Source organism: Myodes glareolus, chromosome 3, assembly GCF_982192425.1.
Source record: "Myodes glareolus chromosome 3, mMyoGla1.1, whole genome shotgun sequence".
In the NCBI taxonomy this organism is placed as follows: domain Eukaryota; kingdom Metazoa; phylum Chordata; class Mammalia; order Rodentia; family Cricetidae; genus Myodes; species Myodes glareolus.
In genome coordinates this window covers 24,634,047-24,778,225 of record NC_142028.1, presented here as the reverse complement: position 1 = coordinate 24,778,225, position 144,179 = coordinate 24,634,047, and the positions used below count along the sequence as shown (strand labels likewise).

At 47.2% G+C, this 144,179-nt stretch overlaps 1 protein-coding gene and 1 long non-coding RNA gene across 5 annotated transcripts; one reads left to right on the top strand and one right to left on the bottom strand.

Moving 5' to 3' along the window:
* Positions 1-29,918: 29,918 nt before the first annotated feature.
* On the bottom strand, positions 29,919-32,592 carry LOC148122604 (uncharacterized). Its single transcript, XR_015737448.1, has 2 exons — positions 32,292-32,592; positions 29,919-30,564 (listed from the first exon to the last, which is right to left on the bottom strand). It is a non-coding gene; the product is annotated as an uncharacterized LOC148122604 (long non-coding RNA).
* On the top strand, positions 30,248-143,412 carry Cracr2a (calcium release activated channel regulator 2A). 4 transcript variants are annotated; one of them, XM_087904182.1, is made up of 21 exons: positions 30,248-30,498; positions 32,319-32,425; positions 39,851-40,093; positions 45,896-46,088; positions 73,616-73,865; positions 77,326-77,437; positions 78,556-78,721; positions 81,068-81,214; positions 95,478-95,568; positions 99,015-99,110; positions 101,065-101,252; positions 105,190-105,261; positions 108,725-108,770; positions 110,724-110,830; positions 114,006-114,339; positions 121,126-121,258; positions 127,050-127,131; positions 127,209-127,323; positions 134,882-134,983; positions 137,335-137,411; positions 138,718-143,412. In XM_087904182.1, the coding sequence occupies exons 5-21, from the start codon at positions 73,650-73,652 to the stop codon at positions 138,800-138,802; spliced, it is 2,169 nt and encodes a 722-aa protein (XP_087760308.1). In that variant the 5' UTR covers positions 30,248-30,498; positions 32,319-32,425; positions 39,851-40,093; positions 45,896-46,088; positions 73,616-73,649; the 3' UTR covers positions 138,803-143,412. The 4 variants fall into 4 exon arrangements, with proteins under 4 accessions (XP_087760308.1, XP_087760307.1, XP_087760309.1 ...); XM_087904181.1 differs by lacking the exon at positions 39,851-40,093; XM_087904183.1 differs by lacking the exons at positions 39,851-40,093; positions 45,896-46,088.
* The last annotated feature ends 767 nt before the right edge of the window (positions 143,413-144,179 follow it).

Genomic DNA, 144,179 nt, shown 5'->3' with positions numbered 1-144,179 from the left:
ACCCAAGACTGGGCCAGAGGTCACCCAAGACTGGACCAATGTTCACACCTTCAACCAGAATGTGAAAGCCCTGTAATACACAGAACGTTGGGAAAAGGATTTTCCTTCATCGTGGACATTTGTTCTGGATCTGTTTTCATTGAACTTCAAAGAGAATCTCTAGAGGAAAACACAGCTGCTAGCAACGTAATCACATGCCAGGACAGCTGTGCATTCTTTGAGAGAGTACCACGAAATCCAGCAGTCCACGTCACGTGACCCACAGTGTTTGTCACAAAATGAGACATCTCCAGGCATACAGAGTCGGAAAAAAATAACATCTATAACCGGAAGGAAAATCATTCTGGATGGACTGGAGACGAGAGAGCTGATGAATTCAGTGCATAAGAATCTTAGAGCATGATTGTACGTGTGTGAAAGGTCATTAGAAAGCAAGGACGTGGAGGAAAGTGGAATGCAGATTGTAGCCAAACATGGAGGTAGACACACAATATTTAAAGAAGAAACCACACCGAATGGTGCTAACTGAAGATCATGAACCCCAGACAATGATGGATGCAGGGAAGGCACCAGAAAGGACGCATGCCAAAAGACACAGAGGAAAAACACAGAGAAGCACAGAGGCCCTGTGAACCCCGGGACGTCGTCAATCTACAGACAAGCCGTGGGCAGCCAAGGTGAAAGGAGGAAACAATCTGGAGAAATTACAGTTAAAAGTTCCCCTGCTCCCAATCGAATCCACAAGTTCTAAGAATCTCAACAAATCTCAGTTGGCGTAAGCACAGGGACCATGGCCTCAAGGCACACGGCATAAGCTTCTGAAAATAAACGATAGAATAGAAGAAGTGTTCAGAACAAAGATATATTGACTTGTTGGAACCTAGAACAGCAGCTGTCTCATTAGAGAGTTACTTAAATCAGAAATACTATCTTCAAAACATTTAAAGATTTTGTTTTTGTTTTTGTTTTTGAGACAATATTTCTCTGTGTAGCCTTGACTGTCCTGGAACTTGCTCTGTAAGCCAGGTTGGCCTGGAACTCACAGAGATTCACCTGCCTCTGCCTCCTAAGTACTGGGACTAAAGGTGTGTACCACCATAACCAGACCCTATAGGATTTTTTTGGGGGGGGTAGGTTTTTTCAAGAGAGGGTTTCTCTGTAGCTTTGAAACCTGTCCTGGAACTAGCTCTTGTAGACCAGGCTGGCTTCGAACTCACAACAAAGATCCCCCTGCCTCTGCCTCCCAAGTGCTAGGATTAAAGACGTGCACCACCACTGCCTGGCCCCTAAAAGATTTTTAGGGACTTTTTTTTCCTCAAAAAATAAAAGTCTGAGGAAAAGAAAACTTTCCAAAACGAAGGCAAGCAGAGTAGTTAGACAAAAGAAGAGAAGATAGTCTAAACGGATAAGACAGAAAGTGGCCTCTGCTTGGGCATGGCATGATCTCATCTGTGGATGCCTTGCAGATCCTGAAACTCAGCAGAAGAAATGATCAAAGACCAAATTCTGTGAACCTTCAGAATACAAAGGAGATACAAATAAATGGAAAGGCATCCTGCGTTTCTTTAGCTAGAAGTCTTTCTAAAGATAAAATGTCTGCACTACCTTATAAAAGTCAATTGTATTTCCTTGTATTAAAACATACTTCCCCAAAGGGAAATGAAGGAATCCTGTTTTTATCAATACCAAAACAGAACAAACTACCTAGAAAAGAATTTAACTAAGGAGGCAAGAGACCTGTATGCTCAAAACCGTAGAACATCAATGAGATGTTCTGAGAGCTACGTACACAAACCAGACATCCCATGCCTTTGGATCAAATACTATTAAAGAATCCACATTACCCGAAGCAATTTATAGAGTCAATATCATCTTCAAAAAATCCCTGTGACACATTTGTACAAAATTATAAAGAAAAAAGAATCCCTAGTTCCTATAGGATTGCATGGTGAAAATAATCTTGAGAAAGAGAAAGCTAGAAGCTTTACAAATTTCCAGTATTGAAAACAGCCTACTACTGACACAATGATAAACTTACAGACCCAGGGAACAGAACACAGACCCCAGAAATTAGCGATGACTGCCAAGTTCAACTAGACAAGGAGCCAAGAACATAGCTGAGAAAGAATGGTTCCCCCAACAAGCAGTGCTGGGAAAATCGGGCATCCGCATGCGCAAACCAGAATGAGCCATTATTTTCTCCTTTCAAAGCTTCACTTAAAGCGGACTGCAGCCTTTTCAACATGACACCAGGTACTAGGAAACCCTGTGTCAGCAGGTGTCCTGACTTGGGCACAAGAGCAGGCAACAGGAAATGATCAAGAAGATGGAAAAGCTGCCTTGGGATGGGAGGCAGCATTCTCAAGCCGCGTGTCGGATGGACTAATACCCACAACACATGAGGGAGTTCTCCCGCCCACTAATGAAAACCCCCAAGAATCTAATATAAAATTGAGCCGAGTTGGACTGGAGAGAAGGCCCAGGGGTTAACATAACAGCACAATGACTCTCAAAGAGGACCTGGGTTTGGTTCCCAGCATCCACACAGTAGCTCCCGGTTGTCTCTAACTTGAACTCCAGGGGATTTCATGCACTCTTCTGGCCTCTGTGAACATTGTGTGCATATTGTGGCATGCACACGTGCTCTCTCTCTTTCTCTCTCTCTCTCTCTCTTCCTCTCTCTCTCTCTCTCTCTCTCTCTCTCTCTCTCTCTCTCTCTGTCACACACACACACACACTTACACACACACACACGAAATCTATGATACGAACAGGGATGGAACTTTACAGAATCGAAGCTAAATGAAATGGGGCATAGGTACTGAAACACAAGCCGGCAGAAGTGAGTATTTTCTAGAAGATATCAAATCCACTGAAGTAGATGGCAGGACGGCTAGAATGATGGTTGCCAAGACCATCGCTCTTCAACCGGCATCAAGTTTCAGTTTTGCAAGGTAACTAACTGCTGCCAAGCAGCTGCACACCCTTGGGCCTGGAGTTAGCAGCCCTGTGGTGCACACTTCAAAAGTGGTTCAGACTGAGCCGGGCATGGTGTGCTCAAAGGACTGAGACAGGAGAATCATAGGTTTGAGGGCAGCCTAAGCTCCAGAGTAAGACTCTGCCGCAAACAAAGCAAGGCAAACAAGAATAATAAAACCCTTAAGAACATAGATTTCATGTTGTTTCTATTGAAATGAAAAGATAAAAATGTAGTGAAAATGAGGTGCTTTTCTGATCCCGGGAAGCTGAAGAACCCATTGCCTGCAGATGTGTGTGCAAAGAACTCCGAAGGGAAAGTCTTCAGGCAGAGGACAAGTGCTAACAAATGTAAATTGGAATCTATAAAAAGAATGGTGACTGAAGATAGACTCTTTGTGGGAAGTGTAAAAGATGGCTTCTTTCATCTTTGAGATTGTGCAGACCATTGGCTGAAGCAAAAATTTCAATGAGGCAGGCGATCTCTATATGTGTGACTCAAAACTGTCAACACTAACAGGAAGCAAGGAGAAGCAGGTAGAGCATGCTGGGTGTTTTTCATGTCGTAGAAGTAATACGCCAAGTAAGGATGAAAATGCAGCAGAATTCTAAAAATTTTCCAGTAGTGAAGGATGTGAAAGTGTCCAAAAGGAACAGAGACAGGTCAGAAACACAAACTGGTGACAAGATGGTGACACTGAGCTGAGAGGAAGTAAACTAGATGGGACATCTCAACTCCCCGGTTAACCCAGAGGCTCTTAGAGTTCACGAAACTTCTACATCCGGGAATCCACTTTTACGTTTAAGACAGATAATTAAAAATCAAAGGTAGATAGGCCATGCTGTATAAGCGCTAACTACAAGGATGCTGGACTGACTCTAACAATGATAAACAATGGGTGTTTTGGGGCCAGATACAGAGAGACATATCATAGTGATAAAGAGTGAGCTCATGAGAGAGACAAAGCAATTAATGGACATGGGCCTAAAAATAGAAGGTCAAATATGGGAGCCAGTGTCTTAGAGGACAGAAAGCGAGCTAGGCAAATGCAGAATTACAGTGGAAGATTCCGGCCTTCCTTTCTCACTCATGGGTGAAACAAGTAGAAAATACCGTTAGCCTGCAGAAGACGACCAACAACTGACCTAGTTGATATTTATAGAGCATCCCATACAGCAAGAATATAACAAACATTTTCTCCAAATCCACTCAAAGCCTTCACCAAAATGGACTATAAACTGGGCCATAAGATTAACTGACAATAAATTTGAAGTAACTCGCATTAAGTAGAATATTTCCTTGGTCACAACAGAAAAAAATAGCACAAATATATTGAGAAAAATCTCCAAATAGTTGAAAATTAACTAATTTCTCAAAAACCTATGGCCAAAAGGAGACTGAAAAGAATTAGAAAATACTTTGAAATAAGTGAAAGGGAACATGCACATGTTAATTAACATTTATGAAATAAATTAGTGCCTAGAGAAGCATTATTTCATTAATCATAATTTATGAAATTTTAAATTAATAATCTCATTTTCTATCTTGCAAAAATACAAAAGAGAGCTGTGATGAATTGAACAGACAGGGCCCCCAGAAACTCATGTGTTTGAAGGCTTGGCTAAGAGGTGTGGCCTTGGTGAAGTAGGTGTGGCCTTGTTGGAGGAAGTGCATCACTGTGGGGGTTGGCGCTGAGGTCTCCTATGCTCAAGGTATGCCCAATGTGGCACACAGTTGCTTCTACTACCTGCAGATCAAGATATAGAATTCTCCATTCCTTCTCCAGCTCCGTGTCTGCCTGCATGCCACCATGAAGACAATGGACTAAACCTCTGAAACTGTAAGCCAGCTCCAATTAATTTTTTTCTTTTGCAAAAGTTGCTGCGGTCATGGTGTCTCTTCGTAGCGATAGAAACCCTAAGACAAGAGCAAATTAAACTTAAAGTAAACAGAAAGGAAAAGAATAAGAAGAAAGCCTAAATCAAAGACACTGAAAACAGACAAGAGAAGACCCAACGGAACCAAGATCAGCTTTCCTCATGAGATCAAACTGAGGAGCCTCCACCCACATAGTCGGGCAGAAGATGGGACACGAATTGCCAATGTCAGGGATAAAGGGGGGCGTAACTACAGATCCTATAGGCACTTAAAGGATAGCTCGGGAATATTATATAAAAAATTATGACAATGTATTTGACAGCTTAAAGGAAACAAAAAGTTCCCTGAAAAACATAAATTAACAAAGTCCATTGTGACGGGTAGTTTTGGCTGCCAACCTGACACATCCGGGAAGAGGAAACATCCATCGAGGAATTATCTTCACTAAATTGGCACATCTGTGGCCATTTTTCTGATTGCTAACTGCCACTGTGGGTGGCACCACCTCTGGGTAGGTGAGCTTGGGCGAAAGTAGTTGATGAAGCCAGAGCAAAACCACAGTAAGCAGAGTTCCTCCATGGTCTCTGCTTCAGCTCCGGCCTTGGCATCTCTCAATTAGGACGGTAACCTGTAAGATAAGATAACATCGCCCACCCCAAGTTGCTTTTTTGCCACGGTGTTTATCACAGCACCAGAAAGCAAACCAGGATGCCCCTTAAAGAATCTATCATCTACATTTATAATTTCAAAACTGTCCTACAAACTTCAAGTTCTGTAAAATATTTAAAGTAGTAACAGTACCAACACTACTCAAGCCCCTTATAAACCGAAGAGCAGGTGTGTTCGTGTCTGTCTTAGGGTTTCCAGTGCTGTGATAAACACCGTGGTCAAAAGCACCTTGGGGAAGGCAGCGTTTGTTTCAGCTTACGACTGTGAGTCACAGTTTGCCACTGAGGGAATCAGGCAAGGACTGAAGAAGGGGTCACTGCTTATTGACTTGGTCAGCCCACTTTCTATGTCATCCATGATCTCCTTCCCAGGGCCGTGGCACCACACACAGCAAACTAAGCCCTTCCATATCAATCATTAATCAAGAAAATGACCCCACAGACTTGTCTATAGGCAATCTGATAGAGGTTTTTCTCAGCTGAGGAGGTTCCTCTTCCCAGATAACTCTAGCTCGTATGAACTTGACAAAAACCCAAAGTTATTACTAGTGCTCTTACTAACATAGATGTAAACATTTTTGACAAACCACTAGTAAGTTTAATACAATAACCTAGAAAAGAGTTAGTATCAGGGATGGGGGATGGCTCAGAGGGTAAAGTCAACTAAGCATGAAGACTTGAATTCTGATCCCATCAGCCATGTAAGATCTGTGTGGGCTGGGTACCTGTAACTCTGTGGGGGTTGGTGGAAACAGGCAGATACCTCAAGTTCATTGGACAGTCTAGTAGGATCCCTGAGCTTCAGGTTTGTTGAAAGACTGTGCCAAAAGATTATGCAGAGAGATAGGAAGCTACTCAAAGTCAACCTCAGACTCCCTCATACATCACACAAATGTGTGCATGTGCATGCATTACCTTTAGAGCCCAAAAGACAGCTCCAGATGTCCTGGAGCCGGAGTCACAGACAGTGCAGGAAAAGACTCAGGTCTTCTGCAAGAGTCATAGGTACTTTCAACCACTGAGCTATGCCTCTAGGCGCCCAGACAATTTTTTAAAATGTATGATAATTTATTGTAGCAATAAACAATAACAAGGAATGGTTGCACTCTTTCGAGCCTGAAATGATCCTCACAGAAAGTTTGCCTGCTTTGGTCCACCAAACCTCCTGTCTTCTGCATGACCCTGAGGAGCAATAGGCTCACTTTTGTGGGGATCAAGAACAAGACTCTAGTTGGCCAAGGTTTGCTGGGTTTTTTTAATCTTCCTTTCTTTCTTTCTTTCTTTCTTTCTTTCTTTCTTTCTTTCTTTCTTTCTTCCTTCCTTCCTTCCTTTCTTTCTTTCTTCCTTTCTTTCTTTCTTTCTCCCCTCTCTTTCTTTTTTATTAACATGTAAAGATATAATCTCTTCTCATTTCTTTTCCTTCCTCCAGATCCTCCCTTGACCTTCTTCAATCCCTCTCAAAATCCTGGACTCTTTTTCTTTAATTGTTATTACACACACACACACACACCCATAAATGTCCAAATACAACCTGCTCAGTCTGCTCACAGTTGCTAGCATGTACATGATTCCAGGGCTGACCACTGGTATTGTATAACCAGCCTCATCCCCAGGAAAGATGGCCTCTTCTGCTGTCAGCATACACTGGCACGTGTAGTTCTTTGCTCTTTGTCTGGGGTGGGGCCCATGAGATTCACCATCTATGTTAACCTTTCTATTGGTGTTGAGCTTGCTCAGGTCTTGTTTAGGCAGCCATATTGTTGAGGTATCAGGTGTGGGGATCCTCTGCTATTTCTAGGAGACACAGTCTCAGGATAGATTTCCCAGTCCTCTAGGTCTAATTAACATCCTTCCCACCCTCTTTTCCACCATGCTCCTGCTTAGGTGCAGGACTTGTATTGTGGATGTATCCACTGGGTCTGGGCACCCCATGATTGGTTGTGTATCAGTACATTCCACAGTGTGGTTGAATTCAGAGGCAGACCACATGGTGGGTGGAAATTCTTTCAGGAAACTTAAGGCAAGGCAAAAAAAAAGCTCCACGATAGGAAGAAAATTTCCTGTATACAGTGGACAAGACCCATCAGACTACGGACTTGAGATTTATGGATTTCACTGTATGCAAATTATACCTCAGTAAATTATCTTTAAAGTAACAAATGCTTTTATTTGTTTGATTTCTTTACAGCTTTTGTTCATAGAAATCAACACAGCAAATTGTTTCCTCATCTCAACTTTTAGAAATACAGCATTCAGAACTAGGTACAGGGGTTTGCTATAGGACTGAGGAGGCTGAAGCAGGAGGATGGCAAGTTTGAGGTTAACCTGGTCTATTTAGTGAGACTTTATCTTAAAACAAAACAAAACTAAAGCAGCAGCAGCAGCAGCAGCAGCAAAAGAAGAAGAAGAAGAAGAAGAAGAAGAAGAAGAAGAAGAAGAAGAAGAAGAAGAAGAAGAAGAAGAAGAAGAAGAAGAAGAAGAAGAAGAAGAATAGAGAAAAGAAACTGTGCAGGGGGTGGAGGTGGGACCTGGGTGGGTGTGGGGTGAGAAGGCAGTGTTCCAAGCAATCATATAATTTGGCTGAGATCACACAGTTGGGGAAAGAATTCAGTCTTTTACGCCATCCATTCTTCCTCCACTGCAACTTGCTATTTAGTGTTCTTAACTGAGCTACGGAACACAGCGTAGTTGGGTCTTTTATAAATAAGCAAACAGAATATTATGCTCCATGGCCAAACCAGACCTCCACGTTCCTGCATCCCCAGTACTCAAACAAAAACAAGAAGATGAAAATATCCCCATAGTGGTCTCTGCAGGCATAGGCTCGAGGCATAAATGGCAGTCAATGCCCCACCATTTCCCCCACTCTTGGTTAAATCGGAAAAGAAAGCCGCTCAGCAGCAGAGAGCAATTCACAGCTAACCAGCAGAGCCGCTGATGGCTTCTGGGCAGTGCTTGGACTTGTTTGGCTCACACAGACATGAGGCTGCTTTGGACCTGTGCCCACCCCTACTGCAGCGTCCATGCCCTCAACCAGGGCTACCTTGGTCTCGCAGATGTTCCTGGGAGCCCAGGACAGAAGTGACTCACTTCCCTGCACAGAATCATCAGGTTATTAACGAAGGGTCACAACTGATATGGAAGGAGCAGAGCTTCCGCAAGGTCTGGCTGCATGAAGTTGAACACTCAGGGCTCTGCTGCCAGAGGAGAGCTAGCAATCATATTTCTATTAATACATTCACCTTTCAGGCCACTCAATATTTTTGTTACTGTTCTGAGTTTTCCCACGAGGCATGTGAGAAACACGTGCAAATCAATTTCTGGATGATGTTACTCCAGATGGCTTTAAAATATCACTTGATGTGGGCAAGTTCCTGCTTTACCTGCTTTTCTGGGGGAAAAATTTCAGAACAGTCTTCTGACCACTAGATGGCGCTCTTCTCATTCCATCCCAGGTTTCAGTCCCCACACACGCCAGAAGATGGTACAAATGGTGCCACATTCTCCTTCCGAGAAGGCTCTCACCAAAAGAACAGTCGTTCACTCCCTCTCTTTCTTCCCCCTACTTTCCTTCCCTTCCCCTCCCCTTCCCTTTTTCCCTCTCTCCTTTTCCTCCTCCCCTCTTTCTGTCCCATCAGTGTTACTGAGTACCATTGCATGCCAGGTCTTGAAACAGGAAGGGCAACGATGGTGGAATCCTGCTTCCCGTTTCATCCAACAGCAGAGTTCCCTGTGTATTGAGATGAGCACTAGACAGTTTTAAAAACTCTATGATGAAGTGACAGGTGACCTTGGACTATCGAGTTGGGTCTGTGTGGAGAAGTAGTGTGTACACTTTCCTAGATGACAGTGGAGCCCTGCGTTCGCAGTGGGGAGGAGTTGTGGCAGAGCCAGGCAATGGAAGCATTCTGGCCTCCTAGGGGGTTGCATGAGAACCCCCTAGGGGTAAGTTAGAGCCTCCTCCACTGCCATGGCCTTCTCTTTGTCTCAAGTCTTCCTTTCTTTGTCAGGATAACAAATATCACCACGATCCACTCAGTCACTCATCATTGTAAGTCTCTTTCATCTATAAGTCAATCTGACCCAAATTGGTTCATTAGGTCTGGTCTGTGTTTAAAACATAATCTGATGTCATCTACTTCTCTCGATCCCCTCTGCCATCACCCTAGGCAAAACCCCATGATTTTTCTGCACTTTGTCCTAACTGTGCCCCTCTCCTGCTGCACCACCCCATTCCTGGCTTACTGTAGGAGATGCTGGCTGCTCTTAGTCCCCAGCTCCCATATGTCTCTGTAGCCACTCTGTTTCTGCACCTCCGCAGCCCTCAGTTATTCTCCTGTGATAGCTCATTTGCCTTCTAGAACACACCATCGTGACATTCCCCTATTGGCTTTCTCATTAGTTAGAACTTTCATTCAAAAGCAAGTTCCATGAAAGGACAGGCATCTCATGGTACCTTCAGAAATTAAAAGAGATCCTGGCTTAAAACACATACCTTGGGTATGAGAACATGATTCATGTAGGGACTGTGGCCATAGTTCAGTAAGGGATTGTGAGGATTTGGACCAAACAGTAGTGTGGGGTTGGGGAGCAGAGTGTCTGTGTATTACAGAAGACCCAGTCAGTAGACTTGGTGTTCAGTGAGGCAGAATTGAGGAGAAGGGGTAAAAGCCTTAATGGTGTCACTGGCATGGCACGCACTTCAGGTAGAGGAGCAGAAGCAGCAAGGTTGGGTGGGGCCAACAATGACTCCACCTGTAGAACGCAGTAGGGTTCCAAAAACATCTTACAGAATTGGACTACAAGTATTTCCGCTTAGCAGTCTACAGTTCTGCGATTTTAGCATGCTTTAAACATATCATTTTGGGGAGCTATTTCATTTTGTATATTATTATTTCTTTTGTTTTTTTAAGATTATAATCACATTTTTCCCCTTCCCTTTCTCCCTGCAAACCATCCCACAGAACTTCTCTTGCTCTCTTTCAAGTTCACGCATCTTTTTCATTATTTGACATAATATTGCATACATTTATTACATACATAGGAATACATGTGTATTTCTGAATACAGAACTAGGGTTTTCTTAGCCTGTATAGTGTCACTTATATGTACATGTCTTCAGGCTCACCACTTGATATTTGATAACCAGTTGGTGTGTTCTCTGGGGAAGAATATTTCTCCCAGTTTTTTCATTCCTTATATTACCTAAGTAAATGAGAGGTAAGCAACTTCCAAAACTCTAGAAATGACAGAGACATCTTGCTGCCTGGACAGTCACCCAAAGTTCTTCTGTACTGTTGGGGCATTCATCTTTGGCCTTCAGGCCCATAGTATCCAGCAGACATTTCCATGAAGCAGGAAATTTTAAAGACACTTTAGTCACTTTCTTCTGTGTCCTGCAGAATGTCTTGCAGACTCTTTCATGAAACAGGAACCCCAAAGGATCTTCTCACCTTTAGGCAAGTTCAGCGGTCCTCTCTCTGTGGGTTTTTCATGTCAGGTTTATTCAACAGTCCAGGCAAGAGCAGTTTCTTGCCCAAACGGCTAACCAACTCCATAAGGAGCCTGTTTGATGCCCATCTTCCTCTTGAAGTAGATTGGAGCTGCCAGGAGCAGACATGTCTCATTGTCATGAAAAGCCCTAAGTTATTAAAACAGTTTAAATGCCATATTATGTAGTCTTTGAAAGATATGAAGAATGCCTATCTAACTGAAATATATCTCTATGGGGACCACTCGAGACTCTTCATTTGGAGAGTAACAAAAGTCACACAGTTTTAAGACTATGGTGCATACCTCCTGTCTCCCATCATTGTGTGGGTAACACAGACCAGTCAATCTACCTGGTATTTGAAGCCTAGGCAGAACCACCTATCTGAAGGGTCTGTGTGCTCCGTGCCACAAATGGTGATCATTTCGTACACTCCAGAGGAGCCCATTCCAAGCAACCACCCCCCACCCCACTCCCCGCCGGCAATTCTTGAAGAGACCAGAACTTTTATTCAGGAGTCATACAAAGTTCTTGTTGCCCAACGTACAAAAGGCAGAGTTTATTTTCTGTTCCTAGCCTTCCAGAGACCACCAAATGGTGCAGTTCTGGGACTGGAGGAGACCCGATGGTCATGGAGCACAGACCCCATATGCTTGTGGTCATATTGGGCAGCTTCTCAGGGATTGCAGTCAGTCAAGAGAGCTGGGTCTGGCTTCCATGATTTAAATGGCTTTCTAGTAGAGAGGTTAACCTGCCTGTCTAGAGATGAGTTCAAAATTCCAGCTCTTACTTGTATGTATAGACTTGTATGTGTGTCTCTCGGAGGCAGATGCATATTCTGTGTTCCTCCCAAACATGCCCTGTGCTTTTGTGTTTCCAAAGTCACATTCCACGCACACGGCTTTCCTTCCATCTCCATTTCCTTTCCTCTGGTTACTATGCCAACCAAAATTCTATCGATCTTTGAGCCCCAGTTTAAAGGACACTTTCCCACCAGGGTTCCTGGACTGTTCTAGCTTAAAGGATTTTTCCCTTCCTCAAGACTCTGGTAGTTTTCTTGATACCTAGGAGATCAACTGTTACCTACTAATGTGGTCATTTATGTCACCTGTCTACCTTCTGCTTTAATTAGACTGTAAGTTATGTGAGGAAATGTTCTTCTTTGTCATCCCTGTATCCCCACAGCATCTGAGATGGACTTTTTCACCTAATAGGAGCCCAATAAACATCTGCTGCTGTCTTATTAGGGCTTCTGTTGTGATGAAACACCATGACCAAAAACATCTTGTGAAGGAAAGAGCTTGTCTGGCTTGTGCATCCACCTCACTGTGCATCGTCAAAGGAAGTCAGGATAGGAACCCAAACAGGGCGTGAACCTGGAAGCGGGGACTGAAGTAGAGGCCAGTGAGGACCTGGTTACAGGTTTGCTCCCCAGGGATTGCTCGCCCTGCTTTCTGATACTACCCAGGACCACCAGCCCAAGGGTGGAACTGCTCAAAGTGAGTTGGGCCCTCCCACTCCAACCATCTATCAATAAAATGCCTCAGAGGCTTGTCCATGGGCCCATTTGGTAGGGACAATTTTCACAGTAAGGTCCCCTCCTCTCAACTGACTCCAGTTTATGTCAAGTTGATAAAGCTAGCCGGCACAGCTGTAAAATGATCAAGGATCAAGAAAAGAACTGCAGAGAATGCATGAAATGGGTAGCTGAGGGATTCTGTGGCCCTGAAAGACATAGCTACTCTGGTTCAGATGGAAAGAAAAGGGGCTGCTTAGCTCTGCCCTTGGAAGCATCCAGCTGCAGCCCCAGAGAAGCATCTTCCTATTAGGAAAATAAGGAACCAACAAACCAAGTCGGCAGAGGAAGTGGTGATGTCAGCCTCTCATTCCTTCACAGATGTGCCACCCAAGTAAAACTCAATGGCTTAGACACCAAATGGCCACATCTTTACCTCCCATCTTCCACCGATGCCTTTGGGAATAGGCATGTGTGTGTATATGGGTACATATGCACACGTGTGCATGTACACACACACACACACACACATAGCCATATGCTTACACATGTGCATACACATGCACAGACACTCATGTACAAGGGATCAGACAGAAGCTTGTATGTATTCACTGCAGCATCCAGGGTTCTCTTTCATCACGGTTCTTTATGATAGAGAAAGGGGGCTAGTGATGCCTGAGAAATAAATACATGTTTCTAATGTTTAGCTCTGCTTTGGTTAAAAGCCAAGATTGTAGCTAAGAATTGATTTCAGTTGGATTTATACCATTCCTGGCATCAAAGAGATTTCCTTTTTATGATGCTGAAAATGATTGGGCAAACCTGGCACATGGCCCCAGAGATTCTGGCAGGGAAATGGAAGTGTCCGCTGAAATGGTAGATGGCTGGAAAGGGCATGGCCTTGTAAAAGGAGCAGAGGGATGCGTTCCTGCCACCCGGCTCCCTGGCTAGTTTACACCTGAAATAATTACATAGAAATTGTATTAATTTAAACTGCCTGGCCCATTAGTTCTAGCCTCTTATTGGCTAACTCTCACATCTTGACTCAACCCATTTCTAATAATCTGTATGTCACCACGAGGTCATGGCTTAACGGGAAATATTCAGCATGTCTAACCTGGCAGCTTCATGGTGGGTGGCTCTCTGACCCTGCTTCTTCCTCCCAGAATTCAGTTCTGTATTCTCTGCCCATCTAAGGGCTGCCCTATCAAAGGCCAGGGCAGTTTTCTTTTATTCAATCAATGAAAGCAACATATAGAAAGAAGGACCCTCCAACACCATGGCCTGAGCAAGGCTAGCTGTAGCTTGGGCCGGAGTGGAGTTGTATAGGTCAGGAAGAGGAGGAAGAATTTATGTCACAACAGATCTCCTTATCAGGGGTGGATCTTGTCACTCCGAGTTTCCACATCTTCCAGGGGTCATTCATTTTCTGGAACCATAAGGAGCTGTAGCTTAGTGTGGTTTGAATAGGTTTTAGTCTTTCTTCTGTTTTGCAGATTTATTAGATGTTTGCTATATCTTAAAATTCTACCTATTGCAAGTGAGCAACTTGATGACTTCTAACACACTTGTAGAGTTGGACAACCGTGGTCACTATCCACTTTTATAAAACTCTCCTCCTAAAATCCCATTAAATGTGCTCTCTCGAGGTGAACTGACATCCTCCCCCCTTTCTTCCCTCCCAGCTCATCAGCAATCTGCTATTCATCACTGTAAAGTGCCTGTTCTGGACATCGAGCACACACGGAATCACGTACACTGTGGAGCCTTTGACTGTGGCTTTTTAAGCAAACTGTTTGAAGTCAGTCCACATCACACCACGGCCTAATGTTACATCCTTTCTACAGTGCCCGATCACATTGCACTGAATGTCTGGATCCATTCTGTGGGTTTATCCTTTCTCCAGACATTTGCACTGTTTCCAGTTTGAGACAATTATACATAACGCTGCTGTGCACATTCACTCACAAGGTATTCTCATTCCTGTTAGACAGTTTTCTTCCAGAGAAATCTCTGGACCTCCTGTAGGTCTACATTTAATTTAAAGGAAAAACAAAACAGCAACAATAACACAAATCTGAGTGAAGTGGTTTGTAAAGGTCGAACCACATTCCCTTCTGCCAAGATTATGCCAGAGCCCCGCTTTCTCCATGCCTGCGTGCAAGTTGATTTTATAGGTTTGTGGTCGTCACTGTCCTATGCAAGTGTCTGTGCGGCTCCTGCAGTAGACAACTGTATAACGCGTCTTGAGGCTGCGTCTCCTGATGACTAATGCCGACTAACAGCGGAGCCCCTCCCCCTGTGTCTGCGCATCACCCTTCTATCTTCTTTGACAGAGTGTTTGCTCCAGCCTTTCACCCAGTCTTAATCAGGCCATCAGTCACCTCAAGTCGTCAAGCCTCTATTTAGAATCTCGATATAAATCCTCTCTCTCGTGTACATTTTGTAAATATTTTATCCCAATCTATGACCTTTTTGTTTAATTTGGGTTGTTTTTGAAGCACAGACGCTTTTACATTTAATGAAGTGCCGTACATCAGGATTTGTAAGATTTTTATGGCTCTGATTTACGGATTTCCAGAGATTTCGCTAAGATTCCACCAAGATTTTTCCTCCTAGGCAGGTCACAGCTGTAGCTCCTTCGTTCAGACTACAGCCCATTCGGAGCTAACTTTTCCTGTGGAAGGCGAGAGAAAGATGGAAGTTTGTGGACATCCCTGTCTTGGCCCCTGTTGTTGGAGACCCTGCTTTCTCCAGTGAACTGTCAATTGTTCACGAATGTAACATTTATATCTGGATTCTCAGTTCTGCTCTAAGAACATGCATCCCTATATATCATGGTGTCTTGGGAATTAAAGTTTTGTAGTAGCTTATGAAATGGGGAGCACTCATCCTTCAACGTTGTCTCTTACAAAATTGTCTTACTTGTTCCAGCTTGTTTTGTAGCTTCATAAACACTCTAAGGCCAACTTGTCACCTTCTATCACAAAGGGTGATGGGATATATGTTGCGTGCACCAGCTTAGGGAGAACTGAGTGCTTGTTGCTATTGTTGTTTTTTGAGACAAGGGTCTCTCTTGTAGCTCAGGCTGGCCTCCAATTTGATGTCTCCTGGAGGGTGACCTTGAACTCCTGATGCTTCTGCCTCTACCACTGAAGTGCTGAGATCATGTAGTCAAATTTGGCCTGCCAGGTCACAAGTAATGACACAGAGACTTGCTATTAATTATAAAAGCTTGGCCTTAGCTTGGGCTTGTCCCTAATTAGTTCTTATAGCTTAATTAACTCAGTATTTAATATATATTTTGCTGCGTGGCTCATTGCCTCATCTGCTTACTGCCCATTCTGCTTCCTCCATGTCTCTCTGGCCATTCCACCTTTCTTCTTTCCAGAGTTCTCTCTCTGCCCAGAAGTCCCAGCTATTCTTTCTGCCTAGCTATTGGCCGTTCAGCTTTTTATTACACCAGTCACAGCACTGCATCTTCACACAATGTACAAATATCCCACAGCAAGACCACGAGCAGGCAGCCACACACTTCACTGAAAGACGATGTCTTAATCATGTGATGTCATCTCGTCAATGAACTTTGCATCTTAATTTATGAAGCTCTGACTTGGCCCTTAATTTTCCTTCCCCTTTTCTAGTGTCTTATGGTGGCTACACAGACTGCTGGCTTAGGTGTTTCTTCTTCCTCAAGTCACCCGTGCAGTGTGGTAAATCTCCCCACCATTGATTTCTTTCACGGCATCCTTCAGATTTTGATGAAGCTGCGTTTAATTTTGATTTCATTAAAATATTTGCATTTTCTTCCCTGTGTGTGTTTCTTCTTCACCTGTTTGGAATGTTTCCAGCTTTCCCCCCCTGTTATTGATTTCTAATTTGATGCCATTGTGGTAAGAACACACTTTGGTATGATTTTTCATTCTTTTAAATTTGCTATGGTTTGTTTACAGGCCTAGAATGTACTCTGTCGTGGCGAGGGTTCCATAGGAGCTCGAAAATAATGGGTATTTCACTGTTACTGGATGAAATAGTCTATAAATGTCAATTATACTCAGTTGATTAATGGTGCTATCCAGCTCGCTACATCCTTATTGATTTTCTGCTTGCTGGATCTCAATCACGGAAGGATGGGTGCTGACATCTGCAGCCGCAACAGGGAGTGTGTTTATCTCTCCTTTTAGTTCTATCAGTCTGGGCCTCACCTATTTTGACACTCTGATGTCAAGTGCACACAGCAGGGACTGCATAATCCCTTCACTTTATCATCAGCATCCACTGCCCTGCTAATCCTTCATGTCCCGGGGTTCACTTGGTCTGAAATCAGTATAATTACTGCACTTTTCTTTTGTTTAGTGTTATTTGGTATCTCTTTAGCCTTGAATCTGTGTCTTTAAAGTCAGTTTTTTATGGATGTAATCAGGTTCTCTCTCTCTCTCTCTCTCTCTCTCTCTCTCTCTCTCTCTCTCTCTTTCCCTCTCTCTCCTCATTGTGATAATCTCTTGTTATTTATATATCCAGACCATTTACATGTAAAATCAGATCAATTCCAACCTCAACCTCAAGTACAACTGTCCCCTGTTTTGTTCATCTGTCCAATGTCACTTTCCTAGTCCTTCCCTACCTTTCTGCCTTCTCTGGTTCACACTGATGGTTTTGTGTTATCCTGCTTTCTGTCCTGTGTTAGCATATCAAGTGTTCTTTGCAAAATATTTAGGGTGGACTCTGATGACTGGGCGACCCCACTGTCCTCAAGAGTGCCTGGACAAAGGAACTGGTGCTGGCCTCATCCATCACTGTGTGCAGCCTTGTGGTAATTCTGCCCTCACACAGCCCTTACACCAAGTGCGCTGCTGTGGTCACTAGAATGTACCCTACAACCATCTGGTGCCCATGCCTAATGTGCCCCGTCACCTTGAGGACTCTTAAGAACCTGTGAATAGTCCCACTCATGAATGGAACCCCAATAAAAATGTGAAAAGTGATACTGGGGAGATGGCTCAGGGTTTAAGAGTACTGGTTGCTCTTCCAGAGGACCCAAGCTTGGTTCTCAGCACCCACATGGCAGCTCACAACTATCCGTAACTCCAGTTCAAAGATCCAACGCCCCCTTCTGGTACCCACAGGCACTACATGCAGACAAAGCACCCATACACATAAAATGGAAAGGAAAAAAAGATATATATTCTTGAATGGTACTCGAGTTTGCTTTCTATTGCTATGATAAAGACCATGGTCAAAAGTAACTTGGAGAGGAAAGGGTTTATTTTAGTTTGCATGTCTCAAATAAAGTTCAGCACTATGGAAGTCAGGCAGGGAGTGAAGCAGATGCCATGGAGAACATAGGCCATGGAGAACATATAGACTGTGAAGAACATGGCTTACCGGTTTGGTCCCTCTGACTTGCTCGGTCTGCATTTTTACACAATCCACCCGACCAGAAGTGGCACTGCTCACTAGAGTCTAGGCCCCCTCATATCAATTATTAATAGAGAAGATGTCCCATAGGGTTGTCTACAGGCCAATTTTAGGTAAGACTGTTCTCAATTGATGTTCTTTCTTCCAATATAACTCCAACTTGGATCAGCTTGACAAACAAACAAACAAAATACTAACCAGGACAGCTAGGAAATGGAAACAATCTAAATGTCCTTCAGCCGCTGAATGGGTGTGAATATATAACCTGGAGTGATCTCTGAAACAAGGAAGTTAAAGAAGAACCATTGGGGTGGGGGGGGACCTCTAAGCAAGGGCTAACAGGACACAGGTGCTCTGGAGGAAAAGGGCAAATGTATGTATTTCTGGGAAATCACCTGTTCAGCCTTTGGCCACCTGGAAATGTCTTTACTTTGTCTTCATTATGAAGGATCATTTGGCTGGATATAAAATCTTGGTTGACCGGTATTTTTTTTTTAAACTAGTTTGAAAATGATTGCCACATTTCCACACCCTGGTTTTGGAACTGATCCATTTGTATGGTTTCCATCTTTTTGTTGAATTCTTACTTGCTGCTTTATACGCTCCCTACAGTTTTAAGTAGAGTTTCTGTTAGCTCTTGGGCATATTTACAATAGCTGCTTTCCAGACGTTACCTGCTACTCCAACATCTAGTGACAACCAGAGATGGTTCCTGTTGGCTGTGTTTTCCTCCTGAACACATTCTCTCTTTACCTGACTTGCGCTCTGAAACTGTGTATTGCACATTAAAGCCACCGTGGAGTTACACTTTCTCTTGAGTGGCAATGGTGTCCTGTTTGGCTGAAATCTCAATCTTCTGCCTCAGCAATATGCGTTCGTGGATGTGTCTATTTTGTGGAGCAAGTTCCTCTGAAAAACCCTCCATCTTGCAGTTAAGTTCATGAAGACGCAGGATATTCTAAGGGGAGCTAAAACATTCCATCTTATAAGGAAGCTTGTTAAACTCAAGAAGTAAACAATTTGAAGGCTTCAGCACGTTCCTGAAACTGACCAGATTCACTATGTTTCCTCCCCCTCCAAGCTTATAGAAGCAGAAAGGAGTGCTGAAAGCCACTTTCAGATAACCTGAACTTCCAAGAGGAAGCAAAAGTCAGTGGGAGGAATTCTGGCCAATGGAGCTACCTAGGAAGGCTGCTCTCCAACCTGCTGACCTGCCTGCTGGCTGGGCATGATGCTCCAGATTTCTTGTTTCATGAGCAGTCAGCATGTTAAGGTGGGTTTTTGACGATGTAGTATCTCTGAGACATTTTGAGAGGCTCAGGCCCCACAGAATCAGTGAGTCCATTGCCCTAGCGCAACCCTCAAGCAACCTGGCTCTAGTTTAGAGTCAGGAAATGAAACACACCCTGAAAACAGGACCAGAGCCAGAGGAAGAGACACTTTGTACCCCAAACCTAGAGCCGGAGAGATGATGCCCCTCTGACCCTGAAACTAGGACCAAAAGAAAGCACTATGTCCCTAGAGTCAGGGCATACCAAAGAGATTGGCCGCAAGATTAGGTAAAACGCTAGAAAGAACCAGAAAAAGAAACATAGATTGACCCCAGAACTGGAGCCATTTTTGCCCTTAAATTGAAACCAGCCAATCTCTGAATAGGGAAAACAGGCCTATTAGAGTCTCAGGCAGTGGTTACTGGCAGTTGGGAATTACCCTCATCTGAGGGCAGCCAATCCCAAATCTGGAAGTCTGAAATTCCCCCTCACACCACTAGGGGGCAGCCAATCACAAGTCCTGAAGCTCGGAATTTCCTGAGCTATGGGTCTGCTATGGGTCTCTCCTGCCCTGTTCCTGGGGTGCTGCTGTGGTTATCGCTGATGCGCAAAGGAAGGGACCTGAGTTAACTTGCCAATAAAGACTTTGTTTTTTGCATTGGAGTCAGTCTCGTGGTGGTGATTCAGGTTCCAGAATTCGGGCATAACAATTTCTGTTCTTCTAAATCACCCCTCACTCATTCTTATACAAGTAACCCCAACAAACCATTGATTGGTTCATGAAGATGGTCTTCCTGTTGTAGGCTGTGTGTCTGGGTGAGACGATCCTTAGTCACATTCCTCCGGGGGAAATGGTGTCACACAACAGTCTGATACTTGATGTGTGTGTGTGTGTGTGTGTGTGTGTGTGTGTGTGTGTGTGCTTTATTTTTAATTCTGAAAATCTAACGTCACCTCTTGCCTGCCTAGAGGCTTTTCAAGCAAGACTCCCAGTCCCTGCTTACAGAAACCATCTAGACTGCAGACCCCTAACCCAAGGCTGCCCTTGTTCTGGTTTCCTCTGGCATCTCTAAGCTCCTGCACATGGGTGGCCATCCCCAGGCTAGGGTGCTTAGGCTGTTTCTGTTTGATAATAGGTGCACACAACCTTTGGCTAACCCATGACAGCCCAGGGTTTTATCAGTCTCCCCAGGGTTGCTTCACTTTCTGGAATACCCTGCTAAATGCCTACCAGTCACCTGGTCAGGGATTGCTGTACAGTTTCTGACTAGGGAAGCCACCACTCTGTCTGTACCCTTGCTTCTGAGATCATCTCTTAAGCTAGCTCTGCTCTGGGTCAAGTGAGTCTACTGGTGGCCCAAGGCTTTGCTGACCTTCCCTGTCCTGACGGAACTGTCAGAGCACAGAGCTGGAGAGAGGAGTGGGAAGGGCTGTGATTACCACAGATTCACACTGCTTTCCCTCTACAGAAGCTCTCATGAGCAAACATCTCTCAGCTTTTTGCCCGCCACCAGTCAATTTCCGGAACGGCATGATTGCCTTGCAGTTCTGAACAAGCATTGTCGTCGCCGTTGAGAAAGCAGTGTATTAACCTCTTGACTCTCTGATACCAGAAGCTGCTCTGGGAGCTCAGTCTGCTGACCTAGAGAAGGGTGTGGGGGAGAGGAGGGGCACAGGACTGAGCACTTTCTAGTCTGGTCTCTATTGCCTGCAGCTCCCTCTGCAGTTCACTCTCCCCGGGACAGGAACTTTCTGCTTTTCCTTCCATCTTGAAATGTTAATGTCTAGTCCAGCTCAGAGTCAGCTAATAACTCTACACAATGGATCCCCAAAATTAACCCGGGACTGGAGAAATGACTCAGTGGAACTACAGCTCTTTCAGAGGACCGGAGTTTTCTGGGCATTCACATGACAGGCTCACAGCTCCCTGTAATGCCAGCTCCAGAAGATAGTGCTCTCTTCTCGTCTTTACAGGCAACTACACACACACACACACACACACACACACACACACATCAAATATAATAAATATTTAGAAAATTTATTACTTCTACATTTTCCAGGGTCACGGAATCATTTCTACCCAGATAGATAATATGGGCCGGTTTCTCCTAACATGAGGCAATGTTGCCTACGGTTCTGGTAGAAGAAAGAGAGCGCTTACTTGTTGTTTCTATCTTTCATTCTCCCCCCACCCCCCGACCTCACATTTTTCCTCCTCCAATGACTGTGAAACAGACACTGGACAAGTTGTTTTTTATGTGGTGTGTCTCATTTGCTTTTCACCACAATCTTAACAGATAGTTGTGCCCTGCCTTAGTGAGATTTTTATGAATGAGGAAGTTCAAGAAACTTCCTGGATTAGTTAAAGCTAAATACTTATTAAATCTCTACCTATCAGCTAAGAAAGAACTCAGTGGGCAGAGGTGCTTGCCCAGTAAACCCGATAACCTGAGTTTGATGCCCAGAACCCAAGTGAAAGGTAGAAGGGAAGAAGCAAGCTCACCAAGCTGCCCTCTGACTTCTGCACACATGCTGTGACACATGTACACACACACACACACACACACACACACACTTAAAAAAAGATTTTTAAACACCCACCATCTCTCAACCCCTTCCATGCCATAGCAACCCAGTGGACAGCTTGAATGTGTAGTGGGTGTGATCACGTCTTGGTCAGGACTGGTATGAGGGACGCTCCCCTGGTGGTGAGATCCTAGCAATGTCTTCTCTCTTCCTGCAGCAGGCAAGAGCAGGGCTGCATCTACCACTAGGCTTTGGGTAGATGTGGCAAGGAGGTCCCTTTAGACAGAGAAAACAGAGTTAGCAAGGAATTGGCATTGCTGCTGGAAAACAATGCTGGGCTCTGTACGGCCTGGTTGGGACAGAGCCGTGAGAAACCCATATGGGAAGGTTCTTGAGGGCTGTGAAGACCAACCTAAGGATTGTGAGTCTCATCCTGCAAACACAGAAGCTATATCCATGGAAGATGTTGTTGTTATTCTGGCGAGAGGCATAGCTAGGGCTGGGCTTTTCAGTCTCCTCATTTAGTAGCTCTACTTAGGCAGGAGGGTTAGAAGGCCAAGGTCATAGTCGAAGGGAGGAGATGAAAGTCTAAGCTGTGGTTGTGCGGAGGAAAGGCAGCTGTGAGCCATGAAGGTGAACGCATTGCAGAGGAAGCTCACCGGGCTCAGGAGGACTCATTTCTGCAGGTTGTAAAATTCTGTCCTAAGGCTGATGTTGTCTATTTACTTAGCTATTTTGCGGTGTCTCAATTGTTTGTCCTAGAAATAATATCAAGCAGATGTTGTTTTGATTATTTTTGTATTCTAATGGATCAAAAGATAGCCATAGATTTTCTAAATAGATCAATTATTTTGTATTTTATCTTTTTTTAACTCCAAGTTGTTAGTCAGGATAATTTTTGATGCCTAAAATCTATTATCGTCTGAGTGCACCAGTTTAGAAATGCCAGTTCTTGTTTTCTTTTATCAAAAGCAAATGCATGCTCTTAAAGCCGCTGATGTTCCCTGACTTAATGGTAGAGAAATTAAACAATTTGGGGCTGTTCCATAATGTCATTTCGAACAATTTTTCTTCATCTTCATGTCTTCGGGGAATTGGTTGGTCCCACCAGACTCTACCCCTGAAGACATTCTGTGACATACATCACCCTCTGCTTGCTGTGATTCTTGTTTCCCTATTTATTGCATGAAAAGTCAGAGAATTAGTGCTGGATTTAAAAGTCTTGTACTTTTTCTGAGATTCATTTGTTTATTTAGTGTGTGTGTGTGTGTGTGTGTGTGTGTGTGTGTGTGTGTGTGAGAGAGAGAGAGAGAGAGAGAGAGAGAGAGAGAGAGAGAGAGAGACTGGGTGAGTTTATTGCATCACATGCATGCAAGTGCCCATAGCGAACAGAATTCTGGTTCCCCTGGAGCTGGAGGTACAGGAAGCTGTGAGCTACCTGAGGTGGGTACTGGACATTAAACCTGGGTCATCCAGAAGAGCACGTGCTCTTAATTGCTGACCCATTTCCCGAGCCCTGGATTTTGGGTTTTATATAAATATATGTGCATGCACAAGAAAGCAAAATTAGTGGAGATTGTGTGCACTTGCCTTCCTCAGACATTCTGTGAACAGTGCACTACTAGAGATGAGACCTAGTTCTCACTATAGCTCTGTCTCCACGCTCCTTCACTTCTGTGGCAGGGCATTGTGAATCCTAGGGCTATGCTTTGTTTATTAGCAGATATGGTTTCTTTAGAGGACACCATGATTTTATACACACACACACACACCCCTTTCCATTCTTCAGAAATACGGGATTCATAATGCTGTGGTAGAGAAAGAAGAATCCATGTCCAGAGAGTTTCCACACAGATGGCACTGCTTGGGGGTGGAGATGGGAGACAATTGTATTAGTCAGACTCCTTATAACTGTGGCAGTTGCCTGACAGAATAAATTTAAGGGGAGGAGGTTTGTTTTGGTTATAGTTTCTGAGGTTTTAGTCCATAGACGACCTCTGTGAATTCTAGGCTCATGAGGAGTGAGATCATGGCGGCATTCACCTGATGACAGAGAGAAAGTGGAGACAGAACGACAGAAAGGAGCCAGGGATAAGCTATCCCCAGCGACCTACTTCCTACCCCTGGGCTTGTATCTCCTAAACTTTACAAAACCTGGCAAGATATCACCAGGTGGGGAGCAAGCCTCAAACATATGAACCTTCTTGGGACACACCATATCAAAACCATAATGGAAGCCATGTGTCCTGGCATGGCCACCCACAGGCTGGGATTTATTGGTCAAGTCTCTTGGGGCTATCATCTCTTATGTGTTTTACAGGATTGGCTCTGTGGCTCCTGTTAGATTTTGTCAACTGTTGTGGTTCAGAGAAAATGGCTCCCAAGGGGAGTGGCACTATTAGGTGTGACATTGTTGACGTAGGTTTGGCCTTGTTGGAGGAAGTGTGTTAATGTGGGAGTGGGCTTTGAGGTCTCCTATGCTCAAGCTACTCCCAGTGTCACAGACCACTTCCTGTTGACTTCTAATCAAGATGTAGCCAGCACCACGTGTGCCTGCATACCACCATGTTCCCTGCCATGACAATAATGTACTGAACCTCTGAAATTGTAAGTGAGCCACCCCAATGAAATGTTTTCCTTATAGGAGTGGTTGTGGTCATAGTGTCTCTTCACAGCACTAGAAACCCTCACTAAGATATAATTTCCCGGCTCCATCTGAGCTGATGGCTGCAAAGTAGAAAACCACTGACCATGTCTTACTTGTCTGGCCTTTGGAGAAGTCCAGATTTGAGATGCCCATAAGGGAGGTCATGCCTGAGAAATATCTTCAAGGAGGCCTCCATTCTCATCCCATTTCTTTAGAATAGCGATAAGCATCTAGCCTGATTTCCTCTCATAATTCCGTACAAAATGGTTTCTTCCCAGCCAATCCCCCCATGTCCACGGTGGAGAGAAACAGAAGATGTGAATACAGGGTTGTCTCCCGGAGTCTGTTCATTCTGGTAGAGCTGGCCAGCCCATAGCTTTCAGCAGCTGTTAGACATGACCTTTACTGTGAGGCTCTGGAAGTGGGGCTGTGCCGCTGCACGGAGCCAGGAGAGTCAATATTGAAAGATCTGCTTGTTTTCTTTGGCCTCCACCTGGTGGGAAAAACAATTGTAGCCACTTGTGATAAGGGGAAGGGACCTCAGAGGAATTTCTATTCTGGGACAGCCCGACTTTCTGCTCTTCCCTTGGAAGGACCAAGAAATAGGAACGCAGTGAGAAAATCCAAGCCAGAGATGCCAGAAAGAAAGTTGCTAGGAAGCTGAAAGGAGACTCAGACAGCGAGGTTAGCACATGTCCATAGAGGAGTCCCTATGCCTTTCAAGCCCACGCACACCATCGATATTCCTCCTCCCATAGAGAAGCCCCACTGTGGTTTGGACATGGTTCACTTGTGTCTCTGAAGGCTCATGTGCTAGAAAGTTGATCCTGTGTAATGATGTTGGAGACTGTGAACCTTTACGAGCCAGCCTAGTGAAAGGGTCTCCCACTGGGAGAGCCTCGGCTGGAGAAGTGAGAACAGTTCTCACACCAGATCACAGTTTGTTTCCTAGACAGATGGTTGTTGAAAAGAGAATGTGCCTTGCCTCCTCATTTTTTCTCTCACACATGCTTTCACTGTCATGCCTTCCACCATTTTGCTTTGTATTCAGGAGGCCCTCACAAAGCTAAGCAGGTTCTTGGACCTCTGACTCTGAGAACCAATAAGCTTCCTTTCTGGACAATGCACCAAGCCTTAGGTATTTTGATGCAACAACAACAAAAACAGCAGAACATAGCCAGACCAAGACACACCTTCCCAAGCTCCAGAGGGGAAGCAGCATATACTACAAGAGTCTGAATGTCACTTACTCTGATAATCCACACAGAACCCTTCCTATTTTCTAGTTCCCAGTATTCCAGAGAACACAGGAATCACTATTCAGGACTTCCATCTACCTGGTTCTCTCTACTCATCCATGAGCATTTTCCACCCAGTTTCTGAGACTCTAGGGCTCCCCACCTCACCTGTGCTCGCTAGTCCTTTTTGCCTCTTCGTGAACTCGGGTCATGGACGTTTGCTCCCTCTTCATCCCTTCTTGTTGCTCCAGATTCCTAACCTTCCCTGTGACCATCTGAGAGTCTCTCCATGGTTTTCATCTTCTGGCACCCCATGGAACAAAAGTGAAGACACCACAACCAACAACAAAGCTTCTATTCTTAGCTGACCTTCAGACTCCCAGGCCTTGCCATATGCATTTACCCGTTCCGCACTCACTTAACCGTCATGTCTCAAATGCCTGCTAGATGTCATGCATGAAGGCCAGCAGGATGCAAATCCATTCCCCAAACACCCACGTGTCCTTTGGATGAATAGCCCACTGATTTTGTCTGTCACTTGCTTTTCAGCATGGATGACTTTTTCTGTCCTTTTCCTGAGGTTGGCTCGGGTTGGGAAGGCAGAGACAACAAAAGGCCAACAGGAATTTGGAGGAGTAAAGAAATCCGGGTAAGAGACACATAGAAAAAGTAGAACTTCAAGAGTACATATTTTCTGGGTATTCCTATTGCTGCCAAGACCTGGTAGTGGGCTACAAGGCTGCTGTTTAGGGCTACAGTCTCCCCCTGTACCAGAATTCAGACTGTTCTCCTAACACAGAGAGAGTATAGGTGGCTGGCTAGCAGCTGGGGAGGTTATGTAGCTGGATAGCATTGCCTGGTAAGTCTTGCATGGCTAAGTCCCTCTCCTTATTCCACACCCCTGTCTTTCCATGGTCTCTGCCACACCACACTGCCCTGGTCAGCCCTGTGGCAGACTTCCTGCAATGCTGAGCGGTCCTAAGGAGAAAACCACATACAGACCCGGCTGTCAAATTTGCATGGCCCACTGTGGACTAAGAATCAGGGCCTGTTCAAAAACAAGAACATCCAAGAATGTGATGACAGAGAATTAAACCTAGCATCAAGTCCTAATTACAGGCTCTACATATGCGTCCATAGATCACGTTCCAATAAAGCTGGCCTTGCTTAGGCCTTATTTGCCACCTAGTCGATGCCCAGTATATTAAAAAAGGTTGAAGTTGGTCAACCTTGGATTATGAAGGCCATATCATCATGGAGAATGAGGTATCAGGGATCTTATCTTGCATTCAAGGCTGGATGCACAGCTTAGGGCCAACCCTGCTGTGCCTCGGTTTCCTGTCCATACACAGAAGAGCCATTTTTCCTCCATCTCTTCTCGGCTGTGAGAAGAGTCTCCAGTGCAGCAGCTGACCTTCATCGCATCCTCAGGCTGGTTCCAGGCAGTTCTAGGAAGGAATGGTGTGTGTCTGCAAACTGTCGGCACCACCGTGAAGGCACAGTTAGTGTTTTGTCCTGTAATGTCCATGAGCTGGGATGGACCAGCATCCCCGAGTGGCAACCAGTTTTCTGTCATTGAACAGAATGTCATTAGACAAATGAAGTATCATTAGACACAGGACCATGGGGACAGGAAGCAGAACGATGTCAGAGACAGGAGCATGTGGGGTTGGGAGAGAGCAGTTCCTTATCTGTAAAGAATGTAATCTTCCTTTAGGTGGCCTCACACCTCTGGTCTCCTCCCTTAAAGGCTAATGTGATGGGACAAGTTAGGGACCTGTTTAGGAAACCATACATAGGAAGGTGGGTTCACCATAAGATAATGTATTTTTCCTTCCCAGAATTCTCATCCCCCAGAGAAGTCCCTACCAGCTAAGCAGGCTTGAAATTCATCTGGCTGGGTCGGCCTACCTTTCGAGGATCCCCAATTAATGCTTTGGACCTTTTGCTCATCTTCTAAAGCTGCCCCGACCCTGCCATGGGCTTTCTGCTGCCTTGGAGCTGGCTACAATGGCAGCTACCTTCTCTATTTCCTCCCTCTGGGAAGCTGTGACATTTACAGCTTGCCTGCCCTGGAGTTTTCCTAGTGCTCTGTGATAAACCGTCCTCAGGTTTCTGTTTACATCACTTATAAGTTCTCTTAGCGATGAGACTAAGACCCTAAGAAGGGACTCCAAATTCCCTGGCGTTGTGCGGTGACTCTGTTGGGAACCCCCCAGGAGTCTTTTTTGAATGTTAGTTTTTTAATTGGTGGAGAAAGTGAACATGATCCTGGAGCCCTAGGTGGCAGCGACTAGTACCAGCCAGTCCTAGCCTGTTATTCTGCCTGGGGGGTGAGGCCTGACAGTGATCAAAGTCATTGGTAAGAAAGGAGAACTGGTCATTTTCTTACACACCAGCCACCATTCTAAACCCTCTTAAGGGGCTGGAGAGATGGCTCAGAGGTTAAGAGCATTGCTTGCTCTTCCAAGGGTCCTGGGTTCAATTCCCAGCAACCACATGGTGGCTCACAACCATCTGTAATGTGGTCTGATGCCCTCTTCTGGCCTGCAGGCAAACACACAGACAGAATATTGTATACATAATAAATAAATAAATAAATAAATAAATAATAAATAAATATTTAAACCCTCTTAAAAGGCACATTTGCTAGGACTCCTAAAACACCCCCCCCTCCGTATTTGCTTTGTTTTTATTTTTAGGATTTAGTACGTGAGGACTATTTATCATCTCTGCCTCACGCTCTTCCTCCTCCAACTCCTCTCGTGTCCTCCAACTCCCTCTCAACTCTGACCCCCTCCTCTTTGATTATTATTGTACACATGCACATGTCCATACATACAATGTACATATAAATACGGCCTGCTGAGTTCCTTCAGTGTTGTTTACATGTTCATGTGCTTAGGGCTGACCACTTGATGTTGGATAACCTATCAGGGAGCTTGAAGAAGACTCATTTTCCCCATCTCTACGGCCATGAGTTTTCTGTAGCTCTTTACCTAGAGGTAGGGCCTTGTGAGATTTCCTACATCCATGTTAGGATGTCACCTGATGTCACTGTGCAGTCTTGTTTGGGGGACCATGCTGTTAAGACTGCATGGATGTAGATTCCTGTCGTGTACAGAAGATGCTATCTTGCGACACACACCCTGGTTCTCTGCTTCTCCCAATCCCCTCTTCCCTTCTGTGATGTTCCCTGGGCCTTAGGTATAAGGTTAGAGTGTCCACGATGCAGAAATGGCTGGCCATCCACTGACAAGAGGCTCAATAACTTGCCAAGGCTGTAGTTGCCAAGATGAAGCTCACATCTGTGGGTTTCTGTCTGTGCTCTTGACTGCTGGTGTCTTAACCTATGAATATCTGGGGAGACTGTGAGAGGCGAATGACTGCCATCCTGTGGGGTGGCTGTCGACGTGGAAGGCAACCCAAGTCTGCAAAGTCAGAGGTGATAATCACAAGGATGACCACGCCCATGACCTTAGGTGCCTCTAACTTGATGTCTCTGGCTTCAGTTTTCTTCTCTATAGAATGGGAATGAGAAGGCTTTGTGTTAGATGGGTCCTGCAGTCTCTTCTTGCCTAGAGTTCTGGTGAAGGAAGGGCCTCTGTTCTAGATGTAGCTGATAAAGAAGGGTGAGTTATCTTTGGCACAACCTAGAGGCCCAGGTTTGCTGCCTACCTAGCCAGCCCTCAGCTCACGTGTCATATTGTCCCGTCCCAACACTGGGGGCCACCACAAACAGGACATGGAAGGGAAAGCCAGAGCACAGAGAAGGGGACTCCAGGGAAGCAAAGGGGTGAGGGGTGAGGTCACTTCTGAACTCCTGAAGCAGCAGACGGTGAGCCAGCCGCTGGCTGGCAGCAAGAAGAAAGGATGGATTGTGGTAATCTGAGCCAATAGTGTGGGTTTCTGTCTATTTCTGATCTGGGATTAGAGTGTGCTTATGTGTATGTAGGACAGGGGTACTGATATAAACTTACCAGAGGAGAACACCCAGAAAGGACTAGGCCTTCTGCTGAGAGGTAGTGTCTGGGGAAGGGTCCCCAGGCTGACATTTCAGGGACCCTGGACGAGTAGGGTCCCAACGGGACGAGAAGGAAGAGGAGGCAGATTCTGAGCAAAGACAGAGGACTCTGGTGCTTGCAACAGGTAGTATGCCTCATGCTGAGCTGTGCGGTTTGAGGTTCCCCAGGATGGAGCTGGAAAATGAACTGTGGCTTGGGAAAGTGCAGGGGACCTTATGGAACAGGTTGAGGGGGGGCATCCTTTAGCATGGAAGCCTTCGAAGAGTTACAGAGTACTTTATTAAAAAGCACGTGTTGCATGGGCTTTAATAATGCAAGTATTCTAGCCCACTGTCGAATACATAAGAAAGGTCGGACAAGCATCAAGAACAAAATCCTTTTCGGTTTCTGTGTGCAGACTGAGCAGCTGGAGATGGTTTCTCAGCGGTGAATGCACTCTTTCCCGTGGGTCCGCAAAGCCCAGCGTGAAGCCTGTCTTTTATAGTGCCATGAGGGGCTCTGGAGACAGAACCGCCTAGCTCCTTGAGCAAAGGCCCAGGAAGGACCAGCGGAGGGAGGGCACAGGAAGCACCGGGCTCCACACTGTCAGCAGTGGCCCCGCCTTCGCCACCTAGGCTTCAGGCAGTGGCAGCCGCGTGCTGCTTTTCTGGGCTGGGACCCCACAACACCGCGTAGATAGTGGAACTCTCGGAGCGGGGTGCTGCTGGAGCTGGACCGGACGCGCAGCAGGGGCGGGGGCAGGGACAAAGGAACAGGTCGGGCTGGCGGGGCGAATTCCTGACGACGGAGAACACAGAAGACAGGGGACAACTCGAACAGCTGCACTGGACTTCCCGCCAGGTAACCGTAGGAAGGTCTTGGGAGGCCTTGCCCTAGTCCGTCTGTTGGGTCCGGAGGCCGAACTTCCTGCAGAACAGAGAAGCACATGGAAATCATTTGAGAGGCTGGCCTGGGCGGCATGGCCCCAGGGACAGGCAGCTCAGCCTTGACTTACCCAGGACTGGTCCTGCTCCTTTAGGCCCTCTGCCCTGCACCGTAAGAGGGGTGCCTAGAGCACCAGGGTTTAGAAAGAAGTCACCTCCCCCACCCTGCTTCCCAGCCCCGCGACCCTCTAGTCACACCCAGACCCTGTTTTATAGAGGAAACTGAGGCTTATAGTGATAAAGTGACTAGAAACTCACACTGCTGGCTGACCAGGAAGGGGTTGGGGGTGGTGGTGCTGGGAGCCCTCGTGGGCTGGCACAGTGGTTGAGTCTGCTACCCCATGTGGAAGAAAATAAAACTCAGACAGTTTAAAAGAAAGAAAGGGAAGAGGGAGGGGGAGAAGGAGGGAGAAAGGGGGGAGGAGAGAGAGAGAGAGAGAGAGAGAGAGAGAGAGACAGAGAGAGAGAGAGAGAGAGAGAGAGAGAGAGAGAGAGAGAGAGAAATTCCAGAACAGAAAGCGAGGTCAGAGAATGCGTGGCTCTCATGACTTGGCTCTTCCTCCTGATTCCCACTTGTGCTGTGTGACTCAGTGGACCTGTGCTGCCTCTGGTCCAGGTGTGTATGTAGTGTGTGTGTATGTGTGTGCGCGTGCACACGCGCATCTATGCACAGGTGTACCACACCATGGTGTACCAGAATATAGTGACTTCTACCCTTGATTGTGGGTGAGTCTCTGAACCGGTATGTCTAGCCACTAACCACAGAGTGCCCTGGGGGAATCTGCCCTGTTTGCCTCTGTGGAGGAAATCAGGAATCTCCACAGCATTAGCCGTTGACCTTAGCAGGCAGAAAATGTCAATGAGTGAATGACCACAGAGGTGACAGGTAAGGAGGAAGAACCTGACTGGCACATAAGGGGATGAGTCCCTTAACTCTGGAAGAAGCCAGTACGTATAAAATAGTCTCTTTTCAATGGCGCAGACACAGGGATGCACACCCAGGACAGTTTGTCCTGTGTGAAGTACAAGTTTAGTTTGAGGGGCCAGGTTCATGGCCTCTTTTCAGGTGGAATGAACATGCATGTCTTCGCGGGTAATAGTCATCCATGAAAGCTACCCTACAGATTTTTGTTTGGGGATGCGGAAAAGGAGGTGTGACCTCCGAGATCCCTTGGCCTCTCAGTACTATAACACAGTGAATGCACAGGGAAGAGGGGGCTGCTCCTTCTGGAAGGTGTGGGACTCGCATGACAAGCTGGATGTGGTCCTTAGTCCAGATATTGAGGAGGAGCCTGAGTCTGGATGCTTCAGCGAGAGGGGCACAAGTCTTGGAGGTTGTGCTGGGGAGTCGGGAGAAGTAACGCCAAGTGCATTACATTGAGGAGCATTGGCTGCGGCAGAGGGCAGTGGGCAGAGGGAGTTGAGTGCTGGGCCAGGGAATCTGAGTTTTGCAGTCAGTCCTGGGGGTACTGGGATAGGCTCTGTCGGGGCTAGGCTCAGAAACACGGCATCTGTGACCATTCTAAATGGGAGCCACTGCTGCTTGAGGCTGCAAGAGGCCTGGGAAAGTGACTTTGTAGACCGAACTGGGCTGGTGGGAACGCAGAAGAAAGGGTGCCACAAGACATGGTGTGCAGAGAGGGGAGGGGGCGAGTGACGGTTGTCGTTGGGATTCAAGAGCCCTGTCTAATTATCCCAACAACTACCCACCTGAGATCATCATTGCCTCCATTGCAGGAGAAGATCCTAGAGTTGGAAAACGTTAAGCAGTTTGTCCAAGGTCACGTGGCAAATCCGTGGAGCCAGGGATCTGAGACCAGAAGAGGACCCACTCCAGTAACCAAGTAAGTCAGCGACCACTTGTGGGGACCCAGACACTTCAGACTAGGAGGGGCGAGCTTGTGAGATGGCTCCATAGCTGAAGACACTTGCTGCTGAGCCTGCGGCCGTGGATTCCATTCCTGGAACTTACATGGCAGAAGGAGCAAACTGACTCCTGAAATTTGTCCTCTGTCCACACACATGCTTAAATGTTAAAAAAAGGAAAATAAAAAAGGAAAGAAAGAAAAGAAGAAATGGAGTAGGCAGGAAGGAGAACTTTAAAGACAGAATTGGTCCCAGGGCTTGGGTACGGAGGGAGCCGGTACAGGATCAGGTGCATCAGTATTGAGAGACTTTGTCAGCTCAGCCTGCAGGCCAGCCCTGCCTTGGGACAAGAACTTGGTGAGCCCTTGTGACAGTTGCTTGGGTTGCTGTTGGGAGGAAGCTTACCGGCTGCTGGGGTGCTGGCCTGGTGGCTGGGAGAAGCTTGGCAGGAGGTGAGGGTGTCAGGAGAGTCCCCAGGGACTCAGCATTAGTCACCAAGTTCCCAGCACCCGTTGCTTTTCTCCCACATAGAAAGATCACAGTGCACAGGGAATCCCTTGAGGGAGAATGGCTTCTGTTTATCATAGCTTCCCAGAGCCTGGTTCCCTCCGATGTCTCCCCGTAGAAGGGTTAAATATACAGTTGCAGAATAGTATGAATTGTGTGTGAGGAACAGAGCAGCCACAAGGCCTTTTACGGAGTCACAGCATCGGGGTGTTGGAGGGACAGATGGGGAAACAGAAAGTTTAGAAAATCAAAGTCTTCGGTCAGTTGTCAGTGACTGACAGAAATAGTCTAGACCCTGTGAATCCAGCTCTCAGGCTTTGCCTTCTCCTCCTCCACATGGAGATGACTGTGCTAGAGAGAGGCCTGCAGGCTTGCAGAACACAGCCCTGGGGCAGTGTGTAAACAGCTCCCAGCACCAAGTGGACCATTTCCAGCGAGGATTCACTTTTCTTCAGCTCATAAACATCATACACACACACAAACACACATAACTCGCACACATATACACACACCACACGTCCATACACCACACAAGCACACATAACATGCACACATGCATACCCCTACATACATATACCACACAAACACATATCACACACTCACACACACCACCACACACATTCATATATCACACAAACACATACCAAACACACCATGTACACACACACACCACACCACACACATCCATATACCCCACAAACACATATCAAACACACCACACACATACCATACCACACACATACATATACCATACAAACACGTATCACACATAACAAACACAATATATACATACATATACTACACAAAAACACATAACACACACACAAGCACACATACCCCAGTATATCATCTCTCAAGTGTTTAAATCATTTCTTTGGCTTCTCAAAGTCTTGCTTCTTCTAAGAATAATTTGACAGTTTATTGAGAGAGTTCGAACCTGTCCTGTCTGAGTGTGCACAATCAGGAAGCCCCTAGTAAAGACAAAATACATGTGTGGACTTACAGAGCCTCACAGCACAGACAGGGGAACCCCAAAATGAATGACTGTGTGAGCAGAGACAGGAAAGACCAAGTGGGGAGAAAAGAAGCAAGAGTTCACAGAGCTCATGATGTGGACAGCCGCTAGCTTGTGCAGAGCCATCTTTGGGGGTATACATATTAGAAACCTGGGGTCCCTGTAGCTCAAGAAACAGACAGACAGGCTGACATAACAAGTACAAGGGCAGGGCGACTTTATGAAGTATTGTCCAAACTAGGACACTTTGTGGGTGACGGGGAGAAGGCTGAGAATGTGACTCCTGCCACTCTAATGGTCCCCATGGCAACCAAGCCCAGCATGTGGCAGGTGTGTCCCAGTGACTTTCTGGACACTCTCTTGGCAGGAGCTTCAACACACCCCATCGAGTAAAACCTCTTTTCCATATTGCAGGAAAGTTAACAGAGGAGGAGGGAGGGCATGCTCTGTCTGTCCATGCGATCTCCCCTCCTCTGCTCACTCTGATTGGCAATGGTGGAGTCAGGATTCAAACCCAGGCAAATGGGCTGTTTTAGAGCCCTTGTCGTAAGCAACTTTTGTCCCTTCTGGGACTCCAGAGTCACCTTCTAGGCTCTTCCCTGCTCGGCTGCTCTAAAGGGCTCCTTTCGTGCTCACCTGTGGCCACAGGAGGACGCACATGGCGGGTCTCAGGCTCGGCCAGCTCTGCCCTTGCGCAGAACAGCTGGTCTTGATCATCAGCTTACTCCGTTCTGGCCTTGTTAGTGAGGTGTCCTGTCAGACTAGAGCTGATGCAGGGAATGGGTCCTGAGGCCCTTTCCTGCCTGGGCAAAGTCACATGTGGGTGTCTCTTCCCATGTGGAGAGTGTAAGATTTCTCTTGTGGCAGGCTCTTCTGTAGAGAACGTGTTCCCTAGGTAGTTTATTTTGGCACCCTGCTCTGGCTTCCTCAGAAGGCTGGCGGGACACTTTCTTCTCTTGCTATTTGTTGACACATCCTGGACAGGTGACTGAGGGAGGGGTCGACAGTGGCCGTGAACTCAGGGTGGGTGGAGCCAGACTCCAGGTAACTCTGCCACACCCACACATTTCTGGGAGATCCTGAGAAGTAGCAGCAAGCTCCAATTTCCAAGGTCTCTCCTGCCACGCGTCTGGGCCAAAGATCACTCCAAAATGTGGCCTACCTGGGAGAGATGAAGGAGGCCAGGACTGAGAGTTGTGGGGGTGGGGAGGGCATATCAGCTGCTTTTCTGTAGGTAGCAGTGTAACAGCGGACTGTGTAAATAAGTCTGAAAACATAGGTTTATCCTGGCTTGTCATTCTGGAGGTCTCAAGACCAAGGCTCTGCAGCCCAACCAGTTCCGTGTTGGTGTTTACTTGAGACTTCTCACTGTTGTGACAAACACAACACCCAACAAATGCAATTTGAGAAAGGCAGGGTTTGTTTTGGCTACCATTTTGGGAGTGCAGTTCATCATGGCAGAGCAAGCACTGTAGAAAGAATGGATCTAGCTATGGCAACAGGGGCGGAGGCAGCTGGTGATGCTGCAGCCACAGCCAGGAAAGGGAGAGAAGAACGCAGCTCTCTGCTCCTCTATCCTATCCAGAACCCAAGTCCACTGAATAGTACTGCCTGTGTGCAGGATGAGTCTTCTCTCCCCAGTTAAAACTCTTTGGAAACACCCAAAGGTATATTCCTAGCTGATTCCAAATCCAGTCTGGTTGATGATGACTGTTTGGCCATCACAGTGGGACAGGGCATCACATGTCTCTAAAGAGACATAGAAGAGTCAGAGATAGGGGAGTGCATGTCTCTCCCTCTTCCAGTAAAGCCACTAGGATTCAACACTGTGGGATCTACACTAACGACCTTATTTAGGCACTTTCTGATGGTCCTACTTCTAACACTAGATTTAACTCAAGAGCCCACCTTCTTACTAGGTATGGTGGTACATGCCTGTCATCTTAAGTACTCAGAAGACTAGGGAAGGGGGATCTCGTCAGCCTGGACCACATAGGAAGACAAACCTAAGCCACACCATGAGACCTTGTCTCAAAATGAACAGACAGAACAAAATAAGACAAAACAAACAAACAACACACACACACACACACACACACACACACAGAGAGAGAGAGAGAGAGAGAGCTGGGACTGTAGCTTACTGTGGAATCTTTGCCCAGCATACAAAAGAGGATGCCCTGGGCTCATTCCTCCAATAGCCCAGTGTGTGTGTGTGTGTGTGTGTTTGATTTAATCTTCTTTTTATCTCTCAGTGAGGATTAAATTTCAACACTTGACATCTTGAACATTTAACATCTCACTGTTCACTGTATATCTAAATCAAAGCCATGGAGATGGTACTTTACCCATCAATGAGACTGGGTGGGCTCAGCATCCTGATTCTTGCTCGTAGTGTTCTCCTGGATCTATGGTTCCTATGACCTTCCAGAGTTAGCCAGGGAAGGGACATGGGTAAGGCTTGGCATGGGAGCTGAAGGTATATCAGGACCCACTTGGCATCCAGTGGGAAACCCTTCCTCCAAGAAGCTGCATTTGTGACTCTGACCAGGCCTTCATTACTCTTTTAACTAACTCTCAGGAGCACCTAGGAACACAGGAGATGAGCTACAATGGCTCAATTACCAGAGCAGGCAAGAGGAAAATCTCCTATTACCTGCAAGATTGGTTTAGTTTCACTTTATTTACCTTAGAGATTGCTTGGTGTGGAGCCCTGGGTCAATCTGGATCCAGCCAGTGTTCTGGTCTCTGGATGAAGCCCTGTCACAATGTCTTTCTCAAAGGAGCCTTCTGGGAGGTGGGGAGCTTTGTAGGTGCAGCGGCGGGGAGGGCGGGGGGAACCATTTTTCCCCACAGCTGGACGTTGAATGCAGAGAGATGCCCCACACTTGGCTTGGAGCTGGATGGAAATTACCTGGTCCTTAAGAAAGCCTATGAGTTAGGCACTATGGTTATTGCCTCCCCACCTTACAAAAGCAGGCACTGGGGCACAGAGAGGTGGAGTACCTTTCCCAAGGTCGTACAGCTAGTAAGGAACCGAGCTGGGATTTGAACTCCGGCAGCTCAGCTCCAAGGCCATTTCCTCAATCATTGCTTTGTCTACCTCCTCTGAAGGCTTAACTTAGGACCAGTTCTGTTTCTAAGCAGCCATGCGTCCTCAGCACTGGCCCACTAGAAGCTCTCTGTGAAATGAGGATGGTTTCCTACCTGTCTGCCTCAAGTGCTCGCCCCAAGGATTGTAGTGGCATGGTGGCCAAGGCTCCCTGTGATGACTTTATCTGTCTCAAGGTTTTCTGTTGAGACCCTTTGTCCTGGTGCCTTCTGTCCCTTGCTGGGTCTTCTTGGTGTCAGCATTGGTCCCAGGTTCTCCAGAAGGCAGGGACAAAGGTGACGATCTCCCTAGCATTTGTGCTTACTGACTCCTCCTTGGAGGCAACGGATGAGTGTGAGGGGGACACAGCTCAGGCTGCCGCCGGAGAACTTATTGTTCATAGGCGAGTGTGTGGAGCCTGTCCCTGAAGCTTTCAGGGGAGGGGAGGTGTGCACGCTGTACCTAGAAGGACAAGCAGCACCTGGCAGAGAGGGCGTGCAGGGTGGTCAAGGCAGAACCGTGCGCAGTGCAGAACTTCATGAGAAGGGCCGGGCCAACAGGCGGGGGTTTCGTTAGATAGTTATAGAGTGCCCCTGAGGGGGGAGGGACCGTACCCTGGACTTGCTCTGTTTTTTTTTTTTTCCAACAGAGCGCCCCATTGAGCTGGGGAACTTTAATTTAATGGCCTGACATTAGCGAAGGAGAATGGGAGATGCTCTGGAGCCCTGGAGTCAGGGCGGCTTCTAGAGCACCAGGGGCCATGACTGGCAGCATTCCCACCAGGGACAGCCTCTGACCTGACCGGACCACATCAGGTTTTACCCTTCTGGGGACACCAAAGCGTCAGGGAGGTTTGCAGGGATGGTTAAACATGCAGGGCTTGCTTCCTGTGATGTGTATTAAAGCTGGCCGTGGTCCGGGCAGGACTGACCCATCAGAGGCCGTCTTCCCGAGGAGAGGCTTCATAGTGACAGACACAGCAGCTGTGGTTCCCGGATGAGCGCAGGGCAGGAAGCGGTGAGGGGACCAGGTTCTCAGGAGTTTAATTTCTGTGGGTGGAGCCATCTTGAATGGGATAGCCTACCTGGAAGGGTCCCCTGGTCCCTACAAGGAGCCCTGCATCTTTCTGTGGTATTATGGTCTGTATTGACTTTCTAGGAGATGGCTTGATAGTCATCCTCAGTAAAGATAATCCAAGTACCAGGGGAGGGGCCAGGAGGGTCTTGAGTTTAAGGCCTGCCTGGCCTACCTATCAAGGTGTCGAGGGGAGGGGATGGAAAGGGCGAGGAAAGGGAGGGAAGACAAAGAAAGAGATGGGAGAAAGATCTCATGTCTGCCAGATGGCGACCGTGGTACACAAGGCCTCCGGGGTGGTGGCTCACCTAACTGACATTACCTTTGCCACGGACCCACAGAGAAGAGCTGACTTTGCCTCTGTCTTTCACTTATTGTTTTCTTCTCTTTGGCTGACTGGGGGCTAGGATGTGGGTTTGGTTTTCATTTTTGTATCTCAATGTTTAAAAATTATATATCATCACATTCCAAACTCTCAGGGTGTGTTTAACACCGGCTGTTGGGTGTCCCCCTCTGACATGTGTCTCAGGTTCCCTCTCTCAGCCAGATGGCCTCAGGGCCAGGACCCACTCTGGCTTCTCTAATCCCTCCTCATTGGTCTAGACAGGGATGCTATTATATAAAACCAACAAAACTGCCTTCCTGGGTACATTAGCATCTACCCTAAATATTCCACCATATGATGGATTGGGGTATATATCACATGAAGCATGTTCCACTAAGAACGTAACTGGAGCCTTGAGCCAAAAGGATTTGCTTAAAAATAGCTTAATTATATGCCATAGATAAGCTCCTAATGGAATTTACCAAACTACTAAATTAAGCTTTTCGACTAATCACGAGCATATTGTACAAGTGTGAGCTTAGCTCTGACTACGGTCCCCCTCCAGGCCTCCGGAGAACTGCTGCATCTTCTCTGGTATGCAGAGGCTGGGCACCGTCCCTCTTCCTGTTCTCACACGTGGCTGGCTGGCTTTTTCGTCATCTCTTTCTATCTTGCTGTAGTTGGAGTCCGCATTTGCTCAGGTAAAAGCTATTTATTCCCAGAGTGCGTCGTGGCCACGGACATGAACCATCTTTATCAACTTCCTGCTTCTCCAGAGGGTTCTCTCTCTAGCATCTCCATCTTCTGGGATGTGTCCTCCAACCCACTTCCTGCTGCTTGCCATGACCTCTCCATAGACCACACCACCCCTGCTGTGTCGCCTAGTGCTCAGATTCTAGGGGTTCTACTTTGCTTAGGGCAAGCCCTAGGGTTTAAACTTTGTAGATGCAGCTTAAATTGAGGGGGAATAGCCAGATCCCCAGCAGACCTTCAGAGTTCTATACCCAGGACGAGGTCATATGTCATGTTCGCTGTGTCTCAGCATCCCCACTTCTCCACTGAGCACAGCAAAGCTCAGGGAAGTTTAATGACAGGGTCCTGATTCCCGTGTCAGTCCCAGTGGGAGTACCTATGCTGCAAGCACCTCGCCTGTGCCACCGATCCCCCTGCACCAACCTGACTCCCCACAGGACAAGGGGAGCCTATTAGGGCTATAAATGAGGCCAGTTAACTTTTGTTGCCCCAGCCTCTCGTGTCGGGACGCTCACTTTATGCAGTCACCTGCTGGGGTTCTGTCTGGAGCCTGTGAAGCCTCTGGGGCTGGCCCGTCCCAGAGAGGCCCTGGGAAGAACATAGTGATGTCTACAGCTGACCTATCTGTCCTTGCTCAGGAAGCACACTGCCCAGTACGTGGCTGACGATGCTTGGCCTATAAACTTCAGGAAGACTTCAGAAGCCTTCGACTGGGCACCTGAGGGAGAGCTCTCATTTTCTGGTTTCTGACACAAACTGAGCTTTAAACCATGTTTCCTGCCCTCCTGCCTGGGCCCAATCGCATCCCATAAGGCAATGTGATGGAAGTCTCCATGCTGTTGCTTCAGGACTTGGGCCTACAAGAAGACTGAAGAGGGCAGGTGAGCAGCTGAGTCCTAGGGCTCAGCAGAGGAGTTGGGCCTACCAGTAGCATAGGTGCTGGCAAGAAGAACCTGCTCTAACTTGGCTTTACCCCTCACTCTCTGTGGGTCTCAGGCATCTCAGTTCTAAAACAATGGTCCTTCATGTCTCTGAGGTTGGCCTTGACAATGTAGTTAGGCAGTGACACTGTGAAAGCCTTTAAAGATAAAACCTTTTAGTTAGTTAGTTAGTTAGTTAGTTAAGGGCATTGTTTTCCATTGGGTAGTATAGCCCAGACTGGTCTAAAATTTGAAATCCTCCTGCCTCAAGACTCCCAGTCTCTAGGTGCTCAGATAGCAGGATTGCGCTACCTATGTGTCTTGCCACCCTTTAAAATAAGGTTCTTTATCTAATTCTGCAGCCTTGTGGTTCCCAGCCACTGTGTTGGGTCACAGTAATGATCTGTGTGTTAAGAGAGGCCAGTCAGCGCTGGCTCAGTACTGAACGACTTTTGTCACAACAGTGACCTGCAGAGTCCAGCAAGGGCAGCGAGGCTGTCAAGTCAGGACCTCTCAGAAGGAAAAGGTCCAGGCTCTCGGGCACCCAGGCTCTCTGGAACCCTGGGCTGTTTCCATCCACACCAGTTGAGACCCTGGTGAGAGAGAGGGAATTCTGTGGAGTTCAGAAACAAGGCTCTAACAATGAGCTTGGTGTGGTCCCGACAGCCAGAGTCTACCCTCCTTTTGCAAATATTTGCTGAGGGGTGTGGAGGGTGAAGGCCACAATGCAGGATATAAAAGAGGGGTTCCAGGCAGTGGCTATGGATGGTCGGACACCTGTACACCTAACCGGATGTCGATTCCAGTCAGTCCTGTTCCCTTGGTTTTCACCATCTGCAAAGCTCTGCACCATGAGGGGGAATCTGAAGCCAGAGCAGCATACGCCACTCGCTTAAGGTCACATAGTGACTGAGTTACTGCTCCGCGGCTGTGGTACAATACTTGACAGAAATCAGCTTTAGGAAGGAAGGGTGTATTGTGGATGTGTGGATTTTTCTTATACAGTCCAAGGTATAGTCCGTCCAGGCAAGGAAGTCCAGCAACGTGTCACGCTGCATCCTCAGACAGGGAGCACAAAGCAGTGCTCCGGTTTGCTTTCTCTGCTTCATGCCGGACTCCACATACCTGCCAGGTAGGGTCTTCCTACCTTAATGAATGCATTCAAGATGATTAACTCCTCCCTACAGGCATTGCCTAGAGGGCCATAACCTAGGTGATTTTAGACTCTGCCAGGTTGGCAACACTAATTGTCACACACAGCTAGTAAGCGGGGATCAGAATTCAAGTCTAGGCCCAACAGCGGCAGAGCCCACTCCCAGCCGCAGGGCACGTGATCAAAGCGATGTTCTCTATGATGCCATTTGCTGCTCAGACTGCCGTGGCTGGGCTCCGCTTTTCACATTTTATAGCAAAACACAGGCTTTAAATACTAGGTCTGATACAGTCAACGATGCATTTAGCATTTCAAATGAAATTATGTCAGTGGAAACATGTCTCTGAGCTGTAAAAATGCTCTACAAATAAGATCAAATTATTGTATCTAATGCATGCTAAGGAGACAGTCAGAGATGTTGAAAGGTTTGCCCAAGGGCATGGGAACATCAGATGGTGCGGACCAGGGTGCCAGCCCTAGTCTTGGGACTGCAGGGTAAACAAGGGAACCAAGAAGCCTGTGCTGGTCTTTAGTGTCCCTTCTGTTGCTTGAGCTTTGGCTCATTCCTTTTTAGCTCTTAGTGAAACTTAGAGTCAAGGCAGGGGTTGGGGTGCTGGTGGTGGAGGGGGTGGTGGTATCTCTCAGGATGGTGCTGTGGTCGTTGAGTCTTCTCGCGGGAGGCAGAGCTCTGGGGCAGGTGGGTGGAGAGGAGAGGCTGGGCTGCTCTGTGAGTGGGGGCAGGAAGGATTTTATAACCCTATAAAACCCAGGCAATGAGATATTTTAAAACTCGGAATTAAACTGGAATTCAGGGTACACTCTTCCAGTGTACACAAAATACCATTACCAAACTTCTTAAGTAAAGAAAACAGAAGTATGTTTGTTTAGAAAGATCCAAGGATTGAACCTGGACCTGTGGAAGGTGTCAGCATGGGCTCCGCAGCAGATGCATGTAATATGAAGGCCTGCAAGACAGCCATAGTCGGTCTTTGCCAAGAACCACAAATTGCTTGTTTGCTTGTTCATTCATTTTCTAAGGGATTCGCTGTCCAGATCAGGAGCCGTGCAAGGACTATTTCATGTACGTTTATTTATTCTTCACCAAGTCCTGTGTGCCTGGCCCCATCGTAGGAGTTTTTAAGATGAAGAAATGGGCACTTGGAGACAGTAAGCAACTTGGCTCCAGTTCCCTGGACAGTAAGAGATGCAGCGAGATATGGATCTATCTTACAACCAATCTGCTATTTCCTCGAGACATGCAGAAGAAAGCCTTTTCATTGTCTCTGTTCTTAATCTCAGATCTTCCATTTGAGTCTTCTCTCTTCCTCTCTGAAATACATTTCTGTAACTTTCCTCCAATGAGGGCCATGCCTGCTAGTTTTTGTTTTCGTTCCTGACTAATGCCCTTGTTTCTCTTGTTCTGAGAGGAAGGGTTTCGCCCTCTTCCTCTGGAATGTTTGTTGCTGATGAGAAACCAGCTACTCCGATGCGAGCCACTGTAAAGTCCCTAAACCTTGGTGCTGCTTTTAAAACATCCTCTTGGGAGTGCGGAGGTGGCTCAGCTCAGGGTAAAGAGCTAGGACTAAGGTCAGCCCCCTGTAGCAGGGCAGGCTAGTAATCTCTGGGCTAGGGATGGGGTCAGGGACAACCTAAAGGATCCAGAGGCCTCTGCAGCCAGCCAGTCAGGAGCACCAAGGTCATTGAGAGAGACCTTGTCTCCCTGCATTCCACTACTTACCTAGCTTTCTTACTCTGCCGTGGTTCAGTACCCCCTGCCTGGAGAATGGTGCTTCCCACAATGCACTGGGTCTTCCTACATCAATTGACATTCAAAGCACAGAGATGCCCAAGCAGACCAATGTGATTCAGGCAGTCCTCATGCAGACTCTCTTCCCAGGTGACTCTAGGTTGGCATTTAAAACTACCCATGACAAGGACAGGCAGGATGGCTCAGCAGTTAAGAGAAAACGCTGTTCTTTCAGAGGACCTGTGCTAGGTCCCCTGTAGTCGTGTTGGTATCTCACAAGCACCTGTAACTCCAGCTCTAGGGGGATGTGACACTTTTGGTCTCTGTTGGTACCTGTGTTCATATGCACATAGCTACATACATACAAATACTTAAAAACAACAGCAATAAAAACATGGTCACAGACAGGAAGTGGGGCTGTGCTACAAAACCCTCAGGGCCCACCACAGTGATCTACTTCCACTGGCCTGGCCACACCTCCTAAAGTTTTCATAGCCCCCTTGAAACAGTGTCACCCTCTGGGGACCAAGTGTTCCAACACATGAGTCTATGGGAGGGTTTGAACCCTGATAGACACGTGTGATTTAGAGGGGGAGAGAGGTCATTCAAAATACTCCCTGTCAGCTGTTTTGAAATGCTAAGGTAATTACTATCAGCCGCAGTCGCCATGCTGTGTTATAGAGCGTTAGAAATAATAATATGGAAAGTTATGCAAGATGGCTGGAGATGTGAAGAAGGCACTCCTGTGTCGCTCAGCTTGCTGTGACTGCAACAAATCACTTCTGGACACCGTAAGATAAGCCTGTAGAGACACAGCGTATTTTGACTCATGACCTTGGAGGTTTTGGTTCCTGGTTGCTTGGTTCTTTTGCTTTCGGGTATGTGGCAAGGTTGTATACAGTATCGAAGTTCGCTGCTCATGCTCAGAAGGATGAAGAATAACGGGAATGGTTTGAAGAAAGAGTGGTTTTGTGTGCTGGACAGCTTCTAAGACACAGGAAAACCACTGGGCTCTCAGTGAGAAGGTCCTGGTGACAGTCCATGAAGGGGTGTAAGCAGAAGCCAGAATTATGTGTAGGTGTAGTCTCTAAATGAGAACATCTTCCATTGTGGGCTTTTTGTTGATTTTGGGGGGTATAACTAACAAACAGGATGCAAGTGAGCCCGTACAGGTAGCACAGAAGACAGAAGACAAGCAACAATGACGAAATAATTATGGGAGACTGATCTCTTAGCTGGCCAGCGTGCACCCAGAATGGCTGCTCTGGTCTCCACGTTGTGTATCAAGTCTCCTTTCTAAGCGCATAAGCTTGCTCATTCCCCAAGTGCTGCGCCCTTTGGAAAGCATTTCCCTGTCTATTCACGTACCCCAGGCACTGGCAGCCACTCTTCTAGTTTTCTCTATGCGTTCAGTATTTTAGGTTTTACCCAAAAGTCAGACCATGCAATGCTAGCTTTCTGTCTGACTCTCTGTAAGAGCGTACCAGTGTACATGTGTGTACAAATGTATATGTGCATGTGTGTGCGTGAGTGTACAAGTGCATGACTGTGCAAGTACATACATGTGCATGAGTGTACACACACTTATGTGTACATGTGTGTACACGTGCATATGTGTGCACGAGCATACAAGTGCATGTGTGTTTATGTGGAGGCCAGAGGCCAACATTGAATGTCTTCCTCAGATGTTCTCCGGTTTACTTTTTGAGACAAGGTCATAATGAACCCGAAGCTCACCAGTTCAGCAGGCCCCAGAGGTGTGTGTGTGTGTTCACGTGTGTGTGTGTGTGTTCACGTGTGTGTGTGTGTTCACGTGTGTGTATGTATCTCACAATTACTTTATTACTCTGTCAGTGGATGTGGAAGCTGTTTCCTGTTTTGATTAAAGTGCTTAAAATTAATAAGAAAATGAAGACATGCATTTAAATCATTGGATTTTTTTAAAAAACATGTGGCTAAATAGTTTTATTCTTTAGTTTGGAATAATCTTTTTCTATCTTCAAATCTTCATTTTTGAGTCACTGGAGTCCAGAAAAAAGTAATATATTAGAGGTGGTATGAAACATCCCCTAAATAATGGAATTTGAACTTGCTGTAGCATATAGCACTGTTTAGTTAAAAAAAAAAAAGGGGGGTCCAGTAAATGGGAAAGGACTGAGGACTCTGAGAAGCAAGGAAACAGAGATCAAGAAGTCTGGGGTACTGTAATCGGGGTCCTATGTTTTTGACTCTGGAATATGATCTTAGGAGCCTCTTCGTACATATCACAGATAATCTCAGCAGTAGGTTACTCCCCCCCCCCAAAAAAATCCCCAGCTAAATGAATTAAATGATGATAGTTACCACACAGACAGCCAGAAGACTGACGAAGGTGACCAGGAGTGTCAGTGATCAGTGAGTCAGTGATACCGTATGGTTTGTGATTCCTTCCGCTTCACTCTCATGCTTCTGCCCCTTGGTCACAACGTGGCTGCAGAATCCCTGCTTAGTGTATGAACCCACACAACATCTTTCAGAGGAAGGATGCCTGGAACCCCCCAAAAGCCTTCTGCTGTCTTATGCAGGGAGAAGAATAGGTCAAGAGCTCACCCTACCTTGTTGACAGTCAAGGCCTCTTTTTTTTTTTTTAAAACATGAACTGAGGTTCTGGGGCAGTCGATGAGGTTGCCACAGTGTCCAGAGTGTGTGAGAAAGGAGGACGGAATGGCTGATGGCTGGAATTGCTTAGAAAAGCAGAGCTGTCTCATTCAAAGCCTGCACCAGGATGAAGGTCCAGCCACTCCAAGGTCTGCTCTGCCCTGACGGTCAACAGTGAATTCCTCAAAGTCAAAGCAAGGATCTCTTCTCTCCATCCTACCCACAGGCTGCACACCGACCTCAGCTGCCCTTTAGGAGGCTGACACCCAGCCACCAGCTGCTTCTCAAGGCCGGGCAGTGGGGAAGCGCCACTTTTCCTCCATGAGCTCAGTCTGGACCTCTGCTGGATGCTCGACTCTTCCCCAGGACAGCATCTCTGAGGAACCCTGAGATTCAGAAGGAGCTCTGGAAGAGTCCAGGCAAGTGTGTGCGTGGCTGTGAGACTGGTTCCTGGGAAATGTGGGGCCTCCTGCATGCAGGTGTGATAGAAGCTGAGAGGAGTAAGTGTTCTGAATGACGATAAGGAGAACTCTGCTCTCTCTCTCTCTCTCTCTCTCTCTCTCTCTCTCTCTCTCTGTGTGTGTGTGTGTGTGTGTGTGTGTCTGTGTGTGTGTGCGCGTGTGCGCGTGTGTGTGATTGTTTGTTGCGCTCTGCCATTAAAACCCCGTCAACTCTAAAGTGTGCTTCTCAACCACTTGTATCTTCTCCAATCTTCTTGAGAGTCCTCTAGAGCAACAAATGGGCCATCATCCCGTCCAAGCCCTACCCCCTCCACCAGAAAAAACAGGTAGGAAGCTAATGGGGAGACTTGGACCAAGGACAGCAGATAATGGCCATAGGCAGGGGGTTCCCATGACGACGCAGAAATGGGCAGACAACCTGACATCTTAAAGTGTGTCCAGCAGACCTGGCAAATGTCCTCTGCAGACACAGGTTTGGGGAGCAGCTAAAATAAGAGGCAGTAGGAGGTTGAACCCAGGAGGGAACAACAGAGTGTCAGGCAGCTGAGAGTGACTTCTGGGGCATCCATTGGCAGGGCAAGAATATATGAGACTCATTTGCCCCTCATGATGTGGCTGTATTTTATGTCTTCCTAGAATCTTCCATCGGAGTGTCAATTCCTTCAGAGAAGTCATGAACTATTTTATGTCTCTTCTCCACAGCGGCAATCTTCAATTACAGCTTCTTGAGGCTTTCCTATAAAACAGGCCAGCCAGTCAAGGTTCTAGAGTTTTCCTTCCCAGTGTTGTCATCCGTCTCTGCGGAGAACACACTCAGAAGTGACAGCATTGACCGGAGGTTACTCTGAGGTTGACTTTCCTAGGGCTGTTATAACAAAACCCAAGCTGGGTGATTTCTGACACAAACATCCTGTCCCCCAGAGCTAGTGACTGGAAGTGGGAAATCAAGGTGCCTCCCAGGCTTTGCTTCCTTTTCAATGTGTGGAGACTCCTCCCTGCTGCTCCCTAATTATTGGCCATCTGCACCAAGCTAAGGGATCAATGAGCTTGCAGCCTTATTGCTCGTTTTGTCTATGTTCCATACAACATTCTAGAATCCTTGTGCATCCTTACTGGGACAGCTCATTAGAATACAGTCACATTTGCTTTGGGGCCCCTTCTACTCCAGCATGGCCTCATCTTAATTAATGGCTCCTCACAACCAACTGTCTAAATGACATTCTACTCTGAGATACTGAGGTGCTCACTAGGACTTCACTAGAGCCTTTTCTTTTTGAGGTCAAAATTCATTCCAATGGCATTAATTTGTTCACTGTGACAAGAAGGACATAAGGAGGGGCAAGGGGTCAGTGTCAACCGTGTCCCTTCGTGGTGCAAGGAGAAGTAAGGGCCAGAAGGAGCTTGTGGCCTCTGCTCCTGGCGAGGTGTAGAGATGTGTGTAACAGGTGGAATTTAGAGGAGCACCCCACAATACCATGCTCAAGAGGAGAAACTGTACCTTCTGGTCCCTTCCCATGTCATAGGACAAGTAGGTCAGGTACTGTGACAGAAAAGAACAAGGCAGCCTTAAACGTTGGGGGACGCTTGGAAATGCCACCAGCCCATGCAGGAGACCTCAGAAGTCCTCACTGTCTTGAGGAGCTGAGTCATGCAGAACTGAAGGAAATGTCTCCCCTAGGCAGCTATGGAGGGGTCCATTACCCCTGGTGGAGGAAAGCTACTGGGCTCAATCAATGCCTTGTTGGGTTGAGCACACTGCTGCTCCCAAACCTGCAGCTCAGTCTCTCTGCTGCCAACTTCTGCTCCCGCCATCTGGGAAGTCCTCAGGGCGAAGGGCATGGGCCTGAGGCTACCAGTTTGTCTGAAACCTGACTGTGTTCCTCTCATGTTGATGGTTTATTTATAGGGGCACTGGCTGAAAAGTCAAGTCACTACAGATGGTCTTTGGTGAGATAGTGTCCCTGCTTCATTTACACATCCTGTCCTGTCTCTAGTAGTTTTTAGTAGTGTCTTATGCATCCTTCCAGATTTGTTTTTTAAAATGTAGTGTGTGTGTGTGTGTGTGTGTGTGTGTGTGTGGTGTGACAGTGTAGAAGTGGAGCCCAGTGCTTTCCTTAAACCATAGGGATCCTGGGGTTCAAACTCAATTCATCAGGCTTGGTGGCAGGCGCCTTTGCCGCAGGCTAATGTCAAATTTATCATCCTCCTGCCTCAGCCTGTCTAGTGCTGGGTTGCAGACAGATATCACTGCTCTATCCATTTACTCATTGTGTAGTTACAGCAGACTGCCCACAGTTCTAAACCTCACCTTTTCCCGCTTAACACATCCTGCTTTCTTCCCATGGGGCTTTCTCGGTTTCTTTGATTTGCTGAGACAGTGTTCCACACAAGCCCAGGCTGACGTTGAGCTCACTCACTATGTAGCCAAGAATGACATTGGGTGCTGGGATTACAGATGCAGATACGTAACTCCACAGCCCAGTCTGCTGGTCACCAAACCCAGGACTTTGTGCAACCCGCAGCAAGTCCCCTGCAGGTTGAGCCACATCCCCAGCTGGGAGCTTCCCCATTGAGTAGTACCCCATTGTATAGCCAACAGGGTATTTTAAGTCATTTAGAGTTAGAGCTAATACTGGCCTGAGTTCACTGCCTTGTTGTATTGTGTCTGACTATGTATAACATTTAAGATTTCTGAGTTACCTGAAGTAGTCAAAGGACCCAGAATTTGGCTTTCAATACCACTCTAATAGCTGGCAGATGTCTCTGTAAGTAATGCTTGCCTACTTCCAACTGACATCTCCCCGCACCGCCTCTTCCAGTGTCTCATGATTGGACCTGAGTATTGCTGGCCTGTTGGGATCACAGGGAGATTATGAAGGAAAATCATTCTTTATGCTTACACCACCCAAAGTGGAATGTGAGAGCCACGGAGGCCGATGTGTTGTTCAGAAAGGGAAGGGCTAGCTTCTATGTAAATGGGACTCTACCTTATTTGACTGGCTGGGTCGTTTCTTTCTTTGTCTTAAACCTTGAACTTGGTTTGCATTGTGAAGTCCATGTCCTTGTCTCAAGGGAAAGAACTAGGTTGTTTGGTTGTCTTTCCTTCTCTTTGCTGCAATCAAATACCCAATGAAAGGAGGGTTTCTTTGGCTCCCTCTGGGGAAGGCATGGTAGGAGGGTTGGCTTTAGTTGTTGCTGGTGGGAGCCTGTAGCATGGCTTGCTCCCACCCCAGGCGCACCAGGGAGCAGAAAGCTTAGAACCCCTTTATCAATCATAATCCTTAGCTCTGCTACCCTACATCTGTTGGTGAAGCCCCGCATCTAAAAGATTCCAGAACCTTCCAAAGCAGCATCACCAGCTGGGGACAAAGCATTCAAACTCATTAACCTTTGGTTGGCAACTGGATCTCGTGGGGGTGTGTGTGGGGGTGATATGAGATAAAGACACGGTCCCAGGGAAGAAGTCTCACCACCCCTGTGGACCCCAAACATGGATACTGAGCAACCTCTGCATGCCGGGCCCCTGTTGGGTTTTAGAGATAAAATGAAAGAGTTACATTCTGATGCCCAGGAGAGTTACATCTCTCCTAGGATGGGGCAGTGGAAGCAGTGCTACCAGGCAAGTGTAGCATGGGAAGGATGCAGGTGTGTCAGCTGGTTCATGAAAGAAACAAACAGGAAGGATTCACCCTGGAGTCAGGAGGCAGCCAGTTCCTGATTGTCTTGAATCGTTATCATTTTTTTTAAAACAATGCCTGATGCAGGAAGGAAGTGGGGGCCCGGAAGTGGAGGCTGTGAGCTAAGGTGTTGAGCCATCCTGCCCACAGCTCCGATGACTGGCCATGACAAGGTAACAACGGCCAGATGGGCTGAGCCTGCTTTCAGTTTTTCTCATTCAAGATTGATTCCTTCCCCAGCTTGTTAGCTGGGTGGTCTTCTCGTTGGACACACACCTCTTCCCAATGAAGGTAATGAAGCCCAGGCAGTCACTGGACAGAGGAGAGGAGGGTCAGGACCAGGAAGGCATGACTGATGGGTCACAGCATTCTGCCACATCCCCAGAGATGGGATCGTCAGACTTGCAGGCCTGGGCTGCTTGCTGCTTTCGTGGGTTTGTACTGATGTTACCCCTCCCCCCACCCCTTCTCTGTCCCCCATGTGCCTCCCACGGCCCCCAGTCTGCAGGTATCAGCATCTAGTATCTGTGGTTATCTTTGAATAACTGGGTTTTGCTTTGTGTGTATTCTTTCTTCAAGTGTGGCAGCAACAAACCACAGCAGCCTGCAGGCAGAACTGGTGGGGAAAGAGCCTGCTGTTTCTCAGACAATGCTTGGTCCGCAGCAGCAGCTGGTGCCGGCAGGGACATGGTAGAAAATGAAGGTGCTGAAACAGCCTCTGAGTGGTCGCTGAGGTCTCCGCCTTGTGCTACAGATGAAGGAGAAATTAGGGAGTACTTGTTCCAGGTTGAAAAGGACAACAGACTCCTGATGGGGTTCAGACAACGGGTATATCTAGTGCGTGCCTTTGTGTTGATCTCCATGTGGTGACTCGAGATATCCTGTACCTTTCCTGTCCTTAAGGAGCTAGTGATGGGCAGGGGATCAAGTTGGACAGCTTACCCAACCTTTCTAGCTTTGCTCCTCAGAGAAATTAGCTGGAGTCCTAATGATGTTGGTGCTGCCCCCTAGAGGGCAGAGTCATAAATTGTCAGAGAAATTATGCCAGAAGCCCAGGAAAACTAGTTGGGGAAGAAAAGTATATATAACATAAGGATAGAATCTTGAGGTGGTGGGGTCCTTTCCCACCATCAGTCTGTCTAGCTTGGAGCATTTCCAAACACTCTCTGAACTGAAAGGCCCCAGCGTAGCCTGCCGTTTCTGTGAAAGCCGGAAGTCACCCACTGGTTTATAGCATCAGAGTGGAGGTGCTTAGGAAGTTGTTAGGGTCAGAGTTTGGGCTCCAACAGTGCCACAGCTTGTCCACATGTCCCCCTATATGGCAACAAAAGAGACAAATGGGGAGAAAGCTCAGTGGGCAAAGTGCTTGAGAGCCCGACTTCAATCCCCAGTATTCATATAAAAGACCGGGTGTGTTAGCAGCTGCTTGTAATCCTAATCCTGGGGAGACAAAGACTGGCAGATCCTGGGGGAGGGGAGCTCACTGGGTAGCCAGCCTAGCCTAATCAGTGAGTCCCAGGTCCCATTGAGAGCTCTCTGTTCTTCAATATTCACCTCAAGGGGCTGGGAGACAGCTTGGTTGGGAGAATTGCCTGACCTGCTTGCGGTCCTGGATTCCATCCCTAACAATGCATGAAACACCACTGATGTGGCATGCTTGAGGCTGCTTGTTTGTTTCCCGGCTGTCCAGACTGGAAATAATCACACAGAAACTATATTAATATAATATAACAATACTGTTTGACCAATAGCTTAAGCGAATTTCTAGCTAGCTCTTACATCTTAAATGAACCCATTTCCATTATTTTGTATTTTACCATGAGGCTCGTGGTTTACTGGTACTGGTGCACGGGCATCTTTCTCCTCCAGCGACTACATGGTATCTCCTTGATCTTGCCTTCTTTCCTCTATCTGCTTGGAATTCCTGCCTTACTCAATTCTGTCCTGCCAAAAGCAGCTTTATTCATTAACCAATGGTATTCACAGGATACAGAGGGGAATCAATCCCACATCAAATCTCAGCACTTGGAAGGCAGAGGAGGCAGGGGAGGCTCAGAAGTTGAAGGTTATCCTTGACTACATGGCAACTTCAAGGACAGCCTGAAATTCATAAGCTACTGTCTCAAAAAAAATGTTCTATCTCTCTCTGTGTACTGTTTTTTGTTTGTTTGTTTTTTATTTTGTTTTATTTTGTTTTTTGAGACAGGGTTTCTCTGAAGCTTTTGGAGCCTATCCTGGAACTAGCTCCTATAGATAGATCTGCCTGCCTCTGCCTCCTGAGTGCTGGGATTAAAGGCATGTGCCCCCATCATCTGGCATTTCTTTCTTAATATGTTAAAGATTGAATTATGTCTCAATCATGTGGATAGGATATGACTTTCAGCTTGGGGATGCGTTTGCCATGACCTGTGCCACATGACAGCACAGTTCCCCTGGACTTGGATATGAGGCTTAGCCCACGTGCATGGACAACACACTCCTTTGTTTTCTCTGCGCTTACATCTGGAGTTGGTTTTGATCATCTGTGCTTCCGCTGAAGTCATTTCCTTCTTCCTCTCCTCACACACAGGCTGGAAAGGGATTTGTCATCCCTTAGCCTTACATTGATACAAACGATTCCTGTTGCCTCCTACATGGATCTGTTACTTACCTGTATTTTTATGGGAAGTGGAAGTGGATCCCGTTGCTCTCCCATTCAGTCCAAATGTGCCCATGGTCAGGCTGTGGATGCATTGCCTGTTTAGTCACATATCTCAGGGTAGTCATTATGACCATCTTCATGTTGACTTACATGTCATTAAAAATTGTGAATTTGGGGGCTGGAGAGATGGCTCAGCAGTTAAGCACGCTGGCTGTCCTTCCAGAGGACCTGGGTTCAATCCCCAGCATCCACATGGTGCCTCACAACCATCTGTGAATCTATTCTCAGGGGATCTGACACCCTCTTCTGGCCCTATGGGCATGTGGTGCACAGACAGACATTTGTGCAGGCAAAACACCGATACACATAAAAATAAACAATAAGACTTTAAAAAAAATTTAAAAGTTGAGGGGTTTTCACCCTTTAAGACTTAAATTAAAGTTAAATGATGCCGAAAAAAGAACTACTTTATCTAGAAATTTTATTCCAGGAGGTAAAATGTGACTACCTCTAAATATTTGCCACGGAGATGGAACACTTGGAATACCATAGCATTAAAGAGTCTCTAAGGTTGGGAACATTCCGTGCTGTGTTTATGGGACAGTAGCTGATTGCCTGAGGTTGCACGTCTGACATCCTGTTGCTCAGTCAGATCGTTAAACAGCGCATGTAGTCAGCTCACACTGGTATGCCCCACTGTCCCACTATGGTGGTTTCATGAATGTGGGCAGGATCATTTATGTCCCACCCCTGAAGGTCTGTTGATACTTGCAGCATCATTGTGTTTGGGAGGGGAGCGGTCTGCTGTTGAAGTAAATCCTGTACCCCTTCCTGCAGAATTCTTCATTGGGATCATTGCATCCCGCCCTCAGGCTACCAGCTTGGACTGAGAGCAGTGAACATGGGAGTGCCCCTGGTTAATGATCAGCCAGTTATCTCATGTGTGGAGGCATCTCCAGGATGCAGGAGTGAGGCTCCATGCCCTGCTTCCTGCCAACTTACACAATGAACCCTTCTTTAACAATGCCCAAGAAGCAGAGTTTTCCCTGACTCAAAGGCTGGCTCAGCAGGAGAGAAGCTGAGAGACTTGCAGACTGCTGTATAGGAGCTCACAAACTGCATTAGTGGGTCTTGAATGTGTACTCCCAGACCTCATTTGGAAACGTGAGTTCAGAAAGGGCCAGTAGTGTGGGAGCAGAGATGTGACCTGAAGATGACACTGTCTTCTAAATGTACCTGGAAAGAAATATCTAGGGACAGCAATGTCTTGACTAGCAGCAAGGGGCAGGGTTTAGTTAAAGAACAGGGGTGGGGAAAGGAGAGCAAAGATTCATTATTCTTAGTCTCTAGGTGTGAGCTTTGTTGACATTTGCTGGACCATTTTCCGAGAAATGAACAAAGGTCATAGAAATACCTTTGTTTCACTTTGTAAGAAAAATGTTTTTACAAAAGGAGAGCTCTTCTTTCCACGGATGGATGAGATCATCTGGTACTGCTAGGTAGACTGCTCCTCCTTCCTTCCTTTCCTTCCCCTGGCTGATTCTCCTTCTGTCTCCATGCCCTGTGTGCACATATGTGCTATTGCTAGCCCTTCCTGGGGTACTTTCTGAGCAGTAACGATGCCTCCTCCTGCTTGGCAAAGCCAGGTCTTCCCAGAGTGGCTAGAAGGGTGGAAAAGGCATTCTAACAGATACCCTGAGCCATGGAGAGAAATGACTCCACCAAGGACAGGACATGGCAAACACCAGATGCTGACTGCTCCTTTAGGCTCACCCTACTGTAGTAGGAAGCTGCTTGTTCATTTCCCGGCTACCCAGACTCCCAAAATAATCACACAGAAACTATATATTTAAATCACTGATTGGCCAATCACTTAAGCATATTGCTAGTTATCGCTTACATCTAGAATTAACCCATATCTATTAATCTGTGTATTGCCATGTGGTTGTGGCTTACAGGCAAGGTTCCAGCTTGACTGTTCCTGGCGGTAGCTACATGGCATCTCCTGGCTCTGCCTTCTTTCTCCCAGCATTCAGTTTAGTTTTCCCTGCCTAGCTCTGTTCTGCCCTGCTATAGGCTCAAGACAGCTTCTTTATTCATTAACCCGTAAAAAGCAACACATATACAGAAGGACTTCCCACACCACCCTACTGTGAGCAGGACAGATCCTGGCCTCAAAAGGTTCAGAATCTTGCAGCAAGATTGGTGCTACCTGGTTGCACCAGGGATCACTTAATTAGCATGAGCATAGAAATACTGAGGAGGGTGTATCGTCTGTTCCCCTTGTACAAGAACATGCAACCAAAGGCCTAGAGGATTGCAAGATCCTCTTGTCCAGCCCAAGCCATTGACAGGTGAAATCCAAGGTTCAGAGCGAGGAAAAAAATTAGCAAAGATGGCCTGGTCTGGTTTATGAGTGATATGGAAACAGAAGCCATTTCGGCATTCCAGTCCTGCTTTCATTAGAGCTGGGGATGGGTTGACATGTGTAGTAAGGGCCAGCTATATCAGCATCTTCGTGGACTTGTTTAGACCAAGGGGCTTTTAATGAGGAATATAACAGATAGGAGAATAGGTGAATACTGGTGAATATATTCCATATAGGCTCCTGCCTATATTCCAATAATATGATATAATATAATATAATATAATATAATATAATATAATATAATATAATATATAGGCAGGAGCTATTCTAAGTAAAAGGTTAGTCCTTTTAAAAGGTTAGGTACCGTGTGCCTCTGTGTTGGCATCAGAGATAGTAAGCACATATGATGCGGTTGCTAAGAAACAGGGCAGCTCTTGGACACAGCAGTGCACTACACTCCCCAGCCCCTTTCCTTACTTCCATTCTCTGAGTGTTTGTGCTAGTCTACATTAGGGCTTCTTAAATGTTTATCCTCGCGAGCCTTTTTCACCTGAGAAATTTTTATGTGATCTATATATATATATATATATATATGGTAAGAATACAAATCAAATATTTACTACTAGTAAACCATAATAAAATTTATTTTAAAACAATTATTTGAGACACATAATCTTTCCATTTGTTAAAGAGGAGAGAGACTTTGCATACTAATGAGGCAGCTGTGTGTATTTATTTTTACATAAAAATTAAATATTGACTGAATATTTTACACTGCACCTTTAATCAATATTTTGATTTTACAGTCATCAATACTAAGACTGCTGCCTCCATAAATACACAGTATGAAATGCCACAAATAGGTTTAGGATGACTTCAGAAATCACTGGAAATTCTGCCCTAATTCCAGGCCAAATTTATTTGACAACTTTTAAAATGAACTCAGGTCAGTAATTCAAACACCAATTAAAAATTGATTGTTTTCTAGTTATTATGTTTGTGTGTGCATGTGTGCGTACATGCCCACATGTACATATCACAACATCTGTATAGAGGTCAGAGGACAATTTTCAATAGTCCTTTCTTCTACTGTGTGAGTCTAGAGCACTGAGCTCAGATAGTCAGGCTTGATGGCTGGCACCTTAACCTGCCGAGCCATCTCACCAACCCTAAACACCAATTCTTAAAACCAAGCATCTACTACGATACAATTTAAATCTATGATAATTTAACATACGAAGGAATGTGAAGGAAAAGCCTTGGTTTTCCTTGGTTCCCATTATGTCTCTATGAGACGAGAAAGCGTTCATGTGCAGTGAAAGCATGCCATTCATGACATGCCGTAGTCTCACAGCTGAGCTGCGGTGGTTCGGGATGCATCTTTAGGGTTGCCTGGCATGATGGCATGTGCAATACAAAGTGCACATGTTCTGTGTTCAGAACCAGGGCTGCTCCAAAGTCATGCCCTGTAGCATGGACAAGCACTGCCACATACACTTTGGGGCCATTGTGTGTTTGATTTTGAATTAATTGTTGGTCTGTACGTGTTGAGAAACCTCTTTACTGTTACCAAATTTCTCATGACCCCCATACTTAGTTACCCAATCCCATGCAGGGCTGCAGCCCACAGTTAACAAGCTGAAGTCTAGTGCCCAGATGGTGGCCCTATGCTGGTCTGGTCTTTGCTTTCCACTCTTTAGCTCCAGTTTCCAGACAGTCTCCAGTCTGATATTTGCTCTCTATTGGCTGTGTGATGCTGGGCACGGTACCTAACAGTTCAGAGCGTAGTGTGAGAATAGGGATGGACGGTATCCCGCAGATCTGGTTAGGATCCATCAAGGCAGCTGAGGGGGTCTAGCTCAATGCCTGCCTCACGCACATTCCCATATGAACTCCCATTCTGAGATCCACTCTACAAGTAAAGGAATAGTCCTTCCTGTTAGAATTCAAAGAGTTCAGGAGCTTGCTGAGGTCTGTATATGCTACTCACCATGCTGGGGACTGTGGTTCTGAAAATGAATGAGCCTCAAATGTAAACAAGTATAACCCAGTGGAAGCAATGACGCTAACAAGAAGTGCGGAGACCACAAGGAGAAATGGCTGGGCCGCTTGGCACAGGCCTGAGCCTGATTCTCTGGACCCTTTCTTTCTGCCCTGGACTAATGCTAATTATCCACTTCCATTTTCCTGATTGCATCCTTTGATCCTCTCCTCCTCCTACCTCTCCTCACTGTTCCTGACCTGGCCTTGCCTTCCTCATCTTCTAGATGCCCAGCAGGTACCACCCCTACTCCCCAGCTGAACCCATTACCCTCCTCTTTGTCCTTTGTTATCTTTCCTAATTTTTTTGAAAAACATCTTATTGTAATAAATGTGTATATAAAACAGTATAAAAGAAAGTACCTCCCATGAACCCAATAAGCAGATAACCACCATTCATGTTGATTTTCTTCTGTTCTTTTTTCAGTCTCTTTCTCCTTCCTTCTCTCCCTCCCTCCTCTCTCTTGCTAGTTTCAGTTTCTCATGTACCTTTATTTTAATTGGACGATAAATTATTGAGACCAGAAAGGGGCCATGTGTCAGTGACTTCATACCGCCATTATCTAACACAACATCTTGAACCAGGAGTCCCTTCATAGTGACCAATGGGAAGCCTCCAGGTGAGATTGCTTGGATTTGGAGCCTACTTAATTCCCACTGGGAGGACACCCTCTGAATCTGAGAACCAGGAAGACTTGGTCAGCCAACCCTTCTGCAGAATGGCTAAGAAAAGGAACCAAATCCTGACCCGGATCAAGCAACTGACTGGGCCCTGCCTGGCCTGGGGTGAAGATGGTTCTACACCCTGCTTTGGATTCTCCTAACTGCAGCCACAACCAGTCATGTCACCATGTACCACCTACATGTGGTGCATAGCTCTTCTGGTCTTGCTTTAGGGTGACACAGCTGATCTTGGCCACTTTAATCCCCCATAATATAAAGCATATCTGAGTTCTGCCCAGAGGGACACAGTGAGGCTTTGACATTCTCAAACTCTTGCTTAGATAACAACTCAAAGGCTCTGGGGCTAGGCTCGGGAGAGAAATGATGGCTGTTTTCCTAAACATTCTCGTTGAGGAGGCTAGACCAGGGCCAGCAGGGGAGCTCACAGTTAGGGGCACAGGGGAAAGGGAAGCAGAGTACAGAAGGATAAAGAGCAGGAGACAGGAGATGCTCCCAGCACCAACACCTCCAGGCCACAGGTGGAGATGGAGAGGCAGGTGGGGATGTGCAGGGGTCCTCTGTTTTTAGAAACAGAATGTAGGAAGTTCCCTGGTAAGGCTGGCGTGGTGTGGGAAGAGGACACATGTGATAAGCCAGTTTGCTCTCTGAGTTTTTTATTTGGGCATGACAGGATGTTTGTAATTCATGGTTTGGTTTTGTTTTTGTTTTTCTTGAAAAGGAGTGTGACCTTATGGAGGCCATTTCTAGAATTCATTATCTCTTAGGAAAGTTTATTGTGAGATCCAGAAAAAATGAGTGAGTTTTTGACTCTCGATAAAATGTGTGGGAAATCAATTCAAAGTAAAGTGTACCTGTAAATGAACAAAGCACTGGTTTGACTCGGTGCTAAAAAAAACCTCTTGTTTTTGGAGCAATGAAGGGAAAAGAGGGGAGAAGAGGCAGAAGAAGGGAGGGGAGGAAGCGGTAAGGACAGTACATCAGCCGACACACACCACTGAGAAGAAGTGAATGGGTGGAATCTGGCGACTCCCTGGAACATCAGTGAGGACAGGAGGAGCTGGAGGCCAAGTGACTTGCCCGAGGTCAGGACTGGATTCAGCACCCACATGGCAGCTAACACCTGCCAATCACTACAGTTCCCGGGGATTTGGTGGCCTTTTCTAGCTCCACTCCCCAGGTACCCCCTACAGGTGGTGCATAGATCTTCATGCAGGCCAAACATTCACACACATAAAATAAAAGCAAATCTCAAAAAAATTGAAAACAATAATAACGCAGTGAGCGCCTGGTGAACACCAAGTATGTGCCAGGCCTCTCACTGAGGACTCCATATGGGGTGTGTCTCACTGTCTTCACCATGACTTTCCCATAGTGGTGGTGTTTTATACATGTTCAGAGACTAAAGCAATCTGATGATAACTGCTGTAGGCCACACACACGATGAGAACTGTCCTAGTACTTAAACCTAAGGCTGTTTAAATCCACAGCCCTGTGTTTTCTGAACAAAGAAAACGTAGCAATGCCCATCAGGGGTCACACGGGAGCTGAGCACAGGCTCTCAAGCCTCCGTGTAAGCCTCGCCCATTTGAAGGTCACTCTGCCAAGCTGGAAGGGTTTGAAGACAAAGGTGTCACCTGAAAGGGCGGTCCAGGTGAGAGATTTGCATGCCCAGGTCTAGCCCTCCACCAGCTGTCAGCCAGGAGCTGTAGCTGCAGGCATGTTTTTATTACAAATGAGATAGTGCAATCTTTGAAAGTCATATGAGAATGTTTGTGTATTGCAGATAAGATAGTAACTCATAAATGATGGGCATAGATGGCAGACATCTTTGTGGACCCTAAAACGCCATATTAGGTTTTCTGGTTATCAGTGTTGACATTATTCAACTGATGGTGTGTACAGGGAAGTCACCATAGTCTGAATTACAGGGACACTCCCTGGAAAATCTAATGGCAACTGAGGACATACTGTGAGTCAAATTATGTGTCCCTACTGGACCAGCGCGCCAGGAAAGTTCTAGGGGGTGTTTGTGGAGGTACTGCAGGAAAAGCTCAGTGTGCAGGGATCCGCCTAGCCAGGTGTCTTCAGCACTGGCCACCCTGTCCAGTGCGGACACCAGACCTCACGTCAGCCTTGGGCATCCCTAGTTTTCAGAGCACAGTAGGGAGATACTTAGCAACGTGACAACAAGCCCAGGACAGGTCAGAGGCCAGAAATCTAGCCACCAACATCTGGAAAAGAAGGGCTCACTCCTGAGGTGAGTTCCACAGCCAAGTTCATACCCTTTCTAAATAGGATCACTCCAGGGAATAGCCAAATCTGGGACTGGAGAGACTGCTTAGCGGGTAAAGTGCTTGTTGTGTGTATATGGGGTTCTGAACTCTCATCCCCAGTGGTGCGTACTTGTAACCCCAGTGCTGGGGTGCAGAGGCAGGAGGATCCCTGGGGTTTGTGAACCAGCCAGTCTAGTCAAATCTGTGAGCTCCAGGCTCAGTGAGAGACCTTGTGTTGCAAAAACAACAAGTCTGAGAAGCAATTAAGGAAGATGCTTGATGTCAACCTCTGACCTTCTTGCACATACACGTGCATCCACGTGCCACACCCTGACCCACACAAGGCAGACCGCAAACAGGACAGAACGCCTAAATCCATCCCTTTCTGAGGTGGGCTTTGAGCCCTGCCTCCTCCTCCAAAGATGGTCCTGAAATTTAAGCCACTAGCTGCCGTTCTCCCACACCCTTGGTGTCCTCTAGAACTGCTGTGCCATCCCTTCCTTCACTGTGTTTTTGCTAGCTGGTGCTCTCATCACTGGTTGTGCCCACCCCTCCTCCAATTCCTGACCTCCAGTCTAGGAGATAACCATGTACAGACTTGGGGCATCTCTCATTGGCTGGGTGATTGCTCACCTTGTTCTAAAGAAGGGGAACAGGGGCCATTTCATTATTGGAGATGCACACCCTGTTTTTAATTAATTCTTCATTTTGCTGTGCCCGCTATCTCTTCATCTAGACCATGCACTTTTTGAGAATCAGGCTGGTCTCTGGCAATCTCAGTCCCCACTTCTGAAAATCTGCCTGATTTCTCTTGGTGGTAAGCAGGGACAGTGTCTGGCTGGATCCTGAGTGAAGGGCTACTGTCCCAACCCAGTTCTGCCCCTTCTGATGCTGGCTGCTTGCATGCTGCCTCACCCTTTTCTTTTACTTCAGTGACTCTAAGCTGCTGCAGTGACTAGGAATTGATAGGTCTTGGGGGCGGGGGATGAATTCAATAAGTGCAAGTGTGACTGAATCCGAGGCAGGAGTGTGGAGGAGGGGGTTAGGCCCTGGGGTAGCCTGTTGGCTGCTTCTGCATAGCTGTGCCCAGCATACCTGGCTGACACAGACAGTCTAGGGGAAGAAGACCTTATTTTGGCTTACTCTTTCAGAGGATTCGGTCCACAGCTGCTTGGCCTCATACTCTGCAGAGCGCATCATGGCAACAGAAGCATGTAGTGATAAGGACTTCATGGTGGACAACAAGCAGGGGGCGGGGCAGAGGAGGTCAGGGTCTGTGTCAAGATATCACCAAGGAAACGCCCAAGCGAGTGACTTGCCCTCTGTAGATCCCACCTCCTGAAGTTTTCAGAATTTCAAAATAGTGCCACCAACTGGGGACCTGGGCTTTAACACCCGAGTCTATGAGGGGCGTTTCACAGTCAAGCCATCACAGGTACTCAGTAGCTTCCAGAAGGCTTCAGCTTCAAATAGAAGCAAGGTCAGCTACAGACAGCCTATAGAATAATGGAGCACGCACCGGCCTTGTGTGGGAGCTCCTTCTGTCTATGTGTTGCTCTTATTGATTAATGAATAAAGAAACTGTCTTGTCCTGTTATAGGGCAAAAGAACAGTTAGGTAGGCAGGGAAAACTAAAGTGAATGCTGGGAGAAAGGAGGCAGGGTCAGAGAGAGAAGCCATGGAGCCGCTGGGAACTTTAGCCAGTAAGCCACAGCCACGTGGCAATACACAGATTAATAGAAATGGGTTAAATTAATATGTAAGAGTTAGCCAATAAGAAGCTAGAGCTGATGGGTCAAGCGGTGATTTAATTAATACAGTTTCTGTGTGATTATTTGGGGTCTAAGCTAGCCAGGAGGCCAGAAAAAACAAGTGGCCTTTCTGCAGCACTGGCCTAGAAGAGAGGGACTCGAGAATCTCTTTCATACACTAAGACTTGTTTCTTATGTAGCCTTGAGAAAGTCGTGTAAGGCTCGAAGGACATACCTTTGTGAAATTGCTTTGTAAGCCTGGGAACGGCATCACAATCTGGCCTCTGCCTACTTAGTTAAAATGTGCTTCTTATTCACTTATGCTCGAGAGGACAGCCTTTTTATTTACAAAGTTGTTTTTCTCCCCTTCTTGTAAATATAGTAATAGATTGTGATACAAAAAGAGAAAATATAGAACAGTGGTTTTCAGCCTTCCTAGTACAGTTCCTCATGTTGTGGTGACCCCCTCAACTATAAAATTATTTTCATTGCTATTTCATAACTGTAATTATGCTACTGTTATGAATTGTAATGTAAATATCTGATATGTGGAATATCTGATACGTGACTCCCAAAGGGGTTGCGACCCCCAAGTTCAGAAGAAAATCAGAACAATTGCTTTAAGACTTTCAGTTAGAGAGAGCACCGTCGTTGTGAAATGTCTCATGGTTGAAGGCTCAGCCGCCAGCTGTTGGCGTTGTTTTAGAAAGAGGTGAAAACTAGGAGTTGATGCCCCCTAGTGGTGTAGGTCACTGGGGCCTGTACTGTGGTTGTGTTTGCTCTGCAGGGCCCTCTGTCTCGCTCCCTCAGCCCACCTTGTCCTCCCTGTCATCAATACAGCCTCACCAGAGCCCCAAAACAACAGATCTGACTGACCACAGACTGAAAGTTTTGAAACCAAACAAATCTTTCCTCTCTCAGGGACAAAATATCCAAGCAACACAGCTATTAACATCTCATGTCTAGCCCTTGCCATGGTTTTCCAAAGAAGCGTTTCGGGTGTCTGCAGCTGGGATCAGGGCAGGGCAGCATCGCTCTTCCCTCCTCCCATTCCCCTGGCTTTTGCTGAGGGTTGCTGGTAGGTAACCAGTGTTAGGGGAAGCCTCTCCACTGAGGTTGCTACCAGAATCCTGAGAGCAAGGCCCATCCATGAGTTATGGACTCAGTGAGCACCAGTAGGCATCTTAGAGGAGGGAACGCGTCCCTCCCCTCCACCATCACTTTTCACTTTTTGAATGTGCTTATCGGGTGTGTATATTTATGGCTTGTCATTCCCCGCGGTGTGCGCTTGCTAACGTCACCTGCTGCCGACTCCTGGCACATAGGAGAGTGCCTGCTCGTAGTAAATGATCCCAGAGTGAATGGATGAGGACGGTGGCCTCATACGACAGGAAGCACCCGATGAGTATTGGCCTCACTGGGGCTGGGTGCCCGAGCTCCGGAAAGGCCAGATTCTTCAGTACTACCTGGATCTAGCTGCAGCTGGAGCTTCAGCCTCTCGGTCCATATTGCACAGCACAATGGCCAGCATATTCTGCAACACTCTTTCCTGGCTCAGTCTGAACACTCAAACTCACTGCAGACGGGGGGACCATGTCTTCCCCGTTCCAAAGCCTGTTCCTCCCTTTGCCACTGTTTTAGTCTATTTTCTGTTATTTACTGTAACAAAATACCCTTGGCTGGGTACTCTGCAAAGAAAAGATGCTGCTGTCCCGTTACCTGCAGCTGGATCATACCACAGTGATGGCATCGTGGAGGGATCGCCCGTGAGAGTAAGGGACTCCACAGCAAGGCAGGAAGCAGGAAGCAGTTCAGGGGTCGGGCTCTGGCCTCTGCAGCGATTTGCTTTTGTGAGAGCTAACACCAGTCCAAGGGTCTTGCTCCCAGTCAGCACCCATTAGGAGCTTAAGGTCTTCCTACGTCAATATTGGCATACTTCGGACCAAGTTTCCAAAGTATGAATGCTCTTGGGGATCAATCGCAACCAAACCACAGGGAATCCCTTTTAGCAGGTCGCTACTATGAACTTTCTTGTAAACCCCAGTGCGTCCCTAGGTCAGTCAGGGCCAAGAGTCTGGACGCAGTCTGCATCTCTGCCTTCAAGGTGAGCTTTGGTGCTGGGGGCAGCATCAGCAGATTGAAGGCAGTAATTTTAGGGGGGCTTACTGGAGTTGGGTCCAGCATGCCATCAACCCAACAGGCCAGGTTAGGGCTGCTAAGCAGGCTTCTCAGTGCAGTGCCCTCTCCTTTCCCCGTACCTCTCCTCAGCTTGGAAGAGGGGCACTAGGCCCATTCCCTGTGGAATTTTGCATCCTGCTAGAAGGGTCATTTTCTATCACCTTTTCCCTAGTTGTTATAAAGCCCCTCCCACTGTACCACTAATGACAAACAAAGTGTGTGTCGGTTCTTCTGCAGGGCTTAAGGGGGGATTCAAGTACCCAGTAGCAAAAGCCTCCTCCCTGAGTAAGGAGCGGCCAGTCACCAGAGCTGAGAGCTCCAGGTGAGCCAGGGACAAAAGGCCCACAGGCTTCATCTGTCTTTAAGACTCTCAGCTCCAGGCCATGTGCATGCCAGTGACATTGCTGTTTAGTAAAGTCATACGGGGGAGCGGTTCTAAGCGGCCCACAGAGGCTACACTCTGTGGCTGCCCAAGCCCACGACAGAACACGCGGTGATACTTCTGTGTAACCTCCACGCTGTCTCCCAAATGCTTCAACGCATGCCTAGAAGACCTATAATGCAGGTGAAAGCCTCACAAATGGTCGTTAGGCTGTATTGTTTAAAGAATAATAACAAAAGCACCTCTCCATCCTCAGTACAGACACCATTGTTTAATATTGTTTCTCCCTGGCCGGTTGAATCTGCTGAGGGGCAGCCTGCTGATCTGGAGGGCTGATTCAATTCCTAATGAATCAGTAGTGAGATCTCAGGCTTGGAACACTGAGCGCATCAGGCTGTGCTGATGCTGGGATGAATTAAGACCTTTGAAGCTACTGGGATGGAGAGAACTATTTTGCATATGGGAGGATGAACTATTTTCATGTGGGAAGATGTGAAGGACCAGGGACAGAATACTATGGCCTGAATTAAAACTGTGTCTTCCAAAATTCCTGACATGAACCTGACTCCTATGTAGATCTCAATAAGAAAGGGGGCCTTTGAGAGACATCAAGCTCAGAAGGGCAACCCTCAAAGTAAACTGCCCAGCCCCCTCTTCTGTGTGAGTGCTTTGTAAGAAGCTAGCATCTGTCACTGGAGGAGGGAAACTGTAGCGCTATGTCTGTTCTTGTACAATGGTACAGTTCACGAGTCGGGCAAGGGGCTGGAGACTGAAATACACACACACAAAACACACACACATGTAGTGAGGGGGCTGCGGGCAGGCCTGCTTTTCGCCTCACCCGGCTCCCACATGGCTAGCTTAGTCCCAGAAATAACAACACACAAATTGTATTCATTTAAGCACTACCTGGCCCATTATCTCTAGAGAGTAAGTTACTGACTAACTCTCACATCTTGATATTAACCCATTTCTAATAATCTTGTAGCACCACGAGGTGGTGGCTTACCAGAAAAGATTCAGCATGTCTGACCTGGTGACTGGCTCCATGGCGTCTGCCTCATTGCCCTCTTCCCAGCATTCTGTTCTGTTTACTCCGCCTACCTAATTTTCTGTCCTATCAAGGGGCCAAGGCAGTCTCTTTATTGACCAATGAAAATAACACAATAGACAAATAACCCTCTTCCATCACACACACACACTCACACACGAGAATGCCCAAGAATGTCCTTTTATTTGTGTTCCAGGGCCGCTTATATAAGGTCTCCTTCCACGCCCTAACTAACTCTCAGCTGCAAGCCCACCAGAAATCACTTTCCTGCCATCAGGAAGTCCTGAGGGTCTCATGCTCAGAGCAACTGGAAAACAAGTTGCTTGCTCAGAGCAGTTGCAAGCATAGGAAAACATGTTGTTTACTCCGGCAGGCAGGGGGTCACAGTGTCTGGGAATCCACAGTCCCCAACAGGATACCGCCAGAAAGCAGCCATGGTGGTACCTAACCTTGGATTCCCCAATTTAAGGAACAATAGGGAATGAGTTTGTAAGTCCCTTTGAAAGACCCCCGATTAGGGGAGACTCACTCGAGCCTCGGGATGACGCGAACCCCCCCCCCCCCAGTAACTCACGAGAGACCGTTCTTGCTGCAATCACACGAGGTTTAATGACAAGACGACAAGACGACAAGACGGGGACCAGTGCACTGGGGCCGAGACTCAGAACCCACGCAGGGGAAGAGTTCGACCTCGAGTGACCGGGAGAAGTAGTTTTTATAGGAAGAAACCACACAGCCCAGTAATCTGAAAGGGGGGCAGGGAGGGTGTCACAGAAAACTCTGAAAATTCCAGTGATGATTACAAGGGGGCAACTCCCTGCCTCTCGAGATCATTCTCAAGGTCGTAATCAGCTAGTTCCTATACCAATGATAATTAGTAGGGGGTGATAATTACTAGGGGGAATCTCTCTGTTTCTCAAGATTACTCTCAAGATTACAATCTACCTTTATCTTCAACTAGTTCCTGAAACCCTGAAATTGGTTAATCCTAGATTTCTGATTCTTCTCTTCCTGCTAGATTTTTGGCTCTGTTTTCCTGCTAGGGGGATCTGGATTTATCCAGGTCTTTCATCTTGACCACTATATCCATGGCATTCTTATTATAGTTGGGAACCAAGGCATTAAGCCCAAGTAGGACTTAGCATAGACAAAGGAGAAGGAGAGAGAGTGGGGAGGGAGGGAGAGGATGTTTGAAGACACCAGGGCACAGGCAAGCTGAGAGAACAGGAAATAAATTGGAGGGAAGAGTGTGGGACAGAGAGTGGGAGGTGACACGGAGAGATATTAGTGGTCTGCCGTGTTTAAACTTCAGCCTGAAAGTAGTTGGGGGAGTCTTTGTGTTAGATACATCTCCTCGGCAATGATGGCATAATTCATATAAGACAGAGTTGTGGTTTAATAAAAATATTTTAATATGGGCTTACACATGTGGGTTAAGAGCAAAAGAGGCGCTTAGAAGACATGAAGACTAAATTCATTGTCAAGGAAAGAGGTTTCTTTACCCCACAATTCTGGATTTCTAAGGAGACTTTACCAACATCAGCTTCCGGAGAGGGCCTCATGGTAGATAGCACTATAAGACAGGGACACATGGGTGAAGAGGGAGCTGGAGGCCATGCACGGTGCAGCTCTTTCCCAGTGGCTACTCTGAAGAAATGGACCCATTCCTACTAGAGCCAACTCACTCCAAGGGATGAGCACTAACCTCTTCACCAGGCCTGCCCCTACAAATTCCATCACTTTTCAGTAGTATTTCGGCATGTGAACCTTTGGGGAAGAAACCACATCCAAACTGTGTGGATGCTCTTGGGTTCAGTTTTACATCTGGGCATAAAATTATCAATTGCAAGGCTTAAGAGATGCTAATAGGTTATAAGCACTTCCTGTCCTTTCTGAGGACCAGAGCTCAGTTCCCAGCACCCACATCTGGCAGCTCATGACTCCCTGTAATTCCACCTGCAGGGTTTCAGGTGCCTTTTTCTGGCCTAAGTAGGCACCTGCACTTGAGTACACACACACACACACACACACACAAATAAAATAAAGTTTCAAAAAAGTAGCAATTACCTACTCGGCTATGCTGATTATATACCAAGTATTGTAATGGTCAATACACATAATTCTTTGCAGCAGCTCTGCAAAGTTTCGTAGCCCCATTTTACAGAGAGAGAGAAACTGAGGTATTAAAGAGGACCTACGTTGGAATTCATAGTCTGCCACTAAAATGACTACTTAAGCTCCCAGAAGCAGGATTTTGAGACGCCACTCCGAACCTAGTGCTGACAGGGCAAACCAAATTAAATGGAAGCTCCTCTGACGGTATTATTTGCCCATTTTGATGATCTCCATGACAACCAGCTTTTCTTAAACATGTGTTAATGGCTTCTGATTCAAACGTTGGATAAATGAGAACTGCCTGACAAGGTAGTTAATCATTGTGTCTTACATGGTGAAGAAAGAACTGGCCCCGTGCAAGTTGCTCTATGACTTCCAGACGTGAGTCATGGCACATACCCACTGTCTCCTACCTCACCAATAAATAAATAGATAAATGTAACCAAAAAAATAGACAAATGACCCAAGCCAGAGTTAAATTTCATGGTGAATTATTGGGGAACAATAATAATTGTTCATTTGGGGGTAGCACCTTGAGAGGTTTCACAATCCACACACGTGGCTCCCCTCACATCCTCTGTCCCCTTATTTGTGACTCATTCCCTTGCCATAGTGTAAACTCACCAAGGAAAGAGCAACTCTTAAATTCCTCTATCCATCTTCCATGGCACCTCCTGCCTACTTTGATGATGTCTGCCTGGCTCGGGAGAGAAGCAGAAAGACTTGTTTGAGAAACAGTTGGGGCATCATGATACAAAAGGAAACCTTTGAGAACTCAGACCTGGGATTTGAAAGCATAGGGTTGAAAGAAGATCACTGATGAATGGAGGCTTGGAAAGGAAGATCTGAAGCTAGGAGAATCTAGGAGCATGGGTTCTGTAGAAAAAAATGCAAACTGCTCCTGAGTGCTGAGGCAGGAGAATGACCCTGACATGGGGTTGCAGAAGCTTAGCCCAAGAGGAGTTTTTACATGTGGGTGCTTTCAAGAGGGAATATGCCCAGGAGAGTCCAGTAAGAGGGGGCAGGCTGCAAAGGGAAAGAAGCCAAAGCAAGAACTGGGGCAAGGTTCCAGGCTCTGGTCCTGCCAAGTGTTTGGGAGTACAGCCCACAACTCAGCCTTTGCCCTCTCCCAGACAAGGGTACTGACCCTTCACCCTCACATACAGCTCGGTCACTGGTTGAAAGCTATTAAGAAGCGTTGAGGAAACTTATGGGCATTTTTGGCCCCACCTCTGTGGACCAGTAGCCTGAGTCGGCTCTATAAGAAGCACAGGTGCAGGCAATGAGAAGCGAGAGCACCCAGGAGCCCAGCAATGGCGTACAAATGTTTCAGAGTGTCTGAGTGGAACATCAATCATGGCACATCCATTCCTATTGCCAGGGACCTTCACCTGCGTCAGCTCCACCACACTGATGTAAATCGCTGCAAACCATGGCCGCATGCAGGGTGCTCATCTACCATCTACGAAGCAGAGACAGTGTGCCTTTTCTTGTTTACATCTCAGCATGTTTGCAAAATCAAAAGACAGGGCATGTAGAATCCTGTTGACAAGATGTTATGCAAAGCCAGGAGCTGAGAGCACCTTTCCCTCCTCGACCTGGAGTCTGTATTAGCACTCTCTGAGCTCCTGTCTCCCAGGCGTCAGAGCTGACAGCCTTTGAACAGATCTTGTTCACATTAGGAAGAAAGCGGCCACTCTTCTAATGTTGATAAATTTTGCAGCAGTTTTTCTCGTATATACCGGCCGCCTTGAAACACATCTAATTAAGCAGCAGTTAGCTTACTGGGGCTGCACTTCGCTTTGATGTGCTCATCAGCGTTGGGGAGGAAGTATGGGGAAGCTAATCATAATAGGACTTAGCTCTTATAAAATGCCTTTTATCTTCCAAGTGGTTTACAACCACTAATTATTAGAGGAATTAGGATGAATAGCAACCATCTTGGTGAGACCTGAAGCCATTAGCCAGGGCTTTTAATGTATCTTATAATAGATCAGGGCAGTGTGGCGGGGGTGTTTAATAACAGCTGTCCGAACCTGGAAGAATTATTTCAGAGAGGTAATGCAGCTGTTCCCTGTCTCCCTGGAGGCCAGAGCCTGGAAATTGGACCTAATTTGAGGAGAAAGAATGCTCACCGGAGGATTGCATAAGCTACAGCAGGTTGCCAAAAGGAAGGTAGATAGTCTTTATCTATGGTGTCTGCACACACCTGACCCTTTTGGAGGCTTGTCCCCTTCCTGGTGGTCTGCTGTGGGTGAGGCCACTTCACTATGCTCCATCCAGCTGACAGTCCGTGTTAGATTAAAGAACCTTGATTTTTGTTTTCTTCATGTGCTTGCTCGCTTTCCCTCTTCCTCTCTCATCTGAGAGAGAGAGGGGGAAGAAATGAAAGTTCATGAAGATATATGTGACTGGATGAGAAACTGAGACATGAGAAACATTCCCCAGAGTACTGGGCATGTGAACACATGCCAGCTGAACATGTGAACACATGCTTCCAGGTGGTGGCGCTGTTTGGGAGGTTTAGGAAGCGCAGCCTTGCTGGAGGAAGTACGTCACTTAGAGATTAAGAAGCCTTCACTATTTCCTCTCTCTCTCTCTCTCTCTCTCTCTCTCTCTCTCTCTCTCTCTCTCTCTCTCTCTCTGCCTTGTATTTGCGGTTCAAGATCTGAGCTCTCAGCATCTCACTCCAGCTACCACCATTGCCTCTTCCTACCTTGCCTTCCAACCATGGTGGGTTCCTATCCCTCTGAAACCGTAAGTAAAAATCAACTCACCGTTTTGTAAGTTGCCTTGCTCACGGCATTTTATCCCAGCAACAGAAAAAAGTTACTAATTGATATAATATTGAAACAATACATATTTCTTTGGCTTGGCTTGTTGAAATATACCGAGGTGGAAAAACTAGTTGGATTTAAACAACAGCAATAGTTGTAATAGTGGTAATGATAATACCCCAATAACAATAGTGGTAATGATAAAAGGTAGTTTGCCCGAGGACAGCTGAGGAAGATGCTGTTTTCTTATGGGATAGAGATCAGCTTGTCAAATCCCCCAAACAAATGCTACCCTGCATGTAGCAAATCTCTTCTCTCTTGATAATAATGTTTACTCCCAGCTCTGTTTGCCCTGCCTCCTGCATTTTACAGATGAAAAAAAAAAAGGAATCATGAAGATGTCACCTAACTTATTTAGTGTTACACAGCTAGGCAGTGTTGGAGGCAGGATTTGAACCTGGGGCAACTTGGCTTTTCCCATTCTGCTGTGCCACCTCCCAGAAGCTCAAGTGTGATGGTCCCCTCACCCTTTATTCTCTCCCCAGCAAAAAAGCAGGGTGGCTGTATGCTCAGTCTGTTGTTTGGCAAGAATTGTCTATTTTCAGCCCCACCGACTCTGAGCTAGTCATTGGGAACTTGGGGTCCCACTACACAGGGGTTCTCCTCCCACTGAAACCTGGTAGTTGAAGAGATTTGAATGGCTCCCAGGGACACTTTGGGACTTTGATCTCCTAACTGTCTGCTGCAGAAGGGATTCAAGGGGAATCTGTGTGACTTAGTGGCTGCCTTCAAGTTGGCAGCAGGTAAAGTGGGGAGAAAAGTAGCAGCCGAAGTCCAGATTAAGAGAGAAATTCCCTTTAAACCCTCAGGAGGGATCTAGGTTTGATCTACAGACTTTCTGATTGCACACTCAAGCTGCTGGAATTACTCTGGATAACTGGGAAGTCTTCCTAGGAGTATTTGAAGACTGGATAATTTACATCTGCATATAAAGTGTTTTATGGAATTATCCCAGAGGAAAAGAGTGGTTTAGAAATTCAGCCACAGGCAGGATCAAAGTGTGTTCAGTTGAGAGATATATCTCAGTGATAGGGTGTGCTTAGCATGGCATGGTCCTGGGTTTGGTCAGGAGAAAAGAAGGAAGGAGGGAGGAAGGGAGGAGTGTGGAACTTAGCCTGCCTTCTTTTGTGACTGTAATGTCTTTTGAGCTAGTGAAAATCTTTTAAGTAAAAAATAAAAATATATTACTATTGTGTGTGCACGTATGTGTACAAGTGCCACTATATGAGTGTAAAGGTCAGAGGACAGGTTTATGAGGTCATTTCTCCCCTTCTACCTTTACCTGGGTCCTGGGGATTGAACTGGGCTCACCAGACTTGCATGGCAAGTGCATTTACCCACTGGGCCATCTCACCAGCCTCGCTAACAGTAAATCTTGAAGACAAGAATCCTGTCTATCCTCAAGGTTAAGGCTTCCTTGGGCATTCTCAGGTGGGAGATAGCTGAGCCCAGGACATGGATTCCACTTTACTCAGAGATGGAAGCAGTTTTGCTTCCACTATTTTGTCCCCTGTTGCCCTTGGAAAACCCACTCAAGCTGTGCAAAGATTTCAAGTCAATCCAGGGGCCTCAAGGGTAGGGAAAGAAGCCCGGATGCCAATGTATAAGTGGCTTTCCCCAGGAGTTCTGCCCTTCTTCTATGTGTTTAGGGTAGCAATCTCAACCTTGGGATCGAATATTAAATGTCTTACATGTCAGAGATTCATCGCAATTCATAACAGTAGCAGAATTGCAGCTAGGAAGTAGCAACGAAATAATTTCATGACTAGGGGTCACCCCAACACGAAGAACTTATAATGACACAGAATTAGGTAGGTTGAGAACCACTGGTGTAGGGTTTGCTTAGCTCCCTGCACAGTCTGGAAGATTCCACAGGGAAATTGCTTAATTTTAGCCATTTTTCTCCTTGACAGAATTGAATATCCAAGGAAAAATCAGGGTTCTGGGATAAATACAATATACTGGTGGCTAGTGGTCCAGAGAACCAGCTACACTACCCAAGAACCCAGGTTCCATTCCCAGCACCCACATGCCAGCTCACAACCAACTGTAACTTCAGGTCTAGGGGAATCTAATACCCTCTTCTAGCCTCTATGGGCACTGCACACATGTGATATACAGGACACACATTCAGACAAAACAGCCTTAAACATAAAATTATACATTCATATAAATATGCAATAGACTAGGCTATAATGTTTAGGCCTGGGTAGACAGAAAGTGGTAGTGGCCCCAACACAACAATAATTGCTTATCTTCTTCCTCCTTCTCAATACATTTATTGGGTTATTGATATACAGTAAGCTGCATGACTTTGAAGTCTATAACCTGATAAATTTTGACATAGATTTGTGTGCATATACATACATACATACACACATACATACATGTGTATGGTGTGTGTGTGCGTGAATGCAGCCAGTCTTTCATTTGTGGAGGCTCTACATCCAGCTCACCATGGGTGTGCACTGAGCAGGTGTAAGCTTTTTTTCTCTAGACTAAACAGCGTAAGAACTGTTTGCACAGCGCTTACACTGTAGCAGACATTATAAACTTTCTCTGGAAGGCATGTGGTAGGAGACAGGTGCGGTGATGCATATCTGTGACCCCTCCCGCACATGGGAGACGGAGGCGGGAGAATCACAAATATGAGGTCAGCTTGGGTTACACCGTGAGGGCCTGTTTCTAAATAACCAAATAAAATATACGGCAGGCTATGCGTAAGTTATGTGTAAATACGATCCATTTTGTGTAAGGAGCTTGGGCACTTGCAGATTTTTGAGCAGAGTGAGTAATCTGAAGCAGTCCCTCAGGGAGACTGAGAGGCCACTATGGATCAATGAGTAAGTTAGTAGATCTGTGAGTCTACCGTGGCTTCACATGCCACACTCAGGAAATGACGACAGGGGTTATATCCATCCGTATCCCAGACCGCCTCGTTCTCATCCCTCTTCACTCTTTATCGTCTTTCTGACATGGTTGTTTCCATTTTCCATCAATGTCATCAAATGCAATAGTCAACTTGGACAACTGTAAACAAAGTTATGTAAACAGGACCACGTGGCACATATCAGTCCTTGGCTTCTTGCGTTTGTGTGATCAGTTTGAAATGTATCCATTTTGTTACTCACTCCCTATTTGTGCAGGGTAGCCACTGTTGTGTTCACATACACATGACAGTTCATGTATCCATTCATCTCCTTCAGTGTTGTGTGGCTATTTAAATTTGGAGCATATAGGGCGCCCTATAGCTTGCCTCCTTTCAGTCTCCATGTATTCCTTCCCTTCTCTCATTTGATAGACTGGCTGATCTATCAGCCATCCCTGCAAACCACACTGGTCCCGAGCCCGGTAATTAAGAGCTGGTTGCTAAGAGATGCTTGCACATGCCAGTGACCAGCTTTGGACACAGTTTCTCTCTCTTCCTGCTCTTTCTCTGTCTTGTTTCACCCTATTCACACCCTTCTTTCCCCATCTCTGCTGCTCAGGTTCTGAAAATCCACAAGGAAATTCACAGGTCTAATGGCCACCCCGGAGGGGAGGGGAAACTCCAGCTCCCAGATGTCAGGCCATGGGTGGCAGGAACATGGAGCCTGCCTGGAGCAGATGGACCACCCAGAGAGGTTGGAGGTGGAGGAGCAGATGCCAGCCCAGAGTGTCATGCGGAGGAAGGCACAGGAATTCTTCCAGACATGTGACTCCGAGGGCAAGGGCTTCATCGCCAGGACGGACATGCAGGTGAGAGGGGTCTCCACCTCGAGCTACACATGAGCTACCTGCCAGAGTTCTTTCCAGAAAAGGTCTTAGCTCTGGAGCCACTGCCAGTGTGTACTGTGCGGGGGAAACCTGGTCTCTGTTCAGTCAACGGCCCTTACCTGCTGTTGGGCTGTTTTCCTTCCCTGACTTCACCCCAAGGCTATTGGACCTGGTGGTAGTCACATGATGCATTTACTATAGCACAGGAGTCCGAGGATGTGGCTCAGCTGGTAGAGTGCTTGTCTAGCTGCCCTTGATGAAGCCCCAAGTTTAATCTCTAGCAGCACATAAACCTACATAGATGGGGTGTGGTGGCACACACCTGTACAACTAGCTACTTAGGAGGTTGAGGCAGGACTGTTGGTTCAAAGCCAGTGGATGACTCTGTGAGATCTTTTCTCAAAAATAAAGTTAAAAGCATATGGGATGTAGTTGAATATTAGAGCACTTACCTAGTACCTCAAAGGCCGTGGGTTCAAAACCCAGTACTGAAAATAAAAAGGCCATTTTTGAAATGACCTTTAACCTTTATATAATTCCTTTTGTGTCACTATGACTTCCCCTTTTTTCCCCTTCTAGCCACTTAAAAATGTAAAAGCCATTCTAACTTCATTGACCACACAAAACTAGGCAATTGCAGGTTTAATGTTAGGAGTATCGTGCATAGGATGCTCCTACGTTACTCCCTGTCCCCTAGTCCCTTCAACAGCTCCTGAGAATGAAATGGCCCACTGAAGGCCTGTATGGTACCAACCAACCTACTATACTAAAGCCAAGCACATCGCAGTCTGCCATGGGGCAGAGGCTGATACAGCCTCAGCTCTCCCGATGGTGCTCAGAATAGCTGAGCTATGCGTGCCACCTGCTCAGACTGCTGGGGCCACCCAAAAGAAGAGGGTGTGTGCACTTCTGGCCTTAAAGATGGTTCTCCTCCAGTTTCCTCTCCAATGTGAGTGTCACTTGATCAGGGGTAAAACTGTGTAGCCACGTGCTTGAGGAAGGTGACTGAGCCTGCGTCTAAAGATTCCTCCCTGGTTCACATTGTCTGCAAATTCGGTATGGCACCTGTGCGTCCACATGCTCACAGACAGGTTCAAAGAGTAAAAGGCCACGTGAGGGTCCTGCTAACCTTGGATGTCCTTCCTGATCCTTTCCAGCTAAAGTAGGGTGGAAGCTGTCAGTTTTCTGCCAGATCAGGCAGCCAGAAGCTCACTAGGGAAGGAGGAAATTGAATCCCTAAAATAGTGTTGGGATCCAGCTGTGATGGGAACCAGGGAAGTTTCCTCCTACCTCCAGGGGGGAATGTCTTTCATTTCCAATGGAGCCAATAAACTTCCTACTTGCAAATCCAACACTCTCCTACCCTGAATTCTTCCCTGTGGTTCCTCCATAGCTGGTTTATGGACTGCTGATGTCTGCTGTGCTGTTGAGTTTCTAGAGCCCTTGCACATACTTTCCCTCTCCTTCCTTTCTTGAAAAACCCCATTCATATTTAATGCAGTTCTTCGAAATGGCTTTCCCGTTAGCCTCTCTTCCCACTTGGTAATGTGGACCAAACGCCACCGTTAATGCACAGACCAGCCAAATGATGCTTTATGGCTCAGCAGCTAAAAGACTGTGAGCCAAGCACCCCCTCCAGGTGTCTCATGGGCTGTCACACCTGCCGACTCTAACTGTCCACACGTGTGTCTGCTTTCCCTCCTCCAAAGCCGTGTGCACGCCAGCTAAGGCTGTCAGTCACGGGCACAGGAGACATTTGTGCAGCTGGCCCTTGGGTTCCTGAGGAGAAGGAGGGCCAGCTGAGAGGTAACGAAGTCCCTTGGGACTCCTCACTTGGAGTTGGGCCGTTAGGTACAGGAGGACTCTTGCTTTGGCCTGAGGCCATTTCACACCAGACAGACAGACGCCAGAGGGAAGTGTCAACAGCTCAGCTGCCTCATTCCCTGGGCTGTCAGTGGGTGCAGGCTCTGAACCTCCAAGGCCCTCCCCACTGACCTACCTCCACCAGCTAGATCCACAGCCTCCTGGAACACTATCGGCTGAGGGACTAAGCATTCAATCCCACGAACTTGTGGGGGACATTTCACATTCAAATCACCGTGTGTGTGTGTGTGTGTGTGTGTGTGTGTGTGTGTGTGTGTGTGTGTAGGGGGTTCACTTGAAGTTAGGAGGGGGCTTATCCAGCACCACAACTACTTAGAAGAGCAGTGCTGGGCTCCCGGGGCAGAAGACCTCCACCAAGGAAGACCCACATAATGCGGGAGGGAGCATGACTCAGGAAAGGGGGTACCTGTTAGGAATTTTCCTCTCTGCTGACGCAAAAATCCCAATCAAGCCAAATCATAACAAGCCAAGTTAAAAAATATCCAGGTTTAATGAGATTCCTGCACTCTCAGGTGGCCCTGAGGGGAAACCAGGAAGCTACTAACTCGATGTGGGGGGCGGGGGCGGGCAGCCACGAGGAAACTTTTCTGGGAAGCAGTTTAAACACACTGAAGGAGTGGTCAAGATTTTGGCAGGCTCGCCTTGACCCACCTCCGGGTAGGAGTCAATGCTTATGGGCACAGAGTTGGGGCCTCCAAAGATGGAGGCCAGAGACCCGGACTTACAGTACCCAGAGGAAAAGACCAGGATGCACATAGTGGCTCCATGGGCCTCTGTCTCTCCCTCTCCCTGTCCTTTCCATTTATTTATTTATCTATCTATCTATCTATCTATCTATCTATCTATCTATCTATCTATCTATTTATATCTATCTATCTATCTATTTATTTCTATCTATCTATTTATTTATTTATTTATGTGCTGAGGGTCAAACTTAGGGCCTTGTGCAGGCCTACGCCCTCAGCCAGTTTCTTACTTTTGATTTTGAAACACAGTCTCGCCAAGCTGTGCAGGCTGTCCTTGAACTTGGCACCCTCCTGTCTCAACCTCCCGAGTAGCTGGGATTACAGGCCTGTGCCACCAGGCCTATTCTCCCTCCTTCTTTGATGGAGTGGTTTCCAGGTGCCGGGTGTTGTGTCTTCGGCTTCCCATCTGTGGTCTCACTTTACTTCAGAACCCCACATCCTCTAGGAATCTACCTAGAGCTATCCAGTCCTGTACAGCATTGGTCCTCAGCAGTGCTCAGAGTGCCGGCTTCGAAGGCAGACCTGGATTTGATTTCTTGGCTGTAGGACCCTAGGGCTAGCAATTCATCTTTAAAATGGACATAATGATATCTACCCCAAAGGGGTATCATGAGAATTAAATACAAATAGATGCATAGGTTTCTTTATAAATCATATGGAAAATTGTCTGATGCATTGGTTGTCACCCAACAGAGGGTCTCTTCATTAATATGGAAGGGAGGACAATGTTTGAGACTTGTGCAGGCTTGAGTCAAGCTCTGGACCCCCATGACCATCAGCATGCTGACTAGTGTGGTCTGGATTGCTTCTAGAGGCTACATCAGGAGCTACCCCTAAGTCTGGAGGAGCTGGAGCACGTGTTTGATGCCCTGGATGCTGACGGCAATGGCTTTCTTACCCCAGAGGAGTTCACCACTGGATTCAGTAAGTTCTGCTGGATGATGGGGACCTAGGGCTGGCAGTCTCCCTGTAGCTGTGTAACATATATTCCAGCTCCCTCCACCTCTTTTAGACTATGTCTCTGGAGCATTTCAGCTCTTTCTTTTGGGGGTACAGAGCCAGAAGTTGAGGAGAGTAGATTGTTGGGTTCTTTCTACATGCCCACCTTGGCTGTTCATACCATGGCAACCTCTGTACCCATCTACTGTCATTGCCAGGGTCCCCACATGGGAGCTCAGGCAGGTATGGCATCAGCAGGAAGTTTGCCAGATTTTCTCCCCAATCTCTCCTGCCTTGGTAGACAAAATAAGCAGTGAAAATGTGTGACAGCAGGATAGCTCAGCCTAAGTCCAGCTGAGAGGTGGTGGCTCTCAGAAGTGTCTAGGTTTGAATAGCACAGTCATGCTCAAGGTCACCAGCAGGAAGGAGAACTAAGGTCTGGGAGCATGATAAAGAATTCAGATCCTGCCTTCAGATGAGATGAACCAGTAGGCCAGTTTCTCCATCTCTCTGCCTCCTGCAAAGGGCCGTGTAATTTCCCTAAACACATCAGGTGCTTTTCCTGACCTCCAGGAGCTTTTTGTTGACTTGAGAGGATGGGACACATTGCTGTCACGCCAGCCATCGTGACTATTGAGAGAGCTGCCTATATGTGTGTGGTGGTGCTGATGGTGGGGATGGCAAGGCAGGCCTCTGGGGAGTGATTGGGGGAACAACCTTACTGCTTCAAGTAGCAACAGGAAAAGTCATGCTTTTCTTCTTCTTTTTTGGTGGTAGGACTTGGGATTGAACCTGGGACCTTGGTTGTGCTAAGCAAATGTTCTACCCCTGAGCTACATCCTTCAGAGGCACATGCTCTCCATCTGACTTTTAGAGATCCATGGAGGAGCCAGCCTGCTTCCCAGGCACTGTCTCCAGGCTCTGGCATCTCTGTCAGAATGCAAATGGAAGATCAGAGGGAACAATCTCTAGACGCGGTGCCCCATGGATCTTTGCTATTGAGGGACCCCCTTCTGCTCTCTAGGACAATCCTTGCATGGTTCCCGGGAAAAGAGGAAGCCAAGTCCTCCCTGAGCTGAAGTCCTTGTTCTCTACTCTCCTAGGTCACTTCTTCTTCAGTCAAAATACCCAAAGTGAGGAGGAAGCTGACAAGCAGATGGAGAATGTGTATCAGTCTAGGGGTGAGGATGTGGAAGGCATGGACCACGATGAGGAAGCACAGTTCCAGATGCTGATGGATAGACTTGGAGCCCAGAAGGTTTTGGAAGAGTAAGTCTATACTGGACCCTGTTCACTCCTACTTACCTCTCTCCCACACGCTCCACTGTCCTCACTTCCTGCTGTCCACTGCCATCATTGCAGGCCTTGGGTCTGCTCCCCTTGCAAAGGGTGCCCTGTATCAGAGATGGCACGGGTGTGTGTTCATGCAGGGGGGGGGGATGCTTTAATCATTGGAGAGTCATGCCTTCAGGAAGAGAAGGACCCATGGTGGAAAGCGATCCAGCAAGGTCAGCGAAGAAGTGTCCTGCTCATAATAGATCAGTCTAGTGTCAGAGGTGAGAAAGGCTGTCAAAGATGTGTGCCAGCCAGGAAGGATCCAGGCTGTGAATAACCCAGGATGATGCTCAGGATACAGAAGGTGGGGACATAGGCAGGCATTTGGGGAGCTCATCAGTCAGACTCCCAACTCAGCTTCATGCCAGACAAGAAAGAGGCCAGAGCCCAGGTACCACTGCCAGGGACTCCATAAAATCCTCCTGCTGCAAGAAGAGGGAGAGGGCACTGCCAAGAGCTGGTCACTGTCACGAAGGGCAGGGACAGTCAGCCACCTTCCTGAAGGACTTTCAAGACAGTGCTCACTAGATGTCACACTGAGGACCACGTCAAATGCCTGTGTAGAACTGAGATGAAGGATGTGTCTGAAAGACTGTTTCTAGGTTGACCTCTAACAACCAACAGAGAAGACAATGGCAGTCCCCATCCTCACCGACAAGGGCTCATCTAGTAGCCCAAAGGGCTGGTCCATGATGGCATAACCGCAAACAAAAGGCACGGCAGGTTGGCATAGCTTCAGTCAGAGCTGTCTGTTGCTCAGTAGAGAGCTCGTGAGTTGTTCTAGTAGAAGCAGAGGGGTGGACTGGTGGGCCTCCTTGGACCGCTCTAACCTGCACTGCCTGGTGGTCCCACAAGAGGTAGCGCCCAGAAGTGGGCATCCAGACACACAACTGTTCTTGGAGGTCTGGTGGTATGATTTTGCCAATTAGTGAGCTATGACTTTCTTATCACAAGTTGAGAGATTTAGCCTCTGTTTGTTTCTTTCTTGTTTTTGTGGCCTGATGGTAATAGCATAAGGGAAGGAAGACTCAATTTTCCTGACAACTTCAGAGGAGTGCAGTTCAGCATGGCAGGGAAGGCATAGATGGAGGACTGATGGATAGACAGGTGGATGGGTGACTAAATGGTCTCAATGAATAGGCAGATGTTTGAATGGCCCAGAAGTAAGAAAGGGTGGAAATGAAGGACAAAGCAGAGGAAGAAGAGAAGGAAGGGTGACAGGTGATGACCATTCCCTAACCGGAAGTGGATTCAGTCAGCAGTAATTGTTTCTGTTGGATACAGAGAGTCATATCTGCCTAGAGAACACTACTGTCATGGCCCGACCCAACATCACTTCCAAGCAAAGCTTCTGAATACAGTGTTTACAATGGCCTGAAGGATTTTCTCCTTTATTTTGGGAGTGCCTGGCCCTGTTCTCTGATCATATTGGCTTTAGGATTTAATGAGGGATGAGTCAGATTTGTGCTGCGCGCACTGCAATCACAGCTGTAGGTATTAGGTGTAGAAAGGGAGAGTGAGGCCTACACCTACATCCGCCGCTTGGTGACAAGGTCGCCATGGTCTGTCTCTGTGGCTTCTTCTTCAGTGAGTGAGTGAGTACTCACTGTGCATGCCTGTTTGTGGGTGATTCTCATGACCCGTGACTCCGCCGCTCTTTCTTGCACACCTCAGACTCTGACTTCCCATTTGTCTGTCTGTGTCTCTGCCTCCTTCAGACTGGCTCTTCCCCATCCTTTCCCCTGCCAGTCACTCCCAGTGCCACCAGACCCCAGTGGGGTGCTGTGTATTCACCTCCTTCCCTAACAGCGACAATTACATTCTACCATCCATAAGACAGCATGTCCACCTCTCAGCAGTGAGGACATCCTTCCCAGGGGTGATGGCCTCTCTCCGGCTCTCTGTGCTGACTCTACCCGACTACTTCCAGTCTCCCCTCAGTCTTGCGATGCTGGCCAGCACATTGCTTTGCATGCTCAGTGTGGTCAGTACATCATGACCCTCACAAAGGAAGTGGCGCAGTGAGAGACCAGCACGGGAGGAGTCAGGCTGCTGGGCACGAGCCTGGATCTATCACTGCACCGGGGGTTGCCTCCCAGGTCATAGTGAGGCTGGAGGGAGGCGGTGTGCAGCAAACACGGTGCCACCAACTCTCGCTGTTGCTATTTTTAAGGCAATGAGTATGTTTCCAGCTGTTTACTCCCCTGTCGGGGGTCCCCATGTTTCCCAGAGACCCTCACTTACCCACACTCCCTGTTGCGGTTTCTCCTTCCCTCACAGTGAAAGTGACGTCAGGCAACTGTGGCTGCAGCTGAAGAAGGATGAACCTCATCTGCTGGCCAACTTCGAAGACCTCCTCACCACGATCTTTGCTCAGCTCCAAGAAGCCCATGAGCAGAAGACTGAACTGGAGTATACCCTCAGAAAGTAGGTGCCCATCTCGGCCTAGGTGGGGGGTGTGTCCTTCCTCCTATCTTTGTCATGGGCTCATTATAGAGTGCTCCTTCTTCACTGTCTCCCAAGGAAGGTTGGAGTGCTACAGCCAGCGCGGTCTATCTGCTTTCCAGGCCCAGCTCACCCTTATGAAGCACCTTCTGCTTGCTAGAAGCTATTCCTAAATATTTTATGTGCATTATCTCATTTGATAGGGACTATCCACTGTTACCCACATTTTTTATTTTTGCTGAAGCATGCATGAACGGGTTTTATGGTCTTAAGTTTGATGAGGATGACTGACCCGGTCTCTTCCTCAAGAGGGCACCAGATCTCCTTACAGATGGTTGTGAACCACCGTGTGGTTGCTGGGAATTGAACTCAGGATCTTCGAGAGAGCAAACAGTGCTCTTAACTGCTGAGTTATCTCTCCAGTCCCATCATCCACATTTCCAGATGAGAAAATACGATCCAGGAAGTCAGGTGCCCAGGAATGCACAGCTTGTAAGTGGTGGATGCAAGATTCAGAGGTAGATAGCCCAGAGCCCTGGACAGGAAGGAAAAACTCCCTACCTGCCTGGAGACAGTAAAGCCCTAGCATTGGGCCTCCCCCAGTTCCCAGTATCCCTTGCTTTGTGGAGACAATATATCTGTTAGAGGGTGGTGAAGAGCCCTCCCACCCCCACTGTAACCTCCTCTCTTTGCCACCATGGTCTATCAGAAGACAGGACCAAGACCTCTAAGGAACTGCTGCCAACCAAGGGTCCACATGGGCAGATGCATCAGATCAGAGGCAGCCTGTGGAGGTGGATCCCCTCAGAGAACTAACCCGTGCTTGGGATGCTGTCCTGGCTTCTGGTCATATAGCATGCATTCACACAGTAAGCTGGCATTTGGGAACATGGAGTTGACTGAAGTATAATGAAGAGTGGTCAAACACCCTAAAGTGGAAGTGGAGACCTAAGACAGAGCAGGTAGAACACCTCATGCCCCTTGTGTGTTCTTTTTTGGGCCCAGATTGACTCACATTCTCTGTGACTCCCCAGTGAGCCCCCGTCTTGCTGAGCAGTTCTGCAGAGCACCTGCCCAATGACGTGCTTCTTCCCCAGAGTTACAGAGGAGCTGGGCTGAAATACCCCAGAGGAAGACGGCAGGCTCCTCACTGAGTGCTGCTGGCTAGAGTTCAGCCTGCGTACCACACCACACCCTTTCTCCTTGTGCTTTCCCAAACCAGCTCTCAAATTAACTTGCCGAGAGAAGAGCTGCTTCTAAGGGAAAAGGCATTAGAACTCTGTTTTGGTCGGTAAGACTGAGGCTACATCATGCAGAATGATACCCTAATAGATACCTAGAAGATTGTTCATAGTATTTCAGGACAGCCCATAGGCTTGAAGGAGGGAAGGGATGTGGAGGAAACTTGGAATCAGGCAAAGGTCAGCTTGCATCTTGGTTCGGCCACTTGCTAACTAACTGTGCATCGTACACCAAGTTACTGAATCTCTCTTGCATCTCAACTTCCTTACCTGTAAGACAGACGTGGTAGCAGTCTCCATCTACAGAGCTGGAAGTGCCAATGTGATCACACTTGTATTTGAACACTGTGAATGTCAAAGGAATAATAACTGTTGTTCGCAATATCTCAGTCAGTTTGGGAATTTGTCTGGCTGAAAGAGTTTGACCTTTGCCACAATCCTAGGTGAAGCATATTCCCAATGTGGCACCGCTAGGCCATATACTGACGTGATGTCCGTGAGCTTTGTGTGTATACCTGAGAGGAAGGGGCTGGCAGCCAGGACATCTGAAGCAATTCTTGCAGGGCTTGGCAGCTAGCTGGCTGGTACCTTGTTCAAGGCTCTTGTCCTCTTTGAACCTCTGTTTGCACATCTGGAAAGTGAGGGGCACAGATTAGTTTCCGTCCTGACCCCAGCAGCACTGATGGCTTGGTTGAGTGGAGCCACAGCGAAGACGGGAGGCCCCTCCCATACAGGGAGGCGGTCATTTTGTTCTCTAAGGAGAGCAATTGCTTTCTGAATTGAGGGCAGGTGGCAACCCCTCTCACAGATAGGCCTTCTCTGTGGCTCCCACTCCTACGAGGCAACCCCTGCCGTGCTGCAGAGCCTCTTGGCTGCATATCAGAGTGGCCGCAGGAAGTACTCAGGCCCTAATTTACTAATTGCTTTTAACACTCTTGAGATGAAAGTCGAGGGCACTCGTGGCCACGTGTTCAAATCCATCTCATTCCCTTCTTAACCATCCTCTGTCTAATAATCCTGCTGGCTGAGGCTGATCGTGGCCAGTTCCCAGATTTGGGGGGTGATGGCAGGAGGGGCTCTGTGCTGTCTGCCGGTTTTACCCTGGGGGACTCTCTGGCTGCAGAACCAGAGAGTCTCAGGTAGAAGGGAGTAGAAGACCCATGCAGGACAGAGGAAGAGCTGGAGTTCTTGCCCAGGTCTGGACACTTACAAGCTGTGTGACTAGGAGTTACTTGTTTTACCTCTCTGTGCATGGGCTATTTTGTTGACAACATGTGTGAATGGGTTGAGAGTTTTTCAGACCATTTGTGGTTGTGACCAGCCAGAAAGAAGAAATGCAGTTGTTTTTTTGTTTTTTTTTTTTTTGTAGTCTTTACTTTATTTTGTATGTGTGACTGAAAGCTAAGTTTTGTAAGATAGCTCCTGCTTGTGTTTCATGGGACAATGAGATTTTCTATTAGAGACTTATAAAAGTCTCATTTATTCTATTAAAAATCTTGGTCACATCTTGTCAGTGGGCCAGATGGTTTGTAAAGCACCATGTGATTCATCACCTTGGCCACTCAGGAAAGAAACAAGAAACCGGAAATAGGGTGTGGGACTTAAATGGTCTCTGAAAGGGACACAAGGTGAGGCTTCAGGCTCGGAGCCTGTTAGGGAAAGATGTGTCTAGGCTTCGGAGAACGAAGTAGGCTCAGAGAGAAGGCTCAGAGAGAAGAGAAGGGCTTCCTAAGGCAAGATGGAACCAGAGCCTCCTGGGAACCCTATGTCCTGCTGAGCTGCCAGAGTCCAGCTCTGCCCAACTCCAACTCGGGACAGGTGTGACATTTCAGTTCCATCTGAAATGATCGCCTGTCATAGAGGCTGGAAGAGACAGAAGCAAGTCATGGCTGCTGTGTCTGCCCCCCAGCCTCGTCCCAATGCCGGACCAACTGATACTTACATTATCAGTGGGTAGCATTTAATTACCGCTTCCTCTGAGTTAGTCACCATCCCTGAGAAGCGAATGGTCACTCTGACCAGGCAGATTTGGACAAAGCCTGCCGGGTGTTGACCAGGAAACCCCGACTGGAGTTTGGCGCAGTATGAGCAGAGGTGCAGAAGGTTCCTGCTTCTCTTTGCTTCTTCCTCCTATGGGGCCCAGAGAAAATGGGGCTGACCCCTGGGGCAGTCTGGGTCTGGTCTCCCTCTGCTTGACTGAGGCACACGTTCCCTGTTCTCAGCTCCACAGGCTGGACTGGAAACCTTGGGGTGCAGCTTTGGCTTCGGTGAATGGAAAGTGTCTTTTCCTCTTCACATCCAGTCCCAGGTTGTAGGAGGGAGAGGATGCTGCCCCTGGAAGAGGGGATGCTCAGGAAAGCATTGATATCAGAGACCAATCACACAGTGTGCCAGAGTGTTGTCAGAAAGAAGCAGGGCCTGCCCACCCTTGTTGCCATGGATATGGTTGAAATAGGAGGAGACCTCTCTGGGAGCATCCATCTCCTATCCTGTTTGCGCGTCCGTTGGGAAGGAACACCAGCCCGGGGAGGCTGGGTGAAGTGCAGGAGCCTGGGTGAGAGCCCACAGCCTCTGTCCAGTGTTCAGTAAGAGCTGCTCCCTTTGGGCCTTGCTTTTCCCCGAGGGTGTGAGTGTGCCGTGATACCTCAGCTGCCATCTTTCACATTCTAGAAACTGGGGAAACTGTGTCTTCTAGCATAAGGGGTGCACTAGTTACCTGGCGAGAAGCAGGTGGGGAGGGAAGACTGATCTGGACTCATGGCTGGAGGACGTAGTCGATTATTTGGGAAGGAATGGCTGAGAATGGCTTTGTAGTGTTCAGTGGCTTATTCTCATCTCAGGAGACCAGGAAACATACATACACATGGGGGGGCACTCACGTGTGAGGGGCAGGGAGGGAAGCAGAGGGAAGAGAAAGAGCCAACTCCGTAACAAGTAAGGCTGAACCCCTAAAGCTCACCTCCTAGCCACCTACTTCTACCAAGGCCTCACCTCCTAAAGGGCCTACAATGCTACCAGCCAGGGACCAAGGTTTCATGAGCCAGTGGGGACATTTCATACCCACACCATAGCAAAAGCTATAGATTGTTAAACGTGTGGAAGAATTTCTGGCTGCCAGAATTAGGAAGTCCTTGGCCATGGAAAGGGTTCTCAGCACTCCCCCTTTTCTGGAAACCAAAAGAAGTTAGCAGCCTCTGAAGGGCATGAATAATGAAGCTATGTGGAGCTTCATGGAGTCAGAGGGATCTTCTGAGTCATGAGGATGTCATTCTACCTCAGGGAGTCTAGGTCCCTTGACTGTGGGAAAGAGTTTGAGTCTATGTTGTTTTTTGTTGTTGTTGTTTGTTTTGTTTTGTTTTTTAATCAGGCTGAGACTATGTCCTATTTTGCCTGAGGAGGGCCCAAAGTTTCCTGAATCAGAGGCCAGCAAGGCTGATCTGCCAGTCTGACTCAGGCTCCTCCCCATAGTTCCTTGGCCTGGTTCCCTCGTTTGATCCAGGGAAGACCACAGTTGTATTTGATGGAGTCTGTGTGTGCCCTAAACCCTCTGTTCTTGACCACAGTTCCTCATCTACCCAGGCTCACCTTGTCCGTCTAAAGCCCTAAGTGGCCTCCTCAAACTTCAGGAAGGGACTTACGCAGTAGGACAAGCACCCCACCGGAGCAGCTGGCACCCATCTCGGCATCACCATTTTCCCTGGCACAGAGCTCTAGGAGCAGAAAAACTTTAGCTGGGGAGGGAAGCCACCATGCTCCCGGCCTTGACTCCTAATAGAATGACAGCGTGTTTTGTACATGGCAGGTGGCCCTTCCATGCCACCGGTGCTCACTGCCGGCCTTGGTGGTGGCTCTCACATGTTCATGTGTGTTGGAATCAGCAGAGGACAGGCCACAGAGCCCTAAAGCCATCTCCCAAGGGGACTAAACACGTAGGTCTCAGCAATGGGACTGGGAATAGGTGTGGCCATGCATCCAGGTGGCTGTGGAACAGGTAGGATGCAGACTACACACTGAGACAAGTTGCTCCAGTTCATTCTTCCAGAAGGTGTCCACAAACCAAAATCCACCAAACAACAACAAAACAAAACACACACACAAAAACAAAAGACACAAACATCAGATAAAGATCTGTCTGAATCCATGCGGCTCCAGGTAGCCTCGTCATTTCATGTCCCTCAGAGACTGCTAGTTTCTTCTTATTTCCAGCCCACAAATGCTATGATCTAAGTTTGGTCATGTGCATTGGTTGAGATAGAGGATGCTTGGTGATGCCTGGCTTAATCAAATGCGGGAGTTTTACGGGCATAACGCTCTCTGAGGGCGCCACACATTGTTGACGCTGCCCGGGGAGCAAGTTGAAAGGTGATGACCGATTGTGCTCTGTGCATATCACAGTCATCATTTGCAGACCTGACCCACGAAAAGTGGCTTGCTTTTGGGGGTGAAGCCACGCTGCGGCGGTGGTTTACACAGGTGGCAGAATCAATTGGGAAGAGGCAATCTATGTTGAAACCCATTGTCAATTTCATCCCTTTGCAGTTCCCTCTATACTTTTACCTTTCCTTCCATCCATCTGTACTCTAATGCACAGAGACCAACCTCAAAGAACATGAAAACCTTAGCCAGGTTTTTTTGTTTGCTGTTCAGAGCCTGCAGTTACCTGACAAGGACAGTAGGGGGAGGTGGTGAGTCTTCAGACTCAAAGCTGGCTGCAGCAGGACCTGCTTTTTTTCCCTTCTCAGGTCTCCAGCTGAAGGTTCCCACCCTGTGGTAAGTTGTGCATTGCAGGGTATTTGGGGAAGGGCATCAAGGCTCTCCCACCTTCTGTCAAGTGCCCGGCAATGTAACTGATCCCCACCTCTCTCTTTCCTTCACTTTCCCTGGCTCAGATTTCAGGGGGATCTGGGAATGTTGACAATCCTAGTTGCAAATATACATTGTCAGTTTCACACAGGAGTCTGTTTGGTGGAAGTATCCCTAGGTGGTGGGCTGTGGGGGAACCGTGTCCCCTTCTGCCCCTTGCCCCAAGTCAAAGCCTGTGTCTTCTTTTCACTCTGACCCTTACCTGCACACCTGCTCATTCCCCTGCTCTGAGTAATTTTCTTCACATACAAACGAAAAGAGTTTGGGTTGGAAATGCATGAGCTCCCTTAAGAAAATGTTTTAAATCATTTTTATTTTAGTTAGAGAGAAAGTGCAGCTGTGTGCCACAGTGTGTGTGTGTGTGTGTGCGTGTGCATGTGTGTAAGTCAGAAGACAACTTCCAGGAACTGTTTTTCTGTTTCCACTCTGAGTTCACAGGATTGAACTCAGGTCACCAGGCTTGTGAGTCAGTGTTTTTACCTGCTGAGCCATCTTGCTGACTGTCTACATTCCTCATACATTGTCGCATCTGCAATGGTGAGGGGCTCACTGTCCGAGACTGCCTGGAGTTTAAGTTCATGATGAGGCATGACCAAAATATAGAGCATCGCCACATCTTCTCTCCAAGGTCAAGGCCATGCCCTCCCTTATAAAGGGAGGAGTGGTTTAGTCTCTGGATGGTGTTAGCACATCTTTCCCTGGGAAGACACTTGTCTGGCAGACTAAATGGCTTCAAAGACCTCTCCAAATCCCCAGCACCTTGAAGAAAAGGCTGAGGAGAAAGGGAGCAGGAGCGTAGGATTTGGACCTGGTTTTGCCGCATCTGTGGCAGGGAGCTGGGCCTGCACACTGTTAGCTGGAGTCCCACACTGCTAACTGGAGCCCCCACACTGCTAACTGGAGCCCCACACTGCTAGCCGGAACCCCCACACTGCTAGCGGGGGTCCCCATACTGCTGGCTGGAGCCCCCACACTGCTAACTGGAGCCCCACACTGCTAACTGGAGCCCCACACTGCTAACTGAAGCCCCACACTGCTGGCTGGAGCCCCACATTGCTGGCTGGAGCCCCACAGCACTGAGTGCTAATGTTTCCTTCTGGTAGCACCTTCATCTTCGAGGTGCAAAGCACTTTGTGAAGGTTAATTAAGTCTCCCAGTCCCCATGGGAGGCCGGCACGGTGAGTTGTTGCTAACCACATCTCACCTTTGAGTTTTTACGAATGCTCTTAGAAAGGCCTGTCAGCCCTAAGCCTAGAACTTACCCTAAGGTCTGGGTTCTCTACTTCCTTCCATCCCATGTATCCCACTTTTAGCACGCATTTGCCTACTACCACATACCAACAGAGATATACACACAAATATACATGCATACACACAGAGATACATACACAGACACACACGCACAAAGAAACACACATGGACGTACCCACACTCTCACACACAGACACAGACACACACATGCACACAGATACACACAGACATACACACATACATGCTCATTCACATACATAGATAAACACACTCATACACAGAGAAACACACATGCACAAACCCACACTCTCTCACACACAGATATTGACAGACATGTACACATACACACTCATATTCACACACACACCACCACCACCATCAGCGGTAATCCTACAGGAGGGAGTATTTGTCAGAGTTAGACATCTCAGGTGATGCTCCTCTTACTTAAAACTGGGGTTCCAGCCTGTCTTCCATGGGACTCAATCTTTCAGAGCCAACACTGCCCTTGCGGCTTATCAGTATGTAGCAGTGATTCCCCCTACCTGTCTGTCTTTCCTAGGCTCAGCCAGGAAATTCTACCACCTTCCCTGCCAGCAGAACAGGCAGCCCCCTCCGCGTCTCCTGGTCTGGACTCTAGGGTCACAGAGTGACTGCTGGCCAGAGCCCTTGAAGAGACTGTGGGATTTCTTTGATGGCACATGGTCATTTCTTTCTGGTCCATCCTCTTGCACCACAGTGACTTTGGACTTGGTGTTCCAAGAGTCTAAACCCCTGGGGTACATCCGTAGCTCTCACCCACCTCTCAGCAGCTTACCCTCCTACCTGCTTCCTTTTCCAGTCCACTATGCTGATGTGCGGTTTCCTCCCATTCCTACTTACCCCTGGCTGATGTCTAAAGCATCTATGGAGGAGTGACTCTCAAGAGGGGGTCCCAGGGACTTCCTTCCTTTAATTAGAATTTTATTAGCCGTGTTCTGTCTACAACCTGTTCTAGGTATTTTCACAGGCAATATCTTCAACCTCAGATAGCCTCATTAGCCTCATTAGCTGTCACACCTTCGTCCTGACTTTTCAGATGTAGAAACTTGGGGATTACTGGTCTGATGCGACCTGGCTGAGGTCAGAAAACGTGTAAATGTCAGAACCAGGTCTCCCAGGTGTTAGACTAATGAGCAGCAATGTGAGCAGAGCTGTTTCAGAAATTGGGTTCTTGCCTGAGCTATCTCGGTGCCCTCCATAGCACTAGCCGGCCATCTCAGGGGGGTTTAAGACGGAAGATACATGTTAGTGCTCACGGCTGCTGCTGACGCAGGACGGCTGCCTTGCTACACTACTTAGTCTGCCTCATTGAGAACTAACTACTGCCCCCCACCCCCCGGGTTTCCTGTTCTCTCCATCCGCCTTGTCTCTGTCTCATCCTCCTCCAGTAGCTTAAGTGACCAGCAGCAGATATCAGAGAACTGGATAATTAGACATCACTGGGGGTTAGGTGGAGAAGGGAGTGTCTTAGGAATAGCTAGGAGAAGGGCTGTTGGCTAGTTATGACTACATATTACGAATAGCTCAGAAGTATAAATAAAAGAAGGTAAGGTCTACTTTATAGCAATATAAAACTCTACCCAGAAAGAGAAGTCAGCACCTAAGAGGCTAATGTATGAGGATTGCCCCGAATGTGAGGCCAGCCTGGGCTACAGAGCAAGACGCTGCCTCAAAACAAATAAGCAACACACACACACACACACACACACACACACACACACACACACACACACCTGTATGCACAAGTGCACCACCTCCCGAAATTCTAATATATAAACCTTTATGCACCAAGTAACACAACAGTAATGTATACAGAAAGAAGCATTCAGAAAAAAAAAACAAAGAAAATTAAATTGAAAAAAAATAGACTTTTCAAAGCTGACAAACACCTCAGATTTGACACTTTAGTCGGGCAAAGGTGCATTAAAGGCAAGCAGTAAAAGGCAGGAAGCATTTCAAATCATCCAGCAGCAAGCAAAGAAGTGAGTATAGAGTCACGTCCCTTTAAAAGTGAGTATGTGTTCTTCTCACAGAAGTTATAAAAAATTAATAATGTTTTTGACTACAGACAAAAGGTTAATAGATTCCAGACCATAAACACTTTCCCAATATATTCTAGATTCTTTTACTATAACACTGTAAGGCAAGAAATAAAAAGTTGACATACCTTAAAAAACTTTCTTCTAGGGTTAGGATATAGCTTGGTAGTAAGGAGTTTAGGCAAGATTTGGCAGGATATGTGAAGACCTGGCTTTAATCCCCATGGCCGCATGGAGAGAGCTAACAGGGAGGAGGTGAAAGTAATTAATGCATTACATACCTACATGACATCATCAAAAAAACAAATTTAATTATTAAAAACAACCCTCAGATAAACCAAGTCATTAAAACAAGTATCATGGATAATTTAGCTTCCTTTCTGAACAGAAGCTAAAAGTGTAATGTCAATAAGACGTAGAAGGTCACTGAGTACACTGGATGGCCAAGTGGGATCCATTAACATAATGCCAGTAAACACGGCAGCTAACAGAATGACACGTGGGGTATTCTCCTGTGTCCCAAACACAGAGGCAGAGGCTGGAGAGGCAGGATCTGACAGCACTGTCTTTAAGGGGAAAACATCACATCGAGTGTGGAAGTTTTAACTGACAAAATCCATCAATTGTCATGGGGCTGCCAAGCAAATCTAATGCAAATTTTCTCCTGCATGATTAGGTATGTGCGTTTTTTTTTTAGAACAAGAGAGGCAGTGGTCAGCTCCACTCTGCACACATTGCACTCATACACTGGGCATTTGTTTCGGGGCTCCAGTGGTAGGAGCGTACCCATTCTGTTGAAAGAAACCTGAGTGTGGAAGGCTTACCAAAGAGATTCTGTGTAAGGCAAGGTGGGAGGGAGAGAAAGGTGTGGCCTGAACCAAGGCACCCCCTTGAACTTGAAGCTGTTCTCAAGTTTATGGGGGGCTTTTATGTAGAAAGGCACAGTCATGGGAACCCAGATTTCCATGACTCATAATATTCCAAAGAGGACAGAACTGTTCAGAGAGATGGCCAGTCCCCAGTCATAGGAAGTATTCTGACATACTCAGTGTAAATAGCAACATGGGTTATCTTTTAATAGTTTATTATTTTTATTTATGTGTGTGTGTGTGTATCATGAGGGCCGGACTTGTTGGGGTTTCTGTCCTGCCCAGTTCCCACAGCCAGCAAGTCCCAAAGAAAATCACACAGAGAGTCTACATTAGATATAAACTGATTGGTTCATTATCTCAGGCTTTGTATTAACTCTTATAACTTATATCAACCCATTATTCTTATCTATGTTAGCCACATGGCTCAGTTCCTTTTTCAGAGGGGCAGATCACATCCTACTTCTTCTGTGGTCTGGGCTTCCTCCTTCCTAGAATTCTCCTGTTCTCACCGCCCCGCCTCTACTTCCTGTCTGGTTGGCCCACCTATACTTCCTGCCTGGCCAATCAGCATTTATTTAAAACGTGATTGACAGAATACAGACAATTCTCCCACACCATGTGTACACACACATGTACATCACATTCATACAGGTACCCTAGAAGGTAGGAATTGGATCCCCTGAAACTGGAGTTACAGGCTATTGTGAACCGTATGATACTGGTGCCGTGCTCTTAACTGCTAGATCATCTCTGTAACCTCACGGAAAGAATTTTAATACCAATAAGAAGTGGTTGGATGAGACAAAGTTCCCAACCCTAGAATTCTTCAATTAGAGTCTAGCATTCCTTCGCTATGGTCTGTTAGCATCTGAGTTTAATATCCAAAGTGTAAGGCAGGTTGTTATAGGTTTTCAGTCTTAATCTCTTGAGCCCAAGAGCTTTTTATATTATTGTATTATTGTTAATGTAAAGGTCTGGGTATTCACAACTTAACAGAGGCTGTCTGAGTCCCCAGTGAGATCTACATAGGTCAGGACTACTTACAATCCCATGTGAAATGATCAAATGAAAGTACAGGCATCCTAGGAGTTCTGACAAGGTGTCCATCCGTGAGGGCGGGAAAGATGGGTTCCTCTCAGAGAACACTTCAGAGTCTGTGTGTGTTCTGCAGTGAGAGTGGAAATCCCAGCAACAAAGGCACACACAATCAGCAGACACCATGGGTCATTTCTTTACTTTGACTGCAGAACACAGCACGCCTAGCTGGGCCGATGCTCGACACATGCGCAGATCTTTGGCGGGGGGGAGCTCTGGCTATCACAGCACTGTGGTGCTCACTCCCACAGATATGCACACTCCAGCTCTGCAGCTCCTGCTATACCCTGCCAGAGCCTCTGATGGACTCTACTAATGGGAGCTTTTAGCCACTAAACCTTTGCTTCACCTCCCAATGCCTCTAAGCTCTTCCAAACCCAGCCCTGATTGTCCCATGGTTCCTAATCCTAATTACAAACATAAGTAATTCTGTATGTTTATTGGGCCATTGTGGTCCTGGATGCTTTTCGCATTCATTTTCTCCTTGGTCCATCCTGACAATGCTGGAAAGAATGTTTAGGACAGGAGCTTCTTAAACACTAGAGCACTTGTTCAAGGTCACACTGAGGAGACAAGCCTGTTCTGGAATAAGGGTCCTCTGACCCTTGAACAGGCTTAATAATGGCTTATAAAAATAGCACCCTCATGTTCCTATCCCCTGGGGCTTGGTGTCTTCTGACCCAGGAGGATCATGCTGTTATGTAGGCCTGCAGAAATCTCCAGGAGACTAAAGTCCACAGAGTAGTCCAGACAGGTTCAGCATCACTGGTCCCCATTGAGGTCCCAGGGCTTCTTGGTAGTAGAGCAAGGAGGGCTAGCCTTGGGTACTATGTGAAGGAGGGCTAGCATTGGGTACTAGTTAGAGACTGTCTGCTTTCACTTCATTTATCTTATAATGGTTATAAAATAAGTTAATTCATGATAAGCAAACTGTCAAGTGAGCATGGAAAAACATCAAGAATATTAATTTAACCAAGCAAAACTTAGAGCAAAATTAATATAACGCATTTAATGGTATCATAGAATTAATGCCCAGCATGGCTGTTAGGCATAGATGGTAAACAGCTTATACGGACGACTCTAATTAGAATTGCTTTAGCAGAGCCAAACCAATTTTGAAGTTGCTCTCGCCCCACTTTGTTGGTTCTCTGGTATTTATATAGTTGCATTTTTCTGCCTGAAGTTTTTCTTGAAGCCGTTTGCCATCTAGCGCCTGGACTGTTTTAAGAGGGTAAAGATGATTTAGGGCTGGAGGGGAAAAAAAATGTGTTTCCTTTGAACTGTGTCTGTGCCTGACCTTGAGGTGCCCCTGTTTCACTACATGGTCCTTTTTGTCTTACTTTCCCACCGTGGTTTTCTTTCTGTTGTGACGGGTTAGCTGAGAGAGAAAGTAACAAGCTCTTATGCCTGTCGTTTCCAAGAAGAAATGCCTCCCTCTGCCCAGGGGAAACGTGACATTCCTTGATGCTGAGCAGATTCATAGACAGCCCTGGGCTGTGAAACCTGGAGGGACTGGCAGCTTCTGCCAAACGTGCCCGGAAACTACTGTGCAGTCGCTTCAAGTTTCTGGCTCTCGGTGGAGAGCTGTGAACTGGAATTCAGAGTCTGAGATGATGACCCTGGCCATGGCTCTCATTCCAGTTCTCTGGTCTGGATCCTATGTGTGGTTTCTGAGGAGCAGGAACGACCTGGCTCAAAATGACTTGTCCTCTCTGCTTAGTATGACCATGCGGTGAAGTCCTCTCCCCCGGAAGAGGAAAGGGCAGTGATGGGGCCATGGCAAAGCCTGGGGCAGTGGAGAAAGCCTGGCCCTAGACCACAGTCCCAGGTGGATGCGGAATGTGAGGGTAAACTGATGGAGGGTTCAGGGTATAATTCTAGTCCCAATCTTCAATTTTTCTTCAGATGTCTCCTCAGTATTAGACCTGGCAATGAGGGCTGTTTCCTCCATTAATAATAAATACTTCCACCCATGAAGGTCAAAGTGGGCTTGCCGTCCTAGAGTTTAGAGTGGCAAGTGATGATTTGTGTGTGTGCATGTGTGTGCATTATATATTCAAAATGGTTCTTGAACACCAAGCTGGAGTTCCTTTTACAAGAGGGGGAAAGTATGGGAAGTGGGAGCCAGAGTCTCAATGTATACCTAGAGAAAAGCTATGGAAATATGGTTACCATGGGCTGGAAGGTAGTTCTGTTGGTGAAGTACTTACCTTGAGAACACAGGACCTGAGTTCCTCAGAAACTGCATTTAAAAATAAAAAAGCCGGGCAGAGGGACATGTGCTTATCCTACTACCCATGTCCCGTGGGCCCTTAGAATGGATGAGAGGATGCTCAGAGGCAGAGCAGGAAAAGGTCACTGTCAACGTGAAATCTTTGTGAGCGACATGGACTTAAGCTCACAATTGCACGAGGGTCCTCTGTTGGTACAATGCCAGGGCTGATGTAGAGAAGCAGAGAATGCATCCACTGAGCAGCAAGGAATCTCTCCAGGGTGTGATTTCAGACTGTCTAGCTGCAGAGGCATGGGGGGAGTAGGGATGGAGAATACAGAAGGCCACGCTCAGTGCCGAGTGAAGCAGAGTCCAGAAAGGGATCCGGGACAGCTTCCCTGTGGAGCGCATGGGTCCCACAGTGATCTGGAAGACAGGAGAGGGCTCATGATGTCCTTTAGCATCTACAGTTTGATGTGGCTGGTCTCTGTGCACTCAGCCTTGTCTGGTGAGTTATCCTGGGCTGGCCTGACATAGGAGGTCCTTCAGCCGTCCACAGCTCCAGGAACCATGGCTGTAGGGTAAGTGGACCTTGGGAAGGACCCAGTCAGTTCCTCCTTCTGTCACCTCTAGGAAAATCGCGGCTTATGATGAAGAAATCCAGCATCTCTATGAGGAGATGGAGCAGCAAATCAAAAGTGAACGGGAGCAGTTCCTCCTGAAAGTGAGTGTTGCCCTCCTGGGTCTGGTACTTGGGCATGGCTGCTTGGCCTGTAGACTCTGAACACATTCCCCACTAAGATCCCAGCACACTACCGTGACCGTCTCCTTCGCCTTCATGTTCAAGCCACTTATCACCTTCAAGCAAAGTATATAGTGGACTTGTTTATCTTTGTCTCATGGTGTCTGCTTCCTCCTACTAAGGTGTGAGTTTGTTTACTTGCTAGCCTAGCCTCAGTTTCTAGAGCATTCTTGGACTATAGGAGATGGCACATATTTGCTCAACCAATGCGTGAGTGAGCGGGTGAATGCATGGAGGTGTGGGAGGATGAACTGACAGAAAAGAAGGAAGGAACGGAGGGAGGGACCACGGATGAGAAAGGATGGATGGATAGGTGGGTGGATGGATGGATAGATGGATGGATGGACAGATGGATGAAGGAAGATAAGTGGATGGATTGTTGGTGTGTGGCTAGGAGAGAAGGAGAAGAAAGGGTGAGCAAGAAGGAAATAAGAAAGGAGGAGGAAGGAAGAAGTAAATGTGTAATGGAGGGATTGCAGACCATACTTTTGCAGCCAAGGCAAACTGGACATAGGGTATCACTCAGCTGCGCCCTGCACCTATGTAGCAGGACCATCAAAACTCACCAGCTCATTTTATTCTCTAAGCAGCAGCCCCGAAGAAAACAGTCATTAGAGACCAGGTTGCCCGCCATTTCTTTTTAGACAACTAGAAAATACAATCACCAAGAAGAAACAAGGCTACCATCCTCAGCATTGGGAGAGATAATGTGAAGATTGCACCCCCTGTTCTTAGTGCATCCCTGTTACAATTGTACCCTGATCCTAGTGCATTCCTGTTCCCAGTGTATGCTGGTTCTGTTGCAGCCATGTTCCTGCCGTACCCCTGCTCCTAGGGCACTCTGGTTCCTAGGGCACTCCCTTTTCCTGATGTACCCTGTTCCTAATGCATTCCTGTTCTCCATGGGTTCCTATTCCCAGAGCATCCTACCCCTAGTGCACCCATGTTCCTGGTGTACCCCTGTTCCCAATGTACCCCTGTTCTTGTGCACCCCCATTCCTGGTGAACTCCTGTTTCTAATGCACCCCTCATACTAGACTTTTCTAGCCTTTGCTGCCATATTTGAAAGTGAGGACAGACAAGGTGAGGGCCCTCTCCTCTATCAAGTCCAAGCTAAGCAAGATCAGTTTTGGTGTGTCCTATTTGAAAACCAAAGACAACAACCCAGGAAACTCTATTCTCCATCCTCCGTGAGTTCTCAGCAAAAGGCTGCTGGTTTTGGACGGCAGCCTCTGCTGCCTCTCAGCGCTAAGCCCAGGCTATTGTCTCAGGCTCTTCACTTGATCCAGATTTCAATTTTCCGCTGCTGTGGATTATCCACACCGCTGCTCCACTTGTAACCACAGCTGCCATTCTCACGGCAGGCAAATCAGAATGCCTTCCAGAAATATCTGGCCGGAGCCCATTGAGGTTTGCCAGTATTTCCAGACCACCCCTATTGTCCTTGGGTGCTTTAAACCTTTTGGACCATTCCAGTGTTCTGGGAAACTGGATGGGTATGTGGTCAACAGAATCCACACACGTCCATCAGCAGACCCAAAATAGCTTCTAACAGCAGCAGGTTCCCCACCTCTGCAATAGGAGAGCCACCCCCTCCATCCCTGTGACAGGCTGCACAAAGGAGACAAGCGCTGAGGACATTTTGCCACCTCTGCCTGGCTAAGGTACACTTCCAGTAGCAAAGGGTGGACTCGGGCAGGCATGGGGCCCGGGAGTGAGAAGAGGTTGCAGGAAAGAAATGAAGAAGTTCGCATCATTTTAGATGATCTGGCTCTGGTGCTATGTCCCCTTCCAGTCTCTCCCTTCTCAGTTATAAATATCCAGCCCAGAGAGCTCAGTGCTTGCACGTGAGCTTTTGCTGTGAACACGCAAACTCCAAGGGTGGCTTTGGCAGTGCCATTAAGCCTTTAGATAAAGACTTTCACTGGTCCTGGAGTTAGGAGTAGGATACTGCCGTCTGTGACATCATATATAAGGCCAGAGCCTCCGACCAGAGTTTGGATGCTGGGCATACCCATATCAGTACATTTGACCACGAGAAACTACCCACTCATTTGCACCCTCCAATTCCAGACTGGGAGATGCCTCTCAATGATGTCCCAATGGGGTCAATAGCATACTCCATGGGCCCTGTGGGAATGGGCGCATTAGCTTGGGATTTAGAAGCCGCTTTCTGTTCCAGATGATTTCATGAGTTGCCTACTCTGTGAAAAGTGGCTGAGTGAATTAATTTGATCCTTACAGCTGATTTTCTTCAAACAAAGGTGAGGGCAGAAACTGAGTGGGCACCATGCAGACCATTTGCACATGGTTCAAACGAGGATGGGCACAGGTCTTCCTGTATCTTCTCTGCTCATTCTTCTGTTTGGATGTGAGCAGAGGAGCTAGCAGCATCACCAGAAGAGGCCCAAGTCCTTGAATAAAGGTGACCAAAGGGTTGTGAGCTAGGAAGAATTGTTTCCTGGCAGACATGGTAGTCAGAACCCCTGTAGTCACCCAACGTAGCAACTCATAGCTGGCTCCTCTGCCATGAGCTATCCTGGTGCCTTCAGTAATTCCTGATGTGTTTTGGGTTTTCAGTTTATTCGATAGCTTGTCCCTACCTTGTCCTAGACGGGGTGTTGCCGGAAGCAAAGGGCTGTTGGCATCTCTTCTGTTGAAATCCAGGAAAATGAAGCACGTTAGATGAAGAGTGCAGGGACTCAACCCCAAGTTTCCCGACTCAAAGCCTCGAAGCCTTCCACCTGACCTGGCTCTTCCGGGAATGGCCTGCCTCTGAAACCCCATATTATCCATGACACTACAGCCAGACGACATCACATCTGTACCCTCCAAACTTATTCTGTTTGTGTGGAGAAGCCCAATCTAGGGTGGGAGGGTCAGAGGATGCGGAATTCCGGATAGTGACATCGTGGGGAGGAGGCAGGAATAATGTGCTGTCCCTGGAGCTAGGGTGGTTTAAGGGACCAGTGACAGTGTCCATTGTGAACTAGACTCTCCAAGTTGGAGGCCGCCTTAGACATTTATGGATGGGAGGTTGGCCAAGGAGTCAGACTCAGGCTCCTTCTATCCTGCCCTGCTCCACTAAATGGCTGTCCTTAGGTCATTGTTTAGGTGCGAAAGTTTGGTAAGGTATTGCCACCGGATGTGGCCACATTTTCTGGCCTATCTCTAAGCACTAACTTGGTTTCATGGGTCCTTAGTGGTGGGGTAAGTGGGCCACGGGTTTCAGGAGAAGGGCCTCAGAGTGAAAAGGGATTGGTGGCCCAGCTGGCCCAGCTGATGAGGGTGTTCACGTGCGTGCGTCCAAGGCTGAAAGCCAGGTATACCGGGTGTAGGACCCACTGTCTTCCCTGTTGGCTCGGCAGGACACAGAGAGGTTCCAAGCCCGCAGTCGGGAGCTGGAAAAGAAGCTGAGTGCCAAGGAGCAGGAGCTGGAGCGTCTCATCCAGAAGCAGAGCAGGGTAGGTTACTACGCAGACTCCGTGGCCCCTCAGCCCGTCCAACTCACCTTTGCTTCTGCCCCACCCCCTCTCATAGGTTTTTAAACTTGCCCTGAGAAGTCCTGTACATCTGTATGTGTCTTCCTTTAAAGTCTCCACACAGTGGATATATCGACATATGCATGCAATCACACCACTGGGGAGACTGAGGCAGAAGGATTGTGAGTTCCAGGACAGCCTTGTGGACAGAGTTCAAAGTACAGCCTGGGCTTTGTAGTGAGACCCTATCTCAAGATGCTAAAAGTACTTTAAGCATTTTAAAATTTAAATTTAAAACAAAGTCGCAGATGCACCTAGATAATGCCACAGTTGTGTGTTTAACCTAGAAAAGTCCCCACGAGTCCCCAACCCCCGTGGATCTGAGGACAGTTTCACATAAATATACCCAAAGGTAATTATGGATGCTCAACCTCGAAGCTGGATTAGGTCTCCTGCAGCAGAAAGGAGGGATCCAAGGGAGTACAGAGTTACTTGTGAGACCCTGATACTTCAGGGGAGGTTGGACTTAGTTGTCCTCTTCGGCAAAGTTGTGTACAACCCCAGCTGGTAAAGTCTCTTCAAAAACTGCCCACGTGCCTGGACAGGGTCCATGGCCTGCCTCCTCTGGAACACAGCTAGGTGGAAACGTTGGTTGTTCCCTTCTCAATGCCTGAACAGAGAAACAGACCGTGTGGCACACTCTGCAAGGTGGCAGCCATGCCTGGAACTAAGGACACCAGGCTCATGGTTCCAGGCTGCTTGGCCAAGTGTCTTGCTCAGCAGCCTCCTCAGAAAAGCAAGAACTCATGGTGGGAATAGAGGCCATGGTAGCACTGATTTCTAGCCTCGGTTTGCCTGGTCCTGGAAGAAACCCAGCCCTGACTAGACCCGGACACATGGCTTTCCTAGGAACAGAGACTATTTTTAGCAACAGGCAAACATAATCTTGAAGATCCCCCTACTGAGGCTGGGGCTGCTGCCCCTGCTGATCGTTAAGCTTTAGGTCTAAGCCTCTTTCTGCTTTGTAGCAAGAGGCTGCAAACCCTGGGACCTGCCTGCCGTCTTTCCATTCTCCGCCCACAGTCGTACCTTGTCTTGCTTTCCCCTCCGTTATGCATTAAATTCATAGTAATTACATTTATCCCTCAAATGAATGATTGCCACTTCATTTAATTACTGCACGCTTGCTGATAACACAGGAGTCTCATGAGAGGCTTACGACATTCCTAGTTGCTGCTCTTCTCCCCTCACTGGCCACATTCAGGAAACTAAATTTATTATGATCTATTTGCCTTGGTGTGTTGCTTCATCCGGAGAGGGTTGGAAGTCCCACAAAACCTTTTCAGAAGCAGAGAAGAGCTGAAGTTATCAAAATGTACATTTTTAAGTTGCTTCAGGCATGCAAGAAAAGGCATGGGGTCTGTTTGACCTGGTTTGGTTGCTTCTTCAAAATCGCCAGGGTCCGTGGCACTCAAGCAAAGCTCTCTCTTAGATGAAGGGAACTGGGGTCCTGAAGTGGAGAGGAGAAAGGATATGGACAAATTTCTTACTACCTGTGTTCACCACAGGGAACGTGGCTTTACAATGAACAGTCACTTAATTGTTCTCTGTTTCCATCGGGGGCCAAGGCAAAGATGCTGGCTTAGAGGGCAAAAGGGACTTAGAGGAGGTCTCCTGCCCATGGTGCCTTCAGGAAGGAAGACGCAAGTCATCTGTGGAATTTTCACTGCTAGCAATTCTATAGAACGAGGCCACCCCAGGCCTATCTGAGAGTCCAGACTGGAAGGACAGAATGTGCTGTGAAGGTTGCTCCTGCCTGCAGAGTTGTCTCCATGTGATGGGGCAGAAGTGCTAACTCGGGTTTGAGGGCAGTATGGAGCTGAGTCAGCAATAGCCCTGGCCCTGGTCATCCTTCCTCTCTGTCCCCTCTTTGTAGCTGGAAGGCCAGTGCACAGCTCTCCACAATGACAAACATGAAACCAAGGCTGAGAACACCAAGCTGAGACTCACTAACCAGGAGCTGGCCCGTGAGTTGGAGCGCACCTCGCGAGAACTCCAGGAGGCGCAGCAGCAGCTGGAGAGCCTGCAGAGAGAGGCCTGTGAGCTGCAGCAGGAGAAAGAGATGTGAGGCCAGCCCCCTCCCTGTACCTCCCCCCCCCCCCCGCACTGCCGGCTGCTCCATTCTGGGCTGGGGACCAGTATCCTTTCCAAAAACCCATTCCCTGGCCTGTGTGCGAGGTGGGGACTTAGGATCCTTATTCCTTGAGGTTCCATCATCTCCCTCCTCTTCCCTCCTTCCTTTCTTCAACAGAGTCTCACTATGATGTATAGATTGGCTTTGACTTTATCATTCTCTTGCCTCAGCTTCTTGAGTATGTTCCTAGGTATGTCAAGGTGACAGCCAGGGTTTGTCTTCAAGGCCCTGGTCTCCAGAAATGTGTTATCAGATAGAAAGACCAGCTACCCACACATAAGGAGACAGCCTGAACAAAGACTGAAAGAGCAGAGGGCCCTTGATGCCCATGGCAGGCTAGAGACCAGGAACCTCAGGTGAATGGGAATGGGGAGGCTTCTGAGGTCAGCTGACAATGTGAGCGGTATGTGAATCATGGCTGGAACTGTGACTCAATCCCCAGCCACTTTTTTTCTTGCAGTGTTTCTCTGGGAAAACTGTCTGAGCCCACAAGGGAACCCCACAGCTCTCAAAGTTTGGCTTCCTATTCACTGTCCTTAGCACCCCGCCATTGTGCAGCTAGACAGAGGCAGAGCCATGCCTGAGAGCAAATCGAGGGGCTCTTCGTCTACAGCTGGAGGGGCTGATGCCAAAGCAGCCCTTCGCCTTTGGGGACATTCAATTTTTGAGAGCAAAGGACTGGGAGACCAGGCGAAGGGACTCTCTTATCTATGTGACCACTCCTTTATCTACACACTCATTGATACCCTCCCCTGACAAGTGGCCATGGCAAATTATTCCATGCCAGGTACCTTGGGCCTTCGACATGCCTCACCAAGGTCAGGCATTGGACCTCCTCTCATTCAATCACACCATGTCCTTATAGGGCTGGTGGACTGTCAGGCTGATTGAAGGAGCAAGCAAGGGAAAGCCCCAGATGTTAACTGTGACACGTGCCCTTCTCACACCCCAGAGGATAGTAAGCCTTCCAGACACACCCATTCACAGCTCAGAGCAGCACCCACCTCACTCGCTCACTCTTCACTTCTTCACCCATGGACACATCCATCCTGCCAGGGGTCACTGTGTGCTTGAAAGGCATCAAGGGTTCTGATTTCAGGGCATGGGATGATAGGCTGACCAGCATTAAGGCTCTCCACATCCTAAGTGCCTTTGTTCAGAATGAAAGCCCTCACTTTATCTGAGTGCCGGCAAGATTCTGGGACGTGAAGTACATCCAAAATGCTCCCACGGCTCTGCTTCCGTGTAGAGTCCGAGCCATTTGTGATGGACTGTCTGAATGAGAGGGACAAAATGTGTGTAGCCTGGGAATGCCATCCACGTATCTTAAATTGTAAGATAAATAAATGACTCCCAAGAAGCCGTCTTAGAATGAAACCCAGTCCCCATATCAGGGCTTTGGATTGCTAGTCAGGGGCACCATGCGGTTCATCAAAGAGACTGAGTCAGTTCTTCCTGTCTGAGAACAGGGTGCCAAGGCATAGGCACCTAATTATGACAGAATTAGGGATTCAGGCACTTCAAATCCAACCAAGCTCTCAAAGCTGTAAACATCTGAAGGCAGAAACATTAAGACAGCGAAGGGAGACAAACAATTGTGCAGAGGGAGCATCCCAGCCCAGCCCAGGGAGTTGGAAGCCTTCACACACCTCATCTTCATTAATGAAGCTGGAGATGCAATCTCTGAAAAGATGGGGTCAAGGGCATAAGGAGGAACGAGAATCAGGAGAGCATGTTCAGGAGCCAGGAGTATATGGTATGGATGCGGTGGACCCAAGAGACCTTCCCGCCCAGAGAAGCCGGGGAGAGTGCCAGAGCTCAGACCAACATGAGTGACAGCACCATAGAGCTCCAGTCAGGAAGATCGGAGGCTCAGAGAAGCCACAGTCAGCTAAGATGAAGGCCGGCTCCAAACCTCCTTCTCCCATATCTCCTTGTGCCGTATTGCTTCAGAATGGCTGGGAGGGGAGAAGGAGGAGACGGGGAGTGAGCAGACTCGACCATTTATCAGCAAGCACTGCAAATGGACAAAATTAATTTTCCCATGCTCTGAAAACACTGAAGGTAGGAAAACTAGATTTGGGGATGAGATAGAGGAAAAAAAATCTTCCCAAGCAGTGAGATAACGCAAAAATGAAGGCCAGCCAAAAAACTGTACCTCTGAGCTGATTTTTAATTAACTTTTATCTTGAAGATACAGTTTAAGACAAGATACAAAAGAATGACTCCTCAAGAGAAGCTTGTCTCCTCCCATGACCCCTTTCTCCTGTGGATCCTGGAGTCTGTTATGCATGTGCAAATGCATTCTCATACACATGCACTCAAACACACACTTAAATACATGTACACACATAAATACATGTAGATACATACATATACATAAGCACACATGTACAAACACACATACACTCACACACTCATACACACACACAAATGCTTTCCATTGGAGACTGGCAACCATCCAGACATACAGGTCTGTTTTGCCTTATTCACTTAACAACATATTTTGTAGAATGTGCTATGGCTCATCTCTTTTCTAAAAACAAAACCAACATCAGCTCTCTGTGGGAAATTACCAACTTCCCACCAAGGACTGTAACAAAAGGCAGCTGGTCCTCTCTGTCCCAGTCTGCTATCACCCAGGGAGAGGTGACCTCTAGCTCAGAGGGATTAAAAGATTAGTCAATCAAATATCTGAGCATCACTGTTTAATGATTCTCCTTGGTTAACACACAAAAGCTGTATAGCTGTATATATCTATATGTGTGCATATATGTGTATACCAATCACCATAGATAAGTGTTCACTTGACAGATGAGCATGTATTTGCATAGGCACGCTCTCTCGCTCTCTCTCTCTCTCTCTCTCTGTGTGTGTGTGTGTGTGTGTGTGTGTGTGTATCTGTTGGCGCTGTACACAGAGTCAAAGAAGACCTAAATAGCATGAGACTTGTTAACCTCTTTCTCAGTCAAACACTGAGGACACAGACCTCAGCTCTGCAGTGAGTTCCTGCCCTCAGCAGGGGTCAACTTCTCTGCTGTCCCTGCTAGGCAGGGGTAGGAACTGGGAAGGTGTGCCTCCAGAGCTGGGCATAGGCCTCTTCAGCAGCTGGGACCCAGACAGGAGTAGGCAGGGATGTATGTGTGTGCTAACCAGAGCAGAATTCCAGACAGGAGCTCTGGGACACAGTTTGTATAATGGGGAATACACTGCTTTCCCTTAAGTTGAAATTAAATATAATTGGTAATAAAATGGGAGGAATTCACATCTCTGCAGGAGCCGGCAGAGTTTTGTTGCTTAATTAGGATTGTCTGAGGTGAACTTAGAATTTGATTCAGTCTGTTATGGTTGTCAAGTGACTTTGTAATTGTTCTGTAAAGAAGAAGAAAGGAAAGACACAGATGACGCTTAGGGCTAAAGCTATCAGGCACTTGGTGGGAGGGTCCCCAGGCGGATGCTGATGTCAACTGCTCCATAATGACATTTGAGAGGTGGCAGAGGGGTGACTGTCCTTACAGCCCAGTGAGCACAGTCAGATGGGAAGTGACAAGTTTATCAGGCTGTTGGGTGCTTTCTGCCAGAGAACCACACTGCTGTGGAAACAGGAACCCTGGGGCCGTGGTGGTGAGATAGCAGAGACACTTGGATATTGTGTGGAGGTTCAGAGCCCAGGAGCAAAGATGAGGCACAGCTGCCCACTTCTGTCATCTCTCTCCCTCCCTCCCCATCTCCCTTCCTTCCCTCCCTTCCTCACCTCCCTTCTTTCCTCTCTGAAATGCTGCTGTTCGCTTGTATAATAGTAGCTGATCCCCCTTCCTCCCTTCCCCACGGCCTCCGCTCACCTGACCGTGTCTGCCTCCTCCTCAGGGAAGTGTACCGGGTGACCGAGAGTCTGCAGCGGGAGAAGTCAGGCCTCCTGAAGCAGCTGGATTTCCTAAGGTGGGTCTGTCAGGGGCTTCTTCCCTGCCTGTATTCTGGAACAACACTGATATCAAATGGAGTAGTACTTTCTCATCGGGACCACCAGCCCAAAAATAATGACACAGAGACTTTTGTTTTTATTAGTTATAAAAGCTCAGCCTTAGCTTCGGCTTGTTTTGAACTAGTTCTTAGAGCTTAAATTAACCCTTATTTTAAAATCTACATTCTTCCACAAGGCCCATTACCTCATCTCTGTACTGCCCCTTCTGCTTCCTCCACGTCTGGCTTCTGACCCCTCTTTCTTCTTCCCAGAGTTCTCTCTCTTTGATCAGAAGTCCCACCTATACGTTCCTGCCTAGCCATTGGTCTTTCAACTTTTTATTGCACCAATCACAGCAATACATTTTCACACAGTGTACGAATATCCCACAACAGCCAAAAGTGCCCACCTTTCCGTCAGTCACCAGCATGTGGGTTGGACTGCTGAGTGCTGCCCACTGGGGGCTATGTCCTTGTCTCCTCGCATGTCCATCTTCCTCTATGGTCCATTCCCCTTTCTGTCAGGCTCTGCCTCATCCTTGGTGTCCTTATGGGACCGTGCATGATCCTTGGCTGAGAAGGAATAAGTCTGGATGTGCAGTTACTCTATGGCAAGTATACAGTCTCACCTCCAACAGAAGCATTGAGTCTGTCCAGACATGGTGGATTCTGGAACCAACCAAGAGCATCTTGGTGTTAGAGAAATGAAATCCATGTCTGGCTGACTCTTCCCTCAGCCCTGGAATGAGTAAATGAATCACACATAGGGCCAAGAAAGGAGTTTCCCCAGCTTCTAAAACCCACCGCAATAAACTCAATGTTTACTGGCCTAGAAAATGTTCACTCCCAAGAAAAGCAAAGCCAGAAGGGGGAAGTTGGGGATTTGTCTAGGTTTTCTATAGGCTGCACCTGCCACCTGCTGATGGCCTCCTGGGGAAAGTGATGACAGAGGGTTTTGGGTCCCGTTTTTAAAGAACAAGTGACTCGGCCTCACTTCCAGGTAGGCATGAGATGCCTTGTGTCCGCTTTCGTGACAGCAAGGTGAGGCCAGGGTCTGCTGTCTTCAGTGGTGAGGGATTCAAAAAGTCACCTGTGTTTGAGATGCGCTCTGCTTAGAATGAGATGAGCCAGCGCCCCCCTCTATCCCTCCCCCATGGACATGTTCTATCCCACTAGAGACAAGGTCTTTGTTCTCAGGAGGCTTTAGGAAGACAGCAAGATGCATAAGTACACTGTTTGGCTCGTTTGTTGTTGTTTTTTTTAAACTTGTTTCTTTTATTCTATTGTACTTAGAAAAAACTAATGGAGGGATAGACCATAAACCAAAGAGAATGAATAGGAAGAAATGGGGCGTGGCACTCTACAGATGTCCAGGAGTCTTTCTTTTGGAGATCAGCATTTATGAGGCTTAGACACACATGTCTGAAGCCTTTCTGTGCTTTCACAATTAAGCAGAGATGAAGGAGGGGACATGACAGATTTATCCATCCATGAAATCACCAAGAATTCAGGAGAGAGACTGTGGGAGGGTGGAGGAGGAATAAAATGGGGGCGGGGGCAGTGGGACATGGGTTGATAGTGAGACAAGGACCATGGCTAGAGTGTGAGACATGACCTCCTTAACCTCTGCTCCTGCTCCTGTTCCTGCACAGAATGTAGAAACAAAACAGTATTGCGTACTTTGCCAGGGAGGGTTGAGCTCGAAGGCCTTCTAAACCCTCATTCAGGTCGCCAGCTCACCGCTTAGCCAGCATGAGCCTTCTTCAGGAAGGAGCAGCTCACTTTGCCATTGTCCAGGCTTACCTTCCATACCCCTTCCCAGACTCGTTCCAAAGGCCTGGCTGTCACTGAAAACAATCGGACACACTGCCAGTGTTTCCTTTAAGAAGGATGGCATTGCAGGCCCCTTATCTCGGTTGCCATTCTTTGGGACAGCCTGAAATCTGATCCTGCAGGGCACAGTGCACTTAGCAACGTGCTTGGCTCACAGTCACAGCCAGCAGATCTCTGCATTGTGGTCATTAGTGCTTGACTGCTCCTGAGCCTGCTCTTCCCCTTCAGAAGTAAGGACTGGTTCATGGCCACCCGCACAAGTAGACGTAGACTCACAGGTCTGGTATGAGAGAGGGGCCCCTCCCTCTTGCATCAACGGAAGAGCCTTGCAGGTATTTGTGTCTAGTTCACCTCACAAACAGCCCACATCCTGAGTGTGTTCACTCACCCGCTCTGAACTTCCACTAAACCTTCAGGAACTCTTCACTTTCTATCCTCCCACTTGGTCTCCTGCTACAGAAATAGCCTGGATGTGTTCACTGGGCTTGCTCCCCGTTGCCAGCACCCATGTCTCAGACTCTGTGGATGTGCTGTGGGCTCCCAGTGCTCCTAGCAAAGACTGTCCCCACGTCATCCTTGTTCCCAACTAGAGTTCTCAAATGGATCCATCCTCTCCTGGTCTGCTGGCTTTCACACTGACTGCCCATCTTTCAGTTCTCAGTGATCCAGTCTGGCTCTCTCCCCAACAGTTCCGCCCAAACTGTCCTTGCCCATGTCACCAATGACTTCCACTTTTTCAAAAATATCAGTCCATTCTCAGGGCTGCACCTTTGTCTCTGACAGTCTGTTCTTAGCAGAACTTCCGAGGGGAGCGATCATCTCAGTGTTGGAATCAAACCATGACCTCCCCTGTCAGACATCCCACCCAACCCCACCCAAAATCCATGACTTCCTGCCTTGTTTGGAGTGACTACCAAAGCCTTTACTGTGTCCCTGGAGGCTGGAATTAGTCCTCTCGATCCACCCACTGTTCTCCAACCTCATCTCTTTGGGATCCCTGTGTCCCTCCTTCCCATTCCTCCCATACATAAATTTATCACAATCAAGCCTTTGTCCTGCTCAACCCTCTGCTCAAATACTCTTTCCCCAGATACCTGCCCAACTCTCCTCCCCTCCCTAGGGTTTGTCAGATGCTGCCTCACCAGCCAGGGCTTCCCTGACCATTTGGGTTGAAATGCTTCATGGTTCTCCTTTTCCCACATCCCGCTTTAGTTTCCCAGTAGCACTCACTCCCAACCTCATACAAGCTTCCTGAGTCCAGAACTTGGTGGCTGTTCACTCCTGCATCCCTGATGCTGAACAAAGTGGTAAGCAACTCATTCCACTCATGTTCACAAATGGATGAACTGGGCAAAGAAGGAGCCCACTGGAAGGGGGACACGCCATCCTGCCCCCAAGTGATGGAAACTGAGTGTTCCTCAAGGGCGGTGTGTATCACAAGGCCACTCGGTCTTATCCCCTGCCTCTGAGCTGATTTGCACATGAACCCCCCTCTATCCATGGCCACATCCCCATATTGGGCTTTCTTCTGCACCCATCTGGCTGGCTAATGGGATGCCACTGTCAACTGCAGACTCCATGTTGAATAATTTTCCCTTACCATTCACAGGGAAAGGAACAAGCATCTCCGGGATGAAAGGGACATAAGTTTTCAGGTAATTGGTTCACCCACACTGTCTTGGGGATGGTGCAGAGTTAAACAAGGCCCAGGGACAACCTGACCCATCATGCCATAACTGATCAAGACTGCCCTGATCCTTACGGCCTGTTGGGTCCTTTCTATGTGGGCAGGATGAAAGTGTAAGATATTATGCAAGCAATAAAAAGGTAACCATACACGGATTTTCCATGAATGGAAATGCCTTCCTCTTGGCACAAGCAGACTCAAATGTTTGGAAGAGCCACGCGCATCTTGGACGCAAAAAGTGACGGTTCCATCCATGAGATGGCACAGTTGAAATGTCATTATCACCTGAAGTAAAAGGCTCAGTTTGTTCTTTCATTTAAATTTTTATCTCCTGATGAAAATCTCAGACTTCACACTGTCGGAGAGCAAATTTACAGTGCACACGTAGCTGTTTACACAGTTGATCTCACGTACACTTCCTTCTCCTCTCCGTGCCTGCGCACAATGCTCCTTCCCCTCCCGAATGGTGTGACATCCACAGGGCTCCACCGGGCACGCTGAAGAGACCTTAGAATACTGCACCTCCTTCTCCACCTCCCTTTTAGGACAGGAGACACTGGCTTCCCTGAAGGGGCAGGGCGGCTCGATAGGACTACCTCATTGTGAGATTCTCAGGCCGTGAACTTGCGTGTCCTTGGAGAAGGAATTGGTTACCTTTGCCCGTGATCCCAACTGTCACTGAAGGAAGGGGAGTTCCTGTCCTCATTCTCTCAGGTTGTAAGGACATTTGAGGAAATAGGCAGTCTCAGCGAGAGGGTGGTGTGTGCTGAGGCCTTGGCTGAGCCCTTAAGGTCAGCCTTTGAGGGCTGGCGTGCCTTGCCTCAGGCCCCGCCTGGTTTACTCTGCTGCTGCTGCTGCTGCTGCTGCTGCTGCTGCTGCTCCTGTCGAGGGTCCTTGTCATTCCACTTCCTCTTTGACATCACAGCCAGCGGCAACCATCCCAGCTGCCCACCCGAGTGTACTGTCAGAGCAAGACATAAGCCTACACTTGTTGGTCTGATAATGATAATGATTATAATTGCTTTGGAAGAAATACTACTTTTTTAAAACTCCCAACCCTTCATCTCATTTCCCTTCACCTGCCCAACTCATTTTGTTTTGAAAGAGATGGGGTGGAGGGAAGAGCACCAGGAATCAGAGAAAAGAGGGAGAGCCCAATTGATGCAGAATAGTCATTAAAGATTTGCCTGGAATCATTAAAGCCATGCCCTCAGGGGTGCTGGGGGCTCAGCAGTTCCTCCTCTCATTATGAGTCCACAGAAGGAAGCCTGGGACGGCTGATTAGGATAGAATTTGCCCTGTGATCTGACTCCGCGTGTCTCCTGGAGGAAGTCTGCCCCAGGTTCTGAGCCCTGCTCCTCTAAGGTTCTGTGTTACAGATATCTGGGCGGTCCATCCACATCCAGCCTGCTTCCACAAATGACTGCAGAGGTCTTGGGCTAGTGAGGTTGTGGTGGGCAGAGCCCTGAGCTAGCTGCTCCTTTGGGTGGTTCCCTATCTCAATACCTCATGGGCTTTGGTGGGAAAGGGAGATTAGAGCCACAGGGAAGAATGCAGCTTAAAATACCAGGAACTTTTGGACTGTACATATTTTCTTATGTAGTAAGTATCTTTGTCTTCTTCTTTGATCTCTTGCAAATTACCAGTGTCCCTGTGAAAATAACCCCGGAGGCCCCAGGCGCTCCACTCTGTATTCCCTCCTCTAAGTGGATTTCTGGAAAGGAGATGGGGGGATCCTAGTTGCGGTGTGTGGGGGAAATACAGGGCAGTGGGTGACTGAACTGGATGGGAGGGAGTGGTGGGCAGGAAGCCTACCCTGCTTCTCCCATTTAGAGTCCTGTCTAGAGCCTTCCCTCTTTTCTGCTCAAGCATCAAGATGATTCCACAGGCATGGATCTCAGGGCATTTTGTGTTTCTGCAGAAAGATAAGGCGGCCAAGGCAAACACAGCTGCTTCCAAGGCAAGCAGGAAGCAGAGATCTGGCTCTGTGATCGGCAAATATGTGGACGGCAGGGAAATTCTCGGGAGGTAAGTCATCACCCACCATTCCTCCTTCCTCCGTTCAGTCATTTCACACTTTTGGGAGCTGCCTCTGGCCCCACATCGCCTGGTCTTTGAGGTGTGGCCCTACTAGGGAGGCCTTGAATCCTGGAGGACATGGTCCTCTCTGTTGTGACGTCTGAACTGGAGGGAGACTGTTCAGAGCAAACCTGGAGGATGGACGCCATCTCTGAGGCTATCCTGCCCTGCTGTGAGCCTGCAGATAGCCGCTGATGGGGACTGCAGACCAACTGAGAAGGAGGGGAAGGAAGAAGAGGAAAGGGAGGAGGAAGAGAAGATGATCAAGGGGGGAATGACTGTGCGCCATTTCCTGGATCCACTTGGTTTCTCTGGAATATAATTATACTGACTGTGAGCTGAATTAAAATGTCATATAGAATCACCATTAGCTGAACCCCTTTAGAGACAAAATTAAGGCTTGTGATTGACAGATCATTCCAATGATTCATGTTTAACTAACTCAAAGACAACATGTTATGTAGCTGTTGGAGGGCACATGAATTGCGAAAAGGGTCAGCCTGCTGCTCACTCATACAGACAAGCCAGTCCCCTCCTCCTCTTTAGAGCAGGTACTCCATTCACACGGATGGACACAGAGAGAGGTCAGGGCAACTTTTCCCTCCAGTATCAGGTTGAGGGAGAAGATGTGTAAAATCACTTACAGAGACATGCAAGCATGAACTAAAAAGATACATAAAGTAAAAGTGACTTTGGGATGGAGATGGGCTGATTGGGGAAACCCCTGGGTCAGATCATCATGAATTATCTCGCAATAGCTCAATAATGAGGTACAATCTGGAGGCCAAATTTCTACTCTTGTGTTTGCCAGCCTGCTGGTTTCTCAGAACTGAATGGATTTCTAAATTTGACAGTCATTTGTAGATTACCTACTTTGCGTCTGACATTCTTTCAGGCCTTGCGACTTTCCCACTATGTCTGTCCACTAGCAAATGCTCACTTAATAGAGAGGTGTTGAGTGGCCACTATTTGTGAGGTCCAGTGACAGTCACTGGAGCAGAGGTTTGCAAAATAGACCCTTCCCTCTTTCAGGAGCTCACAGCCAAGCGGCAGAAGCAGAGAATAATCCGCTAAACATCAAAGTGTGTGCTCTGAATTCCAATATCGATTTTGGCAAAAGCAGTTACTCTCTCTACTGCTGGCAGGAAGTGTTTGGTGGCAAAACAAAAAGGAGCTTAGACATGCTAAGCTGAAGCCATTATGGAATGTCAACAGCACTTGAGATGTTCCCAAATAAAACACTTTTTTCAAGAAGAGCTTCATTTTAGAGCACACTTAAATGGTTGTTTCTTTTTCTGGTAGAAAACTTTCAGGAAAATGTGTGTGTGTGTGTGTGTGTGTGTGTGTGTGTGTGTGTGTGTATGTGTGTGTGTTTACATGTGTATGTGCATGTTCATGTTGCATATACAAGCAGCTAAAATGGACAGGGATACTGTGCTGAGAATGAGATAATCAGATCATGGTCTCAATGGCGTACAGATACAGAGGAAGGTGTGCTGGAGAGGAGCCACTTGGCTTTTATTTAACCTGTGCTCAAATTTCTGTAAATCTTTTACTCTCTATCCAAACCAATTCACTGCCGTTGAAAGTAAAGACTGTCTTAATTTGTCCTTCAGGATCATAGCTAGCTTCAGAAAGTGATGGGTTCACATTGGTTTTCTTTTCCCTTCCTATTATTGACCTTAGAAAGAGCAAACACCAGAAGCCAGGGACAAGGTCAATGACTCTTCTCTTTGTATGGGACTGTTTCTGTGTCCCTTAATTCAGTTCCTTTCTCCATTTCTCCTTTGACCTTGTCACCTTGCTGGTTCATTTGCAATCCTTTTCACACATTCATATGCATGTGTGCGTGCATATGTGTGTGTGTGTGTCTGTGTGTGTGTCTGCCTGTGTATGTGTTCATAGATCATGCCTGTTTCCTTTGAAATACTCTCGCCTTGCACTGTTCACTAAGACAGAGAAGGATCTCAGTGTTCTGGATACCTGTGCAGATTTTGCTCCCCAAACCCTTAGAAAACACAGTCTGTGCCCTATGCCCCAACTTCATAGGGTTCCTTCCTCCTCCTATTGTCCTCTTTGCTCGTAGCACCCAAATGCTTCCAGAAGCAAGTATATACTAAAGTAAAGGCCACCTGCTCCTCCCTCTATTTTAGGAAGTCATAAAGGAAGAGGGAGATGCATGACCCAAGCCCATTTGTAATGATCTGTCTCTGAGTCAGGGGACATCTGTTACGGATAGGAGGAGGTCCTCCACAGCGACAGTACTCGTACACCACCGAGGGATGCTCTGTGCACAGGTGCTCTATGAGGGTGCCCTACATGGGTGCGTCCTGTATGAGTGTGCACTGTGTGGGTGCATCCTGTATGAGAGTGCCCTGCGTGGGTGCGTCCTGTATGAGTGTGTGCTGTGTGGGTGTGCCCTGAATGAGAGTGCCCTGCGTGGTGCGTCCTGTATGAGTGTGTGCTGTGTGGGTGTGTCCTGTGTAAGAGTGCCCTGTGTATGAGTGCCCTGTGTGGGTGTGCCCTGTGTGGGTGTGCCCTGTGTGGGTGTGCCCTGTGCAGGTGTGTGCTACTTGGCTATCCTTTTCATGCTTTCTCTTACATATGAACAGTCTAGGTGAATGGACCCCATTTTATGGTGAGGGAACAGAGGCATGAGGAGTCGATGTCCTTCCATAAGGACATGTAGTTGAAGAGGACATGTGGCGGGGACAGAGCCCGGCCACATTATTGTTCTCCTAGGGTACCTGTCTCCAACCCTGTGCATCCCTTTCTTCATTCCTTTCTCCTTCATTGAACAAACCAGGCCATAAGAATATGTGTTGTTTGCTTCATCAATCCTCTCTTAGTCCAGTACCACGCGAGGACAGGGCCTTTAGTTTTAATTGATACTTGGTAAAGATCTTCACCAGCATCTTCATCACTAGCAGTGGTGACGGTGGCATCAGCAGTTGGCAGCCCTTATGAGGCTGTCAGAACCATGAGCTGAGTGATGGGTCTGTTGTCTCCTCTCCTTCCCCAGAGCTCTTTTCAGTGCTGCCAGCAGGCAAGTATCTCTCCACTTCCATATTGATATTTTTATCATTTCTTCCTATGCATCTTCTTCCTGTCCCCGTTCTGATAGCCAGTCAGTGGAGGAGGATGAGGCCTTCGGCATCCTGAGGAGGAGAAGCTCTCTGGGCCTGAATGCCTATCTCGCTGCAGAGGAGGAGTCTGGAACTGGGGAGCCAGGGACTGGGGTTCCACGACGTCATGCACTCCGCAGAATCATCTCCATTGAGGAAGACCCCCTGCCTCAGCTCCTGGAAGGTGGCTTTGAGAAGCCACTGAGCAAATGCCCAGAAGAAGAGGAGGTCTTTGACCAGGGGGCAGAAGGGCAAAGCGTGACAGCCCCCGCCTTGGAACTCATCCCTATGTCTCCCCGAGGGCAGCCTGTCGGAAAAGAAGCCCTCTACAAGGTGAGTTCCAGGCAACGCTACTGAGATCTGCCCCCTTACCTTTGAGCCCAGGAGCCCCAAAGGACATGTAGGGGCTGCAGTGGGCTTTGGGATTCACCATATTCTGTGTCCCAAAGGTCTTCTTCCCTTGCTTACACCTTTTCAGCTGAGCATCAGAGAGACTCATTGGTTTCCATAACTTCCCTTGTTAACTTCTGTTCCCCCATATTTCACACGGTCTTTTAACTCAGATCTGAAGCATTTATCGAACATGCACGCTGGAGTCAGTGTCTGCTAAGACCTGTTACAAGTGGTCATTTGGTACAGTTCTGTCGAGTGTACCGGCCATCCTCTTTCTGTTGATCTCGGCCGGCAGAGTCTCTTCCATTCCCCAGTGGCCCGTGGACTCCTCCCTCCAGGATGTTTCTGCCCTCCCCCCTCTCCTCACTCAGGTTTCCCTCTGAATTCTGTGAGGAGAACAGTTCAAAGGTCATGGCACTTGCTTTCTCTTACCAAATGATCTCCAAAAGGGTGATCCCTCTTTGTCTTGTGGGACCTATGACTCTCTGCTGGTTTGTAATGTGCACTGAAGTAGGCCATGCAGCCCTTGGCCTTCACCCTGATCCTTCAAAACATCTCTAGAAATTTCTTGGCGGTATGCAAGGGGCACCTCCCTTGGGCAGCCCACAGCCAATGGGTTCCTCTCTCTCTCCCTGCACTCCCTTCTAAATAAATCCCTTTCATAAGGGGACCTACACTCACTTTAAGTGGGCACAGATAGATCAATATCAAAGTCATCCAAGATGTCACTAGTATCATGATATGTGATCAAGAGGTCTGGAAGAGACAGGCCTAGAGGAGAAGGCTATGCTCCCATGTGCTGAGGCCTGTCTTTGCTGTGGTCTGATGGATGGGCTTGACAAGTGTTCTTCCCCACCCCTGCCAGAAGGAAAGGTAGAAACCCAGAGGGGAGAAGATGGGGCAGCCTGCCTCTCTGCTGAGCTCTTAGCCTTTGGAGCTGTGTGTTCTGTAACTGCCCGCCTCTCACAGAGCACCCCTAATGCCCCCAAGGTGCCTCACAAGGTCGTGCCGCCATTTTGCTGCAACAACAGAGAGAATGAAGAGGAACAGTTGTGTGGAAGGCTGCCCCGAGGCAGACCTCCATGAGGCATAGGTGATGCCACCCTTCTGGAGAGAACCTGGTAATAGGAATCAAGGGCCATGACCTTTCAACAAATACTTCTCCTAGTGAAAAGTCAAGGCTGTAAGTGCCACTTAGAATAGAAGAACATAAAAAAATAAGGCTACTAAAGGGACATAAATTATATTGCAATAATTTAGTAGAATGTTACATACCTACTAAAAGAAATCACAATTCCTAAAAGGTCTTTAGTGATTCGGAGGGATTTGTATTGTTATTGAATAATTGTGATAACTAGGATGAAATAATATAGATTTGCTCCTCAATTCTGTTTAAATAAAACATTTTCTCATATCTATAAAGGCTGAAAATGCATATAATGTGAATAGTGGCTATCTCAGATCATAAAAAATGTTTACTTTTCTTCCTATAACTATATATTTCCCAAACTTAATAATTAACATATATCACTTTAAATTTTTAAATATCTATTTTATTTGCAAATGTGTGTAGGCACATGTATGCCACAGCGCACATGCAGATGTCAAAGGACAATTTGTGGGAGTCGCTTCTCCTCTTCCACAATGTGAGTCCCAGGGATAGAACTCAGGTTGTCAGCCCTGGTGGCAAGCGCCTTTACCGCTGAGCCGTCCTGTCAGCCCAGAATATATCATTTTTGCTTGGAGGTTTTCATTTTCTGGCTTGGGTTCTGGGTGTGATTGTTGCTTGTTTGTCTGCTGGGGCCCTGTAATGGGGGACAAACCCTTTATGTCTTAGATACACCCTAACCCTTGTTTTTTAAGCATGTAGGAGGGAAAGAAAAATGACAACACATGTCCTGATGTGATAATCAGGCTTCCTGTACCTTGCCTGTCCCTCCAACCCATCTGTCTGTCACCTGACAGATGAACTGTCCCCAAGAAAAGAGAGAGGGTTGAAGGACCTTCCTGCTCTTGTGAGTTAAGCTGCAATATTTGGACCATTCATGGTCATGTAGGTGAGTTCTTCCCAGGGAAGGGCAGGGTAGCCGTGGGGCTGAAGGCCAGGCAACCCTGCAATCACAACCACAGCCACCTCTCTACCACCCCCTCCTTGGATGCCACCTTCCCACCCCTTGCCTGTTTCTGCTCTGCCACATTTTGTCTGAACAAATGACAGTTGGAGACACCTGTACAAAAGACAGGCAGTCGCCGGTGCCCTGTGTCTTCAATGGATAAAGAAAATGAGGCGGGGGTGGGGGGCGTTGTTTTAATTTTATCTTACATTCTTGTAGTTGACTTGAAATTCTCCCCTGAAGTCTGCTGCACTTTGTTCCGAAATTCAAGTGCTGCTCACATCAGCTGTGCTGTTATAGTATTTGCTCACCAGATAAGCTAATTCCCTCAAATCCACTTTTAAATCCACCCAAAAGAGCCTTCCCCTCTGACCAGCAGTGCTGAGCCAAGCTTGAAGGTGAGGCACGTGGTGAGATAGTATTCTGGAAGGAATGGCTGCCTGTGGAAGGTGTCCCTAGCCACCTCCTGCTCACTGTCTGTCCCAGAGAAAGTTCAGCCGTCCTGGGTCACAGTCCAAGGCGGATGGCAGTTCAGTCCTGCTCTGTTCTCTGGGGCTCGATGAACAGACCAATGTGTGGTTGCCTGTGGAGACTCCCCACTTCCTGAGTGGAAGGGTGCCCTAGCCTGGCTTCTGTTGCCATGATAAAAACACTGACCAAAACCAACTGAAAGGGAAGAAAGGGCTTATTTTATCTTATCACTTCTGGGTCACGTCTGTCACTGAAGGACATCATAACAGGAGCTCAAGGCAGGAACTAAAGCAAATACTATGGAGGAATTGCCACTTTTTGGCTTTCTCTCTGTGGCTTACTTAGTTTGCTTTTGTATACAACCTAGGACCACCTTTTAAGGGGTGGTCCTATCCCCAGTGAACTGGGCCCTCCCATATCAGTCATCAATCAAGCACATGCCCCTCAGCCTTGCTTACACACCAGTCTGATGGAGGCAGTTCTTCAATGGTTCCTTTCTCAGATGATTCTAGATAAGAACTAGCTAGCACAAGGGTGGAAAATCACCACCTGGCTGTCAGTAGCCAATGACTACATGATAATTGAAGTTGAAGAGATGATGCAAGGGCCGTGTACAGAGACTCAAGGGGATCTCCATTCCACTCAGAGACTATGCGGTGACTTCTCTTGGGGACACATGAACATTAACAAGTAACTACTGTAGACAGGGTACCTATGTCAGAGTAAATAAAGGATTCCAGTCAGTGAGAGAACTTGTGGGCTACTTGGAGTTATTTGCCAGAGCATGGGTGAAAAACTCAAAGGCAGCTTTACCACCAACTAGCCCACCCCAGCAAGGGTGGTGACTACCGAAAGCTGTATCACTGGAAACCCCTACACAACTTGCAGGCAATTGCTCCAGAGAGTCCCCTCCCCAAGACCAGTTGTCTCTGTTTATGTAACCTTAAGGAGTCTGTGAATCTTGGAGCTTTCAGAGCTTTTGAAGCCTCCTCAGTTTCTTGAGTCTTAGGAAGCTCCCTCCTCCCTCCTGGAGGGATGCTTCAAGTTAAAGGAAGAAGCTAAACAATGGTACCCAGCCCTGTGGAGGTTTTCCTCTTTCTGTCCTCTACTTTCTAAAGACTATCTTGTACTTCTCTGCTGCTGTGATAAAGACCATGACCAAAAGTAACTTGGGGAGGAAAGGGTTTATCTCAGCTCATAGTCATGAAGAGGAGTCGGGACAGGAACCAGAAAGCAGGAACTGAAGCAGAGGCCATTGAAGAATGCTGCTTACTGTCTTGCTCCCCATCACTTGCTCAGCCTTGTAGCACCCAAGACCACCTGTTCAGGGAGGGGGCACCATTCACAATGAACTGAGCCTTGCCACTAGATGCTGAAAAAGCCCTCAACAAAATACATCATCCCTTCATGATAAAGGTCTTGGAGAGAGCAGAGGTACAAGAAACATACCTAAACACAATAAAGGCAATATACAGCAAGCCAACAGCCAACATCATACTAAATGGAGAGAAACTCAAGTGATCCAACTGAAATCAGGAACAAGTCAAGGCTGTCCAGTCTCTCCATATCTATTCAATATAGTTCTTGAGGTCCTGGCTAGAGCAAGAACAAAAGGAGATCCAGGGCATACAAATCAGAAAAGAAGAAGTCAAACTCTCAGTATTTGCTGATGACATGATAGTTTACATACGCAACCCCAAAAATTCTACTAAGGAAGTTCTACAACTCATAAACACCTTCAGTAATGTAGCAGGATACAAGATTAACTCAAAAAGATCAGTAGCCTTCCTGTACACAGATGATAAATGGGCTGGGAAAGAAATCAGAGAAAAATCACCCTTCACAATAACCACAAAAAGCATAAAATATCTTGGAGTAACTCTAATCAAATGAGTGGAAGACCTGTATGACAAGAACTTTAAATCTCTGAAGAAAGAAATTGAAGAAGACACCAGAAAATTGAAATATCTCCCATGGTAGAATTAACATAGTAAAAATGGCAATCTTACCAAAAGCAATCTACAGATTCAATGCAATGCCCATCAAAATCCCAGCAAAATTCTTCACAGACCTCAAAATAACAGTACTCAACTTCATATGGAAAAGCAAAAAACCCAGAATAGCCAAAACAATCCTGTCCAATAAAGGAACTTCTGGAGGCATTACAATGCCTGACTTCAAACTCTACTACAGAGCTACAATACTTAAAACAGCCTGGTAATGCCATAAAAACAGACAGGAAGACCAATGGAACCGAATAGAAGACCCAGATACTCGTCAATACACTTACGAACACCTGATTTTTGACAAAGAAGCAAAAAATATAAAATGCAAAAAAGAAGAAATCATATTTAACAAATGGTGCTGGAATAACTGGATATCAACATGTAGAAGAATGCAAATAGATCATATCTCTCACCATGCACAAAACTCAAGTCCAACTGAATCAAAGACCTCAACATAAAACCAACCACACTGAACCTCATAGAAGAGAAAGTGGGAAGGAGCCTTGAATGCAATGGCACAGGAGACAACTTCCTAAATATAACCCCAGTAGGACAGACACTGAGAGAAATGATTAATAAATGGGACCTCCTGAAACTAAGAAGCTTCTGTAAAGCAAAGGACACAGTCAACAAGGAAACATGGCAGCCTCCAGAATGGGAAAAGATCTTCACCAACCCCACATCAGACAGAGGGCTGATCTCCAAAATATGCAAAGAACTCAAGAAATTGGTCATCCAAAAAAAAAACCCAACAAATAATCCAATAAAAACAATGGAGTATAGACCTAAACAGAGAACTCTCAACAGAGGAATCTAAAATGGCTGAAAGACACTTAAGAAAATGCTCAACATCCTTAGCCATCAGAGAAATGCAAATCAAAACAACTCTGAGATTCCATCTTACACCTGTAAGAATGGCCAAGATCAAAATCACTGATGACAACTTATGCTGGAAAGGATGTTGGACAAAGGGAACATTCCTCCATTGTTGGTAGGAATGTGAACTGGTACAGCCTCTTTGAGTATCAGTATGGCCATTTCTCAGAAAATTAAAAATAACCTCCCTCAAGACCCAGCAATACCACTTTTGGGTATATATTCAAAGGATGCTCAATCATACCACAAGGACATGTGCTCAACTATGTTCATAGCAGCATTATTTGCCATAACCAGAACCTGGAAACAACCTAAATGCCCCCAACCGAAGAATGGATAAGGAAAATGTGGTACATTTACACAATGGAGTTCTACACAGCAGAAAATAATACCGATATCTTGAAATTTGGGGATAAATGGATGGATCTAGAAAACATGAGTGAGGTAACCCAGACCCAGAAAGACAAATATCATATGCACTCATTGTAAGTGGCTTTTAGACATAAATCAAAGAAAATCAGCTTACAATTCACAATCCCAGAGAATATAGGCAACAGTAAGACCCTAAGAGAGACATACATGGATAATCTACATGGGAAGTAGACAAAAAGACAAAATCTCCTGAGTAAATTGGGAGCATGGGGATCATGGGAGAGGGTAGAAGGAGAGGGGAGAGGAAGGAAGAGAGGGAAGAAAAATATATAGCTCAATAAAAGCAATAAAAAATTTAAATAAAAAAGAAAATGCCCTACAGATTTCCCCACTGGCCAATCTTATGGAGGCATTTTCTCAGTTGAAGTTCTCTCTTCCCGGATGACTGTATCTTATATCAAGTAGACAAAAATAAGCAAACAACCCCAGCACATTTGCCTTCTTCTGCCCCTGTAGAGAATTCTGCCTTCTCCCCAAGCCCAAGCCTTCTGGCCCTTGGTCCCTTCAAATTCACACCCCAGAGCTCTGGGCACACCACTCTCAGTAACTGTTCACATTCCTGGCTTTTCCACTCCATCAGCCAGGGTCTGCCTGCTTGTCCCAGAGTTCCATTGACTTGACCACGTGGGAAAGGCTGTTATTTTTCCGAACAATCTCTTGCTCGTGCTGGAAGGAGCTCCATGCTCCAAGGCCAGTACTAGCTGCATTCTGGGGCAGAAGTGGCCTCCCTGGTGCTGGGGTCTCCGTGGACCACTGCAGTGACAATAAAAGGCAGCCTAGCAGCAGGGGCTAGTGGCAGTGCCCAATGAACTGTCTTCTGTCCACAGGAGGAAAACACTCCCTCTACCCCAGACCGGCTCTTCAAGATCGTGTTTGTGGGAGACTCGGCTGTGGGGAAGACATCCTTCCTGAGGAGGATCTGTGAGGCCCGCTTCTCCCCAGGCATGGCGGCCACCGTGGGTGAGTTCTCTCCTCAAGAAGGGGATAAAGGATAATGGGAGGGATAATGGGAGGAATGGTGGCACTGTTTTTTCAGTAGTGGGCTAGGAGGAGCAAGGAGAAGCCCATCTCAGGCTGACATTGCTGGACTGTTGTGCTTATGGTGTGTGGGTGCGGTGGGGTGGGGTGAATGCTTCATAATCCCAACTTTGTGTTAAGGGAGTTGTGATTGACAGTATATGTTTCTCTCTCTCTCTCTCTCTCTCTCTCTCTCTCTCTCTCTCTGTGTGTGTGTGTGTGTGTGTGTGTGTGTGTGTGTGTGTGTGTGTGTGTGTGTGAGAGAGAGAGAGAGAGAGAGAATACAAGTATGAAGTTCAGAAGACAGTCTATGGGAGTTGGTTCTCTCCTTTTACTGCTTGGATTCTGAGGATCAAACTCAGGTCATCAGGTTTGACAACAAGTACCTTTAGCCACTGAGCCATCTCACTAGCTCTCTGCCCCCATTTCAATCAATGGGGCCCCAAACCTTCAGACTTCCCCAGCTCTGAAGGGAACTCCCACAGAGTTATGGGCCTACTCCTGCCTGATTCGCCCTTAGGTCTGTGGACACATGTCCACCTAGCACCCTGCAAGGCTTCTTTTCCACATTGACTTGACTTGTCCCATATCCCGGATTTGCTGGGAGTCATGGGAAATTAACTGTAGGAGTGTATTAGGCTCAGCCACCGTTAGATAATCATGGCTGAATGTGTTCCCACTTATGGATAATCCTTTATTCAAAGAGAGGCTTTTGTTTCACCCAAAGCTGCACATGGCGTTGGAGTATGTGGTGGGATCAAGGGCAGGTTAACCTTTTAGCTTCCACCACGTTGAGTCACTCGACAAAAGAAGAGTGTGTGAATGCTCACGGCGCCTCTATAACTGAACTGATGAGCCAGCTGAACTTGACAATGTAGTCAGTGCAGTCTTACAATCTGAATACTGGCCATGACCATGAAGCCACCGTTTCAACCTGTGATCATTGTGATCAGCCTCATTGACTGAGAAACAGGTCCAGAGAGATTAGGAGCCCTATCCACATTCCCACAATTAGTGCTGACCCTCCCCTGCCTCACACACCGGGCATCATCTAGCCCTTTTCATAGTACCCTAACAATGTTGCCTTGCATGCCCAAAGCAAGCACCCTGTGAGTGGGAGGGTCCTTTTTCTGCCTTTAGAGGTGGCAGAAGTTAGGAGCAGGAAAGGCTGGAGTTTCAGTGGACCATTGAAAATCCTATGTCCAGTCCTGCTACTGACTTGAGTGGCTCTGTGACCCCAAGCGGACACAGTCCACCTTTGTGTTTTGATTTTTCTTATATGAAAAAGAAAGGATTGGGTGTGGGTACCCCGCCTGCTTTCAAGCCCAGGTCTCTGGCCATACTACCCTTTCCAATGGCTTCTGACAAACTCTCTCTACAGGCTAAACTTACCAAGACCCAGGACCCTTCCTGGGGGAGATGCAGCCACATGCTTCCGTGCCCTCTGCTTCCTGGCAGGCCTTTTCTTATGCTGTTGCATCTTGTCCCTCCCTGCTGCATTACTCCACATAAAGAGGACATCCCAATACAAAATATCAGACATGAAAGGAAGCAAGACAAGCACTGGATGAAAACCCAGGACAGTCTGACCTAGCTATTCTAGGAGGGGAAATCGTGTGCTAACTGTGCAGAGGTGCTGCAGTGGCTGGAGGCCGACAGGCTGGCTGGCTTTCCTGAAGGGTGCTCCAGTGTGGGATCTATAAGTCAGGGGTCTCTGATGGGCTCATGGTGACAGAGAAGGTGTGTTTTGAGCCCCCAGGCTTGTCTCTCCTGACAGCAGAGTGAAGTCTGCTTGTACTTCCCACCTCAGGCCTGAGATAGAAGGCTCTGATGAAGAAAACCGACCACACATTCCGGGAAGCTTCCACAATTTAGGAAGGTCCTTTATAGCAGGACAGAAACCCACCAGAGTACTAGCAGGTTCTCTAGTGCAAGTTCTTGAGCCCAGGGTGCCTGACTTTGTCCTTTGTGTGTGAACTGGTTAGCAGCTGTCACACCAGCCACCAGAATACGGTCCTTTAAGGATGACGTTTCACACATATCACACATGAGGATGAGTCAGTTTCCCAAGGCCACAGCAACCCAACCCCCACCCGGAACTCTGGCCAACCCCTTGTCCAGAGAAGCAGATAGGACTCTGCTATGTAGTTGGTAACATTTTACTCTTTGCTCTTTGGTAGGCCATCATCCAGCTCCCAAAAAAAAAATACATGGAGACTTCTTCTTTCTTATGAATGTCTAGCCTTAGCTTGGCTTACTTCTAGCTAGCTTTTCTTTAGTCATCCCAACTACCTTTTGCCCCTGGGCTTTTATCTGTTCCTATTCTGTATACGTTACTGTACTTCTTACTCTGTGACTGTAGTAGACTACTTGTTCATTTCCTGCATGCCCAGGCCTGAATAATCACACAGAAGTTTTATGAATACAGCACCATTTGGCCAGTGGCTTAGGTGTATTTCTAGCTAGCTCTTACATCTTGAATTAACCCATTTCTATTAATCTGTGTATCACCATGAGGCTGTGGCCTACCAGGTAAGGTTCTGTTCTGGCTTATTTCGTCTTCAGCAGCTACATGGCATCTCCTTGATTCCTCCTACTCTCTCTGTATGTCTCTTCCAGCCTGGCTATATTCTGCCCTGCTATAAGCCAAAGCAGCCTTTTTATTAACCAATGGTAATAAAATATATTCATAGCATACAGAGAGGAATCCCCCATTATGTGGCTTGCTGTGTATCTGGGTGGCTGGTCCCTGGTGTCCTCCTCTCCTCCCATTTCTCATTCTTCGGTCTTCTCTTTATCTCCTTGTATTTATTCTGTCTGCCTGGCAGCCCCACCTATCCTTTCTCCTGCCTTGCTATTGGCCATTCAGCTTATTAGACCAATCAGGTGTTTTACAGGCAAAGTAACACATCTTCACAGAGTTAAACAAATGCAGCATAAAAGAGTGCAAATAATGTCTTTGCATCATTAAACAAATGTCTCACAGCATAAATGAATGTAACACATCTCCACCTAAAACTGAGGTGGGATGACATCATCAAGGTCATACTGTCTGTCATTGGCAGGGCCCAGGTCTCCCGGTGCTTGGACCTTTAGAGTGACAGATGGTCTTAAAACTAATATATCCCAGGCCCTTTGGCCCCAAAGTACTCTACTGCCTCTTCTGTTGAGCTCTTGCTCTCCTGCCACGGTGTCTGGGTGTGGTCATTGTCATTCCATGCTCTCCTTATGTTGTCCTTGTGCTCTCTGGCTGCACACCCAGCCTCTGTGGACTTGCTTACATGCTTCTCTGACTACCTGTCTGATGCTGGACAAGGAAATGCCCTTCGCATCCAGCAGGGACTCATACCAAGCTCACTACTGCACAGAACACATTTGTCCAGCCCTGCTTCTACCTCACTCCCTGCAAAATAAAGACACTATCTATCCTCTAGCAACCAATCGAAAAGGTAGAGGTGGCTTTCTGGAGGCAGCCAACACCAGCTGCCCCCAGCAGTACCCACGCGTCCTTTCCCAGTTTCCCATGCCAAGAACAGAAAGCTCATTCATGGGGCTTCAGGCTTTATGAGTGGTTTCAGATCTGACCCTGCTGGTGGTTACTCAAAAGTAGTGAGAAAGGAGGAAACGGGCTTCTCCAAAGCATATAGAGTTGGGGTGCCCCTTCCTCTCATTCTTTTAACCAAGAGGAAAACTCACCCCTAGTTCATCAGCTAGCAATTGTCAACTGTTTTGATGGGTACAAATGACCACGGACTGCCTGGGGAGAGGAAGATTCAGGTACCCTGTGCTTCAGATAAGAATGCTGGAATGGGGTGGGGAGCCTTGACTGCAGTTTCTCATCTCTCCGTGTGTGTGTGTGTGTGTGTGTGTGTGTGTGTGTATTTGCATCTGCATACCCTCATGGGTGTCTTGAGGACACTGAAGGCTGGAGGCCTACATGCCTACATGAAAACAGTGAAAACATTCTACTCTTTTTCTCACCCAGATGAATCCATTCCTGTCTCTGACCCTGTCTGTGAAGCAAAGGGCCTGGGGTGATACTAACCAATTCCTGCTTTTTCCATAACTGCTGAGTATCTCCTGCTACTCTCTGCAAAGGCTTGTTCCTTGTTCTGCTCTCTCTCCCTGCAGGGCAAGGACTCTTGGGCCTCTGGGAAAGTAGAAAGGGATGCCTTCGAGTTCAGGAACCAGGAGCCATAAATAATAAGGCTTAAAAAACATCTTTATGCATGCTTGAACATTCTTAGGGCCCAGGAGAGAAAAAGGCCTATGAAATGGGTGTTCACCCTGTGAGCAGAAGGCATATGTGTCTTATGCTAGCTGTGAATGTGGCCTAACACCAAAGTGTAAACTTACCAGAAACATTACCTGATTTTCTCTCTGTGTGTGACTTGATTGTGTAGTCCTCACACAATATACATACATACATACATACAGTAAGCTACGCCACACAAAATAAAGCACAGGTATGCTTGCAAGCCACAGTCATACCCCGTTGAGTTTAATGTGTGGCTCGAGACAATTATTCATCTTTCAATGTAGCTCAGAGAATTCAGATGGTTGGAGAATCCTAGAAGACCTTGTGTTGAGATTTTCAGTTCTCAGGACTGCAAAAACTACCTGTCACTGACCTACTCCTGACCCTCTGTAGTACATCCCGGGGAGGGTTGATGGCCACACAACTGAAGAGACAATCATAAGTTGTCTCATGGTGACTGAGAGTCCTAGACCCTTCTCAGGAACCAATACTGCCTTTGTCCCATTCTCCTACCTCGTCTTTGTTCTTCTGCTCCCTGCCAACCCCTCCCCTCCTCCTCCTGCTCCTCCTCCACTCATCTTCCTCCTCTCCAAACTCCCCCTTTATACACCTATGTGTTATCTGATAACAATATCTGATAGGAATATTAAAGTATGCTTCATCCCCCAGGATGTTGGAATTTACTAGGAACATTTGAAAGTGGTGTCACCAAAAGAAGAGAGTGAGAGGGGCAAGCTACAGAGTAAGGAATAAATGTGGTGATGGTCATTACTTCAGTCAGCAAGTCTCATTGCATGTTGCTTTTGTGCGTAGGCCCTGACATGACTTCAGCCAGTATCTGTAGTTGGAGGCCGCTTGTTTGTTCCCGGCTGCTCAGCTCCAAAATAACCACAGAGAAACTATATTAACTAAATCACTGCTTGGCCTATTAGCTCTAGCTTCTTTCTGGCCAGCTCTTACAACTAATTTAACCCATTTCTATTCGTCTGTGTATCATCACGTGGCTGTGGCTTATCAGCAAGATTCTGGATCGTCTGTTCCTGATGGTGGCTACATGGCGTCTCCTGATTCTGCCGTCTTTTTCCCAGCATTCAGTTTAGTTTTCCCCACCTACTTCTATTCTGCCCTTCCAAGGCCCAAGACATATTCTTTACTCATTAACCAATAAGAACAACACATGCACAGAAGGACCTCCCACACCAAGCAACCTAGAGTAGGTGCATGGTGGTATAGTAGGGAGCCCACAATTAAGATGGTTTCATTGATGCCGTCATGTCCTTCAGTCTGAAACAGGACCAGAAATCAAGTCTCATGATTCCCTGTGCAGTGTTCAGTTGATCTTCCCACACTGCTCTGCAGCCACTACTCGGAGAAGGTGGGCTGCTATGGTTCCAGACAGAAAGGCATTGTCTCTGAACTTGGAACCTAGGATGCCCATGACCAAGGCAGCTCTCACAGGCCTGTTTCACTCTGCAGGCATCGACTACCGAGTGAAGACGGTCACTGTGGACAATGCACAGGTGGCTCTACAGCTGTGGGACACTGCTGGGCAGGAGAGGTGAGGTACTGCACACCCAGGTCCCAGGCCAGGGCTCCCAAGGAAGGTATGTACCTGACGCTGGCTCTCCCATGCAGGTATCGCTGTGTCACTCAACAGTTCTTCAGAAAGGCTGACGGTGTGGTTGTTATGTACGACCTCACAGCCAAGCAATCCTTCCTGTCGATCCGGCAGTGGCTGAGCAGCGTGGAGGTGAGCAGTCCCCTTCCTGGAAGGTCTTGGGCTTGCCAGACTTCTCTCTGCTCCCCGACTCTCCCTTGTGACCCTCAGCATATTCACAACTTTATCCCAGCCCCGCCTGCCCATCCTGGACTCTTCTTCCCATTTGGCTCTGATGTCTGACTTCTCCCACCCTAACCTGCCCCTCCTTCAGCATCACTCACCTGAACCATGCCCTTCGTCAGCTGCCGATCTGCATGTGTCCCATTACCAAGAACATTAAGGGACAAAATATAAGCAGATTTAAAAGTTTCTGAGAGAGTGGCTTACTACAAATCATTTCTCAAAATTCCTGTCCTTAAAAACACTTAGGGGTGTGAAGAACTAAAATTTGAAATGCCATGGGTTGTCTTTTCACTTAACTAATGAAAGTGGGAAATGGCATGGGTAGATCCTGTTTGAACTTTAAACTCATGATGTAATCCTTCCCATCCTATCATCCGTGCAGTGTTATTCTCTTCCTCCCTCCTCCTATCCTCATCACCCTCCTTTTTCCCTTCTCCTTCTCCTGTCCTCCCTTCCTCTTCCCTTCTACTTTCTTTGTTGTTGGCAGTACAGGGAGAAACACTCCTGACAATCTAATCCAGTGGGTTTTTTTTTTTTAAAGACTTTTTGTCCTTGGAACCCTGGAATCAGGCTGACATTTCCTGGAAGGTGGGGCAGGGCCAGGAAAGGTTTAGTGACTGTGAGATTCTCCTCTATATGCTATGAATATGCTTTATTACTATTGGTTAATAAAGAAGCTGCTTCGGCCTATAGCAGGGCAGATTACAGCCAGGCTGGAAGAGATAAATGTGGAGAGTAGGTGGAGTCAAAGAGATGCCATGTAGCTTCTGAAGGAGAAGATGCCAGAATAGAACCTTACCTGGTATCCACAGCCTCGTGGTGATATACAGATTAATAGAAATGGGTTAATTTTAAATGTAGTTAGTTAATAAGAAGTCTGAGATAATAGTCCAAACAGCGTTGTAATTAATGTAGTTTCTATGTGATTATTTGGGTCTGGGCGGCCGGAAAACGTAAAAGCGGTCTCTGGCTACATACGTTCTCCTTTCTCTGTACTATCTGCTCAGCTTTTTTCCAGTTTTGCACATTGGAGGTCTACATAAAATGCTGTTAGACAACAGGGTTTCCATTTGAAAATAGTCAGTTTAGTACAATTTAGTATAATCTATCGCATCTCAAAGTGAAGAAATGGAGTCTGTAACTTCTACAAATCTAGTCATTCTTTCCCTAGCCTCAGACACACACACACACACACACACACACACACTCACACTCTCTCACACACACACACACACACACACAAGTTTGGATCTGAGCTGGGCAGTCCTAAAGTCTGGCATTGATGGCAGTGATGGAGGCAAACACAGGACTGTGTTCTCTGCTGTCACAAGGATGTCACTAGTCTCCAGGGCTCCCAGAGAATTTGGGATCTCACTAGAGAGGAAAAGATCATGCTGAATCTGGTGAACAGAAAGAAATCTTGGAAGACATTGCTTCAGACTTGAGTATGAGCTTGGTCCTTCACACAATCGCGTGCTGAGCCCTGTGTGCCTCTACCTGGTGGAATGGGGTCGTCAACACCGTGAGCAGGTGCTTAGGCAGGTACCTTACCTCACAGGAGCCTTGAGTCACTCATGGGCTTAGACACTAGGCTGAGGTGGTAAATTGTACATTACTAACTTGGGATCTTTTAAGTGTGGGTAATTTGTAGTTTGAATCTTGTCTTTTAAAACAAGTTTGACAGAAGGTGCTGATGAACTCTGAAGGAACTCTGAAGAGACAGCGCCTGAGCATTGGGCTCACCTGAACAACACTGAAGGCCAGGCCCTCCCTAGAGATGGACCGGCCCTGGGCCTGGAAATTAAAAAACAGAAACAAGCAAAAAGCAAAACAAATAACCAAACCAAAACCAGCCGTCCTGGTGGTTTTGTTCCTCAGCCTCCGTAGTTCCTACCACAAATAAGTGCTTCCAAACTCCTCCATGCCTGGGAGTCTCTCGAGGGTCTTGTTAAAAGGCAGAACCAGTCATAGGTGCAGGCATATGAGATTTCAAATCTCTAACAACTTCACAGGGAGCCCAATGCTGCTTTCCCTCTCTCAGAATAGCAAGACTCTGAGTCTTTTTAAAGCACCTCCACCCCTGACCAGGACTTTTCTAAACACGGGCCATGTACCCAACACTCGCTGAACCTGAGAGGCTGGACCAGGGAAGCCTCCCCCCCGCCTCCCAGTTCCAGGGCTCAGGGTTCAGGAGCGAGAGGAGGAGGCTGTGTCAAATGGTTGACTGCGTGTTGAAGGTGTGGAAAAGAAGCATCATGGATATAATTATTCCCCCATTCTTGAAAAGCTAAGTCATTCTGCCTTGGCAACCGGCAATCAGAGGTGTCAGGTGATAGATTAAAACTTGACACCTAATTTGATCTGAGGGGAACTGAAAGTAATAAGTGCTTTATATTTGTGGAGAACCTTATTTTTTCAAAGAGCTCAGAGCACTTTGCCAACTCCCTCGCCTGGAAAAGGAGGGCGGGGGGAGCTTTAATAACAGTCTTCAGGGCTTGAAGCCGTGTTATTAACGGAATGGTGGCCAGCTATTCCCACTCCCCCCATCCTCTCGTCCACCTGAAGTCTGGGAAACAAAGCCTTAAACTGTGGTGTTTGCCATGAATGGGGAAGATGTGGTCTTCGAAGAGGTGGCATGGAGAGGGGACAGGTGCACAGGGAAGGAGGTGCAGCTCCCTGAAAAGGCAGTTCTTACCCTGTCAGCTCAGCCTCTTCCCGGCCCTGAATCTTGGGTTGTCTATTCACTGAGGGGCAGGACCCTGTACTCCTGTCCTCACTCAAATTCTACTGTGCATAGCGTTGAACTCCTGGGGTCAGGAGGATGGCAGAACAAGAGCAGACACATGAGAGAGCCTGAGGGGCCTTTCAGCTTGGAGGATATTAGAGACCACCATGTAAGAGAACATCTGGAGAGTTACTCTGACTCATTTCATGGGAAAAATATCTAGAGAAATTGTATATGAAGAAAAGCTCACTTGCCCCACAGTTCGGGAGAACCAAGGACATGGTACCTGAACTGGCTTCACTCTGCCAGGACCCTCTTAGCTATATTGCATCATGGTGGAAGGTGGTGGGGAGACAAGGAAAAGTAGAGGGGCCAGGCTTACTCTCTTTTTGACAACTCTCTTATAAGAAGTAACCAGGGCCGGGCGGTAGTGGCACACACTTTTAATCCCAGCACTGAGAAGGCTGAGGCAGGCGGGTCTCTGTGAGTTCGAGGCCAGCCTGGTCTACAGAGTGAATTCCAGGATGATCCAGGTTACGTAGAGAAACCCTGTCTTGAAAAACAAAACCAAAAGACTAACCAGGGACTCACGAGAATTATCACTACCTTCCAATGGTGCATGCCTTATGACCTAATACCACCTGCTAGGCCCCATTTCTCCCGCCGTCGTCACACAGAGCAGAGACGGTATGGGCATCAGTCTCAGTGAAAGGAAGTGTTCTGCGTGATGAGGTGGCTCTGCCGTCACAACATCTCTCCTGCATCCCTTCCTGGCTCTCCCCACACCAGGTAGCTCCACATTGCCAACAAGCCGTGTTCAGAAGAGGCTTGGGCTTGGCCCAGTCCTGGTCCTTAATGACTCAACTGTGAGCCACAACTCCTTCCTGCCAGCTCTGCATCCCCCAGCCCCTCACCTTCTCATCACCTCTAGGAGAATGAATCTGACCATTCCGGTTTTGAGAAAGAAGCAGTTCGGCATGAAGCATGCCATATTAAGACCATGGACAAGCTAGATATCTGAAGATCCCCGGGGACCTGTGTCTGGCAGAGGTCACAGACTTGGGTACAGCAGTGCAGGCTGGTGTGTTCCCCAAATCCAGGCTGCAAATCTCCAGAGCCTGTTCTGCTTATTGAACTTCACTTTCAGATTTTCTTTTTTAATTATTCAGGTAGCATATTGCAGTGCCTATCCATTAAGGAAGTAGGAAATGATGGGAAAGTGAATCCATATAGGACAGCATCTCTGAGCTAAACAAACAACACACGTACATATGTGTGTATGTGTGCGCGAGCGCTCTCTCTCTCTCTCTTTCTCTCTCTCTCTCTCTCTTTCACACACACACACACACACACACACACACACACACCTCACCTTCCTTCTCCGGGCCTTGTTTGTCCAGTTTCATCTGAAGAGGTTCTGGCCCACTTCCCTCTCCCTTCCTGGTTGCAAGCGAAATCTCAGCCTGTGATCTTTGTCCTTGGTGACAGCGCACAGCAGGGAGCAAAAATAGCAGTTTGATTCCCCCCACATTCCAAGTTGAACTTGAAGTGCTGGCAGTTTAAAATGAACTGTACAAATAAATCTTGTTTTGACTCATAGTCCAGGGGGTGGATAAATATGGAAACCCTCAAGATATAATTTTGCAGTCATTTTTTTTCTTAGTATAACGGCGTGCTTTAATGTGCTGAGAAAAAATTTTTTTTCTGGCTCCAGAGAAATAGCAACATTCTCCCAGCTAAGTGCGTTTTCATGCCTCTAGCAAACAGATATTCACACATGCACATTTGGACTTGTGCACACATGCTCACACACACACACACACACACACCAGCTCAACCCAGCAGCTGCACACCCAGGGCTGAGTGACAGCCCTCTGCTCCTAGTCGACAGCTCTTGTTCTGTAAAGCTAGAGATGGATGATCTTAAATTTCAACAAATCTATCTTCCATCACACTCAAATGTGGAGAAAGGCAGCTATGGCAATCAAACTTGTAGAGAGATTTCTCTGTTAGAACATTCTAGAACAGGGACGTTTTCTAGAAGCCTACTTTAAGGATCAGAGACTAGTGACTTAGAGAGCAGGACCTGCTAGAGGAATCACCCAGAGAGAAGGTGGCAGCTCCCGGTCTCCTGAGGACAGAGTGTGTGCCTGGCCAATAAGAGCTTTCGAACCGGCTCCTTGTGCATATTCTGGGACTCTAGAGCATTATCAACAACAGAGGGTAAGAAAGAGCTGTTCACTGTAGTCTCCCAGGCTTAGTAGAATACTTTGCACTTTCAAAAGGAGATGTTCGGCTGGAGGCAGAGCTCGGTGGGAGAGTGCCAGCCTTGCTTTCCATTCCTGTCACCAAAATAATGACAATGAGAAATGATGATAAATTAAAATAATTATAAATTTACAAGGAAAGTGTTGCAACATCTAATAGGTAATTATGTTTCTTTGTGCCAAGTAGTACCAGATATCTGAAAACTTGTTAGAAATAAGGAAGGCATAAACTTCAGGTAGATACTTCAGGAGTCAAGGAGAATCTGAAGACAGACACACAAGAAGAACCTCCTTATCACTCTATGGGTGATGGGGTCAGGGTCACAAGGACTGTTACTTGTCACAGTCTCTGGCCTTGTGCGATCTCATTTACCTTGGAGCTGTGCCCTGTTCTCTGTTCTCAGCACAGCCCACAGAGGGGAAGTGAGCTGTCCAGAGTGCTTGTGCAATGCACAAGTAAGCAAAAGACGGGAATGGGATGCAGTTGGGAGTGTGACCTGCTTTTCTGCTCTTTCTAAACTCTCCCCTTCCTCTATCTAGGAATAGTTCCCAAAGAAGCGTGTCTTTCCTGAGAGTGCCAGAGTATTCGCTCCAAAGAAGGTCCATATCAGGCATGAGATGCAGGCCCCACCCCATCTTACTCAGGCATTCGGTTCCCATCATCTCCTTTGCAAGAAAGCTGCAGCCGTGACCCATCCTGCCTACTAATAAAACCTGGGTTGAATTTCTATGCCAAGATTTTAGGTCTGATGCTCATATTCACAGAATTTCCATGTCAAGAAATCCCACAAATCTTAGTCATTCTCACACATAAGTCTACAAATATATCTTTCTCATGTGCTCTAAACAGCAAGTCTTTTGGCCCAGCTCCCCGAATCCTCCTCTTTCCTTCCTTTTATGTGAAAAGAAAAACCTCTTTGCATAAGTATTCTGTTGTCTGCGCAGTCACAGGATGGATTGGGGCATGCCCACTAAGAAACACTCAGCTAATAGGAAGCCATATATAGCCATATATGCTGTTAGCTGGTTTTCTCAATGTAGAGAAGTGCAATTTACTTATCAACTACCCATGCAATTCAGTTTATTTTAGTGGGTCAGAAGACAGGAGACATCATTGTGAACATACATTTCTCTCTTCCCAGTGGGTGCCATTTTTAGAGCGTTCTATTTAGTAACGTACCAAGCAGCAGAGTGCTCCCTAGAAATATGAATCTAGACAGCAATTTCAGAGAAGGATGGACCCACGGACTCAGTGGCCTTCATCTCTTGTTCTGTGGCTGAATTGTGCCTTTGTGGTCCTCTGAGCCTGATGTCCCCATTAGCAAATGAGGATTACTTTCTCCCACAGATCTGTAGTAAAAAAAATGAACATGCAGATTAAGTAAACACAGAGGGTTTAATTTCAGAGGAATTGCTTTAAACCTTAGACCAGGTGTTCTGATCAGATGCACTTTAGCCATTTGCATAACATGCCGAGGTAAAGCAGTGAGACTTTTGGCAAAGCCAGAACTCAGGCTTATAAGCATCTATTATCCTATAGCCCCTCTATTTAGCAAAACATTTAGCTACAGTGAATAACTGTTTGTTACCAAATTATGATTAAAAGCCCCTAATTAAGTATTTCAAAAAGTAAAACAGCAACCTTCTTAAATGTAAACATTACTCTAATTACTCACTGTATAACTGTGTGTCCCAGGCCCATTGTTCCTCTTCTGGGGACACACATGTAGCACCCCCTTTTTGCCGATAGGGCCGAGCCTCCAGGATCTGGCCGAGATGCCACAGCCACTACAAGAACAAACATGGTTGTCACCTTGCGTGAAGTCATTTCTTCTGAACAGAGAAATGCGACTTCCATGGCACAAAGCTCTTCCTTAAGCCAGGCCTTCTTAGGAGTCAGAGCTCCCAGGAGTGTGAGTCCTTAGTGCCTTCTCCCAGTGAAGCTAACAGCAGCCACTTATGGAGTGAGCTCTTTGGCTCAGTACGATGATTCAGATTTGGGTGTCCCCTAAGGGAGCTCATGTGCCACAGAGGCTTTGTGGCCCCACCTCTCCTCAAAGCAACCACAGACCAGCTCCAGTCTACAGTAACTGATTTCCTAGGTTTGTTCTGCTGTGCTAGCCTGGGTCTGGTGACTTAGCAAAGCTCTGGAAGTCAGAATTCACCATCCCTTGGTGTCCATGCTCTCTCTCCAATCCTGCTATTTCCTCTTCCGTGCAAGTGGAAAGCTGGTGTGTTTAATACAAGAGCCAGAGGTTGGTGAAAAGAGAGAGATCGTTGCATGGATGGGGAGTGGGGAGGAGGGGAGAGACAGGTCCTAGCACTTTGCAGAAGTATGGCAAATGGACTCGAATCTCACTCTTCATTGCTGGGCTCTCCTATGAGTCGGGACTCTTCCAGGCAGCCCTGTGAACCGGCTGTCTGGCATCATCCAGGGAGATTTCTCTCAGTGAAGGGATGATCTGTTCTGCAGGAAGCTGTGGGAGACCGAATTCCTGTTCTGCTGCTGGGCAATAAACTTGACAATGAGAAGGAGCGGGAAGTCCCCCGAGGCCTGGGAGAGCAACTTGCCAAGGTAAAAAGCCCTTATTTTCCTTTTTCTGGATAGGGCAGAGACCCTCCCAGTATCTAGGAATAAGCTCAGGAGCCCTGGTAGGAACTTCTGGAAGCCCTGTTGAAGGGAAACAATTGAACACCTTGGCATCTTGGGAATGACTCGGGTCCTATATGTGTACAGCTGCAAAGAGAGGTGAGGTTCACAAGATGGAGCTGCTTGAGGGACCCTGGGTAGGAGAGTTGCCCTAAACCCTTTTCTGTGGAGCATGGAATCACAAGTTCTAAGAAAGTGGGAGATTGCCCCCTCTAATCTTGTTCGGATGCTGAAATACCACCATCTGCATCTCCACTTGATCGCCCGAGACAATGAAAACCTCACCATCACAGCAACAGTGCGGACCACTTTGCTGTGGAATATTGTTGATAGATGATCTCAAAAGCAAGATCTGAAAAACTCAAGGGAGAGGCCGGAAAAGTCTGCAAAGTATCAAAATAAGTAGCGGCCTTTGGGACCAGCAGGGCCCAGTGGAAATTGGGGGAGCAGAAGGGCTCCCCTGTGCTGCTTTCTTGCCTCTGGTTTCATGGAACTGTGTACCCAGAAGAAGGCACAGTGTCCATTGATTTTAAGTTCTTGAATTGTTTACTCAAAACAGGAATTAAGCTCAGAGCCCGAAATGAGCACAGAAGGTAAGGATTGAAGGAGGGGATGCTGATGGGTCTGACTGGTGTCTGAGCAGGGTTACTGGGCACAGCCACCATCTTGACGTCCGAAGGATTTGACGATAGGCAGGCTTTTGGTTTTTGCTCCTCTGTTTGTTTGTTTTGTTTTTGTATTCCATCTAGCAGGATATCGAACTGGAACTGGCATGAGGCTCTTTATAAACCTTATCTCATTTATGGTGAATATCCAAATGTCTCATTAGAGAAATAGTAATATATTTGATTACAATGATCTGTCCCAGACCCACTGAGGGTATTATGTAACGTGTAGTATATGTTTATTACCTTTCTGAAATAAGAAACTTTGGCATTCCAAATACAATCTAGATAAAAATACTTCAGCTGAAGAATACAACCCTGAATTATTATCATCATCCCATTTTCTTTTATGTTTTCTTTTTCTATTTTTGATTCTATTTTTGCATTGAGGCAAGATTTACTATATCCCAGGATGACCTTGAACTCCAATCTTTCTGCTTTTGCCTTCAAGTGCTGGGATTACAGATGTGTGCCAGCATGTTCTTTTTATGCAGTGCTGGGGATCACACACATGCATGTGCACACACACACACACACACACACACAAATACACACATATACATATATACACATATTTAATTTTCAATTGGTAAAAAATTAATAAACACGTGGACAAGAGCTGAATGATTCATTCCAAGTGGAGTAGTCTAGGGCAAGCCATTGAAGCTGAAAGGCAAGCCTTGTGTTCCAGGTCTAGGTTCTGGACCTTTCTGTTTGCACTTCCATCCTTAATGTGGCTCCTCTTATAGCCTTATCCAGAGTCAGTGTTGGGCAGAAAGTAGACAGGAAGATATAGAACATGTGGGGCACAAGGCAGAGACTGGAGCAGGGTCTCTGGGTGTGGATGAAAAGAGCTAAATTGGAAGCCACTGTTTTCAAAGCCTCCTGAGCTAGTCTTCAGAGGGTCTCAGCCACCACCGACACTGCACTCCAAAGGCAGAACGTCCAAACCAGAGCTCAGTTCCTTTGGCACTGTTATGAAGTAATAACCTATTACCTATTAATGGAAGTGATCAATGGACTTGGGGTCCTTGGCCCAGAGCCCCATGTACGCAGTATCACCTCTGCCTAACGAGTGATGGACGGTTGCCCCATATACTGATGCTCACAGCCTGGGCAGCCAGAGTACAAGCTTACTGGAGCCCCATGACCTCTGCCCAAGTCTACAGAAGAGCAATGTCCTATGACAGCAGTTTTAGGGGAGCCCTTCTGCTCATTAAATGCCTGACTTGAGCAGACCTGCCACGCTGCCTCTCTAGACTCGGTCTCCCTGCCTGAAAAATGGTAACAGCGTTGTCCACTTTTGCCTTTCTCCTTGCTTCGAAGACTGATGTGAACCTGAAACAAGCAAGTCCAGTCTTGACGGAGCTTCAAGAAAGCGTAAAGGACAGGCCAGCACTAGGTTACTATCATAGGATTGTTCTATTGTTATTGTTTGCCGATAGCTCCATACAGAACCAGCATTCATCAGGGGCCTAAGGAGAAAGAAACCAACAAGAACGAAATGGATGAGGAGGCAAGGCTGTAGTCACAGGGTTTGCTCCTCGGCTTTCTTTGGTCCCCACACTCTCCCAGTTCCTTCCACATGTCCTTTCTGCTCTGTGGTTCCAGGATAACAGTTTGATCTTCTATGAATGCAGCGCCTGTTCCGGTCACAACACCAAAGAGTCCCTGCTCCACCTCGCCAGGTAGGAAAAGCACCCAGTGAGTGAAACACTGCTGAGCGCAGCTGCAGTCGGCCTGGATGGTGCCTGCTGCCCTCCCTAGTTCCCGTTCAGGCCGTATCTGAGCCTCTTTTCCCGTCTTCCCGAGCCCCTGAGTGCGGGGGTACAACTAGGATTTTAAGTGGGGGAACCTTGAGGGTCAGAGTCAGCCTTCTGAAATGGTAGTGGAGGGAAGACAAGCACCCCTGCCTGTCACCTCTACTACAGTCCCCTTCAGTTGTAGAGGCTGCTCTTTGCCCAGAAAATGCACCTCCAAAGTGTCCCATCAGAAGTCCGCCTTAGCAGAGCTGACATTGCAGTGGGTTCAGTTGAGAACCTGCTTGAGATCAAGTGGAGTATGGACTCTTGGGTTGGAGAGTGGGGAACCAGAGAGAGATGGGTGTGTAAAAGTGAAGGAAGCAGGGCACCCTCCTGAAGGCAGGAACGGTGCTGAAAGGGCTGGCCACGTAGAAAAATTCCAAGAGCAAACTAAAACGATGCAAACCACCCCAGAGCCTTTTCAGCACCCAAGCTTTGGTCCATCCTTCCAGCCAACAAGCACTGAGCGCTGCCTGTGTTACAGTCTGCACTCATGCTGGGGCATCTGAAAATATCTGACTTTAAGTAATTAAGACTGAAGAAAAGGTCTTCTATGTGTTAGAGAGGCTAAGGTTTGTGGCATTTACTGAGGGGAAAGTTCTAGACCTTTCTCTGCCGTTGACTCACTGACTACATTGGGAATGTAAGACAGTAAGTCACACCCTCCCTGCCTAACAGGTTGTGAAAATCAAAGGGGACAAAGGAGGTGTGAGTGCCTGGGGCTCACAGAGGAAGACCCTTCCTGCCATTGTCACCTCTCACCTCCTATGTTTACCCTGGGCAAACATACTCCTGAACATGAGTTGGCGATAAGTCGTGAACGTCTGCTGAGCTTCAGATATGTATTTATTACTGCGGTGGCCTGGCCGCAGAGTCACCAGGATGAAGGCACAGTCTTGGTCCTTAAGCCAATGCATGTGACCCTGAGTGATGGAGTCACACAGAGAGGGATTAGCGTGCTGCAAGGACAGAGGTTTACCAAAATGATCAGGGGTGGCTTCCTGGTGGAGGTGTCATGAAGAGTCCATGGCGACCAAGCTCTGTCCTCACAATTATAGTCATGCTTCCATGTAGACTTTAAACACTGGTGCTCGGGTGAGGGCTGCTGGTCCACGGTGCCAGCCCCCACCCAGCCTGGCAGTTTCTGCTGCTGATACTATCTCTTCTTCTCCCCCAACCCCACACTGCCCAGGTTACTCAAAGAGCAAGAGGACACAGTGAGGAAAGACACCATTCAGGTTGGCCCCCCAGCCAAGAAGAAATCCTGTTGTGGCTGACAGGAGGCCCTCCACAGCCATCCTAACCGTGCCCAGGGTCACCTTCAGCCATCAATCCTCCAAAGGCCAAGGTCACATGGCTACTTGAAGCAGAGCTTGGTCTCCTGTGTAGCAATACCTGGCAAGGCCCACCCTGCCTTGTCCTTGTTGGTGACTTGCCTCCCCTAATGGGAGGAAGCGCCTGCAGCCAAAAGGCTGTTTTTCTCTATCCTAAAGATCTCTTCTACACCCCAATACCTACTCCTTCCCCACCCCCTTTGCTTTGTGAAGGAAAGGAGCAGATGGGATTTTCCAGAAAAGTCACCATGTGCCTTTGACACCTCCCTTCTCCTTGCTGCATGCCCTCAGGAGGCGCTGCACTGTGGTTGCCATGGCAACTGTGCAGGGGCACCGTGATGCTTCTTGAAGGCCAAAGAGGTGCCATTTGGGTGATCCTGAGGTAGACTGCTTTGCTTTGGCCTCTGTTCTCCAGAAACCAGAGAGCTGCTCTTGACACGCATGTCATGGACCTTGAGACATTAGAGAGTCTGCTCCAGTTTCCAGGGCTCTCTCTCTGCTTCTTCCCGAGTTCCCGAACCACAGGCTTCACAACCTCTCCCAGCAGCCTCTACACCCACTGGATCTGTGCTGTGGTCTCTGCAATGTGCTTCCTGAAGAACCTCAATCCTGACCCCAGGGTGAACGGCAGTGACAACTTCACACTTGGAGCCACACAGCAGGCGTATTCCTATGCCTTCTTTGACAAAGAAACCCAAAGAAAATCAAAAGAGGAAGCCCTCTATGGCCAAAGACAATAGCCGTTTCTGGAGGGTCTGAATAAGATATGTGTCACTGCGTAAGAGGCATTTTCTCCAAATAACTCTTTGGAAAATCACATTTGATTGTTGACAGGGTAGATTGTGGTGGGGGACAGGGACCCAACACTGCAGTCGTAATTATCAGCTTCATTTTATTTCATTTTCCTTTATTCTAGGGGGTTATATTCTTTTCTAAAATGTAGCTGTGATACTGACATTTTGCTAGTGCTTAAGTGAGCTGCTTGTAGCTGCTGGCTTCAGCGGAGGGTGCCTGACTTCAGGGGATGACCTGAACCCTGCAAGGGTTCGTTCCCTGCTGGTGGTCAGCACTGTCTGTCTGTCTGTCTGTCTGTCTGGTCTGTTGCTGCTCAGTGCTGACTGTCTGTCTGGCCTGTTGCTGCTCAGCCCTGGCTGTCTGGATGGTAGAAGGTACATCCTTGTGCTATTTGGAAGACAAAGGTACCTATTTACAAGTGATTGACATTCCAAGTCAATAGCTGAAGAGCCAGGCACCAGCTCCAGGAAAGGCAGGAGGCCCAGCAAGCCAGACTCACTAAGGGGACAGAATATTAGGGACAACCCCACACAGCCAAATAAACACCGAGCAACAAGGAGCTAGAGTTCCTAGGCACGTTTTACAGCCTCTTCCCCAGCCCCCTAAGGAACGAGAGCCGCCACAGTTACCAGGCACCTGCCTGCCTGCATTTGTCAGGGTTTTTCTTTTTCTGATCTAGCATGTGCAGGAAACAGAGATCTGTGGAGTATGCTTAACAGTCCTCTACCTGAGCGTCACCCCTATGAGGAGCTCCATGATCTCAGTGGGCCAGCTCCCACTCCAGACCCCTGCCCCATCAGTTAAAGACATGATGGCTTATTTGATGCTGGGGAGCGTTCTGCTCGGATACATAGGGTGCCTTGTGATGACTCTGTGACGCAGTCATCGTCCTTCACGTGTTGGCCTCAGACCTCAGTTTCAGACTGGAGACAATGCCCAAGAAGCTCCTCTCCCTAGCAGAACGGCGCTGGTGGTAGTTACGTGTTACGTTCGTGGGTTGGAGCACGCAGAAGGGGCATGGGAGCCAGTCAGAAGTAGTGTTCACTCTGCGTGTGTGGAGGACGGCCATGGGGAGCGTGGCTAGCTCCTTTGCTTCTGGGAAGACCAGAGATGGAACTGGAATACACTGAACGAAAGGGCTGCACCTGGGATCCTCTAGGTCCCCAGATGCCTTAATGCCCAGTGCAATGTCCCTGCTAGAGCTACCATTCCTGTTTTAAAACAAAGTGCCTTGAAGGACTGGGACGGAACCCTGGTGCCAAGCCTTTGGACATGTGGCAAATCCCGTGATTATTCAGAGGTCCAGGAGTAGGTGGAAACCGAGGCAGGAGGCCTAGGTTGCCCTCCCCATTTTTAGCCCCACTATAAAGGAAAGAGAAGAATGTGAGCTTCCGTGGGGCTCTGAGAAGTCCCTTGTCCCCAGCTCTCAGCTTCTCCTCCTCCCATTCTTCTTAAGATACTGTGTGGTTCTGAGCCTCCCTTAGGAGCTATCACCCTGGCCCAGAGGCTGGCAGAGCGTTCAGAAGAACCTTCTGGCGCCATTCCATTTGTACCCCTGTTGATTGACCAGCTTTCTTGCTCATCTGTCATAGACCGAAAGTTTCAATGTCTTCCTCCCATGGAGCTCGAGTTACAGAGACAATGGCCATGAGGGACTCAGCCCTGTCCCCAGTACTTCACAGGTGCTGGTTCCCAGGGCCTGTTTTCATGGGTAACAAAGCCCACTGTCCAGACCTCTACCCTGAATGGACACACTTACCAGCCCAACTCATCTGAACATCTCTCTTCCCCACATCCTTCTCACCCATAGCTGTTTTCTGTCTGCTGCCACCCACAACCTTAGGCTGCCAACACCAAACTAATGTCCCAAGCGTTTTGTTCCTGCTTAGGGGTTGATTCTCCCAGCGTCTTTTGGGTACTTCATGTTACCCTGCGAACATGCGGTTTCTTTCTTCTCACCCTTTGTACTTTCTGTCTGTCCCGTTCTTCACCTAATTCTGGACTCCCCACTCTCTCTCCTCAGAAGCCCGCTCTAGCCAGACCTCTAGCCAAACAGCCCTCCCTACTCTGTGTCAGCAGTGAACAGTTCTCCGAAAGGGCTTCATCTAGTTCAACTAAGGTGCTAACAAACGGTGGCCCCAGGGCTGCCACTCAGCTTTAACAGGGAGCTCTAAGAATGGCAGTGCATCAGGTCAAAGGATGAGTCTCTGGTCCTAACATTTTAAGCCCTAGAAGTTTATAGGGATCAAGTATTTGAGACCAGGCTGCCTTCTCCTCCGCCCCTCTCGGAGATCTGTTTGCTTCATGCATTGGGAGCTCCACTGCTAGGTTCAAACATATTCAAGCAATAGCATCTTCAGTATATAGTGGCATCCTCTGTGATCACTATCAAACTTTCGTCTTAAAGTCAGTTATGTGATCTTTCTTTTATTTTCTGTTTACATGGTATAATTTTTTTAACCTTTCAATCTATGTATCTTTAGAGAGTCTCTTGTAAATGCAAGATAGTTGGCTCATGGTTTAAAAAGAATCCATTTCCAGTATCTTTTAATTAGAAATTTTAGTTTGTTTTCATCGAATCTGATTAATTCCAAAGAATATGTCTGCCACTCTGCTATTTCCTTTCTATATATAATATATATTTTAGTCCTTTGTTTTTCCATCGCCACATTTTTTCTATTAAATAGATATTTGCTGGTTCATTATTCAATTATCTTATCTGCTTTATATTTTTAAACTATATCTTCTCGGTACTTGAAGTAAGGGTTGCAATGAACATTTCAATTTGTAACAACTTAATTTTTTAATTTAGGGCTTTACTTTTTATTTCACCCGACTGCTAACTGACTTAAGATAGCAACATAAATGAACAACAAAATATTAATTATCTATTTTTAATGCTGAATTCATCTTGAATACTAAGTAAATCCTAAAGTATGATTTTTGCAATATGTAACCTTGAGATGCTACAAGTATCAGAAAATTATGAATCCCCATCTTGAGTATTAGTTAAATAACAACTTATTTTAATAAGACACAAAATTCTGATTCTGTGTCGTTCTATTCTCCTCTCCTTTATGTTGACATATTATCAACAATTATCTTTATACCAGTGAGCCTGTTGTGTAGATTTACAGTTATTGCTTCATGCATTCATCCTATAGTTTGTCCTTTAAAAGGAGTTATGAGTGGTCAAGGTGCAGAGAATAAATGTCAACGGAATGCTCATCTATAAATGGGATGTCTATATCTCAGTCACCCCAAAACTCAGGGACCATCACAGAAGAGAGGATGATATGACCCTAAGAGCCAGAGGTCAGGGAGGACCAGGCCAAAACAGTATCTTCTGAGCATGACAGGACCTCTTCACACATGAATTCATTGCACCCGTGGTTGCCTGAACAAGATCAAGCCAGTCAACATCCCAGCATCGGGTGGGGGATGCTCATGAACCTCTACCCTCAGACAAGGGACTGCTGATGGCTTCTCGGGGAGAGAGAATCAGTTTTTCTTAAGGTTGCGGCCCCTGGGGAATCAACCAAGCTCCAGTTGATGGCCTAACACTTAGGAATATATGGACAGTGGTATTTAGATTCAGTGGGTTATTAAAAACTCAAATAAAGAACAAAAAAATTGGGAGAGAATATTGAGAGTGAGGAGTTGGGTTTGGGAGAAATTTGGGGAGAGATGGGGTGAATATGATCAAAATGTATGTATGTATGAAATTAGCAAAGAATTAATAAAAATATTTATTTTAATGGTGTCATAAGTAAAAGATACATTTATGTTATCTTTCATATTTAACTGTATAATTTTACCAGTGTGATTATTCCTTCATGTTTTTCATATTCCTGATTCTCTCTGTTTGCCTGAAGGATTCCCTTTGAGCTTCTCAGGATCTACCTACCAGAGCAAAACTCCTTCAGTTTCTATTTATCTGGAAATGTATTAGTTTACTCTATCTGGGGGTATAGTTTGGCCATAGAGAAAATTTTTAGTTAGCTTTCTTTTTCAATATCATGTCTTTGCCACCCCGCTGTGCCTGGCACCCATAGTTCCGAGTATGAAATTAGCTCAGCCCCACTGAGGATCCCTTGGATGAGATGTTGCTTTTCTCTCTGTGCTTTCAAAGTTCCTTGTCCTTCGTGGATGGATTTTGATGTCTGACTGTGGGTGTCTTTCCATACATCCTACTTAGATGCTGTTGGGCGTCTTGGATGGTTGACTAGGTTGACAGCTTTCATAAGTTTAGGAAGGTTTCTGCTGCTATTTCTTCTCATCCCTTCTCCTCTGCTTCCAGAATTCTCGCTATGCATAGTTGGTATTATTGATAGTCCCCTGGGTCTTTACAGTTCCATTCGTTTCTCTCCATCCCATTTTCTCGGTGTTCTCACTACGGAGAACCTCAATTGGCCTGCCTTCAACCTCACCGATTCTTCCCTCTGCCTGATCAAATTCAGGTTTTATGTAAACTTTTATGATCATTTATTGTACTTTGTAGCTCCAGAATGTCCATGTCGTTCAT

What these genes read in the sequence shown, in the direction of transcription:
- Cracr2a (XM_087904183.1), top strand. Translation starts at nt 73,650, where the DNA reads ATGGCCACCCCGGAGGGGAGGGGAAACTCCAGCTCCCAGATGTCAGGC. An exon ending in GGGAGCAGTTCCTCCTGAAA is followed by an intron (nt 95,569 to 99,014) that starts GTGAGTGTTGCC and finishes TTGGCTCGGCAG; the next exon opens with GACACAGAGAGGTTCCAAGC. An exon ending in TCATCCAGAAGCAGAGCAGG is followed by an intron (nt 99,111 to 101,064) that starts GTAGGTTACTAC and finishes CCCTCTTTGTAG; the next exon opens with CTGGAAGGCCAGTGCACAGC.